This window comes from Gorilla gorilla, chromosome 17, assembly GCF_029281585.2.
Source record: "Gorilla gorilla gorilla isolate KB3781 chromosome 17, NHGRI_mGorGor1-v2.1_pri, whole genome shotgun sequence".
In the NCBI taxonomy this organism is placed as follows: Eukaryota; Metazoa; Chordata; class Mammalia; order Primates; family Hominidae; genus Gorilla; species Gorilla gorilla.
Window position 1 is genome coordinate 100,364,999 of NC_073241.2, and position 144,179 is coordinate 100,509,177.

The following is a 144,179-nucleotide window of genomic DNA, read 5'->3' on the forward strand; positions in this document are numbered from 1 at the left end:
CAGCACAATTTGTTCAAAAACTTCTTTTCTCTATTACACTACATGGCTAATTATTTTAAAAGTCAGTGAATCCTAATGCGTTGATGTACCTTTGCAATCTGTTCTCTTCTGTTGACTGATTCAACAATCCACATTTTAGTACCACACGATTTTAGTGCAGCGCTTTAGAGTCCTAAAATCGGATCTGCAAATTCTCCAACTTCTTTTTCAAGGCTATCTTTGTCATTACCATGTTGTCGCATTTTCAAACAAATTTTAGAAATAGCTTTTCAATTTCTACAAAGAAGAAAATACTGGGGATTTAACTGGGGTAGCATATAACCTATAAAACATTTTTAAGAAGAGTTGGCATTTCAGTATTTAGTATTCAATTTCGTGGTATATTTTTATTTATTGCTTTAGTGTATTTAATTTCTTACAACAATGTTCCCTAGTCTCCACTGAGGGAGGTTTTTACATCTTTTATTAAAATTATTACTAAAAGTATATGATATATTTTGGTGCTCTTCTAAAGGGCATTATTTACATTTTATCATCTAATTTTTATTGCTTCCACATAGACATAAAACTGATTTTTTTCATATTTACTTTGTATCTTGAGACTTTGCTAAATTTCTCTATGAGTTCTAGTAAAATAATTTTGTAATTTTCTTTGGAGTACATACCATATTATCCTATAAGAATAATTAGAGTTGTATTTCCTTATTTCCCATCTTGATGCTTTTATTTATTTATTTTTTTTGGTTTTCTCTATGGATAGGTTCTGAGTACAGTGTTTAACATGAGTGGTAAGATGGATCCCTTTGCCTTCCAAGTGATTAATATGATAAGACTGATGTATGACTCTAATCAAATATATTTAAAAATTAATACAGGCATATGTGTTTTATTGTGCTTCACTTTATTGTGTCTTTTATAAATTGAAATTCGTAGCAACCCTCCATCAAGAAAGTTTATTGACACCATTTTTCCAATGGCATGTGTTCACTTAGTGTCTCCGTGTCACATTTTGGTAATTTCCACATTATTTCAAATCATATATATATATATATATATATGTTATGGTCATCTGTGATCTTTCATGTTACTATTGGAATTGCTATGGGGCACCATGAACTACCCACATCTAAGATGCGGAATAATAAATAAATGTTGTATGTGTTCTGACTGTTACACTGTCTGACTGTTCACTGTCTCCCTCTCCTTGGACATTCCTATTCCTTGAGACACAGCAATATTGAAATTAGGCCAATGAATAACTCTGCAATGGCCTCCACGTGTTTACATGAAGGGAAGGGTCATGTGTCTCATATTTTAAATCAAAAGCTAGTAGTGATTAAGCTTAGTGAGGAAGGCATATCAAAAGCCAAAATAGACTGAAAAGCTAGACCTCTTACACTGAACGGCCAAGTCGTGAATACAAATAAGTTCTTGAGGAAAATTATAAGAGCTACTCCAGTGAACATATGAATTATAAGAATGCAAAACAGCTTTGTGTCTGATACAGAGAAAGTTTTAGCAGTCTGGAAAGAAGATCAACCAGCCACAACATTCCCTTAAGCTAAAGACAAATCCAGAGCAAGACTCGGTCTCTCTTCAATTCTGTGAAGGCTGAGAAAGGAGAGGAAGCTGCAGAAGAAAAGTTTGAAGCTAGCAGAGGTTGGTTCATGAGGTTTAAAGAAAGAAGCCATCTTCATAACACAAAAGAACAGGGTGAAGCAGCAAATGCTGATTGACCTTCTGTAGCAAGTTATCCCAAACATCTAGCTAAGATAATTAATGAAGGTGGCTACATTAAACAACAGATTTTCATTGTATACAATCCATCCTTATGTTGGAAGAAGATGCCATCTAGGACTTTCATAGCTGGAGTGAAGGGGACAGTGCCTAGCTTGAAAGCTTCAAAGGGCAGGCTAACGCTCTTGCTAGAGGCTAATGTAGCTGGTGACTTTAAGTTGAAGCTAATGCTTAGTTACTATTCTGAAAATCCTAGGGCCCTTAGGAATTACACTAAATCTATTTTGCTTGTGCTTTGTAATTGAAAAAACAAAGCCTGAATGTCAGCATATTTGTTTATAGCACAGTTTACTAAATATTTTAAGCCCACCATTGAGAACTATTACTCATAAAAAAATTCCTTTCAAAATATTACTACTCATTGACAATACACCTGATCACCCAAGATATATGATGGAGAAATACAAGGAGATTAATGTTATTTTTATACCTGTTAACAGAACATCCATTCTGCAGCCTGTGGATCAGGGAGTAATTTTGACATTCTAATCTTATTATTTAATAAATATATTTCATAAGGGTATTGCTGCCAAAGATAGTGATTCCTCTGATGGATCTTGGTGAAATAAATTGAAAACCTTTTAGAAAAGACTCAACATTATAGTTGCCATTAAGAACATTTTTGACTCATGAAAGGAGGTCAAAATACCAACATTAACAGAAATTGGAAGAAGTTGAGTCCAGCACTCATGGATGACTTTAAGGGGTTCAAGACTTCAGTGGAGGTAGTTAACTGCAGATGTGGTAAAAAATAGCAAGAGAACCAGAATTAGAAGTAGAGCCTGTGATGTTATTGAATTGCTTCAACCTCATTATTTAATTTAATGGATGAGGAGCTGCTTCCTATGGATGGGCAAGAAAGTGGTTCTTGAGGTGGATTCTACTCCTAGTGAAGATGCTGTGAATATTGTTGAAATGACAACAAAGGATTTAGAATGTTACCTAAATTTAGTTGATAAAACAGCCACAGGGTTTGAGAAGATTAACTCCAATTTTGAAAGAACTTCTGCTATAGGTAAAATACTATCAAACAGCATCACATGTTACAGAGAAATCTTTCATGAAAGGAGGAGTCAATCAATGCAGCAAACTTCATTGGTGTCTTGATTTAAGAAATTGCCACAGCCACCTCACCTTCAGCAACCACTACCCTAATCAGTCAGCAGTCATCAACTTTGAGGGAAGTCCTTCAATCAGCAAAAAGATTACAATTCACTGAAGGCTTAAATGATTGTTAGCATTTTATAGCAATAAAGTATTTTAAAAATTATGTACTTTTCGAAGACATAATGCTTTTTTTTTTTTAACTTAACAGACTGAAGTATAGGGTAACATAACTTTTATATGCACGGAGAATCTTAAAAATTTGTGTAGGTCCCTTTTTTTGTGATACTTGCTTTATTGCAGTGGTCTGGAATTGAGCTTGCAATATTGCCAGGGTATGCCTTTATCAAACATAGCTACTAGTTCCATATAATTGTGACTAAATGGCACTAGCTAAATTTTGATTATGAAGAAAATGATAGATTAATTAAGAAGCAGAAGTCAGTGATAATAAAAGTATTGCATGTTAAAAGTAGAATATAATCAAGGTAATGCTATCTTTAGAAGAAACTTTATAGTTTTGAATACATAAATGGTGAAATTATAATTTAAAAAATAAGTAATCTAAGTATTAAACTTAATAAGTCAGATAAACCAAAAGGGAGCAATTCCAAATTTCAAAATGCACGTTTACTCACATCTTAACATTTCTGAAATCAGGATGCATCTTGCTATACATAAGCATGAATTGTTCCAAATTTTCATAGATAATGGTGATATTTATAATAAATATTATTTTTGATTCAATGAAATATAATTATGAAGGGAAAATTAGTGAAATACCTAATAGAATTTAGACCATTTTAACAAAACCCAAGATTACAAAAAAGAAACTAAAATAAGCCAAATACAGAACTGAAAATAGGTAAATAGCTATAGAAATTGTAAAAAATAGCAGTGTGCTAATAAATTTGAACACCTAATTGAAATAGGTTTCAGAAACATGAAAGAGTGCAAGAAAATATAGAGAGTTTAGATATATCAATAAGTACTGCAGAGAAAAAGATTTTAGTGTAAGAGTATCCCTCAAAGACTCTTAAAAAAAAACAACAGTTAATTCTTGTATTTTATGAGTTTTTCTAGAAAATAGAAAAAGTTAATTTCACCTCATTTTTTTGAAGCTAGTGCAATCTTAATGGCAAAATTTATTAAAGACATTTAAATGTAAGAAAAAATTTAAGTTCATTCCCTTAACAAACTACATTAGAAATGACTACTGCAGGCTATTATCAACTGGAGGATTGTTGCTTTGAAGAACTACTAGACCTGTAGCAGAATGTGCAAAGTGAAAAGTGAATCTTACCATTTGTATTGTGGTTTGGTTTATTACTAGATTACAATCATGCATAAACTGACTACTACACATATTTAGATAAAAGACATATTAAATACATTATTATCTAAATGTATTTAACAGTTAAAAAAATTATGTCGGGATCTAGAGAAACTTTGCTTGAGGAATGAAAACGTGGTTCCATATTAGAAAAAGTATCAGTGCAGCTTATTACGGGGACAGACTAAAGGAGAAATACCACATGATTATCTTAAATGATGCAAAAGAAAACCTAATTAGATCAAGGACGAGGTGAGGATGCATTTTATCACTGCTACAGGTTCACATTGTGCTAACGTTCTTGCCAATACTATGAGGACATAAAGTGAAATAGGAGGGGGAAAATGTGGGGAGAAAAGACAGTCATCTCCTTATTTTTAGATGACATTATCATCTATCTAGAAAAAGTGAGAGAATAAAAAGACCAACTAGGAAGCAATAAGATAATTTACAAGATTGCCAGTTACAAAATCAACTTAACTTTAGTTCTCTACAATAACAAAAAACAGCTATTAAGTTATAATAAAAATATATCCATTGATAATACCCATAAAGTATCTGAAATTAATCATAGTTATTTGAAGAATAATTCTTTGGAGAAAATCTTAAAACTCTAATTTAGGATGTGATGGTTAATTTTATGTGTCAGCTTGGCTAGGCCATGGTTCTGAGACATTTGGTCAAACATTATTCTAAATGTTGCTGTGAAGCTATTTTTTAGATGAGATTAACATTTGAATCTGTAGACTTTGAGTAAAGCAGGTTTACCTCTATAGCGTGTGGGGGCCTCATTCAATCACTTGGAAGCATTAATAGGAAAAAGACTGATCTCTCTCAAAGAAGTTGAGATTCTGCCAGCAGATAGATGGCCTTTGGGCTTGAATGGTAACAACTCTTCCCTTGGTCTCCAACCTGCAGGCCTACTCTGCAGATTTCAGATTTGCCTCCACAACTGTGTGAGCCAGTTCCTTAAATTCAATCTCTCTCTCTACATTATATATTTACATGTATTTATATATCTATAACATATATAGATATAAGTAGGAATATATCTATAAGTAGGAATATATCTATAATATTTATAGATATTTATAGATGCATAATAAATATATAAAATATATATAATATATAAATAATACAAATATCAGTAAAATTGATATTCTTAAAATTATCTTCAAATTAATCTACATAGCAAAATCCAATTAACAATTCCAAATTGATTATTAAATAGCTTGATACATTAAAATTTTATGTTGAGTAACAAATATTGAAGTAAAATGATAAAACGTCAAAAAAATAATAATAATAATGAAGAATAAGAAAGACAAAGTAGTTGCTTTGTGGTTAATAAACTGTTCCACCAAGCATGTGGTAGAGTAGTGGACGCTGTCTGAAGAATAGATAAATAGTCCAACAGATAAAATAGAAACAAAAATATTTGATTAAAGAAAACAGCACCACAAATCAATGGATCAAGCAGATTGGTAAGTATGTGGTGGTGTAAAAAATAGCTCATGACATAGAAAAAAAAATAAAACTAGCAACACCTCTAACAAAGTCAGACTCTAGATAAAGATATAATTAAGATATATCATGATATAAAATTAATAGAAGGAAATGTGGAGACATAACTATGAGCTAACATAGGGTGTCAGATTGTCAAACCAGGTTCACACAAATTAGTTCAAACTTTAATAATCCCAAGGATGTAGGCAATAAAGAGGCACAGTTGAGATGGAAAGAGCTCTGGGACTTCCCATGTGGCCTGCCAGTTCCTTCTTTTCATATCAGACAAGTAGTGGCCCAGAATAATAGGAGAGTTCTCCAAGTGGGGTATCATGGGTTATTACCTCACAAAGAGAGTAATACTGAAGTTATTTCCATTTTATAACCCAGAAACTTACAGACCTAATAATGACATTTTCCTGGGAGCTATTTTTCAAAACTGTGTGCATTCTGGGTTTGTGATAAGCAATCTGTAGTTAGGGATATCCTACTAAGAACATTTAAAATTATAAAGTATATTTTTTGAGCAAATATTGTTAATCAATTTACACAGCTGCCCCCCTTACAAGTAGATTGGACATAGTCACCTGCTTTCTTTTCTTTCTCCTAGGGAGCTTTCCTCCTACAATGGAAGTGAATGAATCACAGGACAACTATTTTCTGTTTTCCAACCTAGGCATAGAGAAAGACACTACATAAAACTTCAAAACTACAAACCATAGAGTTAAAAAAAGGAACAAAAATAGATTACCTAACAGTAATGATTTTCTCCAACAAAGAACACATGGACTAAGCTAGCAGAAATGTGGTAAGAAAGAGAATAGAATTGGCTCATGTATCCATAGGTTCCACATCAGTGTATTCAACTGAATGGGGATCAAAAATATATATTTTTTAAATTATGTCATCACTACGACCGAGGGAAAAAAGCCTGGGTCCAAATGTGCACTGTTACTTAAATTTCCTACCTGCAAGCGAGACATATTATTTCTGCTCATATTTCATTAGTCAAAGTAAACAACACAGTTACAAATAAATGTAGTAGAGAGGAGAAGTGAAATCTTACCCTATGCTTTGATGTTAAAGTAAATATTTATGAACAACCCTAATGACTATGCCTACATAACAAACAAACTAAAAATTATGAAACATAGAAAAATATACAAATTAGTGAGTAAAGAAATACAAATAAAACAAAAAATGAGATATTGCTATACACCTATTGATTAGAAAGTATTAGAAAATTAGACAATGCCAAGTTCTGACAATCATGTGAAAATATAAACATTTTCATGTACTAGCAATGGCTGTATTCACTGATGTAACCATCCCATCCTGGGAAACGCTATGGCAATACTTGGCATAATTTGTATACCTGAACCTCACATGCTCCACCAGTCCCGTTCCTGGGAAATGTTCTCACAGATGCACGGTTATGCTTTGAGAACACTCAGTCTGATATTATTTGTGATGGTGAAACTTTCAGGCAAATGGTGCCTATTACTAGGCAAGTGGGAGGATGAGTAAAATGCATGAATTATGTTATTGAATATGATGCAACTGTTAGAATCGGAGATTATGTGATGATTTTAGAAACTTATTGCTTACTGAAAAAAGGGACATACAATATAACTACTGTAAGTTAGAAAATATGTATACTAAAATGACAATACACATTTTGATAGACTAATTCAAATGAAAATATATACATTGAATATATTTGAGAGGAAAAAATAAGTAATCAAACCAATCTAACACCACCACCACCACAAGAGAGGGTTTGCATATGCCAGTGAGTACAATGTGCTATCAACCATTTGAATCTGAAGAAATGCTACTACTGCCACTAAGCCTGTTTCGCTGCAGTTTGAAATGCCCTAATGTTTTTTTAAAAAAAATTTACTCTAGAAACTCTTAAAAGAGTAAAGAAAATAGCACAATATCCTCAACTGACACCTCACCAGCTTCAACACATATGAATATTTTGCCAATCATGTTTCTCTAGAACGCTTTTTTATTCCTAAAATATTCTAAAGGAAATCCCAAATACGTAATTTCAGTGCATAGACTGTTTTACCTGTTTATACATTTTCTGACCCACTGTGGATGCTCAGTATTGCGGCTATTGTTATTATTGCCCTTCAAGTTTTAGCTTGCATGATGCCTTTGTGAAACTTTTTGATACATTCCATCTGTAGTGATTCAGTCTCACACACCATTATCTCTCCAGTTCCTGGTAGTGTTATAAAAACTCTGTCAATATACGATGAACTTTTTAGTTTATTAATCTATTCACTCTGTATAAAACTACTAAGCAAATTCAGGATTGATCAGTTCTTAGCATTCAGATAAAGCAGACGTAGCTTCAGTTACAATCTTCACGGGGTTTCCTTTTCCACATACCGTAAAATATAAAATCCAAGAACATTGCATAAATTTCTCTGTTTAATTATTGTCATTAGTGTCACATTATTGTGGTTATATTACACTTTTTCTAGGAAAATGGAGTCACCACTTTTAATACACATCTAAATACATTTAGTCATGTCATTTTTGTTGCTACCTCCACTCCCACTGGTCTAAGCTACATCAAATTTTGAAGATCATAGATAAGTTTGCATTTTTTTTTTCAGTTGGAGGCTAAGCTATCTCCCCCACCATCACACCCCCATACTTACATTGTCAATCTACGATATTGTTCTACAAGTGAGTTTCTTGTAGTTAGGTCATAGTTTTATTATCAATCCTGTCAATCTCTGCTTTTAAATTGGTATATTTAGACCAGTTAAAGTCATTATTGCTGTGTTGGGGCTAAATCCTTCCATTTTGTTTGTTTTCTGTTTGTTTTGTGCTCAATTCCTCCCTTTCTCTCTTTTTTTTTCCTTGTGGGTTACTCAAACATTTCTTACAATTCCATTTTATTATCTATGTTCTTTGGTAACTTTGTATATTTTCTAATTCTGGTTACTCTAGGTATTACAATATAATATACATACACAACCTATCACAGACTACTGGAACTGACACTCTAACACTTTGAGTGAAGGTTAGAAATCTGTCTTCCATTTAGGCCCCTTTACACTCTCCATTTTGAAAATATAAATGTTTTGAAATACTTTTTTCTATATACATTGAACATCACATCAGCTAATATTACCATTTTTGCTAGTTGATATTAAAAACTCATGAGGGGAAGGACAGTTCATTTTTTTCGGATCTAACTTTACCCATTCCGTTGTTCTTTCTTCCTTCCTCAATCTCAGCCTCTTTCCATTGGCATTTCCTTTTAGTTCAGATAACTTGTTAGACGTTCTTGAAGGTATGTTTGCTAGCAACAAATTTTCTTAGTTTTGTTTCATGGGAGAATGTCTTTCTTTTCCCCATTTCTGAAGGTTGTTTTTCCAGGAATCTTCGGATACAGAACTCAGAATTGACAGTTGTTTTTTTTTCAGCATTTGAGAATGGCTTTCATGGTTTCAGATGGATTGTTATCAAATATTGTTTTCATACAGATAATTTGTTATTTCTCTCTGGCCTCTTTCAAGATTTTTTCTTTAGTTTTCAGAAGGTTGGTTGTGATGCGTCTTGAAGTAGATTTCTTTGGATTTATTCTGTTTGGAGTTCATTCAGCTTCTTGAAATTGTAACTCCATTGAGATTGTAATTCCTAATTCCGCTGCTAAATTTGCCAAATTAGCTATTATGCCCTTGAATACTATTTTCAGCACAATTTTCTCTTCTTTTGGGACTTCAGTGAAACAAATGTTAGATTTGTTTTTTGTCCCCCATGTCTGTCCTTGAGGCTCTGTTCATTTATTTTTATTTTCTCACTCTTGTTCAGATTGAAATAATACCTGTTGATCTGTCTTCGAGTTCATTGCTTCCTCCATCAACTTCAATTTACTACTGAACACAACCAGTGAGGTTTTAATTTTGGTTATTTTGTTTTTAAATTACTTAATTTCCTTTTGCTTTTTTATATATTTGATTTATTTGCTGAGATTTTCTATTTTTAAATTGTGTTTCTAGATTGTTTATAATTGTACAGTATTGTGAAGACTACTGCTTAAAGATGTCAAGTGATTTCACTATATTAGTTACATTAGTGTTGGTGCCTGTTGATTGTATTTTCTGATTTAATTTGTGGTTGTCCTGGTTCCTAGTGTAAGCAGTGACATTTTATTGTACTGTGGATATTTTGGGTATTATGTATCTGAATGTAATCTCCATTTTTAGCAAGCAGTCTCTGTGTTTAGCTGTAATATACCAGTATGAGAGCGGGGGGTGAATGTTCAGCTTCCTTCTAGGCCTCATTGACACCACCCTGGGAAAAGCGGACTGCTGTCTCTCACCACCTCACTGCAGTTCGGTGAAGTATAAGCTTAGCTCCCCTCTGGGGTCCACAGGCAGGAAAATAGGAGAAGCAGAGGCCAACTCACATTGCCTTGCCCCACTTCTCATCTGAAATATGTAGGAAAAAAAAAATGGAAAATCCTGGGAACCCATCACTGTGTCATTCTTCAAGTCCCAATGTCCTTAGGCGGTCCACTTTCTTAGTATATCTGTTAGAATTTTTCTATGGTTGTGTCTTGTGTTATAGTCAGGGATTTTTTTTTTTTTTTTTTTTTTAGTTATAAGAAGGAGGACCTGGGAGGAATAGGGCTATTCTATCTGGCTAGAACTGTAAGTCCATTTAAGATTGCCTCCCCACCTCCCAACGCAAAGGTTTTTGTCAGTTTCTTACAACCTCCTTATTCTACCTGTCTCTCCTCATCCTACCTGTCATTATCTCACTATTATTTTTCAATTTCTTCCCTAATGTTTTCTATAGTTACATTAATTCAGTTATTTGCTAATTATGCCATAATTGTTATAAAGTACTAAGATAATTTTATATTAAGATTATCAGTCTTATTTAGATGCAGAGAAACTCAAATTTGAGGGTCATGTGGAAAAATAAGTTATAATCTCTGGGTGGGGGGTAGGGAATTGATTAAAATAATTGAAATGGCTACAGGTAAGAGATGGTATGAAAGATAGTCAGTGAAGGATGGTCCGGGTTTTAAGGGAAGCATGTTCTATGTGGTGATTTCAGTATGATAAAAAGTGTGTAGAGAATGTGAATACCTCTTCAGACAATATCAAGAATTCCACTCTGGCTGAGAAGAAATATTCATGTAGCTGAACAAGAGATGATTAAAAGTTTGATTATATGGTAGACAATCTTTAATGTTTGCAGAAGACATTAGACTTAATTCAGTAGGCAGTGGGGAGTCATCAAACATTTTCATCATTGGGGAAGGTGATTAGAATCTGACACTGGTGTGCTAATGCAATCTACTATCTATATAAATAATAATCCCTCAGGTCTTTCATAGAGATTGCTTTCATTAAATTCCATATAGATTTGAGGATAGAGATGATTTTACTATTAAAAACTTGCTTTAAGATAAGAATGTAACCTTCCTCCTCGAATTCAACTCTTTAATTATTGTACTGTAGCAGTTAGCACACATTTTTTTTCATATACTGGAATATGTGTTTTTTTAAAAAAATAAGTACTATATGACTTAGGGAACAGAAATGACATCTAACTTACAGAATATCTCTCAGTAAAACATGATTATCAATCAGAGAAGTAAAATTCTAGCTGATGATTTTTGTTTTCAGTCTTCATTATCTTGCTTAGTTCAGTATTCCTTAGAGTTGCCACCTATCCCATTTCTGGGGAGATACTCAAGGCCATTGCACAGTGGATTAAAACGATTCAAGTTTTCCTTTCCAGTGAAGATGATTTCTTACCGTCACCAAGAAAAGACCAAGTTGTGTTGAAATATCTCTGTTTTATTACTCTAAATAGTTAAAAACTCTCTTTTACCCGATACACATGATATAGGGAATATAAAAGGAATGGAGTTTTTTTTTTTTTGGTAACCTGAATAGGACACAGAATTACCTAGATAATGGATGAATATTTCCTTTCTATATGTGCATAACTGAGCACAGGCATGATGAACCATTTGTGTAAGTCCTCTCATTGGTAGGATCTAAACTTGATAACAATGGGGTCTGTAAAATGCAATTTGCAGTCTTCCTGTTCTTGCCATTTATGGGCACAGTAGAGAACAGAGATGCTATTGAGTACAAATGGACAATCTCTTGTAGACGAAAAGAATTAAGGTAATTGGCTGGGCGTGGTGGCTCATGCCTGTAATCCCAGTACTTTGGGAGGCCAAGGTGGGTGGATCATCTGAGGTGAAGAATTCTAGACTAGCCTGGCCAACGTGGTGAAAACCCGTCTCTACTAAAAATACAAAAATTAGCCAGGCGTGGTGGCAGGTGCCTGTAATCCCAGCTACTCGCGAGGCTGAGGCAGGAGAATGGCGTGAACCTGGCAGGTGAAGCTTGCAGTGAGCCAAGATCACACCACTGCACTCCAGCCTGGGCGACAGAGTGAGACTCTGTCTTAAAAAAATAAAAAATAAATAAAAAAAGAATTAAGATAATTAAAATTTCACTATCAAAAATTTATTTTTTTCATTTAAAAAATTCAGATTTTCCACAAAGCAACAAATTAACATAGGACATACTGTTCTGTGTGTTTTACATTTAATGGTTAAAATGAAATTAAAAGGTCATGTAATTAGTTAGAAAGGATGTTCAATGCACGTAGCACGGTGCGGCACGCAAGTGCTGGCTTTGAAGACAGGCAACGTTTCTAATACTAGCCCTGGTAATTCTTAGCTGTGACTTTTCTCCTATCATTTACTTTCTCCTGTGATGAATATTAGCTAGAAATAAAGGTAGACTAATTCATTCTTTACACTATCTTAAGAACAGTAGGAGATATTTGGAACAAACTAGTTGGACAGTCAAAAGCCTAAGGATCTTTGGTATATTAAAGTTTCAAAAATCCTAATTATTTTCCTTAAAGTAGAAAAGAAAGCCAAAGTTTAGTTAAGTAATGATTGATTTAGTTAAATAATTATTAGATTTAGTGATAAATATACTGGTATACCTGCATGTCTACATCTCTATTAAATCTACTCTAAAACCCATGTATGCCTACCACATTTATTATAGATTGTGGTTAAATAATTCATACTGAGTTGAGAAACATTATATTTTACAGAAAATGCATAATCTATTCTCCTCATGGGAGCAGTTAAAATGTAAGTTAGAGTAAGTTATGTCTTCATGCAATACCCTCTTAAAGCTTCATACCTCACTTTAAGTAAAAACCAAAGTCCTGACAATAACTTATACATAAGAAAGCCATTCAGATCTATTTTCCTAGGACAGTCCAAGTTAGTGCCTGCTACCTCTGTGTAATTATTAATAGCACCCCCTTACATCCTTTCATGAGTCCTGTTCAAACGGTAAGTAATGGCCACCTTATTTATGAGGCACTCCATAATCTGACCCCTATAACCTCTCAGATCTCAGCTCCCACTACTCCACGCCTGCTTCTTCTCCAGAAACACAAGCTATGTTCCTCACACAGATGAGGCCCAGGCCCACCTCCAGGCCTCTGCCCCTGCAGTTCCCCCTGTCCGGAATGCCTTTCCTTCCAAATCCGCACAGCTTACTTCCTCACTTCTTTCAGGTTTACTCAGTCGGATCTCCTTGTCCATCATATCAGTCACAGTCTACTCAAAACAGAAAGCTCGTGCCAGGTTTTTAAAGAGATAATTTAATAGAAAAAGTGTTATATGGGTATAAAGACTTGTTAACTAAGTTACTGCAAAAGGCTCCATGAAAACACGAAAGTATCACGGAGGTAACAGCTGCCATCCCTGGTGCTGGGGAATGAAAGGGAAAAGGCTGGGATTAAAATTTGTGAGCTTGGAGGCTGAGCCTCACAAAGCTTGGTCCCAGATGGCTGAAGAGAGGGTGCTGCTTATCTGGTGTTGGTGTCTCTGAGCTTAGAGAAAGGAACCCATTTGCCTATGGCTAGGGAACCTCTTCTGAGGAAGAGCTACTAGCAACTGGTAAAAGCATTTTACTGGGGATACGAGGATCTGATAAGGCTGTTTCTGCAAGTGTTGAGAAACAAAACAAAACAAAACATCTGGGTACAACTGCTTCAACTGCAATGCCCCACTTCTGCTGGGGTAAAGTGATGCTAGGGAGACAGTGGCAGAAGCAGGAAACATACAGGAAGCAAACAGGAAGTAGAAAGTCCCTTCGTCCTCCTCCTATTTCATAGTTTCCTTCTAGCGCTCTGTATTGGAAGGGCCTTACAAGAAGACTTCTAGCAAAGCCGAAATGTGGTTTGCAAAGTTCCAGTCTCAGCATCATCATGAGCCATACAGAAGGATGAGTGAAACTGAGCCACTGTTTAATACTTGTCGTACCCATCCTCGCTAAAATTTCAATCCCTTCCTACATTTTCTATTTCCTGTTCGGCTTTATTTTGCTCCTTAGTGCTTCTCGCTTAAGTACTAGATACTTTCCTTATTTTCAGTGTTTATCATCCATCTGCCTAATTAAAATATAAGCCTAATGATAACAGGAATTTTTGTATGTTTTCTTTACTGCTTTGTTGAACCTAAAAAAAAGTTCCTGGCACAAAAGAGGTCCTTAATAAATGTTTCTGAATATTAATATTCATAATAAACATTTATGTAGTAGGTATTATGTTCAAGGTTCTAGTCTATGTACTTAACATATATTTAGCTCCCAAATATAATTATGTGCTAACCTATTATTATTCTTATCTCATAGATAAGCAAAGTGATGCATAAAAACGTTAAGCAGCTTACCTTAGGTCACATAACTAGTAAGTTGTAAAGCCAGGGTTTGAATAAAGGCAGCCTGCATCTGACTCATCATGCTAAATTGAAAATACAGATGAAAATACTAAATACACTCCTTCAATTACCCATAATTCATGACGTGGAACTATAATGTCCAAAAGCATTACCTTATGTCAGCTATGTGAACAAGCTTAATGATTAAGAAACAATATTGTTATTGGACTATGTTTAAAATTCTAATCTTAAAATGAAGGGTAAATACAATTGGCAACGGTGTACCCTTTGAAAGAGATTTCTGACTTCAATGAAAGCAAATGTCTCTGGGCTTAAATAACATTTCTAGAGTCAAAATTTCTTTGGAACTAAGCCTTTGCTTAGTTCAGTAAAACAAGCATTCAACCAACAATAGTAGTGCCTTCATTACTGTGATGTCAAATTGTTTGCATTATTAGCTCAGACTGCTCAGTATGGTGCACAAAAAACTTCTTATGAACCCAAACATCTATTTTTCTTGTGATTAATATTTTATTAAGCATTAATAAATACAAAAAAGAGTGCCTAAAAAGAATATAATAACATTCATCTTCACAGTCACAGAGGGAGATAATCTTTCTTGATACACAGCATACATACACTACTGTAATATTTATATTGGAGTTTTTCCCTCAAATTTTAAAACTGAGTGAGAACAAAAGATTATGTAAAAATGTAGTGCATTTCATTAAGAAAATGGAGAAAATAATTCCGTTTCAAATGACCTGAAATCCTTTAACACCATTCTGATATGTTTCTTTTTCCTTAAAATGAGGACTTGGGTTGTCTTTATGGCTGTGTCTATAATCACACGAACCGAGCAGAGCTGTATTGGAGTCCTAGTTGTGCATGTGGGTAGGAAGGGCCCAGACCTAGAGGGTCCCCCTCCACCTCCGGCCACAACCCAGGACTCTGGTGCTCTCCTTGGAACACACAAATTCTCCAATATCTTTATTTACATTTGTACATCATCGTGGAATTTTTCCAAGCTATGGAAGTTTGTATAATTTGTATCAAGTTTAGGATTTTCAAAATCACAGATACTAATGGCCCTTTTAGTAAGAATAGCCCCCATTTATTGTGAAAAACGTACTTCAATTAGTGCACATGTTTCACATTTCAACTTCACAACGTATCTTTGAAGTAAGCGTTCTGATCTTTGTTTTAGAAAACAATGTATGAGTTTATAAGAATTAAATAAGGAACCAAGATCATCAAGATAGTTGTTAGTAGAGCGTGTGTAAGCAGGTGTTCCCTGGCTTACCCTCTATGGTTAAGTCAAGAACCCAAAGAGAGAAGAGAGAAGCAGAGAGAAATTAAATGGAGGTGTTTAATTTACAATTCTATGTTCTTTAATGGCCTCATTATTGGTTTTCTACTAAAATGCTTAATATTATTAATACCAATACTTCTTTTGTAGATTGAGATTATTCTGTATCATAGGTAAAGGATAAGCAAACTACAGGGCAGAGGAAGTGGATGGAGTTATTTTTACGGCTTCTGCTGGGATGCTTCTGAGGGGCCGTCAGCATAGGTAAACATGCGCTCATTTCTCCTGTGTCCTCTGCCAGTGCTCCAGAAATGCGGATGAGTCTTACCATCCACCTTCAGAAAGTGAATGGTACTTCCACTTTCCTAGTACATTCTCACACCGTGGCTTTAATAATTGGGCTCCTCATGACGAATGTGCTGTGCAGTATTACACCCATGTGGGTACAACATCCAGGTGGAGATGAACATTCCTTGTGGGAGTCCCTTATCTACTTTGCATATTCGGAGCAACACGATCTAGTCTGAAGTAACTGGCGTATGGTAACGAATATACCAGGAGAGAAGGGTTGGGGAGGAAGAGAGAGGAGAAAGAAAGGCATTTTAAAACTCACATTGTAAGGACAAAATAATTTGTAGAGTTGAACTCACTGGAATACTCTTGAAAATGTAGTTCCTGGTGAGCATAAGCTTAAGCATTCTCAGTCATCAGCTTCCCACGTCCACTTTGAGTTCCTCCTCACCAAGAACCTGGGGCTAACACTTCATCAGTTAAGTGAGTCTCTGTTTTCGTTTAAGTTAGGAGCTTTCTACTTTGAGAATCTTCTCAGGTCTGCTGACATTCTTTTCTTTGTCCTGTGACTGTCTATGCTGGGACTGAATGATTTTTCACTTGAGTCCAGTTATTATTGAGTTCTCTGTGTTGGGTGTGAACCTGTTCAAAACTCATTTTAAGTGCACTGGACTTCGGTTCTCTCCAAAATGTTGAATAACAGGCTGGTAGCTTGTTTTATTACTTAAACGTAGAGAGAACAGTCCTGTTGCTTTACCTTCAGCTCTGTCACTATCCGAAGTTTGCTGGTGTGTGTGTGTGTGTGTGTGTGTGTGTGTGTGTGTGTGTGTGTGTGTGTTCTCTACCAATTTGTGAGCTCTCTTGGCTAGACTTAACATGATAGCTTATTTTGCTCTTTCCCTCTTGTAAAGATGATTCATAAGTAATGAACCTGAACTGAAGAGATGCCCCACTGTACAAAGTCATGACTTATTTCATAAAATTTCATTACAGTCCTTTGGAATCAATGTCCTGAGGAGCAGCTCTATGCTCACTCAAGACAATTAAACAATGTAATTTATTTTTCTTAAAATTGTGTATTTTAGGAAGAACTTCAAGTAGAATTTTAAAAATTCCTAAACAGGGCGTTTTAAATAAAGTCTTTTCTTAAGTAAAGTAAATTTAAATGAACTTAATTCTGACTGGGATATTACAAAAAAAAAAACCCAAAAACATTTAATAAAAATTTCAGTTATTTTATCTCATTCAATTTCCATAATATCTAGAGTAACTCTTGGTATATGTATTCTAGAAATTATTGTAAATGCTTTCCTCCTTTTTTCAGAAGTAGATGAATGGAAGTTTTGTGTTTAGGAATTATAGTTTCTGTTAATGACTATCTGTGGGCCCTTGTCTCTCAGCATCAGGTTTCTCCTCTGTACAATGAGGTAGTAAGACAGAGTTTATGATTCATTTCATGTCAATATACTTTTTCTTTAAGTAAGGAATTTGTAGAGAGTCTTAGAAGTTATAATGGTTGGCCAGGCATGGTGGCTCACGCCTGTAATCCTAGCACTTTGGGTGGATGAGGTAGGCAGATCACTTGAGATCGGGAGTTCGAAACTAGCCTGGCCAACATGGTGAAACCCTGTCTCTACTAAAAATACAAAAAATTAGCTGGGCATGGTGGTGGACACTTATAACCCCAGCTACTCAGGAGGCTGAGGCAGGAGAATCACTTGAATCCAGGAGGCAGAGGTTGCAGTGAACCGAGATTGTGCCAATGCACTCCAGCCTGTGTGACAGAGCGAGACTCCATCTAAAAAAAAAAAAAAAGAAAAAGTAATAACGGTTTAATTAATTTTAATCTTAATGAATTTCTTTTGAAGTACAGATGTTCCTTGACTGACAATAGGGTTATGTCCCAGTGAACCCATTGTAAGTTGGAACTATCTTAAGTTGAAAATTTATTTAATAGCCTGATGAGCCCATTGTTGACATCCAAATATGGTAAGTCAAAGTATCCTAAATGTAGATGTTCCTTAACTTACGTTGGGGTTACATTGGAAAAACTCGTTGCAAAGTTGAAAAATTGTAAGTTGAATTATTTTAAGTAGGGGACCATCTGTATTTCTTTCAAATCTTGCTGTGTTGGGTTTGAAGGAGTACGTTAATAATCATGTTTCCTTGTTTTGACGTGTGGCTATTTTCTTAGCTGCCTTCCACTGGCTGTCTCACATCGAAAGTGAATTATGGAACTAGTATTTGGAAACTGTTGTCTTGAAACTGGGGGAGTTTAACTTCCCCCTAAATATTGGATACATTTTCATCATCAGGATGCATGTTTACATAATGATAATCTGAAATATTCTTAATAATGTATATGCTTTACTTTTCATAGAATGGAGACTCTTGGCTTTCAAGGAAGATGGACTCATGAAACTGTTAACAAACCTGAGTAGCACTGTCTGGTAGCAATATAATAAACTTTTCAAACCTAACATTAAAGAGCATGAATATCTGATAATGTTTATCGAATTTCCTACATAAAAGATTAAGTGGGAGCCTTAAATACAATCTGCTGTAAAAACAAATGTGGCAATCTGCCTAGTATATATTTTCCTTTCATAGGAGGATTCATTTTTAAACTTTTTATATACATAAAGAATAAAGGGGGCTCGGTGCGGTAGCTCATGCCTGTAATCCCAGCACCTTGAGAGGCCAAGGCGGGCAGATCACCTGAGGTCAGGAGTTCGAGACCAGCCTGACCAACATGGCAAAACCCCGTCTCTACTAAAAATATAAAAAATTAGTTGGGTGTGGTGGCAGGTGCCTGTAATCCCAGCTACTCAGGAGGCTGAGGCAGGAGAATCTCTTGATCCTGGGAGGTGGAAGTTGCAGTGAGCCAAGATTGTGCCACTGCACTCCAGCTTGGGTGCAACACAGCGAGACTGTCTCAAAAAAAAAAAAAAAAAGAACAAAAGTCAGTCTCATTTTAAAAAGGTAAAGCTGAATAGTTTATCTATAATTTGTGTTCTTTTTAACAGAACATTTTGTTAACATTTTAGAAATATGATGAACTTGAACTTCAAGTTACTACTGAGTGAATTTTATTTCTTTTTTTTGTGATATTGATATCATAGTTAACTTTTTTCAGTTTGGATTATATATATTGTTCATTTTTTTCCTATAAAAGTATAAATAATACATTTTTACCAAAGTGTACACTGCATTTTTGTGAACACTTCTGATTATATCCTAAGGATAAATTCCTAAAAAATGTAATTGTGCAGTGAACACATATGCCTGAATTCAAAGCTTTGGATGTAGCATTAACACATTTTCACCCAGAAAGCCTATGCCAATTTGTGTTTCTTTTAAACAAGTCGTATGTGGGAATGCATTTTCATTTTCAGGTATGTAGGACATTATTCCATTTTCAGTCTGTGTGATTTGGATGTTGCAATGTGCTTAGCTAAATAAAAAGGACCTTGTATTTATGTGCATTTTTTTAATTACAAGTAAACCTAAATTTCTATTCTGTGTCCCGGCTACATTGGACAGCCTGTTTCTTCACTTTGCCTATGATTCTGTTAGGACATTTATCTTTCCCTTCTTGATTGGTGAGAGCATTTTAAAATTAATACATAATATTTGTGCATTTTTATGGGGTACCTGTGACATTTTGATACAAACATACAATGTGTAACGATCAAATTAGGCATTTAGGATATCATGTCACACATTTACTATTTCTTTGTGTTGGGAACATTTTAAATCTCTTCTAGCATTTTGAAATGTACAATAAATTGTTGTTCACTATAGTTACCCTGTTGTGCTGTTGAACACTAGAGCTTATTCCTTCCGTCTCACTGTATGTTTGTATCTATTGACCAATCTCTCTTTATCCCCATATCCTTCCCAGCCTCTGGGAACTATCATTCTGTTTTCTACCTCCATGAGATCAACTTTTTAAATTTTGTTTTTTACGTTTTACATTAACTGAGACCAACATTGCATCTCTACTATGTGCAAGACCAGAGCTTCTGAAAATTTGGAGGAAAGAAACACTTCCAATTAAATGTACAATATTTCCTCATGATTTTGGCATGTTGCTTGGTAGATAAAATAGTATTCTTTTAAACAGCATGATATACCTTATTTTATTTCCATAATAATTGAGATAATTTATACATGCAAATACACATTTGGACAATTCAACTAGGGGAAATAAATAAATATCTGTCAAAAATGTTAATATTGTGTGACCTTTGTAAACATTTCTGCAAGGCATTCAATTTTTGGGGGGATAATTGTGCAATTGTGCCTGCGTAAATTTATGATAAAGGGCAACTGTAAAAATATCTGTCATGATGAAATACCGCCTATTCTTCAATAGATTATTGGCTGTTTTATGTTGCCATGGCTGATTCTTTACCTTCTTTCCAATGCCATTTGGATGGACGGGTTCTTCAATGAACTAGGAAGCATAAATTGGAAATATACTGGGCAAGTTGTTCAAGGTGTCTTGTTCCAAAGAAAGAATAATTCCTCTGTTAATATTTTATAGCTTCATGCTAATGAGGAGATTCTTCAGCTAGCAAGAGAGCAATTTAGGCCATAAAGTAGACGTAACTTTATAACTAGGAGAAGAAATGAACACTGAAATCTTTGCTGGAATGTTTTGCACTTTTTCAATGTCTTTGGCTTCTCCTAATAAGGCATCCTGCTTAGTTATCAATCTACTTGGCCCTTGGTAGCTCAAATCTTGATTTTAAAACCTGAAAATCTTCCTTAGTTAAAGGGTGAGATGGGATGAGGTAGAGAAACATTAAAGGAAGCAGTACAAATGAGCTCTGTTAGCAATGATCAAAAGCAAAATGTTAAAAAATGTTAGCAGAAAGAGGAGGGCTATCTTTTCTAACTCAGGCTAATGATTTTTTTTTCCTTTAGATTCAGCTAAGGATCTTACCTCAAAGCCCCTGAGTGGGAGGTTTTTATTCTTGTTTTGGTTTTAAATTTTATCTTTAAAATGAAGTTTCTAAAACACATTAACAATGTGGAAAAAAAAACAACAGTGAATTAGAAATCAAAGGGTTGATCTTCTTTTTCTGTCTGTGACCCTAGCTAGTTGTATGACCTAGGAAAGTGACCTACCATCACAGCATAAATATCTTTCTCCTTAGGATGAGGAGCTTAGAAAACATGAGCACTAAGTTTCCTTGACCTGTAACATGATTTTATAGTTTTTTTGAGTCATATCGCCCTATTAACTGTGTTAAAACATTGTCATTTCTGTCTTGCATGGCTTATTTACTTCTGCTTGCCTGAGTCAGCAACATGATGGGATCACTGTGCATTCCAATTCGCTAGATATTTCTTTTTTCATCAAATGGGTAGTAACTCTTCAGCAATCCTTGCTAATCTTATGAACCATGTAACAGACGCACCTGTCGTTGGTCACACCTCATATGAAATGCAAATGTTGCTATTTCCCATTGACATTGATGTTCTAATCATGACCTTGAAGAGAGCTAATTTAATATCATTTTGCATGCCAGATTTTGGCCTTGCAAGAAAACATTCACAAAGGATTTATGTTACATGTCTGCAGTCTGCTTTGAATATTTTCACTCAAATTATTTGGGGGAGATCTGTTAGTAATCATGTTGCAAAATAATTCATAAAAAGGTAACTAAACTTTTCAGTAAATGTGTGAATAATAACTCATGGGATGTAATGAAACAGGAACAGGATAGTGTCATATGTGAAATAATATTGGTCATATGTCATTGCAATCAATTTTTATACTTGGAAATCCTTCGTATATTAGATGTTGTTATTTTAGCATACTTACAAATTTTTATAAAAAATAATTTCTCAAACTCCTCTCATGTAGCTCTGAGGGTAGACTAAAATTTTCCCAATGGTAATGAAGATGGCCAGTTTTAAAGAAATGCATTTTCAGATCCACTTGTTACTTGATGTTAAGTGTACACATACATACATCAAGATAATTTTATATGAATACCAAACCTTTTATTTTTTCTTTCTGGACTCAAGGACGAAGGGTAATAACAGTTGTTTATATTTTTGTTTCTCTAAGATGCCATTTAGAACAGTGCATATAAAAATAGAAGGCAAAAGTACAAGATATCCAGAAAGTATGTTCATTTATTGTTATTAATTTATTATTTAATGCACTGAACACAGACTGTGGAGTATATTTTGTAAAATATCTGGCTATTTCTTGGAAACTGGGGTCATTTTAAGGGCACTGTATGACATTAGATAAGAAAAGCCATCTTCAAGATACTTGTTCAGTTTATTTTATTTTATTTTTTACTTGTTCAGTTTATTATCTGAATAGGATCAACTTTGACCAAATGATTGTAAAAGCAAGGATCTCCAGCTTTCCTTTCTCCCTATGGCTGTTATACTGAATAAAAAAATACCCTAGGCAGAAGAGAAGTGATGATATTGTCCTGGTTAGCTGCTTCAGTGCAGAAATATGGAGTGATCGTTATCTACTCCTTCTTTCCTGGTGAGGGAGGTCTAGCATATATGTCCCATGGATCAGGGCAGCTGAAAGAACAACCATGTTGGTGCCTGGAGCCAGAGGCATATATTAAGTTATGCTCAAAAAACAGTGGGCTTCAGAGGAGTGTGGGTGCCTGGTGATAGAAACAAGGAAGATGATCTTGCTCTTGGGAGCTGAGACCTAAAACTATTAAAGTCTGAGATATTGACAAAAAATAGAAATATCCCATGTCTCCTGCCCAGAGCCTGGCTAGCTCAGGGGCGGAGTGACTTGTATCATTGGTGACCCCCATCCTTTTAATGGATCCTGGATGAAATGGGTAGCTGTCCCTAGGAAGTTTTCTTCCAACAATCCTAAAGCCAGAGATTTGTTTAGCTGTTTCTTTTTTCTCTTTTTATTTATTCTAAAAAAACAAAACAAAACAAACAAACAAAAAAACAGGATACATGTGCAGAATGTGCAGGTTTGTTACATAGGTATACGTGTGCCATGGTGGATTGCTGCAACTATTGCTCTGTCTTCTAAGTTCCCTCCCCTCACACCCCACCCCCAACAGGCCCCAGTGTGTGTTGTTCCCCTCTCTAAACAGACTTGTTTTAATCTCAGTTCTAACAGTCAGAAGTCATCTGGCTGCCCCCCAAATATTTGAAGTTTCTGAGGCTTACAATAATATGATAATTGGACATATTTAAATGGGATGTTGTGGTCAAACAAGAAGATAATTATGTAAAGTGTTCTGTACAATTCTTAAAACACAAAGTACATAATAAATGATAAACCTCATAAACAATTTGTATACATAAGAGATATTAGTGGAAGTTGTGTACCTATGTTGTTTTCACATTCTGAAAAGCATTTCATATATAAGCATGAACTCCAGTGGAAATGTTATATGTTACCTCATTATTAAGTCTAGTTTACAATACTTTCTTTTTCTTGTCTATTATAAGAAAATAATATAGCATAGTGTTGTTGCACTTATTTTAGGACAATAGACTTACGACAGTGAAGGAATCTGATTATAAAAAAACAAGATTTTCTTACTTGCTCAAGTTTCATTTAGAGCCTGGTGATAAAGTCATTACAATCAAGGCTTTTTGGTTTGTTTTTAAATATTGAACTACTAAGCTTTCCGCTTTTCATCATGCTATCATTTTCTTCTGTCGTTTTGGCTATAACGTTTAGGAGTAGTACCTTCATTAAACAGCATTTTATATCTTTGAGTAATGATTTGTTTTTCATATATTCTTCAGAAACTCTTTGAAAGTTTTTCTTATTTGCATAGAATTGTATTACCTTACACCCACATCCACATTAAATCAAGATTCCTTTCTTCATGTATTCACTTAATTGCCAAGAATGTCAGTAATATTTTTGCAAATGTTTTCAGTATCTGTAACAAAGTTAATTTTCATTTTAAAAGCTGCCGCATGAATATTTCGATTACTGCCACTCACAACTAAACTGGTTTTAAAATACTAGTACCTGTTATGTGTTTCTTTAAAAACAGTTTATAAAATAAAATTAGTATATGAAGTTAAAAAATAATTGAATGGGGTTTCATGTCTATTCCTTTTATTTTTATATATTCAGTATTTTAGCAGAATATATTGATAGGAGCTCTTTTCAAAATGTTTTATCCTTTGTGGTGCCACAAACTAGATTATGTTCATATGTTTTATAGCAAGTTAGTACAAGTTTATGTTGTTCCAAAAATTTTTGAAATCCATGCATAGTCCTTTTATAACATGCATTTTCCAATACTTTTTTGAAGATCTTTCATATGTATAGGTGCACATATATAGTATGCACAGTAAATGACCTTTTAAAGAGAATGATACATTTCATCTTTTACATTCTTACAGTGAAAATAATAGAAAATAGATTTGTACTAGTGTTACAGACATTATATGACTGCATGTATCAGCATGGGTAAATTTCCAAAGGTAAAATAGAAACAAGAAAGGCAAATTGCGGAACGATCCATTCACTAAGATACTATTTGTAAAGAATTCCAAAATCTGAACTCATACACTCTTGTTTTGGGATTATACATGTGAAGTAGCAGTACAAATATATCCAGAGAGTATGCAAAGGGCAAGTTCAGCAGTTACTAACTTAGAGTACTCTGTGTGTGTGTGTGTGTGTGTGTGTGTGTGTGTCGTGAATTAACCAAAGCAATAGGCCAAATTGGCTCTTCTTGGCAAGGACGTTCAGAGACTTCGGGTATTTCTGTCTCATTTATGCACCATTCATAGAGCCTTGTCCTGGTCTGTTGGAAAATGATGAATTTCAGAGTGACAGCGTTGCTTGTGTTGCAGGTAAAGAGAGAAAAGCAAAGACACATGGGTGTCAAATGGAGGCCTGGAAATTGCCCACGTCATTCTACCATCATGGTAGAATGGCCCTCCTATCATGTGGCCATGTGAGAACCTTATGACAAACTTGTGAAGCTGGGAAATGTAGCTTTGTCTTGAGGTCGGGAAGTAGGAAAGGAGGATTTACGCAGACAAGTTAAGTCCTCTATCTCACTAAGTCAATTAAGTTTTCTTCCTGGATGGTGATTCTTGACCAATGATGTGGACAAAAAAAAGCAGTTTAGTACTATGAATTAACTAAACTTTAGTTCTTCTTCACAAATTATTGTAGTTATTTGGGTCCTGTTCTAATTGTGAGATTCTGCTTTCTCAGCAATTATTTTAACCTCTACACATAAATACAATATATTCTTTCTATTATTCAGATTTGCCAGATTTGGTGTGTGTGGTTTACAACTAAAGAATCCTAAAAATTAGAAAATAGGATATATGTTTAAGGAACTCACTTTCTCTAATGTACAATGTAGGGGGGCCCCATGCCTCATCTGTAGGAGAGACATTTGAATTTATATACTCATAGAGCTTCCAACATCGAAAATGTATAGTTAACCAAATGTTGCATTATATTTGGAAAAATATTGTTTCTTAACCCTGATTATAAGTATAGTCTTATTACTTCTTACTCTTTTTTTCCTCATTTGCACTTAATTTACTCTTATAACTTAAATGTGTGTATGTATATATGAACTGAAATATATATGTAAGCATACTTTTATGATGCAACTTTATTTTAAATTCCATTGCCTTTCAACTAGATTTTACCTTACTGAATTGCAGCTACCTATGTTTTAGGTTGATTGAAAAAGAAACTTTAAAAGAAACGGTCGGCCGGGTGCGGTGGCTAACGCTTGGAATCCCAGCACTTTGGGAGGCTGAGGCGGGTGGATCACGAGGTCAGGAGATCGAGACCACGGTGAAACCCCGTCTCTACTAAAAAATACAAAAAAATTAGGCGGGCGTGGTGGCGGGCGCCTGTAGTCCCAGCTACTCAGAGAGGCTGAGGCAGGAGAATGGCGTGAACCCAGGAGGCGGAGGTTGCCGTGAGCCTAGATCGCGCCACTGCACTCCAGCCTGAGCCACAGAGCGAGACTCCGTCTCAAAAAAACAAAAAAAAACAAAAAAAAAAAACCAAAAAAAATAAACGCTCATTTATGCATTCTTAGAAGTGGGCATTGATATTGCTCACTTAACAAAAAGATGTCTACTTAATTACCCAAAGCAAAAGAAACTTATAAATAAAACCCTACAAGTCAAAAATACAGGTCTCTTGGAACTTTTATGCCGCACGTTTTTGAAACATATACGCTTGTGTGTGTGTGTGCACAGAGAGAGACAGTGTATATATACACACACACTCTCTATCTCTCTGTGTGTGTGTGTGTATATATATATATGTATGTATATGTATAACTTGTCTCTAAAAATAGATGCCTAAGCTTGTTAAGGGGTTACGGACTTTTGATATATCTACAACTGTTATTTTAATTGTCACATGTCAAGTGATTCAAGTGATGCTGCTTTACTGGTATTGATCTAAATTGATACAGATTTGGATATTATTAAGTGATATTTTAATTATTTACAAATGGCTTATACCAAAAAGAATTGTGATTAAGATTTACTAAGTCCTATAATTAATAATTTTTGTGTTTGTGTGGGAAATTTGCCATGGTGTTGATGAATTAAATTCCAAAGATTAAATAAATACTATAACAATGAAAATTTAGATGTCTAGTAAGTCAGGAACATACTTCTGTTTCCCTAGTTCCTTTCAATTGTGGAAGATAAGTCTTAATAAACAAAGAAAACTAGTTAGGTTTATTTCTCTGTCCAAGTCTACTCTACCTTAGAAAATATAATTTCTGAATTCTGAGCTAAAGGGATTGTAAATAAAGGCGCCAATGGAAATAGCTTTAAAATTAATTAGTAATAAGTTTTCTTCTCTCCTCAAATTGCCATGGTGAACTAAATTATGGAAATATCATAGATCTCTACAAAGGAAGTTTTTAATTAAAACCTAGACGTCATTTAAGCAACCACATACAACATATTACAAATATAAATTCTTTTGTTATTTTTAGTATAAATTATTATTTGATTGGATAGCCTTATCATGTTAGTATATGAAACCACTTTAAATGCAAATTCAAATAATGACTCTATGCAATTATTTATATATATTCATTGCTATTCAGTCCATAAATATATGGAACTTTGGAAATAATATTAAGAAATCCTGCTTTTCCTAATATTGTCTCACTTTCTAATATTTAAAACATACAATCCATCAATTCAACTGTTTTGACCCATGGTTTGGAAAAAAAATGAAATGAAAAAACAACATGTGGCCATATTGATCAATGCTTAAGTTTAGAATATCACTGAAAAATGTCAAATCCAATATTTATGTGAACATACTTTGAATATAAATGATAACTATTCAAAGGCTGGGCAACATTGACAAAGCAATGAAATTGTTAGATGTACCACCAATAATGGCTTTGACATTCACTTGAATGGAAAGTCCTTCCAGGAGTTTACTGAGAAAAGTAAAAAGTATTTTAGATGGATGAGTTCATCCATAATTTTCATTTTTGTTTTCATTTAGAGTTTCATAAGAGCTTTAATATTAAAAGTTTTTAGGTGATGAATGATAAGCATCTTAAGGAAACTTTATGTTTTATCAGATTTGTATCATATTTAACATGAATCTCTAATACATCTAGTTTCTGACTCAATATACTAAAAATCATATAATGTTCACATTTAGTATTTTCTCTAAAGTCATCTACTTCATTGACACCATACTTTTATGTCCTTTCTTCTGGGAAGCTTAAATGAAAGAATGTCAAGATTATGAGAAGCTTGTAAAAGTTTAATGGTGTCTTAAACTCACTGTACCAAAGCTTATCATTGATAGAGAATAAGATATTACTGCAGTTAATGAATCTGGCATAAAATTCAACTTCTGTTAGTAAGGAAAAAATGTCTTTATTGGATTAAATGCTATTTAGTAGAATGGGATTTATATGCTTGGTGAATAAAGAATACTTCAATGAGTGTAGTATATATCATAAGAGATGATAACAGTCTTTGCATATTTCTCAGTAATTCTCTATTAGAATTCTGAGACAATACAAATCACACATTTTAAATTTCTGCTCAGAAACGTCTCATTGAAAGCAGGCTTCCTAAATAAGAACAGTGGACTAGTGTAATCCAGGAAGGGCACTTGGTCACTGATAGCTTAAGGAAATCCCAGTGTTGTTTCCAGGAATCAAAGTCACCTCATGGTTTTCAATCACTCCTCACTGAAGGCTATATAGCAGGAACTTCGCTCACCAAATATGCTTTCAGTGTTAACTTTATATCAAGCACTAAGCGTATCAATCAATCTTCCATCTATCCAAAACATGCTTCTGTAAGGTCTTAAGAGGTATCTTTAGCTATTAACTTTGAAGATCACCAACTGTTCTTTACTTCTGTGTATCTTTTTCTCAATACAGGTGGTACCAAAAGAGGTGAGGTAGGATGGCATGCAGTGTTCTGAATCAACATCTGCTGTGGTCTTGAAGTTCTAGGTAGAAAATAAAAGAATCAGAAATAGATTGTTCTTTCTTATCACCATCTAGAGGAAGGTTAACTATTTGGAAAAGGAAAGAAAACAAAAAGGAAGCAAAGACCTGTTTTTCTAAGCAGTATTATATAATAGAATTTGGTTTTCTGGAACAAGCTTGTTTTATTTCAAGCAGTGAAAGAGTAAAGTTTCCAAGGATATTGTATCAAATACTCTGAAGTTCAAGTGCTGAGGTTTGAACAGAAGAGCTCACAAGACTGGCAGTTCTCAGAAGACTGTAATTGGAAACAGAAGGACTCTTATTATGCTGCGATATCTGCATGCTAATACTCACAAAATGCATACAAGTGACCTAACAATTTTATCAGGAGAGTACACATAAATATTGCTAACCTTACGTTAAATGCAGGGTAAAACTTATTCGAAGGAAGAGATAAAGTAAAAGTGTAGTTCAACAAACTTCTGCAAATACATGTACCTTCAGTTGAGCATAGGTATTACTGTCCTGCCTTAGTCAAGCTAATGTGAGCCAAGAGTAAACTGTGATCGTGACTGCTCAGTAGAAATAATCGAGGGATGATGCTGCCTACATGCCAAATAACCACTTTACTAGCGTTTTAGCGCATTATAAATACCCAGGTGTGGCATTTGGGCAGTTCATTGGAAACAAGGAATCAGGGTTCAGGAGTGACTCGGAAATAGATAATTTGGAGACAGAGGTGAAGTGGTGTGGTTGAAATAAAGAGAAAAATCATAAAATAAAAAAAGAATGCCTATAATAGGAACTCAGCAGAAAAAAGCATGCAGAAAGGGAAATGTCAGAGAAGTGGAAAGAGAAAAATTAGGAGAAAGCAAAGTCATAGAAGGCCAAAGAGAGCTTCGAAAAGGATGAGAGAAAATACAGACCTGAAGGTCAAAGTACTATTTTTGAGAAATATTGTTAACAACTGATAGAACATGAAGATGAAAGTAAAACTTTCATGCACTAAAAACAGAAGCATATATACAGACCATAATGGAGTTACATGGGGAGTTTTCTTAGAAACCACTATTTTTAAAAAGCATGTCAAAAATGAAAGATAAATAAGAATACCATTTTTAAAAGTAACTTAAATATGTCATCGCAAAGTTTATAAAATCCTGATTATTAGAAAATAAATTTAAAACTTATAAAAGATAACAATATTTTAAAGTTATTTTTAGCACACATAAAATACTCTATAAAATGCATAAAACCTATATTTATTTTAAACATTCTGTTAATAGATTAGAGAGAGAAAGCGAAAGTCCCTCATTTCTATTTAATTTTAATTAATTTAGTGTGGTATTATTAAGTTCCTATTATTATATGTATGATGTATATAATATAACTTACTATCAAGTGTGAGTTGCATTTCTCATGCTAGAAATATAAGATAAAGACCATATAGCTGCTGAATAATTTTATGCCCTCAAGGACTACATTTTAAAAATGCTGAAAAATCATCAGTAATGTGCTCACCGCCCTGTATTAAGTGGATGTCTGCCCTTTGTCTTTTATATTGTTTCATCTGATTGTTTTAAGTGGATCAGGTCAAATATTCTAACTTAAACAAAAATATCATTAAAATCTGTGAAGAACACTGTAAATAGGTAATTGTTCCAGTTTACACAGAGGGAAGAAAACTGGCCTTCAAGCACTGGTAATCTTCATGTTGTTGGTTAGCACAATTCCAGAACAATTATGCATTTGTTAATGAGTATTTTAATAATACATTATAGGTCAGTTTGTTTTCACAAATAACAACAATTGTCCGATGGATCTCATAAGTTGGTGAGGACTTGCACTAGATTTTCTCTGCATTGATGTTTAGCATGATATTTGACAAAGCAGTATGTTTCTTTGTTAAATGGGGAAGTTCAATGAGTGTACAGCTAGTTCTGTTCTCAGGAGTATGAACAGTCTTACCCAAGAATAACAGTGCATGGATAAATATTAACTTGGGTTATATACCTACTGGAATCTTATAAAATTTCTTCAGTGCTTCTTCCCATATTTTTAAGTGTCAACTCTGTGTCAGACACTAAGAAATTTACCTTATACTATTCTGTATTCTTGTTATAAATAAAGGTTACTTATCTCATTATGTAAGGCAGTGAACACTCAGATTCCATACAATTTTTCATCTGATAGAGTGGTAGGCAGAATAATGGCCCCAAGGAAGATGTTCATTTCTAATCCTTAGAACCCGCAAATATGTTAGGTCCATGGCAAAGGAGAATTAAAGCTGGAGATGGAATCAGGGCTGTTAATAATCTGACCTTGAATAAAGAGATTCTCCTGGTTGACCCAGGTGGACCTAATAGGGTCACAAGTGTCCTTGTAAGTGAATGAGGGGGCAGAACAGAGAGCAACAGAGAGATAGCAGGATGAGCGTGCTTGGTGGCTTTGCCAAGGGAGGAAAGGGACACGGGAAGCTGGTGGAAGCTGGAAAAGGCAGGGCAATGGTTTGTCCGGTAGAGTCTCCAGGAGGAATGTCATCCTGATTTTAGACCGCTGAGAGCATTTTGGACTTCTGACTACCAGAAATGTAAGATAATAAATTTATGTTAGAAGCCACAAGGTTTGTGATAATTTGCCATAGCAGCAATAGAACTAAGGCTGATAGATTTCCTGATGGAGCTGGATTCAATCCCAGCTTTCCAGACTCAGAAATCAGTGCTCTTTCTGCTACACCGAACACTCCCTCTTCTCATGAACTACTTAAAAGATACATGGATCAAATTTGCATATAACATAATGCAATGAGGAGAATCTGATAAATTAGAACAGAGGATAAAGCTCTATCTGTCTATTTATCTATATATAGATCTGTCTGCCTACCTACCTACCTACCTTAATAGGTTGAAGTAAGGTAAAAAATAATTTTCAGTATTATATGTGAATATTTTATTTATAAATGTCAGTTATACTGCATCACAGAAGCCCATTGTGTCACTTCTACAAACAGCAATGTGTTTTTTTCTGTATGTGTGTGATTTTATTTATTTTTATAACCTGCAGAAAGAAAAACGCGACCCTGAAAAAGTTGGGGCTTTAGCATTTTAGCAAAATCCCCCATATGTCTGTTCTTGTTATTGTTGGCCTGATGGATGTGTTATACATAGTTCAGTGAGAAAAGCCCTTATTTGCCACAAATTTATTCTGCAATTTAAGTGGACTGTAATGTTTCTGTGAGGTCTTTAATTAAAGGTTGAATTATACAGACTTTGTAGTTAACATTCAATAAATATAAAACAAAAACTTTATATTGAATAGCTTATTAAGAGCCTAGGAAAATATCAGGCAGCTTCTCGCTTATTTATAGAGAGCATAATAAAATATGACCCCCTGAGGAATTTTAATTTTAATAATTTAAATTCTTCTACCTGTAATGTGTCTTGGTTCTTGTGTTCCCAATGTCAACAGAATGTAAACATTCTCCGGGTGTCCTCCCTTCTCTAATTGATGAGGTATTGGCTTCCCAATACTTCATATTATGGCATTAATTTGTCTCAAGACTTATACATGTGGCCCATATGTTTTTTAAATCTTATTTACTGTTGAAGAAAAAATTCAGGTTTGTATTGTATTTCCACAAGCACACTGTTAAATACTTTGTGCATTTTAGTTAGCTGCTCACCATTTAGGATGTATCGTTATAGTGGTAATGAGAAGAAAGTTCTTTAAAATTCCCCCTTTTCTGGCTTTATCTGACTCATGGCACTGTACTTTGATATCTAAATGTATTGTGACAACCCTTATCATTTGGACTAGGTTCCACAAAAAATAATGACCTTTAGTTCTTACTTTGGTTCAGCAGAAAGGGCTGGATTATCCATAAAGATGCAGAAAATCATTTCTACCAGGAAAAAGACCCAGAGTTGTGTGTGATTTAAATATTATGAATTAACTTCCATGTTCGTGTTTAGAATATTTAATACATTGTGATTTTTTCCCTGTCTTTAATGAACAACATCACACTGAAATGGAGAGAATTTACTGTTATTATAAGACTGTCAGTTGATTTCTCTGAGCCTTAGTGACTTCATCCATAAAATAAAGATAATTATACCTACTTGGCACAGAATGCGTCTGTGATGTGATGCATACAATGTATGCCATGTGATAGGCTGAGCAATATAAGGTGATTACGTCTTTTTTTTTTTTTTTTTTTTTGACAGAGTCTCACTCTGTTGCCCAGGTTGGAGTGCAGTAGAGCAATCTGGGCTCACTGCAACCTCTGCCTCTCAGGTTCAAGTGATTCTCATGCCTCAACCTCTCGAGTAACTGGGACTACAGGCATGAAACACTACATCTGGCTAATTTTTGTATTTTTGTAGAGATGGGGTTTCACCATATTGGCCAGGCTGGTCTTGAACTCCTGACCTCAAGTGATCCACCTGCCTTGGCCTCCCAAAGTGCTAGGATTACAGGCATGAGTCACTGCATCCAGCCAAGTTGATGAAGTTTTAATCTGTCAAATGGAAACAGCATGTGTATGGTTATCTATATACAAGGAATGTTTGCTCAATTGGAACTTCCTAGTTAACAGAGCTCAGAAGTAGACTTGCCTACAATGGTGGTCTTCAAATCTTTCAGATTCTCAGCTTCTATTTTCCTTCTTTCCCGAGATGGGTTAGCCTGAGAACAGGTGCGAGGTCAGCTTCCTCCCAAACTCCCATTCTACTCTTCCATATCTCCTTTCATAGAATCTCTCTACTGCTCTATTCAAAAGACAGACCTCACAGGCATCCTGGATTTTCCTTCAAAACAACCCCCAATGTGCATGGCGTTAAACCTCAGAAATGCCAAGCACAGACACAAATCAAAGTATTATATGTTTAAAAAGTGAATAGCTCCAATGACCTGATAGCAAAACTGCTCCTAAGATAGGCTATTTCCAGTTTGATTTTAAGGAAGACTAATCAAGCGTCCAGCTGATCATTATGATGGCAAATGGTTATAAGAGTATTGTTAGAAAAAATAGGAATGGGTTTTAGAGACTTCAGCGTCATAAAGACAAACAATGCTCTTTTTCTTGACATCAACCTATTTAAGGTGAAAAAGATCTCTCAGCTTTTGCTTCTATAAAAACAAAAACAGAGTGTAGGAATGGAATTGGTGCAGAATCCTAAGTGTATCAAAAATGATACTTACCTGTGGTTACATGAATGCATTAAGAACAGCTCCATGCCCATCATTAGCAAGAATGTTTCCAATACAACTATACTTTTATGCTAATAATTATGGATCAAAACACATGATATATTTATATTACGATAGATTGTAAACCAAAGATTATAATGAAAACTCACTCAAAAAGTATGTTTTAACACATATGGTACAAACAAAAATTTTAAATATCATATACATTCTTGCTGCAGATCTGAAGTGTTAGTGAGTTCTAGGCACCAGCAACAGTATGAGAGCAAGTGGCTTAGGGTCCAGCTCCCCTGGAGGTCTTCAAGAGTTGTCTCTTCCTTCTCCTCATCGCTTTCACAGTGATTTCTTTTCCTTCCCTCTATCCCTGAGATCTTCTTTCTCCCAGGAGCAACAGAATCATAGCCTATGGTCTTGATGTTTAATATCCAAGCAGAGATGAAGAAACTTCCAGTCTCAAAGTATTAAGAACACTTTAAAAGGCTATTAAAGTTAAAGAAAAGTCAAAACTGGTTTAAGAGCCAACAAAGTTTAAATAACTGTTATCAATCCTGTGTTTTATCTCAGAGCAATGACTTTGTATATTTCTAGTTTTTTTTTTTGTAGTAATTGTTCTTGAATGGAGGAAATGGGGACTAACTACAATATTTTTTCAAAGTGCACAGGACCACCACTCCTTACCAACATGGTCATAACTCCCCTTCCATTACCCTTTAATTGAAATAATTATAAGTCATATCAGACTCCATTTTTCAGTATTGAGAAAAAGATGCCAAAGTTGAAAATATAAATTCTTTTTTGAATGTTTCTTAATTAATACATAAAACATGATGGTTGTATTTAAATTTGAAAAAATATCCCAGAAATTATGCTTCATTACTGTCATTAGTATATATCCTATATTTGTAGTTATACAAATTTTTTTTCTATTCTATATGTATCAGGATTTTAAATATAGCTGAAGGTGTCATTTAGAAAGCAAGATGCTTATATTTTATTATTTGGGAATTAATTGGGAATAAAAATGCAGCACCATTTAAGGCATTTTATCTTTCATTGCAAATGTGCTTTTTCTCACTTTGCGCTGCTAATAAGTTTTCAGCTTTAAAAATTACTGAAATGTAGCCACAATTTAAGATGACATATTTTGCCCAATTACTCCTGGTATTTCAGATTATAGTTTCAAGATAAACAGATACACATGCACATACAAAGAATAAATTCTTCCTTGAAATAACTTCTATAAGCTTTTCTTTTCTGGTACAAACAGCTAATTATTACCTCCATACAGGCTGATTCTCTTGAGCTAATAAAGGTGACCTTATGGCCTTATACATATAATTCCTCACATAAATTTGAATTATTTAATGTCAAAGATAGTATTTACCTCCTTTGTAAATAATATAATGATTATCATATTTGCATATTTACAACTTTGAGGATGTCAAAAGTAAGCAAGCGAAAGCAACCTCAGTAACGCCTTGTTGTGGGCAGAGGTGGGGGGTCTGAGGGGGGGAATATTGTAGCTGAGCTACTGTAGATTCTGCACAGACATAAAAAGCAATAGTGATAAAATAGTAAAAGAGTATCTGCATATGAACTAGTTTAAAGGCCCTTTTATTATTTCTAATAGGGAAGTACACTAAAGCCTTTTAATAAAAACAGTTTAGGTCATTCACTCCTGCTTGCCCCTTGCAAAATAGCTTCTTTCTCCCTAGTTAACAATGCCTGATATCAGTGGTATTGGACATGCCCTAGGGTGAATCCCTATAATCCTCAGCCTAGTGTTCATACCTTTATAATCCCATCTTCTTGAACGTTAGTGAGACCTGTACCTTGCTTCCAGCCCATATAATGTAAAAAAGTGATGGAATGTTACACTGTGGCAAAGGGTGGGGATTTTACAGAGGTGATTAATTAAGATCCCAACGTAGTAGATTTTGAGTTGATCCTGGATGGGGCTAACGTAATCAGTTGAAAGCCTTAAGGGATAGATTGGGTCTTCCCTGAGTTGAGACACTTCAAGTAGCAGATAATTTTCTTATTGGCTTGATGGAAGTGTTCGTATGTCAAGGAGCTGTAGGTGGCCTGTAATTGCTGAAGACAACCCCTAGCAGACAGTCCAAAAGAATCCATGACCCTTAGTCCCATAGCAGCAAGGAAATGAATTCTGCCAAACCTTGAGTAACCGTGGAAGTGGACATTCCTTTCCAGAGGAACCTCCAGATGAGGATGCAGCCCAGTCAACACCTTGAGACCCTTATGAGACCCTCAGGAGAGGGTGCAGCTAATTCTTTTGCCTGGATTCTCAATCCCCAGCACCTGTGAAATATTAATAATAACTGACTTGTTTTAAACTGCTAAATTTGTGGGAACTTGTTGGGAAGCACAAAAATAATACACTTATGTTTCCAAAAAGTATATCATGTTTTATAATGCACTTACGTTCAGAAACATAATATGCTATGTTTTAAGCATATTGCTATTATCCAGAGGTAATTCAAGTCAATGGGGAAATGGTTGATAATAATTTTTAACCTTGCCTCTCCTTTAAGTTGACCTATTTTCATAATTTTCCTTTTGTACAGTCCTTCCTGAAATTAGTCTTAATATGTAAAATTGATTTCAAATATACTTACTTGATGTTTGCTTAAAGTTGGTGTGGTTTTATGCTTGTTGGTAAAATATTTGTTACATTTTAATGCATTGCTCACCTGTAATAGCATTGGGTTAACCTGTATGATGTTTAAGTTAGGTGTCAATGCTCAAGCCTGTCTATATGGCCCCTATGTCTATATGCTGCCTTGGAGAAACACGTCCATGCTGTGGGAAAGTGCCAGAGAAAAACATTTAAATTCTAGTTGATATCTTTAGCCAATATATGCCTGTTTGATATTAGGGATTATTTAACATGCTAGACCTCAAATTTCCTACCTGTCTCAGTTTCCTCTTCTCAAGGCATTGTTCTTAGTAATTTTTATAAAAGTACTTGAAAAACACAACATTCTAAATAAATATAAAGGATGACAAACCTGCAGTATTATGTAATAATTTATTTGATACTACCTAGGTGCTGCAAATACACATCTTTAGAGATGAAGCATAATGGTATCAATCTCAAGACCTGTGTGGCAGGGCCACTGATCCTTTGCAGACTGTAAAGGAGGTAATTTAGAGTCCCAGTTCAGTGCATCAAAATCCATCTGCTGCCGCCCTCTTCTTGTCAGATGGAACTTGTTCTGTGCTCTTTCACTGACACATTGTTTTGCACGTTTATGTCTAAGACCATCTGGATTGTCTGGTCTACCCAATATCCTCACATGCTTCAGTTTAATATCCCTCCTCCTATCTGCCCCATTACTCGCTGTGTGATTCTGCTTCTCTGGCACCATTTTTCAGAGGGAGACGACTAGGGCGCAAGCTAACTCCTTGCAGCCACCGTTTTATTGTACAACCTCAGCTAGAGTATTGACTGTGACCACTGGGCTTCCCCAGAGCAGCTATGATTTGCTCTTTTTAAAATAGATCTTTCTGCTCTATGTATGAACTGTTATGTGTTATCTATTTAAAAAACATCAAAATGTTAAATCCTTCATGTCTTAATAAATTGGTTGGATGTTCATTTGCTCGTTCTTTGAGGAGTTAATTCATTTTTCAGCATAGGAAACACACATATCCAAACATGCATATCACAAACTAGGAAATGGACTAAGCTTTGAAAATGGAAAAAACAAAAGTATATGTCCCTGCCATCAAGGATTTCACAGTCTTCTGGAAATGGGGTGGGGTGTCCCATGTTTCTCACCTCCTCTATTCCCATTACACACTGCCTTGGAACCCACTCGATTCTGTTTGCTGGGCAGCATTTCTCGGGGGAAGACTACTACAGAACTTTATCCTCTTTGCTTGGCATGGGGTACCTCCCACTTTTGTAGAAACTGACTCCATTCAGCCACAATTTGCGGTACGTTTGGTCAACATATAAGTGATAGAAAGGAGATGTGCATGGGTTCAATGGGACTCTAGAAGGGGGTATCTGTCTCAGACAGTGCTGTTCCTGATGACCTTTGTGAGGAACATAGGGACTAAGATTTGTAGCACTGTGTGAAGTCCAAGACAAAGGAGGATTAGGCTTGCCCAGAAGCAGAAACTCTCACTTTGAAATGGAAGTCAAAAAGAACAGATGCAGCCATTACTTAACAAATGAGCAAACAAGCAAAAAGGACCTGGAATTATGCTCACTTTGAGATGGTGGTGGAAGATCTCCTGCAAGACTGCGCTGATTGCTTGTTCTTCTTCAGTTCATATATTGAAAGTTTTTTCAGATGTCTTGGCTCCTGATTATATAATCCAGGCATTGATTCTGACCCCTTTACCAACTGAAGCACAGCTCTGTGTCATCAGTCAGCTCTCTGTTCCTACGTGACTAAGAGTTCCCCTCATCTACTCCTTCCTATTTCTGTGAAATACTAGACACTCACTCTATCATGGTACCTTCTTCCTCTGGCTCACAGATGCTTTTTCAACAGCCCTTTCAACTTCTTAAAAATAACTCACTGATACGAAGACAAATGTAAACTTTATTTAATATTTCAAAGAGAAGTTAGTCAAGGGTGACTAGAGGAGGGAGAGAAAATTATATCAGGTCAGTTAAAAGTTCTATTATTTTTCGCCTGTAATCCCAGCACTTTGGGAGGCTGAGGCGGGCAGATCACGAGGACAGGAGATCGAGACCTTCCTGGCTAACATAGTGAAACCCCATCTCTACTAAAAATACAGAAAAATTAGCTGGGCGTGGTGGCAGGCGCCTGTAGTCCCAGCTACTCGGGAGGCTGAGGCAGGAGAATGGCGTGAACCTGGGAGGCAGAAGTTGCAGTGAGCCGAGATCACGCCAGTGCACTCCAGCCTGGGTGACAGAGCGAGAATCTGTCTCAAAAAAAAAAAAAAAAAAGAAAGAAAGAAAAAAAAAGGTTCTATTATTTTTCTTCTCAATTCCTTTTTCAGCTGCCCCATCACTAGAAACCTCTTCCTATGGCCCTTTCCCTGCAAAGAATCTGGGCTCAATGATTTCTCACCTCTTCCTCTAGGACTTCAGTTTACAACGTTACATGATTTTTTGGTATGTGTTTGCAGAGAAACGTCCTTTCTCCTCTGAAGTTTGTGTGCTAGATTAAAACCTGGGCTTCCAAAAGCATCTTTCATTCCAAACTTAAAATAAGAAGTTATGTCAAAGACAATGAACTTTTAAAAATGAATTCTAGTAAATAAGCCAAATTCAGAGGCATTTTTCAGCTTTAAATATTTACTTAGGTTCAGTTTTTCTACAAAGCATGACATAGGAGCATGCTTGTCTTTAAAATATTATGGGACTTATTTTGTTGAGCAAATAAGTAATGTGCTCTTATTCATATATAAAGATGATGTCACTGTTTCAACACCCATTGAACAGTGTGGCTTTGGGCTGTTTTTAGTGACCGAAATACATTATAGTAGAGAAACAGTAAGCATTACTAAGGATTAAATTTTTGTTGCTTAATGTTATCATATTTACTTTAATTGTATTAATATTGAAGTCCAATTTTAGTGATCAAATAATTTGTAGTCATGTTTAGTACATGGCAATTCATATATACTCTTCATAAGAGCGTTTTGACTCAAATTCTGGGTTCAGAATTAACTGGCTATGTGCTCTTAGCAAAAAAACAAAACAAAACAAACAAAAATAAACCTCCATGCTCCACAGTTTCCTCATATTTAAAAATTGGAATTCACTGAGTATTTTATAGTACATCCTAGGTAGATTAATAACCCTATTTATATCAAATTGTTCATCCATCAAGAGAGAAATAATACCAACTTTACTGGGTTATTGGTTCGATTAAATAAAATGGTGCGTGCATGGTGCACAGCTTATGCATATCATGGTGTGATAGATGCTTCAAAACTTTTGCAGATACATCCGTCCCCTCAAATTCCTTTTCCTCCCCTACTCTGGACCAATCGTTGTGTAAGTGTCTCATTTATGAAAGAAGCTAAAAGTAGATGAGAAATAGATGCATTGTTTTGAGCTTGTTTATAGGCAGCACGTAAGCACTTCAACTGCAAATACTGTTGCTTCATGATGGGCTTGTTGGTAACTTCTATGGCACAGAATTCCTTATTGGTTTCATTAGATTGTTTTCATTTTCTTCCCCCCCCATCATCTTTAATAAGTCATATCACGATGCACAGAAAAGGTTGTGTGGACTTCCCTGTTGATCCTGAGGGTGTCAGAGGATTAAATATAAAACAAAATTGCTATTTTTCCCTTTTCACACAAGAGCCATCCATCCAGCCGAGAGAGAGGCAGATACCCTCCCAGGGCACCTTGGCGTGCAGTGAAATATTGGTATTCGAATTAGAGTCTAATCAGGACAAGCAGACAAAGTGATGTGTTTCAGCCTTGTCTTTTTTGTAGCCAGTTACCCCAGACTCCTAGCGTTCATGTCTTCCATGTACTTTCTTTAATTAGCACTTTAATAGCTCGGCTTCAGAGAGTTAGTTCGGGAGAGAACTTTCCTAAAGCTGCCAAATGGTCACAAGCAGGAGGTGATTAAATTTCGTCTCAAGCACCAGGCATCTGCACGCGTTCTCTGTGTCACAGTGTGCTTTTCAAGATGTGTGCCCAATAACTCCTGGCCAGAGGGAGGTGATGCTGTCAGGAAATGCATTTGAAAAAGCTGCCGAGCATCATTAACCACTGTCTGTATACTATTGATTTAGATCAGTTTTCATAATAAGGCTCTCGATTCTCCATTAAGCACTGGTTTATCTTGGATGGGGAAGAAAAAACATTTGTGCAGAGCTTATTGTTTTATTAGCTTTGAGCCAGAAAAAGGGAAAACAAAAAAGTTTTGTGTTTCAAATTTTTATTAGCCCCTCGTGTTAATTATGCATGCGATTTATAGAAATATACTTTGCTTAGAGCTTTAACCCTTTTCGTCATATACACTGACTCAATATTATGAAAATTGTGTTGATAGTCAGTAATCAAACAAGAATAAAACTCCATTTTAACACATCTCACAGGATGTGATGCAGTAACTTCCGTAACACAATGTTAAGATATGTGGCCTCTATGGGAATACGGTGAGATATTCTTCTAAAACTTGGTGGGTTTTATTTTCTTTCATATTTAACATTTCTGAAGTTAGGATGCATATTACAATAAATATGACAAGAAATCATTTTTACTTTAATTCCCTTTGTAGGACATAAAATAATGGTGTGCTGTGTCACTAATGACATCTTATAAAAGTATAGTCATTTTTTGCTTATTTAATAGTTGTCTTTTCATAAAGCATAACTTGCATTAAAAATTGCATTACTTTCTTGCTTTAACAAGTTGTTATACCTAATTTCTTTGTTTGAGTAGAAATTGTTTCCCACCTAGCACCTACAAACACAATGCACATTTAGCTTTTAAAAAATCCTTAGGTACAGGCATTATTAGTATACTACAATTTTATCATGCAAAGTTCAAAAAATTTAGTGTAAATTTTCAAAGATTAATTTAAAATGCAATGTCCGCATAAAACACGTTGGTTATTTAGTCAGAATGAGAGATGCTTTCGAGGTGAGTGATTGAAGGATACTCTCGTCAAGTGCAGAGTCGTCACTCATAACCCTTGTAGTGAAGTGTTGGGCTCTCTTGTTTCTGTGAACAATAAAAATTGATAATAAGATTGAGAGGAAGGGGAGGGGTTAAGTATTCATGGCGGCATATTTTTTAATGAAAACGACACTCCTTTTTTATAATTATGAAAATACTACATGCATATTCAAAAAAACAAATACTGTACTAATATTTAGACTGTACCTTATTTGATTAATTGTGTAGATGCACACACACACAGGATCACACATAATGCTTTTTGAAACTGACTTTTTCACTTTAACATTATATTTAAAAATGATATAAAATTAATATAGATTGCAAATAGGTTGACACCATGGAATATAATAGCTGCAGCATGTTGTACTATGGGAGTATTATTTAATAATAAAACAATAGTTAGATTTCATTTTGCATCTAACTCACGTCAGGCAATGTGCTGAATATTTTATTCACTAATTCTCACAATAACCCTATGAAATGCATATTTTATCTTCTTTCACAGTAATTCTATGATGGAAGACTTGGGGCTTAAACAGGAGTTAGCCAGGTAGTTAGTAACAAAGACGAGATTTGAATTTAGGCTGTCCAAGTTAGGTACTCAGACTCTCAACTAGTATTCTATACAGAGTTTTATGGCATTTACGTATTCTATTTCTAGATCAGTCTTATACTGTGGACAATTAAGTTGCTCTCGAGGGTTCCACTATACAAATAATATAGTATTTACTATTTGTTCATACTTTTTTTCAGTTAACAGATTGTTTTCCTAGGATAAGTTCATAAGTTTAATATATATTGTAATATTTTCCTACAGATAGGTTGTTTATTTTATATGCCCATACCAGTATGTAGAGCATGCCTGTTTCTCCACATCGTCATATGTACTGGCTATCAACATGTAGTACTTCTAAGCAGCGGTTGTAGGACCACAGCCTGTCCAGAAACAACATAGGATGTCTGGATCTTGCTTTGTACATCACCACACTTCTTTTTAGGATATTCCTGAAAGATATGCATGCATTTATTTTGGAATGGAAATAAATGATCAGTCATTTTTACAGCTGTGCAAATACTGTTAAATTCACAATATAGAAATTTATGGCAACAATCAAGTGGGCACACGTAACTACTTATCAGATATTTTGGAAATAAAAGCTAAGCAAAATTTTGCAAATAATAATTGCAGGTCCTTCCATATTATAATGTTCATTTGAAATCTCTAAAAGGCTCCATATAATAATTGGCATTATTTTCTTTTAAATTTTTACTTGGACATATTATTTGAGACTCAGATAAGATTTGCAAGAAATGTACAAAGTAGTCCTGCATCTCCCTCAATTGGATTCTCTAAATGGTAATATTCATCTTTTATTTCTTTCTCTCTTTCTCTCACGAACACACAGGTCTTTATATTAATATATTGTTTTCTCATTTGGGGAGGCTATTATAGTGTTTGTTACAGGATGTTGCCCTTACATACTTTATAGTTTCTAAAAATAAATATATTATTTTACATAACCATTGTATACTTATAAAATCAGGAAAACATGGAAACATAGATAATCTGCAGAACTTAAACAAATTTCACCAACCATTTCTGATAGTGTCCTTCAAAATAGCCAGATTTCTGATTATTTCTTGCGTTCAATTTTCATGTCCCTTTTGTACCCTTTAATAAAAAAACTTCTTCAGTCATTTTAAATAGTACAAATATTGACCAGCTATTTGTAGAAACTCTTTCCATTTTGTTGCATTTTTTGGTGACAATATGCAGAAGTGTTCTTTTGAGTTCATCACCTCCTGAGGTTTGAGGTCAATTTGTCCTGTTCTGGTGATGTCAACCTTGGATAAGTTGTTGTATGTCAGCTTTGTCCATTAAAAATTTAATATTTTTACTTTGTAAGCAGTAAGTAAATTGAGAGGTGATAATTCGAACAGGTGAAAATATCCGGTTACTTATCAAAATCCATTTGCAGTTTTCACCATTGATTCTTGCCTTAATTATTATTAGGATGATTACCAAATAGTTATTTTGTAATTACATTATTCTTTCCGTGTTGATTTCTACTGTAAGGAACACACTTCTATTCCCTCTACCCCAAGTGACAGCCCTTCATCAATTAATTCGTTAATTGATGTATGGAATCACGGATCCTTTTTCTTTAATTATTGGGTTATAATGTCTTATTCTCATTTTTCTAATGCTCAGAAGCTGTGTCAGATTTGGCCAGTGGCAACTGCTACATTCTGACTCCTTTATCCTTTGGACATGTGATCATTAATCTTTGAGTACCTGTTTTTTTTTGTTTGACACAATATGTTCTTGAATTACCTTGTATTTTTATTGTCCAAGCCTGAAATAGGTCATTTTTCTGGTTCCTTTAGTGGATAATGGAGTGTAAAAACCAAGATCTGGGCTCTGGAGTGATCATTTCTACTTGGGTGTAATTGTTTCAACGCTCTTTAAGCTGGCAGACATAGCAAATACATGTATACCTACTTACACCCATAAACAACCATTTAACTATGTATAAGCAAATACATGTATACCTACTCACACCCATAAACATCCATTTAGCTATGTATAAGCAAATACATATATTCCTATTCATACACATAAACATATATTTAACTATGTAGACATACATAGTTTACATAGTTATAAGTATATAAGCAAATACATATATTAGTATACATAGTTATAAATATATAAGCAAAAACATATATACCTATTCACACATATGTAAACATAGATAAATGTATGTTTATATGTGTGAATAGACATATATTTGCTTATATACTTATATAAGCACACTATATTTATTACCAGATAGATAGACGTTGAAAACCATGAATTTATACTTATATCTCTAATTTCATTTGAACACATAAAGTTTATTCCAAAATTCTCTATACCCATATTGTAACTCCCTCTTCTGACATTGAAGAACATTGTTCTCAATACCAAAAATATATTTTCTTGGTTTCTTAATCCAAGAATGCACAGGAAATTACTGTTAGAATTACTAGTTCATGCCTCTCTCTCTCTCTGTCTCTCTCTCTCTCTCTCTCTCTATATATATATATATATATATATATGACAAATGTGTGTGTGTACATATATATTCTTGTCTTTTCAAATTGCAATAAAATTACTATTCCGTGTAACACAGAATGTGTAATTGTTATAGTTTGGATAGTTGTCCCAACTCAAATCTCACGTTGAAATGTAATTCTCAGTGTTGGAGGTGGGGCCTGGTGGGAGGTGTTTGGGTCATGGAAGTGGATCTCCCATGAATAGCTTGGGCCATCTCCTTGGTGATAAGTAAGCTCTCGCTCTGAGTTCACATGAGGTCTGCTTGTTTAAAAGTGTGTTGCACCTACCTCCCCACTCTCTCTCTCTCTCTGTCTCTCTCTCTGTCTCTGTCTCTGACTCACTTGTTCCTCCTTTTGACGTGTGACCTGCCTGTTCCCCCATTGCCTTCTGCCATGATCAAAAGCTCCCCAAGGCTTCACCAGTAGCCGAGCAGATGCCAGCACCATGCTTCATGTAAAGCTTGCAGAACTGTGGGCCAATTAAAACTGTTTTATTTATAAATTACCCAGTCTCAGGTATTTCTTTATAGCAATGCATGAATGGCCTAATAGAGTAATGGAGAAGAATACTCTAAGTTCCTTGAGGGAAAGATTCGTTTCTCATATAATTTTTACCTCCTATATTTAGAGTCAGAATATTATATAATCAATCATATCTGTATAATAAACAAAAATCCTATTTTTCCAATAGGCTAGTCTTTATCTTCAATATAAAAACCTTAAAGATCTAGAGAACCAAATTTGAGAGTTGTAGGTGACAGGTGATGAAATCGTACATTTTGGAGGGGGCCTCTGCCTGGCTCCAAAAGGCACAGTTTCACCACCGGCCACTTTCAACTTGCCTCGTATAGACGACAATGTGGTATTTACCATCTGCTTCAGTCTTGCTTGTTATCTGCTATGAGTGACTTTTACTTCTGTAGGACCAATTAAGTGTATCTTACATAAAAGATTCAAAGGATGTTAGAGTGACTTCAAGGTTTTTTTTTCCTGCAAACCATCTTGACAAAAGTACCAAAGTATATTTATATCTATATAGCTATTCATATGTTTGTGCTTGGAGATGTTATCAAAAAAACTATTGCATGCTCAAACTTTTTCTATGTATTTGAATATAATCTTTGTTTGTTTCTGCAGCTATAACACCTATCCCATTAATAGACATCTTTACACTAGTACTTCAACATAAATGCTAGAAAAACTCTTTGCTGTGTGCCTAGACAGATCAATTCTTGCTTCATTGATTATTTCAATGAGAGTCTAAAAGCATATCCCTGTGTTACTGATAATTTCATCTGTGGTGGTCTTTATTTGGTTCAATTTCTAATATTTGCACCAAGATACAGGCATATGTGGGACATGTTGAATAGTCTAAATAGAAACTTCAGAGTTCTAGGATAATTTTTACTAGTTGAGTTTAGTTAGATGCAGTGGCACACAGCCCATCCTGAAGACTACTGTTTTCACCTTACTTCTGGCTCTAAAAACGGCTTAAACTATGGTTGTTACCCATATATATGTGTAATTTGGAAATACTTGATTATCTCATTGTTTATTAACACTGTATACTTGCTAAAATTCATTAACAGATTAATATGGCCTATAATCATGGTTGCATAGCCAATTACTTTTTATTTGTCAATATGTGTTGGCATCCAATTTAAACTGGAAATAATGCCCTGTATGACATTGGTGCACAGTACTTTGAAAGTGGTTGATCAATACTCATTATTCAAGTTTAATGAGGTTTGTCATTTTAACAATCAAGGACAAAAGTAACATATGTCCATATTTTCATGGCTTACATAAAGTTGCTTTTACACTTTATTAATCATTCTCAACTTGTTTTCCGTTATTAATATAAAATTACGCATAAAACTTGTATTGAATTCCTAATTGAAAAGATAGCCATAAATCAGGTGATCAGAGTGGTTCCTTAGAAACCACAGGAAGTTACACCGTATCTAAAAAGATTGTTAATGTGATGTAGAGAATGGTAAGTTAATGAGATGGCTCATTGCTTAGTTTAAAGGTACTGGAAAATTAGGAAGGTGTATGGAGAATTAGAAACTTCATCCTTCAGCGTGGTTTGATAATAGCATACCTGAAACCTTATGGTTTGGAAGACTGTGATACTGTTATAGATTGTTATATCATGTCTCCTTATTGTTTTTATTACATGTAGACATCCCAGCAACCTCGTATCTCTACTTACATATAAAAGTATTTAATGTGGCAATTTCATCTCTTACATTCAATCTAATTATGTAATGACATGGATACATAAATATATATTATAGGGATGCTTATTGAAGCATTTAATATAGCAAAATTCTGGAAAAAACCCAATAAATAAATGCTGCATTTGTACATAGTGGAGATACATGTAAGAGGTAAAATAGCTTTTTAAAGAGAGGCTAGCTTTACAAGGTATAAGGTAAATCTCTTCGATGAGCTGAAAGATGATCCCATGGTATATGGAGTGAGGATAGGATATTATAATTCAGTATACATAAAATCACACACATACACATACTCCACATACATACACACACACGCAACCATTCTACTAACATGAAATTTTCCTCAGCCGTTTTCCCTAGGAGAACGTGTTCATAGGGGTCTGTCTCATTCTCTGTGTACTTCTTTGGTAAAATCAAATAAATTCACAACAATGCTGAAGAATTTTTGCTCTTTGTGCTTTTTGAAAATCCATTTTCCCAGGTGCACTCTCTCTCCCATTTTTCTTCAGACCTCCCCCTCCTCATATGCAGCTGATGACATTATTTCTCTGAGAAACATAGAGTGATTAAGATGTAATTCTACATTCCCGATACCACGCCTATTCCCTGATCTGTACCTCTGCCTGTAGTCTCAATATTCTTCTCTGTTAGTCTGGGAGAAGTGTCCTTGCTTCCTTATAGGACTGACTGCTAGACCTGTGCACTAGATTCAATGCCCTTGAATCTACTTGAGAACATTAGCAATTCTCCCCGATTAATTATATACGTGAGTGTGTGTGTGTGTACTAATTTCTACTAACTCACAACAGACAAATATGCTGTATTTTTTCCAACATAAAAAGAAAAAATATTCTCGCCCCACACATCTTTAGATATCCCCACTTCCACAAATGTTTTTCATTGCTTTGCTTAGTAGCAAAATTCCTCTGCAGTATTGTCTATACAGTATTTTCTGTCTCCAGTCCCTGTCCACTTTCTTTCTTGAATTATCTTCAAGTTGGCCTTTTCTTCTGTCATTTCTCTACCAAAACTCTTCTTGTCAAAAACATCACTGATAAATTCAAGTTTTTAATTCTCAGTGCTCAGCTCACGTGACTTGCTAGCAACATTTGTCACTTGATCAGTCCATCCTCCTCTGAAATGCTTTTTGCATTTGGTTTTGGGAAGCCAAGCTCTCTGATCTTCTTACCACTGCATTGACCATCCCTACTAAATACCTTTTTGTGTCTCTGCACCTCCTTTGTGTGTCTACATTTACTATTTTGGAAAGTCACTCAGGTTTTTGTCTTTAAATGTTATCTATATGTTAATGATCTCCAAATTGGTACCTCTAGAGCAAGCTTCTCTCCTGAACTACAGCCCCAACTGCATACTTAGCATCTCTCCCGGGATGGTAGAAGGTGGCTTATATTGAGCAAGTCCAAAAATGGAATTGTGATATCCCCTGATGCAAATTCACTTTCCCAGAGCTTCTCTATTTCAGGGACAATGCAATTGGTTATTTTTTATTTTTTGGATTTTTGTATGTTTTAGATTTTCTAGCCCCCAAACCTTGGTTTCCTCTTTGATTCTCCATTTTATTTCATATCCCATATCTCATCAGTAGTCAATTCCATTGGATTCAAGATAAGTCCAGAATCTGACGACTCCTCACTTGTGCCATCATTCTGCTGTGAGCCTTCATCACCTCTTATCTGAATTACAGCAATGACCTCCTATGTGATTTCTCTTCTTTCACCCTTGCTGCCTTTTAGTTCATCCTCAACACAGCAGCCGGAATTATCCTTTGAAATGTAAGCCAGATTGTGTCTCTCCTCTGCTTAAATTTTGCACTTCTCTAAGAGCAAAATCTAAGTTAAAAGCCATAAGACATTACACGATTTGACCTTCCTATTTCCTCCCTAACTTAATTTCTTTCTATTTTCCCTTTTGCTCACATCCTCTCCATCTTTATTGATCTGTTTGCCGTTCCTGAAATAAGATTGGTTTCCACTGCAAAGTCTTGTACTTGATCTTTCACCTGCCAGAAATACATTCCATCTAGATCTACATAGCAGCTAACTCTAATCTTCACACAATGTCATCTTCTTGACAGGATCTTCATTGACTGTATTATTTAAACTCACGAGGATCTCTCAAAAAGCATACAGATTTTGGATAATAATCCTATCCTGAAAGACACAGTCCTGAATGCCAAAGTCCCAAATATTGAAATCCCTAAAGAACAAAATCCCTCTAGTCTAAATCCCTAAAATCTGACATCTCTAACGTCTAAAATCTGAAAAAAATTACAGTCACAGGATAGTTGCATTATGTTAGGCAGAAACATTATCTTGTTATTTTCTGTATGCAGAATAAAATGGATTTTAATATAATCCTCAAACCATAATGACATATTTGAAATCAGGTGCAATCAAGGCTTCTAAAAGTGACTTTCAAGGTGTTACCAATAAAGTTTGTTTTTTCCATTCAGGCCAATGCATTTGGGAGAAGATCTGGGTTTATAGATTGGCCATGCAATACGGCAATAAAGTAAATTCAATTTAAAAGTGAGTCACTTGGCTGCATTGGTATTCCTTCTGCTGTTGAGATTTCAGAAGCTTTTAATAAATTAAACCTGCGTTTGCCTAAAGAAGCCACTGAAGTTGCTGACTAGTTTGAGAATAATTATGTGAATGGCAGGATAGGAAGATACTTCTGAAATGGTGTTGCTATTCAGTTACCTTTTTTTTTTTACCGAAAAAATAGTTTATTGAATGTAATTAGTATCTTTTTTTAATACTTTAAGTTTTTTAATACTTTTAAAAAATACTTTAAGTGCAGAAAGTGTAGATTTGTTACACAGGTATACACATGTGCCATGGTGGTTTGCTGCACCCATCAACCCGTCATCTACATTAGATATTTTTTCCTAATGCTATCCCTCCCGTTGCCCCCACCCCCCAACAGGCCCTGGTGTGTGATGGTCCCTTCCCTGTACCCATATGTTCTCATTGTTCAACTCCCACTTATGAGTGAGAAAATATGGTGTTTGGTTTTCTGTTCTTGTGTTAGTTTGCTGATAATGATGGTTTCCAGCTTCATCCATGTCCCTGCAAAAGACATGAACTCATTCTTTTTTATGGCTGCATAGTATTCCATGGTGTATATGTGCCAAATTTTCTTTATCCAGTCTAACATTGATGGACATTTGGGTTAGTTCCAAGTCTTGCTATTGTGAATAGTGCTGCAACAAACTTATGTGTGCATGTGTTTTTATAGTAGAATGATTTATAATCCTTTGGGTATAAACCCAGTAATGGGATTGGTGGGTCAAATTGTATTTCTAGTTCTAGATCCTTGAGGAATCACCACACTGTCTTTCACAACGGTTGAACTAATTTACACTCCCGGTTCCTATTTCTCCACATCCTCTCCAGCATCTGTTGTTTCCTGACTTTTTAACGATTGCCATTCTAACTGACGTGAAATGGTATCTCACTGTGGTTTTGATTTGCATTTCTCTAATGACCAGTGATGATGAACTTTTTTTCATATGTTTCTTGGTCATGTAAATGTCTTCTTTTGAGAAGTGTCTGTTCATATGCTTTGCCCACTTTTTGATGGAATTGTTTTTTCTTTTCTTGTAAATTTGTTTAAGTTCCTTGTAGATTGTGGATATTAGACCTTTGTCAGATGGATAGATTGCAAAAATTATCTCCCATTCTGTAGGTTTTCTGTTCACTCTGATGATAGTTGCTTTTGCTGTACAGAAGCTCTTTAATTTAATTAGATCCCATTTGTCAGTTTTGGATTTTGTTGCCATTACTTTTGGTGTTTTATTCATGAAGTCATTGCCCATGCCTACGTTCTGAATGGTATTGCCTAGGTTTTCTTCTGGGGCTTTTATGGTTTTAGGTCTTATGTTTAAGGCTTTAATCCACCTTGAGTTAATTTTTGTATGAGGTGTAAGGAAGGGGTCCAGTTTCAGTTTTTTCCATATGGCTAGCCAGTTTTCACAATACCATTTATTAAATAGGGAATCCTTTCTGCATTGCTTGTTTTTGTCAGGTTTGTCAAAGATCAGATGGTTGTAGATGTGTGATGTTATTCTGAGGCCTCTGTTCTGTTCCATTAGTCTATATATCTGTTTTGGTGCCAGTACCATACTGTTTTGGTTACTGTAGCCTTGTGGTATAGTTTGAAGTCAGATAGTATGAGGCCTCTGGCTTTGTTCTTTTTGCTTAGGATTGTCTTGGCTATATGAGCTCTTTTTTGGTTCCATATGAAATTTAAAGTAGCTTTCTTCTAATTCTATGAAGAAAATCAATGGTAACTTGATGGGTATAGCATTGAATCTATAAACTACTTTGGGCAGTATGGCCATTTTCACAATATTGATTCTTCCTATCCGTGAGCTTGGAATGTTTTTCCATTTGTTTGTGTGCCCTCTAATTTCCTTGAGCAGTAGTTTGTAGTTCTCCTTGAAGAAGTCCTTCACATCCCTAGTAAGTTTTATTCCTAGGTATTTTATTCTCTTTGTAACAATTGTGAATGGGAGTTTGATCATGATTTGGCTCTCTGTTTGTTTATTATTGGTATATACGAATGCTTGTGATTTTTGCATATTGATTTTTTTATCCTGAGACTTTGCTGAAGTTGCTTATCAGCTTAAGGCATTTTTGGGCTGAGATGATGGGGTTTTCTAAGTATACAATCATGTCATCTGCAAACAGGTGTCATTTCCCTTCGTGTCTTCTTTTTTAAATACCCTTTATTTCCTTCTCTTGCCTGATTGCCCTGGCCAGAACTTCCAATACTATGTTGAATACAACTGGTGAGAGAGGATATTCTTGTCTTGTGCTGGTTTTCAAAGTGAATGCTTCCAGCTTTTGCCCATTCAGTATGATATTGGCTGTGGATTTGTCATGAATAGCTCTTGTTATTTTTAGATATGTTCTATCAATACCTAGTTTGTTGAGTGTTTTTAACATGAAGCGGTGTTGAATTTTATTGAAGGCCTTTTCTGCATCTATTGAGATAATCATGTGGTTTTTATCACTGGTTCTGTGTATGTGATGGATTGCGTTTACTGATTTGCATATGTTGAACCAGCCTTGCATCCCAGGGATGAAGCCCACTTGATCCTGGTGGATAAGCTTTTTAATGTGCTGCTGGATTCGGTTTGCCAGTATTTTATTGAGGATTTTGCATCAATGTTCATCAGGGATATTGGTGTGAAATTTCCTTTTATCTGTTGTGTCTCTGCCAGGTTTTGGTATCAGGATGATGCTGGACTCATAAAAAGAGTTAGGAAAGAGTCGGTCTTTTTCTATTGTTTGGACTAGTTTCAGGAGGCATGGTACCAGTTCCTCTTTGTACCTCTGGTAGAATTCAGCTGTGAAGCCATCTGGTCGTGGCCTTTTTCTGGTTGGTAGGCCATTAATTACTACCTAAATTTCAGAGCTTGTTATTGGTCTATTCAGGGATTCGACTTCTTCCTGGTTTAGTCTTGGGAGGGTGTATGTGTCCAGGAATTTATTCATTTCTTCTAGATTATCTAGTTTATTTGTGTAGAGGTGTTTATAGTATTCTCTGATTGTAGTTTTTATTTCTGTGAGATCAGTGGTGGTATCCCCTTTATCATTTTTTATTGTGTCTATTTGATTCTTCTCTCTTTTCTTCTTCATTAGTCTGGCTAGTGGTCTATCTATTTTGTTAATCTTTTCAAAAAACCAGCTCCTGGATTCATTGATTTTTTTGAAGTTTTGTGTGTGCATGTGTGTGTGTGTGTGTGTGTGTGTGTGTGTGTGTGTGTGTGTCTCTCTCTCTCCTTCAGTTCTGCTCTGATCTTAGTTATTTCTTGTCTTCTGCTAGCATTTGAATTTGTTTGCTCTTGCTTCTCTAGTTCTTTTAATTGTGATGTGAGGGTGTTGAATTTAGATATTTCCTGCTTTCTCCTGTGGACATTTAGTGCTATAAATTTCCTATATACAGTATAGTTTCCTATAAACACTACTTTAGCTGTGACCCAGAGATTCTGGTACCTTGTGTCTTTGTTCTCATTGGTTTCAAAGAACTTATTTATTTCTGCCTTAATTTTGTTATTTACCCAGTCGTCATTCAGGAGCAGGTTGTTCAGTTTCCAGTATTTGTGCAGTTTTCAGTGAGTTTCTTAATCCTGAGTTCTAATTTGATTGCACTGTGGTCTGAGAGACTTTGTTATGATTTCTGTTCTTTTGCATTTGCTGAGGAGTGTTTTACTTCCAATTGTGTGGTTGATTTTAGAATAAGTGCTATGTGGTGCTGAGAAGAATACATATTCTATTGATGTGGGGTGGAGAGTTCTGTAGATGTCTATTATGTCCACTTGGTCCAGAGATGAGTTCAAGTCCTGAATATCCTTGTTAATTTTCTGTCTCGTTGATCTGTCTAATATTGACAGTGGGGTGTTAAAGTCTCCCACTATTATTGTGTGGGAGTCTAAGTCTCTTTGTAGGTCTCTAAGAACTTGCCTTATGAATCTGGGTGCTCCTGTATTGGGTGCATATATATTTAGGATAGTTAGGTCTTCTTGTTGCACTGATCCCTTCACCATTATGTAATGCCCTTCTTTGTCTTTTTTGATCTTTGTTGGTTTAAAGTCTGTTTAATCAGAGACCAGGATTGCAACTCCTGCTTTATTTATTTATTTATTTATTTTGCTTTCCCTTTGCTTGGTAAGTATTCCTCCATTCTTTTTTTTTTATTATTATTATACTTTAAGTTTTACAGTACATGTGCACAATGTGCAGGTTAGTTACATATGTATACATGTGCCTTACTGGTGTGCTGCACCCATTAACTCGTCATTTAGCATTAGGTATATCTCCTAATGCTATCCCTCCCCTCTCCCCCGACCCCGCAACAGTCCCCAGAGTGTGATGTTCCCCTTCCTGTGTCCATGTGTTCTCATTGTTGAATTCCCACCTATGAGTGAGAATATGTGGTGTTTGGTTTTTTGTTCTTGCAATAGTTTACTGAGAATGATGATTTCCACTTCCATCCATGTCCCTACAAAGGACATGAACTCATCATTTTTTATGGCTGCATAGTATTCCATGGTGTATATGTGCCACATTTTCTTAACCCAGTCTATCATTGTTGGATATTTGGGTTGGTTCCAAGTCTTTGCTATTGTGAATAGTGCTGCAATAAACATACGTGTGCATGTGTCTTTATAGCAGCATGATTTATAGTCCTTTGGGTATATACCCAGTAATGGGATGGCTGGGTCAAATGGTATTTCTAGTTCTAGATCCCTGAGGAATCGCCACACTGACTTCCACAATGGTTGAACTAGTTTACAGTCCCACCAACAGTGTAAAAGTGTTCCTGTTTCTCCACATCCTCTCCAGCACCTGTTGTTTCCTGACTTTTTAATGATGGCCATTCTAACTGGTGTGAGATGGTATCTCATTGTGGTTTTGATTTGCATTTCTCTGATGGCCAGTGATGGTGAGCATTTTTTCATGTGTTTTTTGGCTGCATAAATGTCTTCTTTTGAGAAGTGTCTGTTCATGTCCTTCGCCCACTTTTTGATGGTGTTGTTTGTTTTTTTCTTGTAAATTTGTTTGAGTTCGTCGTAGATTCTGGATATTAGCCCTTTGTCAGATGAGTAGGTTGCGAAAATTTTCTCCCATTTTGTAGGTTGCCTGTTCACTCTGATGGTAGTTTCTTTTGCTGTGCAGAAGCCCTTTAGTTTAATTAGATCCCATTTGTCAATTTTGGCTTTTGTTGCCATTGCTTTTGGTGTTTTAGACATGAAGTCCTTGCCCATGCCTATGTCCTGAATGGTAATGCCTAGGTTTTCTTCTTGGGTTTTTATGGTTTTAGGTCTAACTTTTAAGACTTTAATCCATCTTGAATTGATTTTTGTATAAGGTGTAAGGAAGGGATCCAGTTTCAGCTTTCTCCATATGGCTAGCCAGTTTTCCCAGCACCATTTATTAAATAGGGAATCCTTTCCCCATTGCTTGTTTTTCTCAGGTTTGTCAAAGATCCGATAGTTGTAGATATGTGGTGTTATTTCTGAGGGCTCTGTTCTGTTCCATTGATCTGTATCTCTGTTTTGGTACCAGTACCGTGCTGTTTTGGTTACTGTACCTTGTAGTATAGTTTGAAGTCAGGTAGCATGATGCCTCCAGCTTTGTTCTTTTGGCTTAGGATTGACTTGGCAATGCGGGCTCTTTTTTGGTTCCATATGAACTTTAAAGTAGTTTTTTCCAGTTCTGTGAAGAAAGTCATTGGTAGCTTGATGGGGATGGTATTGAATCGATAAATTACCTTGGGCACTATGGCCATTTTCACGATATTGATTCGTCCTATCCATGATCATGGAATATTCTTCCATTTGTTTGTATCCTCTTTTATTTCATTGAGTAGTGGTTTGTAGTTCTCCTTGAAGAGGTCCTTCACATCCCTTGTAAGTTGGATTCCTAGGTATTTTATTCTCTTTGAAGCAATTGTGAATGGGAGTTCACTCATGATTTGGCTCTCTGTTTGTCTGTTATTGGTGTATAAGAATGCTCGTGATTTTTGCACATTGATTTTGTATCCTGAGACTTTGCTGAAATTGCTTAGCAGCTTAAGGAGATTTTGGGCCGAGACAATGGGGTTTTCTAGATATACAATCATGTCATCTGCAAACAGGGACAATTTGACTTCCTCTTTTCCTAATTGAATACCCTTTATTTCCTTCTCCTGCCTGATTGCCCTGGCCAGAACTTCCAACACTATGTTGAATAGGAGTGGTGAGAGAGGGCATCCCTGTCTTGTGCCAGTTTTCAAAGGGAATGCTTCCAGTTTTTGCGCATTCAGTATGATATTGGCTGTGGGTTTGTCATAGATAGCTCTTATTATTTTGAGATATGTCACATCAATACCTAATTTATTGAGAGTTTTTAGCATGAAGCATTGTTGAATTTTGTCGAAGGCCTTTTCTGCATCTATTGAGATAGTCATGTGGTTTTTGTCTTTGGTTCTGTTTATATGCTGGATTACATTTATTGATTTGTGTATATTGAACCAGCCTTGCATCCCAGGGATGAAGCCCACTTGATCATGGTGGATAAGCTTTTTGATGTGCTGCTGGATTTGGTTTGCCAGTATTTTATTGAGGATTTTTGCGTCGATGTTCATCAAGGATATTGGTCTAAAATTCTCTTTTTTGGTTGTGTCTCTGCCCGGCTTTGGTATCAGGATGATGCTGGCCTCATAAAATGAGTTAGGGAGGATCCCCTCTTTTTCTATTGATTGGAATAGTTTCAGAAGGAATGGTACCAGTTCCTCCTTGTACCTCTGGTAGAATTCGGCTGTGAATCCATCTGGTCCTGGACTCTTTTTGGTTGGTAAGCTATTGATTATTGCCACAATTTCAGAGCCTGTTATTGGTCTATCAAGAGATTCAACTTCTTCCTGGTTTAGTCTTGGGAGGGTGTATGTGTCGAGGAATTTATCCATTTCTTCTAGATTTTCTAGTTTATTTACGTAGAGGTGTTTGTAGTATTCTCTGATTGTAGTTTGTATTTCTGTGGGATCGGTGGTGATATCCCCTTTATCATTTTTTATTGCGTCTATTTGATTCTTCTCTCTTTTCTTCTTTATTAGTCTTGCTAGCAGTCTATCAATTTTGTTGATTCTTTCAAAAAACCAGCTCCTGGATTCATTAATTTTTTGAAGGGTTTTTTGTGTCTCTATCTCCTTCAGTTCTGCTCTGATTTTAGTTATTTCTTGCCTTCTGCTAGGTTTTGAATGTGTTTGCTCTTGCTTTTCTAGTTCTTTTAATTGTGATGTTAGGGTGTCAATTTTGAATCTTTCCTGCTTTCTCTTGTGGGCATTTAGTGCTATAAATTTCCCTCTGCACATTATTTTGAGCCTATGTGTGTCTTTGCACGTGAGATGGGTCTCCTGAATACAGCAAACCAATGGGTCTTGATGTCTTGACTCTTTATCCAATTTGCCTGTCTGTGCCTTTTAATTGGGGCATTTAGCCTATTTACATTTAAGGCTAATATTGTTATGTGTGAATTTGATCCTGTCATTATGATGCTAGCTGGTTGTTTTGCCTGTTAGTTGATGCAGTTTCTTCATAGCGTCGATGGTCTTTACATTTTGGTTTGTTTTTGCAGTGGCTGGTACCAGTTTTTCCTTTCCATATTTAGTGCTTCCTTCAGGAGCTCTCATAAGGCAGGCCTGGTGGTGACAAAATCCCTCAGCTTTTTTTTTTCATCTTTAAAGGATTTTATTTCTCCTTCACCTGTGAAGCTTAGTTTGCCTAGACATGAAATTCTGTGTTGAAAATTGTATTCTATAAGAATGTTGAATATTGGCCACCACTCTCTTCTGGCTTATAGGGTTTCTGCAGAGAGATACACTGTTAGTCTGATGGGCTTCCCTTTTTGGGAACCTGACCTTTCTCTCTGGCTGCCCTTAACGATTTTTCTTTATTTCAACCTTGTTGAATCTGATGATTATGTGCCTTGCAGTTGCTCTTCTTGAGGAGTATCTTTGTGGTGTTCTTTGTATTTCCTGAATTTGAATGTTGGCCTGTCTTGCTAGTTTGGGGAAGTTCTCCTGGATAATATCCTGAAGTGTGTTTACCAGCTTGGTTCCATTTTCCCCACCACTTTCACGTACAGCAATCAAACCTAGGTTTGGTCTTTTCGCTAGTCCCATATTTCTTGGAGGCTTTGTTCATTCCTTTTCATTATTTTTTCTCTAATCTTGTCTTCATGCATTATTTCATTAATTTGATCTTCAATCTCTGATATCCTTTCTTCCACTTGATTGATTCAGCTATTGATACTTGCGTATGCGTCACGAAGTTTTCGTGCTGTGTTTTTCAGTTCATCCGGTCATTTATGTTCTTCTCTAAACTGGTTATTCTAGTTAGCAATTCCTTTAACCTTTTATCAAGGTTCTTAGCTTCCTTGCACTGGGCTATAAGATGCTCTTTTAGCTTGGTGGAGTTTGTTATTAACCACCTCTGAAGCCTACTTCTGTCAATTCATCAAACTTATTCTCCTTCCAGTTTTGTTCCCTTGCTGGTGAGGAGTTGTGATCCTTTAGAGGAGAAGAGGCATTCTGGTTTTTGGAATTTTCAGCCTTTTTGCGCTGGTTTTTCCTCATCTTCATGGATTTAACTATCTTTGGTTTTTGCTATTAGTGACCTTCGTATAGTGTTTTTGCGTGGTCATCCTTTTTGTTCTTGTTGATGCTATTGCTTTCTGTTTGTTAGTTTTCCTTTTAACAGTCAGGCCCCTCTTCTGTAGGTTTGCTAGAGTTTGCTGGGGGTCCACTCCAGACCCTGTTTGCCTGTATCTCTAGCAGAGGCTGCATAACAGCAAATATTGCAGCCCATTCTTTCTTCTGGAAGCTTTATCTCAGAGGGGCACCTGCCAGATGGCAGCCAGAGCTCTCCTGTATGAGGTGTCTTTTGACCCCTGCTGGAAGGTGTCTTCCCGTCAGTAGGCATGGGGGTCAGGGACCCACTTGAGGAGGCAGTCTGTCCCTTAGCAGAGCTTGAGCTCTTTGCTAGGAGATCTGCTGCTCTCTCCGGAGCTGGCAGGCAGGAACATTTAAGTTTGCTGAAGCTGCACCCACAGCTGCCCCTTCCCCCAGGTTCTCTGTCCCAGGGAGATGGGAGTTTTATCTATAAGCCCCTGACTGGGCTGCTGCCTTTTTTTCAGAGATGCCCTGCACAGAGAGGAGAAATCTAGAGAGGCAGTCTGGCTACAGCAGCTTTGTGGGGCTGTGGTGGGCTCCGCCCAGTCTGAACTTCCTATTGGCTTTGTTTACACTGTGAGGAGAAACCCTCCTACTCAAGCCTCAGTAATAGCAGATGCCCCACCCCACACCATGCTCAGGTGTCCCAGGTCAACTTCAGGCTGTGGTGCTGGTAGTGAGAATTTCAAGCCAAGGCTTGCTGCTCTCCATGGGGGTGGGATCCACTGAGTAAGACCACTCAGCTCTCTGGCTTCAGCCCCCTTTCCAGGGGAGGGAACAGTTCTGTCTCATTGGCATTCCAGGCACCACTGCGGTACAAAGAAAAAAAAAACCCTGGCAGCTAGTTCAGTGTCTGCCCAAACAGCTGCCAGTTTTGTGCTTGAAACCCAGAGCCCTTGTGGTGTAGGCACCTGAGGGAATCTCCTGGGCTGTGGGTTGCAGAGACTCTGGGAAAAGCATGGTATCTATGCCAGATAGCACTGTCTCTCATGAGACAGTCCCTCACGGCTTCCCTTGGCTAGCAGAGGGAGTTCCTTGACCCCTTGCACTTTCCAGGTGAGGCGACACCACCCTGCTTCAGCTTGCCCTCTGTGGGCTGCACCCACTGTCTAACCAGTCCTAATGAGATGAACTGGGTACCTCAGTTGGAAATGCAGAAATCACCCACCTTCTGCATTGGTCTCACTGGGAGCTGCAGACGGGAGCTGTTCCTGTTTGGCCATCTTGGAAACCAATCAGTTATCAATATTGTTTCCAGCAAATTTGTGGTCTGTATGTAAATGCATGCTAAATGAATTTCTTTGTACCCAAAACAGTATAGAAGCATGCCACAGAAGATGGGAAGATTTATTAGGGGATACTTAGGTTGTTTTATACTGAATCACAGAAGAGTTTCAGAAAGAGCAGAAAGGAATGTGAACATATTCTCCAATGAGAACCATGTCCTAAAAAATAGATAAATAAATAAATGCAACTATTCAACATCATGCAAGATGTCATTATATAGTTAATGTTTGTGAATGTCCACCAGCTCTTACAGACACTGTGCAATTGCCCGTAATCTATTCCTGTAATACACTTTTTCATGTCAGTTTTTAAATATAATTTTTTCTTAGTATTTTTTAATATTTTAAATTATCATATTTTTCTTTACAATTCACTATGCTATGTATTTCATCTTCACATGATTTCCAATGCTGGAGGTGTAAATTGTTTAAAGACTTTTAGAATTCTAATTTGTTTCATGCATTTTTTTTGCAAATGACTACATAAAAGTACATTATCACAGCACTGATTTTGTGTGTAAACATTGTGCATGTACATAAAAATGTTGATATTTCCTCAGTAAATGAAGCAATATCCTTTTTGAACATCTGCATTTGTGAAAGATACAATTTCTCAAGATCTTGGTTCTTTGGGTAACTGATGTGGTGGTGGCTCATCATAGTTTTGATGAACTCAAAGGACTTAGAATGTCCATCACAGTATTTTAGATGACTGAAATTATAAAGCTGCATGCTCACAAGTACCGATCATGATGACATGTATTTATACATTTTCCTTTTTGACCTATTTCTTTATGAATACTGTTCATCTGCTTGTAACTTATTCTCGTGTGACTATCATTAGTATACATAAGTGTTTATGCTTACAAAATTAAGAATGCTATTACTGCCTATTTTATTGGGTAAAGGGGCCCTTAAAGTGTTCTGTCATGTTTTTATATGTTTCTCAAATAAATCCTATTTTTAAATGTAAATAAACATCTTTCAAATAATTTTAACTTATTTTTTCCAGAATTAGATTTTTGGGATTTCAACATTTGGAATTATGGTGTTCTGGATTGCGTTTTTTGGGATTATGATCATCTGCAATTGCCCACAATCTATCCTTGTAATATACTATCCTATGTGTTAATTTTTATAGATATTTTTCTTTTTCCTAATTTTTTTCACTATTTTAAATCATCACATTTTCAAATTAGATCACAAGTTAGATCACATTTACAGTTACAGGGGATTAGAGCATTCCTTTATCTAGTGGGGAGACACAATTCAACCCATACAAATAATTATGATTTTTAGCATGCTCATGTTTATTCCTATGATTATGTTGATAAAATATAATTAAAAAATAGTTTCCCAGTCCAGAAAGCTCTTGACAGAGGTAAAAGAGAAATACAACAATTTTATTTTTGGATAAGCATTAAACCAAAATGTGAACATCACAGGCAATCTTGTAAGAGATTGTAAAGACAGAAATTTCACTATTTTATACAGCCAAACAGATACGACCCATTCCATTTATGTTCTCAAGATGAACAATAGTGGATCCTTAAGTAAAAGTATATGGCATCACTATTTGTCCCACAGCTCTTCTTAACTCTACCTGGCAATTTAGATGAGCGTCTGCCTTAGCTAAATGACTTCATCCACAGGAAAAATAAACTGATATCGTTGTGATAAGAAGTAGGTTAGTAGTGCAGAGAGAGTTGCCAGAGGAGCTGGGTTCTTACCTTCCCACAGAACCTGGGAGAACCGGACTCCCTTGATGATTATGTTCCAAAGAGATGGTTTCTAGATTCTTAAGATAGACATTCCCGGGACTTTAGTAAAACAACTCAGAAACAAAGTTAAATACCACATGTTCTCACTTGGAAGTGGAGGTAAATAATGAGTAAACATGGACATAGAGTGTGGGATAATAGACATTGGAAAGTTGGATGTGTAGGAAGGCGGAATTGGGGAGAGGAATGAAAATTACTTAATGGGCACAATGTACATTATTTGGATGATGGTTACACTAAAAGCCCAGACTTCATAGGTATGCAACGTATTCATGTAACATAACTGCACTTGTACCCCTTAAATTTGTACAAAGAAAAATTTTATTGATTTATAGAGACCAATAAAAAACATCCAATTAACAAGTTCTGTAAGGTAAATGCTCTAAGGAAAAGAGAGAAGTCTCCTTTCTTATTTTCAATAGGGAGAATTAAACCTTTTATTTTAAATTTGTATTTGCCTTTACAATTTACATATTAGTGAGTTAAATACATAAATAAATGCACATACTAAAAGTGAAGAAAAATTGTCAAATTATGATATGTATTAATTTATATAATATTTGAAAGTGTGTAAAAAGATTTTAAAACAAATTATTTTCTGTCTTTTCATTAATCTTTCCTCTTCCAAATTAATGGATTTTACATGTTGTATAAATCTACATGGATTTTGACAATTTTTTTGGTTTAGTTTATCATTATTCATATCAGACCGTATTTATAATAATAGCTTTTAAGAAAGTTAGTTTAACTTTAGCTTTTTGTGGAGACCATAAACCATATGAAATAATGATACCTTATTTCATATATTTCATATATGATACCTTAAAATTACTTCTAAGGGATTTTGAATTTTCTGGATGGAGGACAAGAAAAATAAATACAGTATAGAACCCAGTTGGAGAGCTAGGAGAAGGCCAGGGCATTGCAGCAGTGGACTATTTCAAGAGTGTGCAGTTGTAGAAATTTGGAAATTTGGGTTATGAGAGATTTCTATGCAGCACTATTTAACTTATCAACTTCCTCTAGCTTCTATTGCTGTGCCATCTAGAATCAGGGGAACCCAAAGTGTGAAACCATTTCATTAATTGGAACATTCAAATAAAAAGAGACAATTCTCTAAGTATGAAAATATTTTAAAAATTAAACTACTGAAATAGTTTTTATATGCTAATTAGATTATTCATAGAGATAATTAACGAATACACCCAAACTATACATAAAAGAATGAAAATAAATGAAGCTTTCAGCTTATATATCTATAAAAAGGTAGTAATTATGAAATACTAATGAAGGAATTTATAAATATATGAATGTAAAATTTAAAAAACAACAGACTTTAAAACCTCATAGATTTTTGTTTTTAAAGACCAACAAAAGTATGTAGGAAAAATGAGGAAAAAACTCTAGAATAATATAATTTTGGTAAAAAAATTGAGAATTTTAAATACATAAAAGAAAAATTTACAAGAATATACTGTGAAGAAAACAAATTTTAAATTATTCATAAATCATATATTTTATAAACAACTAAAATAAATCAGTGATATATAAAATTGTGACAGGACAATCTAATTTTTACAAACTCCTAAAAGTAAAATAGAATAAATATTGAAAAGCATGTTTTTCTTATACCTTGTTTCACATTCACCCAGTTCTAGAGGTAATCAACATTACCACTTCCTATGTACTGTTTCCTAGATGCTATATACAATCAAATATGTATGTAGATGCTTTTGTAATTAAGTATAATATACTCACTCTTGTGTATTCTGCCTTTTAACCTATTGGTTTATATAGAAATGCTCCATTTATATTGATGGCTGAAGATGATTCATTTTAATTATGTGCTAAAATTTATATAAGTAATTCTTTATTGATGGGCTTCTGGCCTTTTGCACATCTTTTGCTGTAACAGAAAAAGTTAAAAAAGAAGAGGAACATTTCTCTTCTTGAATACGTGTTATTATAGCTTTAAGATAAATTGCTAGATATATAATTGCTGCGGAAAAGGAAATATACTTTTTAAATTTAATGGCTTTTTAGTTATATTTTTCCATTATAATTGATATGTTAGCAGCTTACACAATTACCATTAATGTGGGTCTATTTTCCTAAGTCCCTACCAACACTGTATGCTAAAAGAACTGATATTTTAAATCTTATAATTTAAGGAGTGTGTAATCATATTTACAAAATATGTTCTTATATAGTAATTGTAACTTTTCATAAGTTTTAAAGGCATTAGTATACATTGTTTTATCAACCATTTCTTCATACACTTAGCCAAATTTTCAGTTCTGTTGATAGTTCTTTTATTAATTTGTGAATTTTTTCCCAATTTTCTATTGTGAGGCAATACACCTAACATAAAATTTACCATCTTAACAATTTTCCAGGATATTGTTCATTGGTGTTAAATACATTCATAATATGCAGCATCACTACCATCCATCTCTGTAACTCCTTTCATCTTATAAAACTGAAACTCTATACTCATTCAACAGTAATGCCCCATCCCTCCTGCCCCCACCCTCTGGCAACCACCATTCTACTTTCTGTCTCTATAATTTTGACTATTCAAGGTACCTCATATAAGTGGGATCAGTAGTTGATTTGTACGTGTGTGCTACTGTGTGCTACTGGCTTATTTCTCTTAGCATGATGTGCTCAAGCTTTATCTATGGGGTAGCATATGTCAGAGTGTCCTTTTTAAAGGCAGAATAATATTCCATTGTGTGTATATGCCATATTTTGCTATCTATTCATATGTTGATGGCACTTGGGTTGCTTTTACATTTTACTCATTGTGAATAATGTTGCTATGAAAAAATATCTAGTTGAGCTTCTATTTTCAATTAAGTTAGGTACATAACTAGACATAAAATTTCTGGATTACGTGGTAATTGTATTTTTAATTTTTTGAGGAATTGCCATTCTGTTTTCCAAGGTGGCTGTACCACTTTACATTCTCACATATGGTGTGCAAGGGATCTGATTTGTTCATATCCTCACCAACACTTGTTATTCTGTGTGTGTGTGTGTGTGTTTTAATAGTAACCATCCTAATGGGTATAAAATGCTATTTTATTGTAGTTACGATTTGTATTTTCCTAGTGATTAGTGATGTTGGGCATCTTTTCATGGGCTTATTGATCATCTGTATATCTTCTTTGGAGAATGTCTATTGAAGTCTTTTGCCCATTTTTGAATCAGGTTGCTTTTTTGTCATTGAGTTTTAGGAGTTCTATATATATTCTGATAAATATGTCTTATCAAATATATGATTTACAACTATTTTCTCCCATTCTGTGGATTGTCTTTTTTCTCTGTTGATCTTGTTTTTTGACAGACAACATTTTAAAAATTGTCATGAAGTCTTATTTGTTTATTTTTTGTTGTTGTTGCCTGTGCCTTTTGTGTCATACCCAAGAAATTCAGTATTTTAAGGTTTTTTAAGTGTTTTTTCTCATGTTTTCTTCTAAGAATTTTATAGTTTTAGTTCTTAAATTTATGTTTTGATGCATTTTGAGTTAATTTCATATATGGTATCAAGTAATGGTTCGACTTCATTGTTTTGCATGTGGATATCCAGTTTTTTCAGCACAATTTGTTGAAAAGACTATCCTTCCTCTATTGAGTGGTCTCATATATCAGTAAAAAAGTCTTCTTACTGTATATGCAAATGTTTATTTCCAAGCTCTCCATATTATTCCACTGGTTTGTGTGTCTGTCTCTGTGTCAGTAGCACACAAATACTGTAGTTTTGAAGTAAGTTTTAAAATCAGAAAATGTGAGTCCTCTAGCTTTGTTCTTCTTTTTCAAGATTATTTTGGTTATTTGGGTGTCCCTTGAGATTTCTTAAGAATATTACAATGGGTTTTTCTATTTCTGTAAAAAATAAACCATCATTGTGATTTTGATAGAGAGTGCATTAAATCTGTATCACTCTGGGTGGTACTGACATATTGACAATATTAAGTCTTCCATGGGATGCATTTCCCTTTATTTATGCCTTCTTTAATTTCTTTCAGCAATGTTTTGTAGACTTTATTGTACGTGTTTTTCAATTCTTTGGTTAGCTTAGTTCCCTAAGTGTTTTATTCTTCTTGATGCTATTATAAATGCAATTGGTTTTGGAAATTTGTTTTTAGATTGTTCATTGTTATTACATACAAATGCAACTGATTTTGAGTGTTGACTTTCTATCCTGCTACTTTGTTGAATTAATTCACTTATTAATTCTAACAGTTTACATGTGTATGTGAGTATGAAATCTCTGTGAAAAGAAATCATTTTATTTTGTCCTTTCCAATTTGGAGTATTTCATTTCTTTTTCTGGCTTAATTTCTCTGGGTAGACATTCAGTACTATGTTGATAATAACTGTTGAAAGTGGGCATCCTTGCCTTGTTCCTAATCTTAGAAGTAAAGCTTTCAGTATTTCACCATTTAGTGTAATGTTTACTGTGGGGTTTTTATATATACCTTGTATTATGTTGAGGTAGTTTCTTTATGGTATTGAATTTTCCTCTCTAAGAACAGGCAATAATTGCTCCAATTGTTTCTTCATTTGAAAAGTTCTCCAGTAAAATTTTATGATTTTTTTATCTGTAGGTCTTGCCTAACTTTTGTTAGATTTGTTCCTAGATGTTTTGTAGTTTGTTGTTTTAGTAATTGAAACTGGTGACTTTCAATGGTGACTTAAGAACACATAAGTCGTTTACTTGCTTCTGAGCAGAATAAAATAGTCTGCCAGGACAGGGTTTCTACTCAAAAAAGTTGGAGAAGGGAGAATGAATTTAAAAATCTCTGTATGTAAAGCCTTCAGAGAGCTGTGACTTATGGTGAGGTCACTTGCTGATTCTGGCATTGGCTAGAACCTCAGAAACTGGGCTTGATCAAACTAGAGAGCTGCTATTTTAGGATAAAATCAAGAGCAAGCTCTCAAACACAAGACTTGTTACATGTGCAATACACTTACTAAATTCATAAGTCTTCTGACTGGAAGGCTAAAGAATTAAACCAAACTTCTACAAAATCCCATGAAAATTTTCTGCTGTCTCATGGCTGTTAGTAGTCAAACCCTTCCTCGGAAGGGCCTGAGAACCATGAGAAGAGTCAGAATCCTTTTTGGTAAGTTTATAGAAACAAGGCTTTACAGCTTTTTCTCTGAGGGTGTGTCCTTCTCCTGCCCCAAGGAGAGGCTGAGAATCCAGGCTTGCTCCCCAGCAGGGAACAAAGGAAGCAGCAGAGCTTTTGGGGATTAATGAAAAGCTGGAGGCTCGAGCAACATCAAACCCACACACTGTCGCTACCTGGGAACTTTGCCAAATGTGAAGGAATCTCAAAATGGAAGGCTAAAGATCAAAACCAAAGAGATCTGTGAATCAGAACAAATTTCCTGCAAGCCCCAGTGGTGAAGAGACTCTTGCCTGCGGGGGTCTCAACAGAGAATTTTAAAGTCATATTCTTAGAACAGAGGTGAGTCCAAGGTACACTGTGATTAAAACTACACACCAATCTTAGCTCACTTGAGTCTGTGAAAAGATTAAGGTGTCCAGCCATTTACTCTATCTGCTTAGGAAGGAAGGTGTCATCTTAAAAAAAAAAAAAAAAGAAAGAAAAAAAAATCCTAAAATCCTAGGAATGTGAAGTGAGAGAATCATATGACCAAAATCTAAGAGAAAATAACAGACCATAGATGAGAAGCTGGAGGAGATCAGCATATGAGAATGAGAGACAGGACTTTAAAAATAACTATGATTACTGTTAAAGAAAATAAGACTCCTGGTAGCTGACAAGGGCAGTGCCGAGTATACGCCCTTCAATAAATATTTCCTCCAAAGTCAATTCACAAAAAAAAAATAAAAGGAAGATACAAAATCCCTGACCTCAGTGTTAACTTGAAGTCAAAAGATGTCCAAACTTCAACATAGCTCTATTTTGTGCCAAAAAACACCCCTGCAAACCTCACCAAATTCCAGCAAGCAATGCCTCACGTGCCACCCACTCCATCCTGAGAAAACTTACAAGAGATAAAGGAGCTGGCAATGGACCTAAGGCTGACCTCAAATCACTATCAGATAGAGCAAGTGATCCCTAAGTTTGAAAATACTGAAATAAGTGCTCTGGTAGGTGAGAGTGTGTTCTGCAGGCAGGGGAATTAGGACTTGCCATTTGAAGTGACAGTCATTTGAAATGTGTAATTTCTGGGAGAGAAAAATGAAAACAGCAAAAAGGGAAAAGAGAGCATCCTTTGATAATTGAATGGTGTTAAATCAAGTTTAGCCTAACGCTGCCTTCTTACATATTTTAAGTTCAGCCTAAAGGTTTCTCTGTACATTGTGAACTATAACCTAAATGGAGGTGTAAACAGACTGTAGTCTACATCTTGTGCCAATCTCACCAAGTTTTGGCCAATCTAAAGTGACCAGCTGTTCAAACTGTGTTCAGATAAAGCACACACAGAGCTGTACCCAACCTGGCTGTCTCTGCATCTCACTTCTGTTCTCTGTATGTCACTTTCCTTTTTTCTGTCCAAAAGCCTTCTTCTACCATGTGGCTGTGCTGGCATCTCTGAGCCTACTCTGGCTGGAGAGGCTGACAGATTTGAGAATTGTTCTTTGCTCAGTTAAACTCTTTTAAATTTAATTCGGTGAAAGTTTTTCTTTTAACAGTGGTAAAAGGGAAAAAGAAGCCAAAGGAAAGGAATTTAAGGCTGTAGAACAAAAGGAAAGCAAACTGCAAGAGGACACACAATTCCTCCCTCCACTACCAAGCCAAACAATCAAAAAACAACCCACTAAACAATTTGAACTTTGCTTTCAGAACAGTGGGGGAAAAAGTCTAAAACATAAAAATTGGGAGAATCCTCTATCACCAGCACATTTAGAAGAGTATGTTTCAGACTGAGCTTCATGAAAACCAAGCAATGACTGGAAAATTTTCTTCAAGAAGAAAGGCAATGGATATTTTAATAAGTAAACATCGAAACTGAAATAGAAGCAGGGTCAAAGGTGGAAGACTGATGTGCAAAGGCGCTATGTGTGGCAAAGTAGAAATAAATCAACTGAGAAATGTAAGACAGAGGAAAATAGGAACCTGGAGCAGCTCATTGATTGTTATAGTTAATATAGGGGAGAAAGAATACCACTAACAATTGACATACCCAATAGTAAAAGGTTTAATAAGAGAACAGAGACTAAGGATACTTAAAATGGCATAAGTACAGATGTAACACTAGTACAAAAATAGAAATCTTTTAAAATATCCCACATTAAAAAATTAAATAATCACCAGGATAATTATTCTATCTAGTTCTATTGTTCTATTCTTAGTGGGGGATATATTTTCTCTTATCTCGCTGCTATATTTTTAACTCCTCCATCTCCATCATGTGAATCATTCCCTGTAGTATACAGCCATGCTTAAAATTTCCCCATATTTAAAAAACAGGAGATCTTTATATATGCAAATGCCATATTGTTCCTGGGTAGTTCCAAGATCATATTTGCTGGGAAGTACCTGAATGTACAAGATGAGTTAAAAGGGTTCCCTTTGCATGGCCACAGCATGGTAGCATTTCAAGAGACAGCACAGAAGTGCACAGGACCTTAAGCTCCAGAACTAGTTGTGCCAATTTCAGTCCTGGCACCAGTACTGTAGGATGATACTAGGCTTTTAAAACCTCTCCTTGTGCTTCTCTTTTCTCATCTTAAAAAATGAGACCTACATTATCATTATTACAAAAAAAACTATGTGATCAATATTGTTATTTTTGTCATGATGTTTATACTGCTGTATTGTTAGAACAGTTTACTTTTCCATTTTTTCTATTTTACTTTAAGTTCTGGGATACATGTGCAGAACGTACAGGTTTGTTACATAGGTATACATGTGCCGTGGTGGTTTGCTGCACCTATCAACCCGTCATCTAGGTTTTAAGTCTCACATGCATTAGATATTTGTCCTAATGCTCTCCCTCCGTTTTCCCCCAACCTCCCGACAGGCCTGGTGTGTGATGTTCCCCTCCCTGTGTCCATGTGTTCTCATTGTTCAGCTCCCACTTATGAGTGAGAACATAAGGTGTTTGGTGGTGTTTGGTTTTCTGTTCCAGTGCGAGAAGCGTTTACTTTGTATACGTATCTTTAGACTGAGCCCCTTGAAGGCAACATCTGCATCATGTTCATGTTAGTATTTTCATAAACAAAATATGCTGGTAAATAGAATTTCAATATATATTTTTGAATGAATTATTTTATGATTTGCATTTACGATTTATGGGTGAAATCGTGAACTCAAATGCATGTACTATGTGAGATAACATGCGTGTTGGTTTTTATAGCTTCTCCAAATGTCACAAAACTGTGTATACATATTAACAAGATTTATGTGTACAAGTGGATGGACTTCATGATGATAACCGTTGTTTTGAAGCAGCTTGATTTAACATTAACGAATATTCTAGAATGTCATAATTAAAGTCTACAACTTAATTTTTATACCTTTTAATTTGTGTCCTATAAAATATCACTGAGTTATTCTTGTGGTAAATGTGTTATTGCTCAAAGTCTTTGTTTTTCAGATTTTATGTTAAGAGTTTCTTCCTTAATATATTAACAAAATGATACCCAAACTGAATATGTCAACCCTTTGTTTTTATATTTAATAGGCCATTAATATGTTAAAACTACATCATAACTAGATGCACTTTATTTTAGTCAGGTTTTCACAGAACACTTTGTTCCTACACTGATTAGTGTTTTTTTATCCATCCCTCTCTGCACAAAATAATTGCCTCATCAGTTTGTGCTTATTTGAACTTCAGAAACACAGTTAACACCCCATACATTTTTTCTTTACATTCAGTTGCTTTTAATTCAGCAATGTACAATAAATTCAACAAATAGACTTTTTAAGAATCAGATTACATATAAAAATGTGACATCTTAGACTTTACTACAAGAAATAATGTTATTACAAAGATTAAGCTGGAAATATTTAACCTAAGAATCAATATACACTCTTTAATTTATATTCCTGAGTAAAAGAACAAGAAAAAAACTTCATATACTTCAGAACTTAAACAACCTATGAATATTGAATGAAATCCGATATCAAATAAGTAGAAAAAAGAATTACAGTAAACAGAGATGGTTCAAGTCAAAGAGGTTAAGAAAGAAAGAACTAAATGATTTGATCTTTGTAATCTGGATACATTTTTTTTACTTTTAGTATCAAAAACACTGTTTTAAAAATAGAAGTGCTACAGGATAAGATGAAGAAAATAGAACTGAATTATTTATCCCATATGGGTAAGAAATAGCAGATAATGTTTCATTCTTGCTGTTTATAATTAGAGTAATTTATATTCAATACCTTGTTTAAAGCTTTGAAATCGGCCATCAAGGAGATTTGAATGTATATATTTTACATCAATAGAGAAAAATAAGAACAAAAATAAAATCATGAAGCAAAAGAGAAAACAAGTCAAAAAGTATGGAAAGAAAATACAGAAAGGCCTCTCACTTCTCTGCCTTGCAGTTTAAGATTGCCTGACCCTGGCATCACTGTAACAATTTCAGAAGTCAGAGAACGAGAGACAAACTAAGCCAGTCCCCTTTTAGCTGTGGATACATTCATTCTACAGTTTATTTAAAAAGGTTAGCCCTATAATATCACAATGCTAACACCGCTGGGAGAAACACTGAGTTCTGAGCCAAATTCCCCAAATTCATTTTTACTTTTTTGTTAAAATATATTTTAACTGAAATATTCATACCTGGAAATGCACAAGTAGTAAACATAACCGGCACCGCCCTCGGGCATCGTAACATCAGCAGGACTGCTGAGAGTGTCCCCTCCCCACCGTCAGTCCTGACACTGTTCCCTCACCTTTACCAACGTCAAGTCTGTTTTTCTAACTCTGATTTCTTTTTTAAATGGAATCGCACAGTATGTACCCTTTTGAGTCTGGATTTCTCCCCCTCAATGTTTTGTTTGTGAGCTCGATTCATGCTGTTGTATGTACCAATCATTCTTTTACTCTCATTAATTTATAGCACTGCATTGCATGACTGTATTGTCAACACCTGGTAGTGTTTTCAGCATGGGACAATAATTAATAGTACTACTCTCTCACTCTCTACTTCTGTCTCTACACATATACGTACGTGCACCCACAGAGAGTGTACACGCATACACATACATACGCACTTGCACGCACAGAGTGCTTTCTGTTGAATTCATACATAGGAGTGGAATTGCTGGCTGACAATGCATGTAAATGTTAAGCATGGGTTCCAGGCACCCTTTCAAAATGATTGCATTCAGTGAAAACATATCAAATTAGTGATATGTGGCTATTTTTGATCTATAAGGTGTCATTTTATGAAAGTCCCAATTGTTCCGTATCTTTGCCACCTGTTATTTTCATTCTTTTTAAGGTTAGCCATCCTGATGCTGTGTAATTATATTTCACTCTGGGTTTAATATAAATCTCTCAGATAATTAATAAGGTTGAGAAATGTTTTAGTTATTCATCAGTCATGTGGAGTTTCTCTTTCCCATTTGTATTCCCTTTTTCAGAAGTTTTTGGCAAGAGCATTGGTCAGCTACAAGCTAGTCCTTCAGTGTTGGAAGTGGACGCCTACGGTGTTTGCTTGTGAAGCATCGTTGTAACAGTCCCTTATCGGTTTCTTCCTGCTGCAACGTTTCTTGTTAATGTTGTGTTTTATGATTTTCTAAAACTTCCCAATTTAAAAACTTTTTTAGATAATGGCCATCCATAGGGTCAATAATAGATAATAAATTAGACAAAATATGACCACTTGATGTATTATTTTTTCTATTGTTGCTTCTCTGTTTCTAAAAACAAACAAAAAACAAAAACAGGTATGTTTATTTTTAATGATTTCTAAAAAGCTGTAATAACAATAAAGGATGGAATAGGGAAATCCAGATATTTAGATAAATTATAAAATTGAATTCCTTAACAATTTACCACTAGAAACCATGCTGCAAAGAACAACTAGAACTTTGAAAAGGAACGTGGTTAAATTAATCTATTTGTGACATTCACTTTTTATTATTATCATTTTTTGAGACAATTTCACTCTTGTTGCTCAGGCTGGAGTACAGTGGTGGCATCTTGGCTCACTGGAACCTCTGCCTCCTGGGTTCAAGCAATTCTCCTGCCTCAGCCTCCCAAGTAGCTGAGATTACAGGTGCACACCACCATGCCTGGCTAATTTTTTTATTTTTATTTTTATTAGAGATGGGGTTTCACCATGTTGGCCAGGCTGGTCTCGAGCTCTTCACCTTAGGTGATCCACCCGCCTCGGTCTCCCAAAGTGCTGAGATTACAGGTGTGAGCCACCATGCCCGGCCAATCAAATATTTTTATAAAATAAAACCAAATGCTTTAGATTAGGTCTTTTAGCATATTGTACATATTTTTAAGTATCAGCACTTGAAATTTCTGGGAAGTACTATGGAATATTTGATAGGCAGCTTATATTTAGGTGAACATTTTTTTACGTCATTACTTATTTGAGAGAAGATGCATTCAATTTGGAGCCTATCTGAGGAACATTCCTTGTAATAATATCAAAAGAAACAGTATATTGTGTGTTCATCTATGTGGAAGTTTATAATTTGGGATCCCAATATAATGTCATTAATACTGTTATGACATTTAAAATATGTATTTGTCAAAATAACACATTTAGGTTTTGATTTTGACAGACATGTTTATATGTGCATGATAAATTGTACATGATAAAATATAAATAATAAAGTGATAAAACCCAGTTTCAACATTTTTCTAGATAGGTGGAATTTCCTACTCACAGAAACAAGTCAATTTAATATGATTTTTACTTTTTATCACTAGCATATTATCTATTAGAAATATATTTCCTCATAAAACAAATACTTTTTAATTATTTTGCTGAACTGAATGCCAGTTTGGAATTAAAGTCATTACTTTTAAAATGTAAACATGCCACTGACCTGACATCTAGCTATGATCTATTGAGATAAATTATGACTCTATGATATCCAGGGAGAGAAACCAGTCAATTATGTTGAAACTGATGTCATGATATATTTCTCAATGCATATGAGTATTATATAAATTTGGGGCCTACAGTGACTCTGGAGAAGACAAGGAAGAGGAAATGAGGGTAAAGGAGCCAAAGCTTCCCACATCCTACATCATTCACCTGAATTATCTTTTCAATCCTTTCTGCCTACGTTATATAGAAAATGTTGTTATGATGCCCATATTATCCATATTACAAATTACAAAATTCAGAATGGTTAATTTACATAACTATCAACTACTAGAACCAGAAAAGAAACTTAAATCTCTTTTTCTGTTTTCTTTATCTTGAATTGCATCACAGTAAAATCTTAGACTAAAAGAAAAAATGAAGGAAATTAAATTTTTCTTGAAACCCAGGAGACTCTTTACAGTCTCTGTCTCAGTGTTGGCAAACAGTAACACAAAACATTTTAAAGCCAAAAATACCTACCATCATTAACTTTGAAGTTTGGTTCAGTGATGTTCTTGACAACCCCTGAAGTAAATGGAAAGCTAATGTTATATAAAAGAACACTTGCTCTCTCAGCTGGATTAAAGGCCTGTGATTTTAGAATTCTTAACTATTTTGAGAAATCAAATATTTGGTTTGGTTGAGAACTTACAATGTATTGATTCTCAAGTCTAAGTTCATCCAACAGGGTCCACCTCTTATTGCATACATGCTTGGAATAATCACCATCCTATATTAGCTATTAAGTGGTAGCTTTGAAGGAAAAGCAATCAAACAAACAATAACAAAATAAAACAAATTTAGAGTGTTACTGTAGAATTTGACCGTTCAAAAAAAATTGTTTGTAACCACGTGCTAGCAGAACGGCTTTGGAAAAGTTACTCTTTTTTTGCCTCAGTTTCCTCATTAAAGAATATGTATGTTACCCACCCATAGACTGTTTTGAAAATCAAACAAGTTAATAAATGTAAGTTAATTAGAACTACTAGACACATAGCAAGTGTCCAATATATATGATCTTTTATAATGTTATTGATAAATTTATTTCAATATGCAGTATTTTCCATTGAAGAATTCTCCTTCTATCTCCTTTCACACAGCACGTCTTCTTCTTTTTATTTTAAGATGAGCAACTGCAATTCACATTATCATACATATACCATAAAGCTTTAAGTATCTTCTTTTTTACTTTATTTGTTTTTTATTATTTTTTATTTTTTTATTCGGATCTCTCTGTGTCATGCAGACTGGAATGCAGTAGCTCAGTCACGGATCACTGCCACTCCCCTTTCCCGGGCTCAAGCAATCTTCCTGCCCCATCCTTCTGAGTAGCTGTAGCTGGTTCCACAGGTGTGTGCCACCACGCCTCACTAATTTTTTTCTTCTTTTTTTATTTTTAATTTTTTTGATTTTTAGTAGCTATGAGGTCTCACTATGTTGCCCAGGCTGGTCTTTTGGGCTCAAGCAATCCTCCCACCTTGGCCTCCTAAAGTGCTGGGATGACAGGCGCTAGCACCGCACCCGGCCAAGTATTTACTTTTAATGTTTTAGCTTTTTATGTTCAAAAAAGGCAGAGCAGTTATGGAGAGGGTAGAGAATGAGAGCCTGAATATAAACTCACAAACCTCCACTCTTCTGAAGAAGCTTTACTAAATTTTGAGGCTATTTGAAGTACGGTTTTAAAATAATTATTTTAAAGAGCAATAAACTTAAAATCTTGCAACCTTGTGGAAATTTCCTTAAAGTTAAGTATAAGGTTCTTACAAAGTAAAGCCTATTGTGAATAGACTGTCAAATATTTTGAAATTTGGAAGTTAAATTTAATACTTAATATTATTCAAAATATTCATTGAAAATGAACAACCCTTTTTTTAATAGTAATGTCTATAGAGAGTGCTAAAATTTAACAACTTTATCTTTTTATAATTGCTTAACTAGAAAATATGTCTAATTTCTTCACTTGTTGCCATAAAACACATGGCTACAAATAGTACGTAATTGACAACACAGAATAAAGCTGAATCCAGTGGTTAGGTATTTGAAGTAAGCACCATAGTATATAACTTATAATAGTTCAGGTCATGAAGGACTGTTAGAATTCAAGAACACAAAGAAACAATGGATAAAATATAAGAAAAAAGTATTTAAATATATTGATGAACTAAAAAACAAGAGCAGGAAATCACCAGGGCTAGAGGAGCTAATGCCCAGCACTCTTCTGGGAAGATTAGGAGGATGCACAATTTCCTAATGAAGCTCATTTTCTAATGTCCATATAAGGACACAGGAAGGAAAAAGAGTCAGGTCTGAGGCCTACATGAGGAACGACATACCCTCCTGTATGTTCTCAGGAAACCATACATCGGCTCACCTCAAAGTGCTGGCCCACACGCAAACCTGGGATTATAAAATCATTCCCCTTTGGCCTGGAGAAATAAGAAGAAATTTCCTCGCATGTCATGCCACTCAGATGAAATTGAAAACTAAAACCCATCCCACATGTTAACATAGATCTGAAGAGCTCCAGCTCCGTGCAGCAGGACTCCAACCAACACTGAGTAATGAAAACGAAAACGGTTTCCTAGATGGTGAATCCCCTAGTTTCCCTGCAGAGGCAAATGTAAAATTAACATAGAGAGAACTTTCTGTAATCTGGACACATAAGTTCCAGGAAAAAAGAAAAGACCCGTCAAAGAAAAGTTCCCAGTACAGAAAACTGCTTGTTACACGAGGAAATTAAGAAGTAAAACAAAATTGGCATATGTGAGAACAAAAGGCAATGATCACTCCAAGAACGGGAGACAGTAGAGTTGTGATATTTGCTGAAGAGAAAATACTGTCAGAAACTAAAAGATCGAGTCTGAACATTTTTACTATCAAGAAGGAAATGCCAGTACCTCTCCAAGATGAGATATGAGGGGAAAGGAAGGGGGTGGATTTTAGAGCCACAATCTCATGAATCACCTCTGCTCGCATTTAGTACGGCAAAGCCTCCGAGTGTTACTGCGTGGCTGTGTAGGTATCATCGCGTTTGCTGGGGGTGGCCAGCTACAAGACATGGGTGAATGTTTTGGAAAAAGCTGTCCAGCTGCCTCTGCTTTATACGGGGTGACCCCATGTTGGGATTGTGTGGCCTGATCAGGCCAGCCCGCTGAGGGGCCCAGATCAGGATTTATCATAGAATGACTTGATATTCATAAAACATGTTGGACGGTGTCCAGCGCATTGTACTTGAGACATAACAATTGGAAAATAAAAACGGCAATACAAGACAATAAAATATGTATGCTTAAGATGGAAAACAACGGCAAGAAGAAATAGTAACACAAGATTCAAATGCACAAACTGGGTGTTAAGATTTACTTCAATTTATAAATATAGAAAAAATAGACACTGGAATCATTGAGTAATCAGTGGTTGCATTTAAGTAGTTTAGAAAATGGAATTGCAAGGTCCTAGGTTGGAAGACAGAATGGAAGAAAGAATCTCCCTTAAAAGCATAACCCTGAGGAAACTATTTATACCCCATAGGTTTATATATTTCAGCAAATGACAACAGCATATCTACTTTTTTAACAAAGCCAGCATATTCTAACAATTTTCTTAGAAAAAAATTTGCTTTCAGAAATGAATGCTTCTTAAAAAAATGCAGGAAAATAAGTTGGAAATGCTCTGACCGGGGCCTGTGAAATCAATTAATTATCCTCCCTTGTAAACTAACTGCTGTTCTGGTAGGAAAGGAGCAGACTTACCTAATTTTTTAAAAATGCCAGAGTTTCGTTGTAAATGGTCCCAAATCATACAAATCAATATGAAGATCTAATAGGGTAGAAATAATTAGAAATATGTAAGATGTGAAGGAGGAGAGTGTGTTGAATAATTGGAGAGAAAAAAAGGATAGAGAAAATAAATAGCAAAATGTGAATGTTAAAAAAAAGAGAAAGATAATGACCAACAGATTTCTCATCGGTCAAATCCGATCATTTTGAAAGTGATAATTAAAAACAAAAAGTATAAAATGCAAGGCCTTATGTATTCAGGGAATTATTAAAATTAATGAAATTATTTTTCACCCCACTTAGCATTGCCGTTCTCTTTCATAAAAACCTGACTTAATGTTTTCTTACTAAATGTAAGTATTTCACTTTCAAAAAAAAGAACAAATGTTCTCTAGCTAAAATAAATAGAAAACAGGAAATGAGAGGCTAATTTTTCAGGGAAATGGCACTGTGCCAGACGGCTCGTGTGTTAACAAGAATATGCAGATGATCCTCACTGACCCTGGTGGCTTCCTTTCACCCAGATCCCTCAAATGTGACTATTACTTGGAGAACTGTAGGGAGCAGATGCATGGGAAGAACACATGTTATGACTGTGGCATTAATATCTACCTAATTATATACGTGTTTATAGGAGCATTCTAATGAATTTTGACAATTTACAAAACTATATCCTAGTTTACAAAATCAACATCCCCACCCTTCATCCATGCCATGTGCCATGGATCAGCAGAATATCAATCCAAATGCCAAAATTCAATTTTATTCTCGCAGCTTATTTTGCTTGACTCTCTGAGACATAGGTAACTTCTCTTTATCTCACATTCCTTTGCCACTAATGAGGATATTACTGTATTGGGTTGCTTAGTGAAACAGTTAATATAAAATGATGCAATAATACTTGTCAAATATAAGGAGCTTTACTGATTAATGAAATAAATAGTGAAAACTACCTGCTTTGTTTCAATGTGATTAAGAGAGTGCTAGAGATTTGTGAGAGAATATAAAGTATGTGACATGATATAGAAGTTAATGTGGGCACTAGTGGTGAAGAAAGCACATTGGATTCAACTTAATTAGGTGTTTTTTTTCAGTAACCGTGATTTTCTCGTAAAGCTAAAGCACCTTCTTATTCATCCTACAAGACTGCTACTGCCTTGGGGAGAATGTTTTCCAAAATGTCATAGTGTCATGGACCACTTTTAATGGTTTAAATGAGAAAGCATAATAAATAGAAATTGATGTATTTATTCCTCAAGTATGTATTGCCTGCCAAATAGTTTCCAGACTCATTACTAGCTGCTGGAGAGAGAAAAATACGATGTACTGTGCTCAAGGGCTCCGTGTGGACATGAAAACCAAAATGTTCTTTTCTCCTTTTGTAATCCCTAAACAGATAAGTCCTTCAAGTTGGGCAGCAGGCACATTCCACAGCATATCAGCAAACCTTGCTTTCAACAGTGTTTACTGTCAAAGTGAGAATCTATAGAGATTCCTTCCTTAGGCTGAATTTAATTTCAGAAGGTATCAAAGGGTGTGTTCTAGAATATGATGGTCATGATTTCACAGTGCAGTTGCTACAATGATACAAGGTTGTTGTTCTCTTTCAAAATGATCTCTTGAAAACACTGGAAAACATCATTAATAAAATGTACCTTAACCCTATCACTTAAAAAAGTATGTAGAATGAGTTGAACATCAACTAGTGCCTCACCTTCTCCTCCCAAAAACATCACTGAGAGATACACATGACTAACATTTCAAAGCCAAATGTCACTGTGTAAGTTTCAAGCCTTGATGGAACTTGGCTATTTTTAAATAAAATATTTTATCGAGGTACACAGTAATAAGACAAGTGATCAATTCATACAGTTCAACAGATTGTTACTGCTAAACACGCCAAGGTAACCACCACAGGGGCAGATACAGAACAATACCAGCATCCCAGAAGAAGTGCCAGCCACTTTTGTACCAAGAAGAGCTCGGCAAATATTTTTCCTATGAAAGAATCAATAAAACCAGATGAAATGGCAGAAACAATCATTTAAGGTCTCTGAAAATTGACCAAGGTGCATAGAAAAAACTGAGAAGCATTTATTCAAGAAAAGATACTGATTTTCAGAACATACAGGGGGCATCAGTGCCATTTAACCAGGCTGTGCTCCCACCCTGCTCCCTCCTCCCCACCCCACTGACTTCCATCTCCATGTTGCAGAAGGACTTCTCAGGACAAATGGGGCCAGCCATGACAACTGTCAACTCCCAGCCTCAGTTACCTGGAGCTCTGGCTCTCTGATGCAGCCCTTTATTCTAGCCTCCCACTTTGCTTACTGTAATTTCACTCTCTGTGAGAAATTTGGCACCCACTTTCACAACACATTTACTTATTGGTTCAACTCCAGGATCCATGTAAAGCAATTTCAGAAGTTTTAACCACATTTTCATGAGAAAAACATTTACTATGTAGAGTACAATATTTATATACATTTCCCTTTATCATTGTCATTAGAGTTTCTGGTCAAAACACCCTTTCTCCAAAGTTACTTAGATCAGTGTCTTCTCCCCATGTTCTTCAGTGCAGTGATTTCCATTATAATTAGACGCATTTGTCACAGTTGACATTCTATCTTGAGATCCCAGAATGTCCTGGCTTATTTCTTTTAATAATGTGCATACATTAATGTTTACACTTTGTGCTATACAATTCTATGCTTTTGTCCAATGCATAGTCTCTCATCCACCACTAGGGAACCATTCAGATTTGTTCCAACACTGTCACAAGTCCTCTTGACTTCCCCTTCTCAAACACTCTACTCTCCCCAAACCTTTGGCAGCCACTCATTCATTTTTCATGTCTACAGTTTTGCCTTTTCCAGAATGTCAGATGAATGGAATCATTCTGAGTGTGTGTGCAGACTTTGTGGTGTAGCTTTTTCCAGTAATCTAACTGCATGTAAGTTTTATTTATGCAGCTGGGTAAATCAGTAACTCATTTCTATTTATCTCAGAATAATATTCTTTGCATGGATATGCCACACTTTGCCTATCCATCCCACTGTTTCCACTTTTTTACTATTCTAAGAAAAGCTGCCACTGAAATTCATGCAAAAGTCTGTGTGGTCATGTACTTTTACTTCTCTTGGGTAAATACCTGGGAGTGTAATATTAAGATTATATGGTATATGGTGTATGTTTAAGTTTATAAGAAACTATAAAATTTTTTCAAATGTGGTTGCAATATTTTGTATTCTCCCCAGACATAAGTGAGTATTTCGGTTGCTTTGTATTGCCACCAACACTTGGTATAATCAGTCTTTTAAATTGTAGTCATTTCAATCAACGTATAGTGATACTTCATTGTGATTTTATCTTGCATTTCCCTAATAACAAAAGATGTTAAACATCTCTTCATTTATTTGCTTTTCAGCCATATATCTTTTTCGTGAAGTGTCTGTTCAAACGTTTTGCCCATTTTTAAATTGGACTGGTAGTTTCCTTATTAGTGATTTCCAAGAGTGTCTTATACATTCCAAATAAAAGTCTTCTATCAGGTATATGTGTTGCAGACAGTCTCTTTAAGAGAATGAATATCTCTCTATTCTCCTAATGGTATTTTGAGTAAATTTCAAAATTTGGCATTATTCATTACCTGATGTCCAGCATCATGAAAACTGTTTCTCCCTATAATTTGTCTATTTTTAGACAATATTTGTCTATGTTTATTTATCTGAGATAAATAGAAATGAGTTACTGATTTACCCAACTGCATAAATAACACTTACATGCAGTTAGATTTTTAGACAAACTATAGGAATTTTTTTTCTATGTGAATATTTTTTTCCCATTTCATAGTTCTTGTTTGCTACACATTGGTGGTTATGTTGATAACACAGAGAGTAAATCCAGTCCCTGTTTTTTCATTTTGTTTAGAAGTTCTTGTTTGCTACACATTGGTGGTTATGTTGATATTGAGTCCCTCTTTATCTCTGGCATACTTACTGAATCTTGAAATGTTAGTTTATATAGGGTTTTCTTCAAGTTATCTAGGTATGATAGGTTCTTGATTAAAGGCTTATTACACTGTAAAAATGGTTACTCTTTGCCAATTTATTAAACCCTCCCAAGCTTAGTTAACTTTAAATTGACTTATTCCTATCTTTACATATTTGCTCAGTCATTACAAATTCTGCAAGCAATTGGAACACCTATCAGATGTGGATGCCACCTGTATGGGTTAATCTTGCTCATCTATCATTCAAAGTAGTTTAAGATGTCCCTAGGCAGTCTTGTATTTAATCCTAAATTACTAGCACAGAATTACGATATCAACTAATTATACATTTTAACTATATTAAAAAGTATCATGCTTGGTTTCTCTTCTAGTCTCTGCACTAGTCTTATTGGTAACTTTTTCAACTTTTATTTTAGATTCAGGGGGTACATGTACGGGTTTGTTACCTGGGTATATTGCTTGATGTTGAGGTTTGGGGTATGAATGATTCCGTCACCCAGTAGTGAGCATAGTACCCAATGGATAGTTATTCAACACTTATCTCCCTCCCTTCTTTCCCCTACTAGTAGTCCCCAGTTTCTATTGTTGACATGTTCATGTGCATTAATACACAATGTTTAGCACTCACTTATAAGTGAGAACATACAGTATTTGGTTTTCTGTTTTTTGTTTTAATTTGCTTGGGATAATGGCCTCCAGCTACATCCATGTTGTAAGAAGCATGATTTCATTCTTTTTATGGCTGTATAGTATTTCATGGTGTATATTCACCACATTTTCTTTACGAACTACTGGATATAAACAAAACGTGGTACATATACCATGAAATACCACTTCTTTGTCCACTGTTGATTGGCACCTATGTTGATTCCATGTCTTTGTTATTGTGAATACTATTGCAATGAATGTGAGGGGGCATATGTCTTTTTGGCAGAATGATTTGTTTTCTTTTGGATATATTCCCAGTAATGGGATTGCTGGGTTGAATGGTAGTTCTGTTTTAAGTTATTTGAGATGTCTCAAAACTGTTTTCCACAGTGGCTGAACTAATTTACATTCCCACCAACCATGTATTAGCATTCCCTTTGCTTTGCAGCCTTGCCAGCATCTATTGTTTTTAGGCTTTTAATAATGGCCATACTGACTGGTGTGAGATGGTATCACATTGTGGTTTTAATTTGCATTTCTCTGATAATTAGTGAATTGGAGCATTTTCCATATGTTTGTTGGCTGCTTCTTAGTTTTTTTTTTTTTTTTGAGAAATGTCTGTTCATGTATTTTGCCCAATTTTAGATCGTGTTGTTTTTTTCCCTGTTGAGTTGTTTAAGTTCCTTATAGATTCTGAATATTAGACCTTTGTTAGATGTATAGCTTGTGAATATTTTTTTCCCATTTCATAGGTTGTCTATTTACTCTGTTGGTTGTTTCTTTTGGTGTACAGAGCTGTTTAGTTTAATTAGGTCCCACTTATCAATGTTTGTTTTTGTTAGAGTTGCTTTTGAGGACTTAGCCATAATTTCTGTCCATTGATCAATGTCCAGAATGGTGTCTCCTAGGTTTTATTCTAAGATTCTTATAGTTTGAGGTCTTACATTTAAATATTTAATCCATCTTGAATTAGATTTTGTATATGGTGAAATTTAGGGGTCAATTTTCAATCTTCTGCATATGGCTGGCCAGCTATCCCAGCACTATTTATTGAATAGAGAGTCCTTTCCCCATTGTTTATTTTTGTCTATTTTGTTGAATAACAGATTGATGTAGGGGAGTGGCTTTATTTCTGGGCTCTCTATTCTGTTCCATTTGTGTAGGTGTCTGTTTTTACATCAGTACCACACTGTTTCGGTTACTGTAGCCTTACAGTATAGTTTGAAGTCAGATAATGTGGTGCTTTGTTGTTTTTGCTTAGTATTGCTTTGGCTATTCAGGCTCTTTTTTGGTTTCATATTCATTGTAGATTAGTTTTTTCTATAATATTTCTGTGAAAAATGGCATTGTTAGTTTGATAGGAATCACATTGAATATGTAGATTGCTTTAGGCAGTATGGCCATTTTAAGGATATTGATTCTTCCAGTTCATGAGCATGGGATGTTTTTCCATTTGTTTATGTCATCTGTAATTTCTTTTAGCAGTGTTTTGTAGTTCTTCTTGTAGAAATCTTTCACCTCCTTGGCTAGATGTATTCCTAGGTATTTTATTTTTTGTGTATGAGCTAGTTTTACTATTGAGTTAGTTCCCAATATGACCATCTTGATTGTATATGATGAAAGCCCATATATATAATATATGTATAGTATATATGTATACTAACCCACATTTATATTCAAACATCTATAATTGCTTCTGTGTTTATCCATCTACATACACATTGAGCTAAACTTCAGTTTATGGTGATATCTCTGACTCTAAGGCAGCTTGCATGGCTCATTCTCATTTTTTTCTTCTTGTCTACCTGTAACTTCTCTCTCAGACTATGAGAACCTTGGCCCTTAGAATCTACCCTCCATTTACTTATTAGTTAAACCCACATATATAGGCAAAGTATTTCAGTATTGTAGATCTGTAAATTCTCTCCATGAGAAAGACACTTACCATCTAGAATGCAGTGATTGTGTGCAGTTCTTTTTGTCTCCTTCCAAACGCCACTGTCCTAAATTATTCATATCAGCTTCATCCATACCTCCAACACTCCCTGCTTTCTTCAGCACACTTATGCCTAATATCTATAATCCCATTAGATTCAATTATACAATAGGCATTCTCTTCCATCCTGGGGTCCCTGATACCTGTGTGTACTTTAAGTTATCATACATTAAAGCTTATTCTTTCTGATATACAGACATGAGTTTGAGGAAATGCAAGCTTCATACATTTGTTTCCCAACTCTAAATAATTCCCTGTGCTTGCCCTAGTCAAACACTCGAACTTTCTCAAATCCTTGACAATAACAGATCTATATTTTGAACCTATAGTTTTTTTTAATTATACTTTAAGTTTTAGGGTACATGTGCAGAATGTGCAGATTAGTTACATATGTATACATGTGCCATGCTGGTGTGCTGCACCCAGTAACTCATCATTTAGCATTAGGTATATCTCCTAATGCCATCCCTCCCCCTCCCCCCACCCAACAACAGTCCCCAGAGTGTGACGTTCCCCTTCCTGTGTCCATGTGTTCCCATTGTTCAATTCCCACCTATGAGTGAGAACATGTGGTGTTTGGTTTTTTTGTCCTTGTGATAGTTTACTGAGTATGATGATTTCCAATTTCATCCATGTCCCTACAAAGGACATGGACTCATCATTTTTTATGGCTGCATAGTATTCCATGGTGTATATGTGCCACATTTTCTTAATCCAGTCTATCATTGTTGGACATTTGGATTGGTTCCAAGTCTTTGCTATTGTGACTAGTGCCACAATAAACATACGTGTGCATGTGTCTTTATAGCAGCATGATTTATAGTCCTTTGGGTATATACCCAGTAATGGGATGGCTGGGTCAAATGGTATTTCTAGTTCTAGATCCCTGAGGAATCGCCACACTGACTTCCGCAATGGTTGAACTAGTTTACAGTCCCACCAACAGTGTAAAAGTGTTCCTATTTCTCCACATCCTCTCCAGCACCTGTTGTTTCCTGACTTTTTAATGATCGCCATTCTAACTGGTGTGAGATGGTATCTCATTGTGGTTTTGATTTGCATTTCTCTGATGGCCAGTGATGGTGAGCATTTTTTCATGTGTTTTTTGGCTGCATAAATGTCTTCTTTTGAGAAGTGTCTGTTCATGTCCTTCGCCCACTTTTTGATGGGGTTGTTTGTTTTTTCCTTGTAAATTTGTTTGAGTTCATTGTAGATTCTGGATATTAGCCCTTTGTCAGATGAGTAGGTTGCAAAAATTTTCTCCCATTTTGTAGGTTGCCTGTTCACTCTGATGGTAGTTTCTTTTGCTGTGCAGAAGCTCTTTAATTAGATCCCATTTGTCAATTTTGGCTTTTGTTGCCATTGCTTTTGGTGTTTTAGACATGAAGTCCTTGCCCATGCCTATGTCCTGAATGGTAATGCCTAGGTTTTCTTCTTGGGTTTTTATGGTTTTAGGTCTAACTTTTAAGTCTTTAATCCATCTTGAATTAATTTTTGTATAAGGTGTAAGGAAGGGATCCAGTTTCAGCTTTCTCCATATGGCTAGCCAGTTTTCCCAACACCATTTATTAAATAGGGAATCCTTTCCCCATTGCTTGTTTTTCTCAGGTTTGTCAAAGATCAGACAGTTGAACCTATAGTTTAACTTTTTTCCAAATTTCATATGAATGAAATTATACTATATATAGACTATGGGTTTGGCTTTTTAAACTTGGTTAAAAAAGAAAAATCAATAACATTAATTCATGTTGTTGAGTGAATCAATAACTCACTCCTCTTTATCACTGAATAGTATTCCATTACATGGATGTACTCTCATTTTCATTTCATTTCCCTATTAAGGAACATCTTATTTTCATTTTTAGAAATTATGAGTAAAGTGCTATGAATATTTACATATGTTTTTGTGTGAACACATATTTTAAATTCTCTTGGGTAAATATTTAGGAATGTGGTTGCTGTCTCTTACAGTAAGTCTGTGTTTAACTTTATGAATATAAGTGTCTATCCCAAATAGACTGTGCCATTTTGCATTCCCCATAAGCAATAAATAAGAGTACCTCTTACTCCAAATCCTGGCCAGAGATTTATTTGGTGTTTTGCATTTTTGCCATTCTAATAGTGCATAGTGGTATTTCATTATACTTTTATATGAACTTCCCTAATGAGAAATGACGTTGAGCCTATTTCCAATTGTTTATTTGCCATCCATATATTTTCTGTGGTGTAGTATCTTTTCAAATTTATGACAACTTTTAGAAAGTGGTTATTTGCTTTCTTATTGGTGAGTTTTAATATTCTTTATGGTTATTGGCTGAAAGTCCTTTCATCCAGATATGGATTTTGCAAATATTTTTATTTAGAGTGTGGCTTATCTTTTCATTATCTAAACAATAATTTGCAGAGCAAAAGTTGAAATTTTTATAAAGTCCAATAATACTTTTCACTTTTATTCATTGTACTTCTGGTGTATTAGCTATAAATTCATTCCCAAACATGAACATCATACACTGGGGCCTATTAGGGGGTGGGGGGCTGGGGGAGGAATAGCGTTAGAAGAAATACCTAATGTAAATGACAAGTTGATGAGTGCAGCAAACCAATATGGCATATGCATACTTATGTAACAAACCTGCACATTGTGCACATGTACCCTAGAACTTAAAGTATAATAATAATAAAACAAAATATTTCACATACAAATCTCACCTTCCAGAATAGGTATTATTTGTTGAATGCTTATGATGTGTCAGGCATTCTTCTAGGGACTGGAGACACAGGAATGAACAGGACAAAATTCCAGCTCTCACGGACCTTGCATGCTTATGAAGGGAGACAGACAAGAACAAGTAAACAATGAACAAGATAACTCCAGCTAGTGATAAGTTATTATGGAGAAAAATGTCAACTTAGGTAAGGTTGTCTCGGAAGGCATCACTGGAGTGACATTTGACTTAAGATGTGGAGAGAGAGAATTACTGTGCAGAGCAAAGAATTAATAAGGAGGTTATACTTCATTGTCTGAAGCTTCATTACCCCAGATTTAAAGAAAAATTAAAGAAGGCATAAAAGTGCATTACAGTATGTCAGAAAAATGGCCTTGACTGGGCATGATGGCTCACGCCTGTAATCCCAGCACTTTGGGAGGCCAAGGTGGGAGGATCACCTGAAGTCAGGAGTTTGAGACCAGCCTGGCCAACATGGTGAAACCTCATCTGTGCAAAAAAAAAAAAAAAAAAAAATTACAAAAATTAGCTGGACATGGAGTGTGCGCTTGTAGTCTCAGCTATTCAGGAGACTGAGGCAGGAGAATCACTTGAATCTGGGAGGCAGAGGTTGCAGTGAGCTGAGATCAGTCCACTCTACTCCAGCATGGGCGACAGAGTGAGACTGTGTCTCAAAAAAAAAAAAAATTCCCTCAAGGTAGAAATGAACTTGGCCTATATATTCAAGAAACATCAAGGCAAATGAAGAGTAATAGATGAAGCAAGAGGCACAGAAAGGAGCAACTCAGTCATGCAGGAACTCTTTGCTGTGGAAGTGTGGAATGTGAGTTTTATCCTAAGTACAATGGGAAGCTATAGGAAGTTTTAAGGAAGAGATTAATATGATTTGTGCTTTTATCAAATAACGTTAGTTTCTTCCTTTGCTAACTCCTACTTATTCTTTAGGTGTCTTAGGTTCTTAGGTTAAATTACTTAATGAATATATCACTCAATAACTTTTTACTGAATGAATACATGCATGAATGAATAAAAAATAATAATAATAATAAATCCCCCCCCAAACACAAGGTTCTATAGATCTCCTAAATATTCATCTAGAGGTTCTATACTTATTTTTATATCTTACATTTAATTTATAATCAATTCCTAGTTAATTTTTAAATGAGTATTAATTTAGTTGAAGTTTTTTATATGAATATATGATTGTTTCATCATCCTTCATTGAAAAGACTATCATTTTTCTATTGATTTTTTTTTTTTTTTTTAGGCAGAGTCTCAGTCTGTTGCCTAGACTGGGGTGCAGTGGTGAAATCCCGGCTTGCTGCAACCTCCGCCTCCTGGGCTTAAGTGATTCTCCTGCCTCAGCCTCCCGAGTAGCTGGGACTATAGGCGCCCACCATGACACCCGGTTCATTTTTGTGTTTTTAGTAGAGATGGGGTTTCATCATGTTGGTCAGACTGGTCTTGAACTCCTCTCCTCAGGTGATGCACCCGCCTCGGCCTCCCAGAGTGCTGGGATTACAGGCGTAAGCCACCATGCCGAGCCTGTATTGAATTTCTTTTGTTTCCTTGTCAAATTAGTTGACTATATTTGCATGTATCTCTTTATGAGCTCTCTATTCTGTTCAATTGATGTATAACAGCAGGTCAGTACCACACTGTCTTAATTAATGTAGATTTATAGTAAGACTTGAGATTGGGTAATATGAGTCCTTCAATTTTGTTCTTTCAGAATTGCTTAGGCTATTCTATTTCTGTGGCTGTTCACATACATTTTGGATTCTTGTTCATTTCCACAAAAAGAATTTATTGTTGTTTTGTTTGAGATGTTATTCAAGTAAGCTGAATTGGAGAGAAGTGGTAGCTTAACAATATTCTGCCTTTGAATATATAAACATAGTATATATCTCCAATTATTTAGGTCTTTGTTGACTTCTTTCACCAGTATTTTTCAGTTTTCAGCATAAAAATCCTGCACATATATTGTTAGTTTATACCAAAGTATTTCATTTATTTTGTGTTCAATTTTTTAAACTTCATATTTAAATCTTTTATCTCTGGAATGTAAGAATGTAATTAACCTTTGTATATTAAACCTGTATACTACTACTTTGCTAACCTCATTATCAGTTCCAAGAAATTTTGTAGATTCTTTGGGATTTTCTACGTAGATGGTCATGTCATTAGCAAATAATGTGTTTTTTTCTTTTTTCTACATTTTGTTTTATCTTAACCTTCTTAATTATTATGGGGCTCTTCGAATGATCACTTTCATAATGAGTGAATCATTGTAGTTGGTGTTTATACAGGAGGTGGTCCATTTTCACCTAAGTAGTCCCATTTATGTGTGTAGAAATATCCATAGCATTTCCTTTTCATCCTCTTGATGTCTGCGGTGTTTATAGTGATATCTCTTGTTTCATTCTTGGTACTGGTAACTTGTTACTTCTCTTTTTCTTTGCCAGTCTTGCTAGAGAGTTGTTCATTTTATTAATCTTTTTAAAAAAACAGCTTTTGGTTTCATTGATTTTCTCTGTTATTTTCCTATTTATAATTTTGTTGACTTCTGCTCTAATTTTTGCTTATTTTAGGTTGAATCATTTGCTCATCTTTCTCTAATTTCCTAAGATGCAAGCTTCAGTTATTAATTTTAGGTCTTTCTTCTTTCTAAATATTTGTATTTAGCACTATAAATTTCCCTGTAAGCACTGAGTTAGCTGCATCCCACAAATTTTGATATGTCATAGTTTCATTTTTATTTACTTCTTTTTTACATAATTTCTCTTGAGACTCCCCCCTTTGAGCCATAGATTATTTAGAAGTATATTGTTTACTTCCTGAATACTGGAAGATTGCTTATATATTTTTCTGTTATTAATCTCTAGCTTAATGCAGATATGGTCTAAGAATGCACATTGTATGTCTTCTGTTTTCTCAATTTCAAAAATGTGTGTTATAGACCAGAAAGTGGTATTTTTGGTTAATGTTTTATGCTTACTTGAGAAGAATGCTTATGCTGTTTTTGCTAAACGAAGTGTTCTATAAATGTCATTTAGGTCAAGATTTTGATACTGCTCATCAGGTTATTTATTAGCCTTGCTAAATTTTCTTCCTCCTTGTTTTATCAGTCATCGAGAGAGCAGTTTTTAAATCTCCAAAGAAAATTGTGGGTGTCTCTATTTCTCCAGTTAAATCCGTCATTCTTTTTGCCATATGTATTTTGAAACTCTGTCTTAAGGTTCATATTCATGAAAGATTGTATGTCTTTTTGGAGAATTTACTGTGACATCCGTCTTTATCCTTGAAATTTTCCTTGTTCTGAAATTTACCTTAAGTTAATATAGCTATTCTGGCTTTCTTTTGCTTAGTTTTGAATTAATTATTTTTCCCTATTTTCCCTTTAAACTGTCTAAATATCATCTTAATGATGTTTTCTTGTGCACAACATATAGATGGGTTTTCCTTTTGTACACAGTTTGACAATTTTTATCTTTTAAGTGGTTTAGAACATCTCCATTTATAATGATTATTGATAAAGTTGGCTTAAAAGTTACCATTTTGCTCACTGTTTTCTATTCATTAAATCATTGTTTTTCTCCTACACTTTCTGATTTTAAGTGAACTTTTTAATAATTCCATTTAAATGTTTCTACTAATTTTTAATTTATTAATATTATTTATACATATTTGGGAAGTTTTAAAATAATTGTTATAGGGCTTGCAATATACATTTCAAAATAATCTGAACCCCCCTTTATATACTGATACACCACTTCATATGTAGTGAAATGACTTCATAATGGTTCATTGCCAATTTGCCTTCTCCTACTGTGCCATTGTTATCATATAGTTCAGTTCTATACATGCTCAGGCTGTAATCTTGCTGACAGTGATTGTCTGTCTCCATATCAAGGGATAACTGCTTTCCTGCAAACTTAGTTCTATTTTGGGTTCCAGGAAATTGGTTAATTTTATTTTCCTAGCTTTTCTTTTCTTTTCTTTTCTTTTTTTTTTTTTTGAGCGGAGTCTCACTCTGTCGCCCAGCCCAGCCTGGAGTGCAGTGGCGCGATCTGGGCTTACTGCAAGCTCCGTCTCCTGGGTTCACGCCATTCTCCTGCCTCAGCCTCCCGAGTAGCTGGGACTACAGGCGCCCGCCGCCACGCCCGGCTAATTTTTTGTATTTTTAGTAGGGAGGGGGTTTCACCATGTTAGCCAGGGTGGTCTCGATCTCCTGACCTCATGATCCACCCGTCTCGGCCTCCCAAAGTGCTGGGATTACAGGCGTGAGCCACCGCGCCCGGTCTTTTTTTTTTTTTTTTTTTTTTCCTGAGTGCAAGGGACATATTTTCAGTGCTCTATTATCTTCAGGTTGAAACTGAAACTTAGCTCTTATATGTCAGTAGCGAGGTATCATGCGATTCTACACATGGCTTTGATGACTACATATCCTTGTGTCTCTCCAATCTTTGTCTTATTTGTCTTTTCCTCTAGAATTTGAATTGTCTGCTTTCCGTTTCCTTTTGGGTATCCTAAAGACACCGCAGGTCTGCTCTGCTTCAAAACAGAAGCCATCATGTCCTCCATATCTCTTTTTCTTGTAATCTTTTGTGTCTCTGTTAATGGTCTCTGCTGAGAGCCAACCTGAGGTATTTCTAGACTATTTTCTGCATCTGCTATTCGATATGTAATCATTTCTCAAGTGTCCCTAAATAATTGTCTTTGCTCCCACAATTCGTATTCCTATTGCTCTGGTTAAGGGCTTTTCTCTCTCTCACTTGGGCACATTTTAAAGTCTTCCATTATCTAGTCTTAATAATATCAAGGATTTTTTTTCCTGTCCTGAAACACAATTTTTTTCCTTTGTGAGGCTTTGCCTCAGACGTCTGAGGTTTGACAAGCTCTTCCTTGCCTAACACAGCCTACGCCTTTGTGAAACGAGAACTTTCCTTTCTAATAAGCCCTTAGCTGACTCCAAATCGTCCTACAACTTACTTATGATGCATGTTCCTCTAGGAAAACTTTACAGAGCTCCATGACCAAGGTAAGTGCTAGAGCTGGCAGGGAACCAGACTGATACCCCTCTCACCATGACCTACAATGCTTCATCTGTAGATAGCTCATTTTTCCGACAATAAATTCCTGAAAGTCAAATAGTCTCTTATGTTTGTCTATGTGTCTCCGGCATTTTAACTGACATTCCCCCCCCCCCACCCCCACACACACTTTTAACACCAGGCTGAAGTAAATAAAGATAGAGACAATTGTAACTACTGAGTTCCAACATCATTCTTCTTAAGAATATGACAAGATTTCTCATGACAGTTTCTTTAAGTATGGTCGCTGGATTTAGTGTATTTATTTTGAGGCTTTTTTAGTTTGACTTTTTTTTTTTTTTTTTTTTTTTTTGAGACAAGAGTCTCGCTCTGTCGCCCAGGCTGGAGTGCAGTGGCGCGATCTCGGCTCACTGCAAGCTCTGCCTTCCGGGTTCACGCCATTCTCCCGCCTCAGCCTCCCAAGCAGCTGGGACTACAGGTGCCCGCCACCACGCCCGGCTAATTATTTTGTAATTTTAGTAGAGGCGGCGTTTCACCGTGTTAGCCAGGTTGGTCTCGATCTCCTGACCTCTTGATCCGCCCTCCTTGGCCTCCCCAAGTGCTGGGATTACAGGCGTGAGCCACTGCGCCCAGCATTTTTTTTTTTTTTTTTTTTTTTTTTTGAGTCGGAGTTTCGCTCTTGTTGCCCAGGCTGGAGTGCAGTGGCGCGATCTCGGCTCACGGCAACCTGTGCCTCCTGGGTTCAAGCGATTCTCCTTCCAGCCTCCCTAGTAGCTAGGATTACAAGCATGCGTCACCATGCCTGGCTAATTTTGTATTTTTAGTAGAGACGGAATTTCTCCATGTTGTTCAGGTAGTTTGAACTTTTTTAATGGTTACATATTCCAACATTGAAAGAATGGCATAGCTGGGCAGAAAAAGTTAATTTTCTTCTTGCCGCCACATTTCTAGAATGCAATGGAATGCTGCAGCTCTAACTGCTTAGCTCTGAGACAAATCAAAGTCAGAGTCTGCGTCCCCACGTGCTTGTTCTGATCCGGGAAGCCCTGCTTCTGCGCTACTCCAGCCTCATTATGTGGAATTGGGTGGTCCTGACATCTCTGTCCTGGAAACTGTGAGATCAGAATTCCCTCCCTGGCAGTTACACAAAACGACATTTGCCAGGATTTCCAGGGCAGAATGGCTGTTATATTATCTGTTTTTCAAAGATTTCACATGTATTTAATTTCCCCCTGAGCTTTATACTTTGTCATTAAAAAAAATGTAAATGACATATTTAGGCTTCCACATCAGAAATGATTTTGAATTGTTAAATAATTTCCTGACATGCCATGATGCTTTTCAAATAATGTCTATGAGTCGATTTAAAAAGTAGAGGAAATATCACATCGAAGTCAGGACTGGCGTAGGCGCGGCCGTGAAAGCTGATCTGTCAGTGTGCGTCAGTAGTCACCCACCGTTTCCCCATCCTGTGCAGCTTTCCTGAGCATAAATCGCCAATCCCCTGACTTGCCTAGAGAGTATATCATATCACACAGCAGGCATGACTGCAGTCAATTATTTTTCGCTGTTAGTAGGATGCACATCCTTGTCAGTCTCTGAACATAAGAAAACGCACTGCCCACTCTCCTCTCTATTGTTTGTCTCTTAATTAATGCTCATAGCTTAATCTAAGAAAAATACCAAATGGCACCATTACTCCAAAGTGGGTGGGTGCACTTTGCATGTATACAGATGATGAATTATTGATGTTTGTATGGTGACAAGAAAAATAAAATTAAAAAGATGTGTTTAAAGGTTACCTAGAAGGTATTATAAACATTCTATTTTAAAATCAGTTCTACACATTGCAGTTCTCCACAGTTTGGGAAAATAATCATATGTGAGTTAAGGGTTCATTTGCTAGATGATACTCTCTTACCTAATATTTGAAGGAAAAAGGAATATGAAACTCATTTCTGATTCAGGCAACTGAGTCACTATTTTAAAATCTCTGGTGCAGTTCATTTCATACTTGGAGTGAGATATTGTTATAGATTCGTTAGGTTCTAGGTTACCATGGTGACAAGTCATTATTTCTAAAAGTAATTTGACACATCTCAAGATTTTGGCCCTTCTGTATTCCTATATGGTGCTACAAAGAAAAAGTGTTAGTTAACTTTAGAAATATTTCCAGTAGATATAGCAAGGAAAAACTACAATGTTTGCCTTCAAAGCTGCTAGCCCTAGAGAAAACTTAATTGAGATTTTTTAGGAAAAGTAGTCTATAGGGGCATAAGCCACACTGATGCTACATTTATTTATTTTTTAATCTGTAAGCCACATTGATGCTGCATATATTTATTTTTTAATCTGTCAAGCTTTGTGGAAAAATAACCACCTATGATTAGTTGCGTTTTCCAGTTAAAACTAAAAGCAATAAAATGTAAACCATAAGCCCATTTAAAGCTTCATTTCTCGTATCCTATGTATAATGACAAATCATATAACTGGCCTCTTTCTATGCTCAAGTCATTGGTGGAGATAACCAACATTGTGTTGTCAAATAATCTATCTATTGCCTTAAAGGCTTAGAGGTAGACATGAGAAACATATTCTATAAGGAACTGGATTTATGGCACATCTGGTAATTATCTTCTTGTTACCAAGGTGGCAATGGTATGGATACACCATTTCTTAAGCTTCAGGAAATGAATTATCCCTAAAGTACATTCTGGTATTTCAGTACATTAACACACTTGTCAATCATGTGTAAGGCATTCTACTAGATACTTTTTGTATAACATTAAATGAGTGTTATCAGACACTCTGTGATGTTGGTGTTGTCAATTATATTGTATATATCCATATATTTAGACTTAATACATTTAAATACATTTTTAACAGCTAGTACATGACAGAGGTAGAATCTTCTCTACAATGGAGGTCAAATTGTTTTCATGCTAGATTTTAAGCTTCATGCAGTGTTAAGACAGTGCTATGTTTATATTTTTTGTGCATTTGGCACTTAACAGAACCTCAGTGGCAGTAAATTGAACAGGCTGCAAGTTTCTTTGATTCTCTTGTAGATGATATGATGTATTTCAATGGCAAAGGAGGAGGAACACACCATAATATTTCTGCATACTTGAATTGATTATATCACACATAATCTATATGACTGGCCTTTCTCTCCCATTATATTGTAAGCTGCTGTAAGGAAGGGGTGATGTGTATTCTTTGTTGTATCATATTAGGCTGGCAAATGCCTTATAACGTGAAAATTCCAAATAAACATTTGTTAAATAATCGTTTGCTTTTATTTCATATGGCTTAAGAGATAAGGGAAATATTTTAATGAGAAACTATTGACTATAACATACCACAGTTTTCTATTTAGTTAGCCTAACAAGAATTTCATAGGATGAAAAATGAAGCAGAACAACACATAACCACAACATCATCAACTAAGGATCGACTAGTTAAGTTGAGGAATATAATAGTTTATTGTTACATATTCAAGATTTTCTTATCAGCCCTTAGGGAACACGCAAAATATATACTTCATTCAATAAAAATGGAATAGAAAAAGACATAGGAAGTCCTCCGGATTAATTTTAGGTGTCAACTTGACTAAGAAATATCCAGATAGCTGATGCAGCATTATTTCTGGGTATGTCTGTGAGGGCATTCCTGGAGGAGACTGGCATTTGAACCAGTGGACTGGATAAGTAAGATCTGCCTTCACCAAATGTGAACTGGAACCATTCAATTGGCTAAGGGGTGGGACAGAAAATAAAGGTAAAGGAAGATGGAATTTTCTTTCTCTCTTCCAGAGCTAAGAAACCCTTCTTCTCCTGCCCTTGAATATCAAGACTCTGGGGTTTTCGGCCTTTGGATTCTGGGACTTTCATCACCAGCTTCCCAGATTCTCAGGTCTTCAGCCTTTAACTGAGAGTTTAACCTTCAGATTTCGTGGTTTTCAGGCCTTCGGTGTTGGACTGAGCCAGGCCACCAGCTTTCCTGGTTCTCCTGCTTGTAGATGGTCTATCATGGGACTTCTCATCCTCCATAATTGCATGAGCCAATTTCCCTAATAAATCCCCCTAATTCATATCTATTTATGCCTATATCTATATTTCTCTCTTTTTCTCTGTATCCCTTCTATTGATTCTGTGACTCTGGAGAACGCTGACTAATACAAAAGTCTAGTAAATGAGCAACCAATCCCTGAATGACTACATGCTAGATCTTTTTATTTGCCATTCTCTTTCAAATCTATAACATGTTTGAAATTAATTACCGATTGTGACTTTTTCTTCTTTAAGCTATATTCTATTTGTCAATCATCTATTATAATAAGAACACAGATATTCCTGATTTTAGGCCATGGCTTATGACAAGACATATAATTTAATACTATCCAAACTATAATAGGTAGAACATATGTGATATTTCGTTTTGTTAACTTTATGTATTTTTAGGAAAAAATTCATATGTTTACCTCTTGCTATAATTGAAACTCTTGTATAATAACTTTTACTTGCTACTTTAATTTTTATTTCAAATAACAGTTTTGTAACATTTTTAATGTATATTTGCTTTTGGTATTGTGGTGACTAGTAATGCATAGAAATAATAGTAATGGGCAAATAACTAGCAATTCAATAAAGTACTCTTAAACATTGGTGGTATTGCAATACATAAGCATTTTCATCAAAACCAGAGATTGAGTTTTTTCTTTCACTTTAGATATAGATCTTTATTACAAAAGAAAATATTACACAGGAAAACATATACCCATTAAATTGTCTTTATCAAAGTAGCAAAATAGCAATTTAATGAAAAATGAGTATAAATTTAACCTGTGAATATAAATGAACGGAGGCAATCAACATAAGCATTAGTATGCATACTAATGCTTATGTTGAATTTAGAATTACATCAGCAGGTAGAATTTAGAATTACATCAGTAGGTAGAAAAGAATTTAGAATTTAGAATTACATCAGTAGGTAGAAAAGAGTAAAAGAATGATTATGAAGAACAAAAATGTTAATCTGGAATAATACCACTCTCCTGTCTACAGTGGTATCTTTATGAATAAACAGCAATAATCTATTGTATTTAGTCTTCCCTCTACATAAAACTGAAATACATTTCCTGTTTGTAGGTGCATGTTTCCCTCTGAATATGATTATTTATAAGGAGAGAATGCAGTGGAGATGGTTAGGGGAATTTTGTACTATAAGAATTGAATTGAATAGCTTCATTGCTAATTTTACAAGTAAACTATAATTTCCTGAAGTTAATAATTTTTCTATTCTTTAAAAAATCTAGAGTAACTGAATGGAACATTTCGAAAAGTTGACCAAATCTTTTTTTCATATGAATCTTTTCATAGTTTTTGAAAAGTGCTATACTATATTAAATACTTTTCATTAAAATGGCGCAACTTTGTAAAGGGCTGTTTTTCCATCTGTGCATGTTGAAGCTCTCTTTTGACTACAGAATAACAGATGTGATATGCAGTCTTAGTAGATAAAATCAATCCTTTATTGCTATTGCTGTGAAGATATATCTCTATGTCTAAGAGCTCTACAATTAAGATCATCCATATGTGAGACCAACTGAACAAATACTTTTATGCCATAATCTGTGGTCTGTTAAAGTATCAATAAAATTTATATTCTAACAATTACAGTAATATTCAGTAATAGTACTTGTAATGTGATGTTGGTATAGAGCAGCATCATGAAGTTAAAGTCTTGTATATATGCCATGAACTGATCAGTAATACGAAGCAGTAATAATTTGATATATACAGGTGGCTATTCCCAATAACTGAGGCATTATTTCAAAAAGTATTTTACTCCAATTATGCTTGGAGTAAAATCGAATAACAGCTTCCCAAGGCCTCTCAAAGAAACTTGTTGAACAGAATTTTAAAATTAATACTCACTCAGGTGTATCATTAGAAGCATTAGTCTTTGCACTACAGAGAAGCTCTTTGACCTAGAGCTGAGCAGACTGTTTGTCCTTCTTGGACGGGGACCCAGAATGTTGTGTTCTGGAACTCTGGGTTTTCTGTTTTCTCTCTCTACTTCAGTTTGCACTTTTTTTTTTCTTCCTGCTGATCCCAGTGTGTGGATGCTTCCAGTGTGAGGCTTGCTTTGGACACGATTGTCTGAGAGAAACCCTGAGGGCAATTTTTCTCCACCTGTAGAGAAAAGTGCATGTACTTAATGAAAGAATTTTTTTTATTTTTGGCCCAGAGAAACTTGTTTCATAATTGTGAGCAGGCAGGGCAAGTGCTGAGATGACAAGAAATGTGATTTCCACATATAAAAGGAGGAATGCAGTTGTAGAAAGCAGGGAAACCACTGGTTTCTTATTTACTCCATGTAGGTGATAATAATGATAAAACAAGCTAACATTTATTGAAGTTTACCCTTCATTCATTCAACAATTATTTATTTATTGGGCACCAAATACTTGCCAAACTCTGTTTCACACACTGTAAATTCAGGGCCAAACAAGACAGATGAAATCTCTATCCTCAAGGAGTTTATTTTACATTGTGAGGGGACAGGAAATGAATGAACCCTGGATAATTGGGAAGAAAAACAAAGTTGTTATTAGAGTCAATAAACTCTGGATTTAAATTTTGATTCTATTTATGTTTACATCTTGAACAAGATGGTTAAAGACTCTTCATTGATAAATAAGATTTTATGGTGTCTACTAGGAGTCTTTATTGACTTACCCAAAATTATGTAAGCTTGTTATAAAGACATACATAGGAAAATGGGGGACATAAATCTTAGACATACTGTATACCTCCTCCTTTTATATGTGGAAATCACTATGCTTTCAGAACTGGAACATATCACTTTGCATCAAATTAAATAATTTTCTCTTCTGCCCAGACATACATTGATCCTCCACTGTGGCAGCAGCAGTTTATTTAATCAGTTTCAACTCTTTTTAATTTGCCAGATTCTATTACAGATAATTGAACACACAAAAAATAATACCTTCTTTGTAATAACAAACGGACAAGTGACACAGTTCACTGGAAAATTCTCTGCTTTCATAACACAAGCGTTCTTTCCTTTTATTTCCTTCTTTTTGGTTGGTGCTGTAGTGGGAGAATTACAAAGACCTGGACTGTGACTTAGACCCTGATATTGTTCAGCAACTGAACCAGTGCCATGCACAATCTACCTCTGGGCTTCTTATTACATGAAAAAGATAAACCTTTGTTTGTTTTACCCATTTTAAGTGAGGGTTTCTATTATTGCTGCTGTTTCTGCTGCTCCTTAAGCTGCTGACCAACTCTGACATCTGTTCTCTGAATGGCCTTTCTTAATCTTGAAGAGTGGCAGGTAGGGAAACAAATATGTTGAGATTTTTGTGATATTTTTATATAATGATTTTGACTTGACACTGTTATCAGGTTTAGAATATTGGATAGAGTCTTCAGGAATCCTTTATGGGCTGTAAGAAGCCAGGAAATATTATGTCTTTTTTGGTTGGGTTACCTGTCTCATATTGTTATTGAGAAAAAAGTGGAATCATGTATGTGAAAGTATTTTTAAATTCTACCTCGTCATCTGTCAAACAAAAACCTGAAGACCACAGGGAATGTAACTTCCTTTCATAGCACATTTGCTAACAGGGCAAGGGTTCTAACACTGATCTGACACCAGATCGTCTGCCTTCTCTTCATGCCGTGACTCCATTGCAAGATTTTTCTATTACAGTGGTTTACTAGTTCTGTGACTTCAGTGATTTTTATCTGGAGTGAATTTCCCATTTCTTAAGTATTTCTAATGTGTGACTTGACATTTTCTTCCTGTCTTTACAGGGTCATTTATATACCACCTGGGTTCAATTCTGAGGCTTCAAATGTCGTTTAAACCTATTCCTAGGTATCTAGAGAACTTTTCCCTAAAAAGCATTTTTTCTTAAATATAATGTGTTTAAGCAAATGACAGTGCAAGTTTATAAAAATTCCAAATAAAAATGGCCAGACACTGACAGCTTGAAATCTAGCAAGGCTTAGCACTGTCCCTGCTAATTGCTGCCATTGCAAATTAACGGAAGCCTTTTAAATCTCTTGACAGTGGTTACGCAAGTTTCTACAGGTAGGAAACTCCAGGCAGAACATAACAGATGCAATCGTTAATATGCATCTGCATATGCTTCAAAGCTCTGAATTTTGTGAGTCTTTCTCTACCTCATTATATGTCTCATCGCCAAAACAGATCAATAAGTTTTCCATCTAAGAAATGGCAGAGTGGTCGTGTTTGAATGGTTCTCATCCCTTTCTATTGAAACTTAAAGATGTAAAAATTAAACTGTTTTCTCCTAAAAAAATTTCTTGTTTTCACAAAGTGTATGCTTAAATTATTATACATTCTAGGACTAATTTTAATTTACTTTTTTGTTCTTGTACCTACTGAAGGAATACTTAAAATTCTCTCAGTTTATAGGGAAGGGTCAATTTATTTATTATTTCATTTAAGTCATCAGTGTGTTCAAAAAGCAACCAAGTACAACATGCAGAATTTGTTATAAACAACAACAAAAATTCACGAAATGGAATTTTTAAAGTATCTTTCATTTGTCCAGCCATTTAAAAAGTGTGTATACACATGTATATATGTATATATATACACATGTGTGTGTACACACACATGTACACATATACATATATAGATATATACAAAATAACAAAGATACTTAGAACTAAGCTAACGAGTTATAGTGAATTGGTATTTTCCAAATTTAGTTGAGATCCAGATTCCAATTATTTCTAAATCTAAGTTGAAATGTTGTACCGCTTATGGAAGACTTCCGGAAAGAGCCGCCCTGGTCTGTTTCCATTCATGGCAAAGAGTTTTTTCAGACCAACTCCCACCACAGAGAAGAACTTTAAAAAAAAAAAAAATCCATGAAGCCATTGAAAGACTATCAAGGCAGCAACAACTTAAGGGACCAATAATGCTGGAGATAAAGAAAGCCCCCAAAGGACTTATTCCTGATTTTTCTTCCATACCGCATCTTCCTATCTGTCTGGACATCCTTTTGAGTCTTCATTCAAAACACAAGCACCCCACGACTTCCGGGTAGGCTTCTCTGTTATCACTCTGGTCAGAACCATCAGCCGTCACCTTGATTACTGAAATAGCTTCTTAACTCATTTCTGCTTTCAATCTTGTAACCCCACATTCCACCCCAAGCTATTTTCAGCTAGCAGCCAGAGTAATCCTTTAAAAAAAAAATAAGACAATCATGCCAGTTACCTGCTTGAAATCTTGTGGTGGTTTGAAATCTTTTGTTTCTCTTGATGAAAGTTGAAGCCCATGTAATGATCCTACATTATACGACTTAATGGTATCTCTTACTACTGTAATTGTCATATCTTACCATTCAATTTCTATTTCAGCCCCACTGGCTTCATTCATGTTCTTAATCTTTCTTAATTTCTTCACAAAAACCCTCTGAGGCACACTCCCCATGGCTTTGCATCACCTGTATCCTTTTTCCTGGAATGCTTTTCCTCCAGGTTGTCATAATACACACTCACACTCCTCCTTCAAGTCTTTGGGAAAATGTTACCCTCAATGAGGTCTACCCTGCTTACCCTGTCCCTTCCCTTAACCTTCTCAATGCTCCTTACACCGCTCTATTTTTATAATAAACATATCACTTCTAACATTTTATTATCTAATATTATCTAATATTTATTATTCTTACTGTTTGTTGTGTTTCTACCTCACTAGAGTGCAAGTCCCATGAAGGCAGAAAACATCTGTTTCATTCACTCATATATGTCATTCTAAAAGAGTCAGGATGACAGGAATTATTGAGAGCGACAATAGCACTTTAGTGACTGACAGAGGAAATGATGACAGCAAAGAACACAAAAAAGAGTGACCAGAAAACATGAAGAACACAAGGACCATGCTGTAGGCCAATTAACCAAAGGCTGAGAAGTTTACGCATTTATCAACAAGGAGATATTGGGGAATATTAATGAGAAAAATGTCAGTGGAGTTTTGGACTAAAATTAACTGAAAATGTATTATTGGTGGGTTGTTTTAAAATTTTAATTTAAGGGAGGCTTTAGCATTTTTAAATGTTGATGGAAAGTATGCGAAGAGAAGGCGAAAAATAGAGAAGGGGAGAGAGAGAGAGGAAGGCAAGGGGGATTAAAAAAAGAGATAATTAAGAATGAAAGATGAGATCTCTGAGATCATCGTTGATGCAAATCAGGGTGGAAAGCAAGGTGAAAGAGACATCTTTCATAGTAACAAAAATGAGAAAGCATATGGAGAGACATACTAGAAATTATGGAACAATTTGAGAATATTTGTATAAGATTGCTTCTATTTTTTCTATATTGGGTGAGGCAAGCTAGTGTTTTTAGTGTGATAGGCAAATTAGTAGGACTAGATATTTCAGAAGAACTGAAAAAGTTTAGGTAATGTGAGAAAAATAGTTACAATGTGTGGAATATATACTGTGCCTTCTTGGACTAAGAATGTACATAGATTATGTGAATAACTCCTGTAACACCATGATGAATATGTATTATTATTCCATTTCCATATGAAACTTAGGAGAAGTAATTGACTCAATGTTACCCAGGTAATAGGCAGTGTTACCAGTCTTGACTCATTGGTAGTCCCATTATGGGGTCCAAGTTCTTAACCACTAAGCTAGGAGCCCCTGTAACAGAGTAGAAATAACTGACTAGGCAAAAAAATAAAAATTGTAGGGATCTGTTTGAAAACACAGTTGAAATTAGAGTTTCTAAATTCTTAGTTGCTGTATTCAACAAAGTTCTGCAATTTTCTTTAACAGTGCTCAGATATTTAAATTTGTCAAGTGTTGCAGTCTTTTTCCTTTTTATTCAATTTGGGATTGAATAAAAAGGGGAAAAATATTTAAGTTCTCCAGGAAGATGAGGCTGGAGGAATAAATCTTGCAGTATAAGTTGTATAAGGAAGAAAAAAAAAATCTGGATGCAGTTATGGGGAGGGAAGAAAGAGTCAAAGGACCAAAAGTGTATATGAGATTGAAAAAGAGGTAAAAGAGGTAAAATAGTTGTAATAAAGAGAGAACTGGGAATTTGGATGTTGTGGCAAAAAGAAATTACTTTACTATTTTAATGTTGGATTGTGACAAAGTCCAGGATTGTCCATGGGAGTAGGAGACTTAATGCAATTCATGGTATGTATTACTGTATTTGATATTAAAATACTGAATATAGAATGGAAGATAACCAGGAAGATGGCAAGATGACAGAAAGGTAATAAACTCTATGCTAAAACTTCCAGAGACAAGAAGGAAATCACCGTGGTGTTGTGAATAAACATGATTTCTAGTGGCCAAGGATGTTTTTGTTGTTGGTATAACCTTCAAAGTATCAAAGTTTTTAATAAAATAGAATAGTAATCAGGCAGGGCATGGTGGCTCACGCTTGTAATCCCAGCACTTTGGGAGGCAGAGACAGGTGGATCACCTGTGGTTGAGGAGATCGAGATCAGCCTGGCCAACATAGCAAAAACCCGTCTCTACTAAAAAATACAAAAATTAGCTGGGCATGGTGGCGGGTAGCTGTAATCCAAGCTACTTGGGAGGCTGAGGCAGGAGAATTGCCTGAACCCAGAAGGAAGAGTTTGCAGTGAACTGAGATCGCGCCATTGCACTCCAGCCTGGGCAACAGAGTGAGACTCTGTCTCATAAATAAATAAATAAACATAAAATAGTAATCTGAAAGTAGCATTTGGAAACAAAGAGGATGCTGATGTCGCCTACCATGAAGAGTGTGATGGAATGGACAATTTTCACTACCATGGGCTGCATTGAAGGCGGTGTCCTCAGTCAATGCTAAGACTGTAGAGAAAATTTAGTTAAAAGATGGAAAAGGTAGTACCCTCAGATCCTGTGAAATAATCAAGAGAAGAGAATAATGGGAGTTTGGATCAGCAGAGAAACTCCAGAGCTATATAAGGAAGTAAACGTAGATAACTAGAGGAAATCTATATTTAGGGAATCATGTGAGGAATGAAGTATTTCAACTAATGGTGAATAAAATGCACATAAAAATTAGTTGTCTGTGTCCTGATCCCTATGGCACTATGAGTCAGTGCTTCAGGCCGACATCCCCTTCATCAGCAACCCAGGTTCAAAAAGGTTCAACATGTCTACAGCTGAAGATAGATTGAACACAGAGTTCCTGACAGCTTAGGAGTAACAGATACATCATTTTCCTTTTACTTATCTTCAATATGTACTACCAGATTTTAGATAGGATTGAGTGGGCTTTAGAGCAATAAATGATGCATGTTATCTTTATCTCGATGTATCTATCAATTATCTATCAGAGAGAAGATAAATATGTAAAGTTTATTTTTTTTTTAAATCAACAAGATTCTGAGATGAACTGAGTCCTGCAGCTGAGCTTTGATATTAGTTTCAGTGTTCTGGTAGTTAAAGCAGGAAAAGAAATAATCATTATTATGCTTTTCCTTGGCTGATAAGCAGATGAATATATGTTAGTTTCCATTGAGATGACAAGACAGACCAGAGAGGTACAGGATGGCACATGTGGTCAGACAACCACTATTTGATTTAATTCCCTTGGAATTGCTCACATGGGTGCTTATACAATGGGCATTAGCAACCTATAGGGAAATTTGATCAATTACAGCTTTTAAAATGATGTAAAATATTATTCAGGGCTCTTTCTCTTTACACACACACATACACACACAGTCTCTCATACTTCTTTTTATTTTTTATTTTTTTTTTGAGATGGAGTTTCACACTGTCACCCAGGCTGGAGTGCAGTGGCGCGATCTTGGTTCACTGCAACTTCTGCCTCCCAGGTTCACGCCATTCTCCTGCCTCAGCCTCCCGAGTAGCTGGGACTACAGGCACCCACCACCACGCCCGGCTAATTTTTTGTATTTTTAGTAGAGACAGGGTTTCACTATGTTAGCCAGGATGGTCTCGATCTCCTGACCTTGTGATCTGCCTGCCTCAGCCTCCCAAAGTGCTGGGATTACAGGTGTGAGTCACTGCGCCTGGCCTTTTCTCACTTTCTTAATATCTAATTTTAAAATGTGAGAATACAGACATCAAGAGGAATGGACTCATTGCACACACACTGTCATGTCTTTGCAGCCTGCCTTTCTACACTATCCATTGTTTCAAATAAGCCTTTGGCTTTTGCAAATAGATTGCAATAAACTCCTGGTCACATTGGCTAATGAGTTTCTGAAGAGCAAAAGATTAATATATTTCATACATGTTCATTATGAGATGATATTGTGAAATGACTTCTGAAATAGATTACATAATTTAAAGATAGCTATTTCATTTTTTTCTTAGTTTACCAGCATATTTTGACCAAACCGAATACTCTTTTTATATATATATATATATATACAATTAAAAAGGCAAAATCAGCCTATTTAGTTGGATGCCATGACCAAAAGTTCCACGAATTGCTCATGTTCCTTCCTCATTCTCTTACTTCTACATTTGATCCCAGAAAGGAATACTTGGCACAGTGCAGGTACTCATGTTCTCAAATTGGATATGCAGTATGGGACAGAGAGAAGAAAAAATATGCATTGTGACCCAGCTGTACAAGCCTAGACCAAATCTCCTATTGTACATAAGATGTACTATTACAGTTAATTTCAGAGAATTATCCAAACAACCAGAGGTGAGACCAAGGAACAGACCTTTTAAAATATTCTTCTAAAACTTTTGTCTACGTAGTAACTCAACAGGCTGGATCGCCTGTTCTCTGGTTCCTCATGTCCCAGTCGTTCACCTCAGAAGCTGAATGACATTCTCAACAGTTTGCTTCTTTCTGTCAATGGTGGATAATGACTGTGGGATTTTGGGGAGATATCATCCTGCTCCTCAGACCATAGAGATCTCTTTATGTGGCTCATCTTTTTGTTCCTTCCAGTGCTGAAAACTCTGGTCAGGTTCTCCGAGTCTGTTAAGCCCATGTTTTGGAGCGGCCAGCATCATACAGCATGAAAGGCATGCTCATGTCAGGTGCTTCCTTGTGAACCTCGTGCTTTGTCCTCCTATGTTCAAAGCTGTCCACCCGAGTTAGAGTCTCCCATATCTGGCCATCTTCTCTTTGGCCTTCTCACATTAACACTCAGATTTTTGAGAGTTCTTATTGCTTCAGGTTAATGATCAGTTGAGTTAGATTTTGAAGTTGTGCATGAGAGGCCTCCAAGCCAACTTGTTTTGACTCAGCAAAGCAGGGAGTTGGGCACCAGTTTGGCTTTTTCATCTCTTTATGCTAAACTGAGAGGTGGTATATTGAAGCAATTAAAAGGACCCAAGTGCCAGATTCCTGGATGTGAATCCACCTTTGCCACTGGTAACCTATGAGATAGCAAGAATAGCACCTATCCTCCCTCTGCCTTGGAGTCCTCACGTGTAATGAAGAGATGTAACTTTTAAGGAATCTCTGAACATTAAATGTGTACACATGTGTAAGGTGCTTGAAATCACTCCTGACATACAGTGATGCCAGATAAAGTAGGAATTACAGTGATTTCCCCTTCCTTAGTTCTTGTGTTGTAGAATTCTTTTGGAGACTTTGTGGTAGATTGAAAATTTTGGGTTCATATATTCTTGAATCCTGTGACTGTATACTATCAAAATAATCAAAACTCTAGCATGATTTTCTAATAATTATTAGTGGCACAATTGCTTTATCCTAGTTAGGTAGATTTTTATTTTTATTTTTATTTTTATTTTTTTTTGAGACAGAGTCTCGCTTTGTCACCTGGCTAGAATGCAGTGGTGCAATATCAGCTCACTGCAACCTCTGACTCCCTGGTTCAAATGATTCTCCTGCCTTAGCCTCCGAGTAGCTGGGATTACAGGCGTGCACCACCATGCCCTGCTAATTTCTGTATTTTTAGTGGAGATGAGGTTTCACCATGTTGGCCAGGCTTGTCTCAAACTCCTGACCTCAAGTGATCCGCCCGCCTCGGCCTCCCAAAGTCCTGGGATTACAGGCGTGAGCCACCTCGCCCAGCCTGATTTTTTTTTTTTTTTTTTTTTGAGACGGAGTCTCACTCTGTCGCCCGGCTGGAGTGCAGTGGCAAGATTGCTGCTCACTGCAAGCTCCACCTCCCAGGTTCACGCCATTCTCCTGCCTCCGCCTCCTGAGTAGCTGGGACTACAGGCACCCACCACCACGCCCGGCTAATTTTTTTCTATTTTTTAGTAGAGACGGGGTTTCACTGTGTTAGCCAGGATGGTCTCGATCTCCTGACCTCGTGATCCGCCCGCCTCGGCCTCCCAAAGTCCTGGGATTACAGGCGTGAGCCACCGCGCCCGGCCCTGGCCTGATGATTTTTTAAAAGTCAAAATTTTACCAAGGGAAATAACATTAAACATATTTTCCACTTATGTTCCCTAAATAGAGTTAGTATATATTTTCAAATATTATAAGGGGAATAATATAATAATATGAACTTAACAGGTCTCACATACAACTGCTTCGTAACAAAAGCCAAAAGTCTATTCTAAATTTTTGGAATCCTGAATTGTATTATTACTGAGATGGTGGGGACATCTCACTGGGGCACAAAAAAAAGAGGTAGGCATAGAAAAATATCACTTGGACATAGGAAAATATTGACTGTTCATTTACTCTTTATGGAAATGCAGACTCTAATCACGGAATGCTAGAGGTTCTATTTAGTGTCTCTGATGGGCAAAATAAAAATGAGCTTTGAATTTATCTAAGCTCTTCAAGGAGCGCTTATGTGAGGACTCAGAAGGCTGCCTCAAATAACAAACAATATTATTTTGGCCTGAATAGATATTGAGGTTTGATGTAGCCACAGGTAATCTTCACTCTAAGGGAAACACTTAGCATGGCCCTGTAAGCTCACCAGTGTGGGTCTGCTTCATAATGGATAAACTCCCAAGTAACTGAGAAATTGAGGAGTTGGATAGTTTTATCATTATTGGAAAACCAACTGTTAAAAAAATTAAACTGATTTTAGAATAGCTGTGCATATTTTTCTGAACTAAATATTAGAACTCATTTTTGGCAAGTCCACATGTGCTTTTGATTACAAAAGGCTAGAATCTTTGAAACTGGAACTGTTCCAAATGTTCTGGCGGCTATGGTGATGCTAGGAATAGCTGGAGCTAAATCTTTATTCCTGACAAGAGCTAGTTTTATGGTAGGGATAAATTGTAGCCCTAAAAAGTATGTATCTAATGTATTAGTGGGTAGAACTAATTACACAGTTATTAAAAAGTATCAACTATTCATTGACTCCTTATGGGAATACAACCACTGCTCGCATGGAACGCGGTGGATGAAACCATGATGAGGTTGTTCCTTCCTTTTGTCAAAGACCACTTTTGTGCTTTGACCCCATCCTAGTGTCTGCCAGAATAACTGGCCATGCGAAGTTCAAACTCTACAAGGAAACCTGCACCCTGCCCAGATACCTGTGAACCCAAAGAGAGATTACCTCAGAATATATGTTCTTCTTTCAATCTTATAGAGCAATACATGTGAGACTCAGCAGTACAACCTAAATACAAATTACAAAATAAAGATGACAAACAAAATCATAAGCAACTAAAATAACAACATCAGAAGAACCCAGAAATTGGAAAATTATATGTATTATATTTGTAATGCATATGATAAAGCTTTAATAATAATCTGAAAATTACTCTCACAAATTGATAAGAAAAACACAAATGACAGCAAGAATTGGGTAAATCATGTGAACAGGAAATTCACTAAAGCTTAATTCCAAATATAATGAAAAATATGTGAAAAATTGTAAACCCTACTAGAATCTTTAATTATAAATTAATATAAAATTACCTATAAAATAATGAGATATAACATTAGTGATTGAGATATTGACAAAAGTAGTTTTTGCAGTGGTAGGTTAAGAATTAGTCATTACATCTTCATTTAAATCTAATATGGTAATATTTATTGGGAACAATAATAATAAAAAAACCCTTCTAATTAGCAATTCCAGTTCTGTGAATCTATTCCATAAACAGTGCAATACAATTACATAAAGTATAAGTAATTAAATATAAGTAATAAGTAATTTATCAAAGTCCAATGAAAAATGTAAATTAAAACAAGGACTCTCAGAAACAAGTGGTTCCATACATCGTGGAATATATACAATGGAATATCATGAAGAATTAAAGTGAATTAATTAGAACTATAACGGTTGTCTTAGGGGGATTTCTACTGTGTACTGACAACTGAAAAAAGCAGGATTTACAACTGCGAGCATACATAATTCTATTTTTTATAAAGCATGACAGAGAGAGAGAGTGTGTGTGTGTGTGAATAAACACACAGCTATATAAACTGGAAGAAAGTTGTAGAGGATGCACTCCAGGTTGTTCACATTGTTCACCTGTGGAAGTGAAAGTGGTACAGTGGAAGAATGAGGTAACAAGGCAGAAGAAAACAAAGGTGCTTGTGATTATTCAAAACAGCGCATATAGTATGATCTCATTTAAGTAAAATGATACGCCAAAATACTCTTCTGCAGGTTCATTTCTTCCAGGTGTAACCTCCTTCCTGTGTTGTGCTGTCTTGAGGTGAAGACCTCCTCTGCTTATCTTTCCTGTTACCTCCTGGATTTCTGTCCCTCATCTCCGCAACTAATCACACCTCCCCAAAAATGTAAAGCACAAACAAGTAAAATATATTTGCAATTCATGGCGGGAAAGACAACTTTTCTAAGGCAAAGTATAATTTGTGGACATCCACTACTGCCTTTGGCATAAATACACTCCTTTCTCTTTCCCATACTAGTTACACTTTTGTACTCACAGCACAGAACACGTCACCTTTTACTAGCAAGCCTTTTAGATGGAGTTGAGAAGGTAAAATTCCACAATGGAATAGAATCCAATTTTCTCTGACAAGTTGCTTGTTTGCTTGTTTTTTTATTTTTTAATAAGTGTTTTGTTGTTAGTGTTTTCAATTTCTAATATAAAGATATTACCAAAAAGAACCTCTTTGCTGTTTTGACAAGGACACTTCATTACATTTTTATTAAAGAAACACTAGGCCTAGGTCCTTCACAAGATGACTTGGATTTACTCCAAAACAGGTTGAATTTTTCCAGAGATATGATGGTCGGTATCAATCTTTGAACCTCAGTTTTTCCACCTACGTAACTGGAACAATCATTGTATTAATAACATATTCTAAATCCAAGAATATCATTGAGGCATAGGTGTGTGTCTTATATGAAGTTTTAGTGATTGTCACTCAAGTGATCAAATGGGATATAATTTACATAATAAATTTGTAAATTCATAATATAAATTTGGTATTGGTAAATTTATCATATTACAGAGTATAGCGCATGTAGAGTAGATTTTAATTTGGAAACAGCATCTTATTCACCATGCCAAACATACACATATATAAAGCCAAAATAGCAATGTGTTTACTTAGAATGAAAAATAAAACTGTCTTGAAAACTAGAATACTTGAATTCACATTTGTGCTAATTATTTTTTTATCTCCCATATCCACAGAGGAAGTTACAATAAACTATTAATTTAATTAAAAAATTATAGAACTGTAATATTTGAAGTTTATATGATAAATTATCTCCTTGCATGCAGATATATTTGCGAATATTAGTATTTCTACAGAAATAAAAATATCATAGAAGCCAGATACTTTTTTGATAGATTCTTAATAGGAATTTAGATAAATTGGATGTATATTGGGTTTAGCATTCCAAGGCTAAACCACACCAGTTGTTTTATTCTCCTCAATGTCATGCTTTGAGTGATACCAACTCTAGTTAAATCCTCTGTAGTGGGTAGAATTGTGTCCCACAAAGATATGTTCAAGTCTCCAACCCTCATACCTATGAATGTGACTGTATTTGGAAACAGGGTCTTTAAAGATGTAATCAAGTAAAAATGAGGCATACTGCATTAGGGTAGACCTTAATCCAATGACTGATGTCTTTATAAGAAGATTGTGTGAAGCCACAGAGATACGTACAGAAAGGGCCTTGTGACAATGGAGGAAGAGATTGGAACAATTAGTCTACAAGTCAAAGAACCTCAAGGATGCCAGCAATCACCAGAAGCTGGAAGATTCTCCCCTTGAGCCCCTGGAGGGAGTGTAGGGCTGCCAACCTTTTGATTTAGTCTTCTCCTCTCCGGAACTATTAGATAATCATTTTCTGTTGTTTTAAACCATCTAGCTTGTGGTAATTTGCTTTGGCAGCTCTGGAAAACTAATATATTTTCCTTGGCTTTCATGACAACTGAACTCTAATGTTTTTCTGTTGTTCATTTACAATAGTAAATTAATAAATTCATTCTTTATCATTGTCTTATGTAATTCAGATCCGATATCATTTCTTGTAACAACTGTACAAATCTATATGCTTTCAAGATAAATATTGGATACATGACATTTCTAAATATGATACAGTAGAACCAAATTTCTCAACCCATGCTATGAGATATTTGGAAACCTTTTGTTTAGAATTCCACATTCAAATATTGAATTTTCCACTACATAACAAAAACAACATTTGTCTAAATATCCTTTTTTGTTTTTTAAGTTGGCTTATTTGAAACGCTAATGAATACAGCATTTAATAATAAATACTATAATGAAGTATTTTCTATATGCATAGGATAAATGGTCAATCAAAACAAATTAACCAAACACAGATAAATGGAGTTTCCACTTTAACAGAGAGAAACAGGCAGTAAATAAGAAAATTCAGATGACAACTACTGCAAATAAACAAATCGAAAAGAGTAATTGGATGGATGGAACGGGACTGGAGTTGGATGGCTCATTTAGGTTTGTCTGTAAGGGAGGTCCTCATGTGGAGGTGATCCTGGAGCTGAGACTTTCCTGAGCCAACAGTAAGCAGAAGAAATAAATGATGAATCTTAAAATCCTGAGATAGAACCCAACTTTACAAGCTAATATAATAAGAGAAAGAATGCCAGTGCATGTTTATCAAGGTATATAGTGCAAGAAGAATGGGCTTGAGACAAACTATAGAGAGTATTGTATAGGCCATGTGAAAAGTTCAGATTTTCTTAAAAGTTAATGGGATGATATTGAAAAGTTCTGAGAGATGTGGGGCTTAATCACACGTTTTTAAGACACTGCTTTGGAAAAATGCTTGGTATCTGCACACAAATAGCAAGAGACGGATGAATTAGAAGGTGATGTTTGCTCTGCAAATGGCTTGGAATAAGGTGGTGCTTGCACATGCAAACATTAGAAGATTTCTATTATATTTTTTATAGGTTGCATCTTGAAGTTTTGGTAGTGAAATTGGATTGGGATGGGAAGCTTAAGGGAACAGATGGAACTGAGCAAGACTTGCAGTTTTTCAGTTTAAGCAACAAGATGTATGACAATGTCATCTCCCAAAACGTGTAAGGATTTCTAGAAACTGCAGTTTTAAAAGTTGTGCGATAATGAAACTTCCTCAGTGTATAGTCATTTATGCCAGTAAAAACCCCTGATGTTAAATGAGAGATCAATTTGGGAAAGATAAATTGGTATTTTCAGAGCTAACCATACAGAAATATATTATTAATGCTCATTTGTTTGTATTTTGAGTCATTAGTGAAGCACCCTTTCATGTATATTAAATACAATTAAAAAGAAGTAATATGGATGCAACACCATAAAGCTATAAAATAGGAACATCAATGAAATCAAAATGTCTCACTAGAGGCCAAATAAGAGTTACTGGCTCAACTAAGAGACTAAAAGCTGCTAGCAGGTGCCCTAGGGCAATTCAGGAGATGAAAGAAAACTTCACTGAGAAAAATCTTTCTAAGAGGAGGGTGATAGGCTGAACACCTGATCAGAGCTTAAAGGTCATTTATTGGACAAACTCAGTAAATATTTATGGAGGTCACTGAGGCACAGACACAGAACCTGTAGGCTCCAGCCTCAGGACAGGGGCTTGCATATTTTATATCTGCGAGGAGAAAGGCAGGCTTCAATTAGTGCATGCAGGCTTTGCTCTTCAGAGCCCCCTGCACGGCTCCAGGAATTGTCAAGCTCTTGTTCCTATTTCTGTCTGCAGCTGGGAGCTTGTCGTTCTATGCCATATAGAAAAGCCTGATGCCCATGTTTGAAAGAGAATCTTTGGTTGGCTGGTACAGCATCATGAACCATACTCTTGCAATTATGATTTGACAACAATAAAGGCTTACCTTTTTATCATCAACCCCGAGATGCTTTGGTCCTGTTTATGTTCTCTAACTTGTCTTATGTTATATTTTCAAATGGAAGTAGGTCTTCTAAAGTGTAAATGATAAACTGACAACAGTATCAACAATAAAGAGAGGCTTTGCTGGATGAATGTCTTTCTTATTGGTATCATTTCTGGAAGGTCTAAAACAGACTCACAATTATAGGAAACACATTTATTGTTTCCATAAACATTCAAGCAACGTGCAAGAGATGTTCCGATAAGGTTATTGATTAGTGAGAGACAGCAAAATAAATAAATAAACAAGTGGGAGACAGATGGGTCTTAAAGTCCTTTATGGTGTGAATAGTGCTATGGATACATAGAGAAGGAATGCACAAGCAGGTTAACTGAGGACAGGATGATCACTAAGAGTTAACTTGAACAGAGGAGGGGCATCATATACTGGATAGAAGAAAAAAAAAGATAAAAGCATTGAAGTGCAAGAGGACATGAATTTGTCAGTGGAAAACAAACAGAAATCCTAACTTAAAAAAAAATGGCTAGGTGCGGTGGCTCATGCTTGTAATCCCAGCACTTTGGGAGGCCGAGGCAGGCAGATAATGAGGTCAGGAGTTCAAGACCAGTCTGGCCAACATGGTGAAACCCCGTCTCTATTAAAAATACAAAAATTAGCCAGGCACGGTGGCATGCGCCTGTAATACCACCTATTCAGGAGGCTGAGGCAGGCAAATCGCTTGAATCCGGGAGGTGGAGGTTGCAGTGAGCCAAGATCGCAGCACTGCACTCCAGTCTGGGTGACAGAGCAAGACTCTGTCTCAAAAAAAAAAAAAAAAAAATTAAGCACTAGTACATCTCAATAGCTAAGGGACACACACTTGATTTTTTTTTTAAATCTTTAGAATATATGTGTTTTTTTCTCTGTTTATATTAAATTGTTCAATATCAAACTCTAATCTATATTTTAAAGTTTTAGATTTACATGCGAAAGTATATGTTTCGTGTTTCTGATACTTTAGTAGGAGAAATACAATTAAAGTATAATTTTGAAGATGACATGATAAAAATTGAAAACAAATACTGAATACAGTGTTGAATTCATTAAAACTGGTTAATCAATTTAAAAAAAATCAATCTTTACCAAACTCCAAATAAAGTGAATTCCATATATATTAACAATTTAGAAAATTAAATGCGGAAATTACACATTAGGGGAAAATACGATGAATAAACTATATAATCTGGGAGTAAGTTATTACTTTTGTCAATTTCCTACAGCTAAAGACCACTAGGAACACACTTGTAGTCAAACAAATTTATTAGATTTTGTAACATGGGAGTATGCTTCTCCGAGCTCATGGGGTATCAGTAAAAGGCTGTTGGAAAGGACTTACAAGATTCAGGTTTGTTAGGAGATTTGGGGGGAGGATTTAAGAAAATTCGATTTGCTCTAGATTGGATGCTATCATAAAGCAGTAGTTATCCTGTAATTGTGTATCTTAATAAATCTTACCTAGAAGAAAGAAAACTTAAACCATGTGTAAAAGAGTATTTGATAAAGAAGCAGCAATCAATCATATTAACCAGGATTGGGAGATGTTTGGTCATTTCTGTGTCTTGGACAAAGTTTATCGTTTTTTCTGTTTTGAAATATAGGGTGGTTTTCTCTTTGTTTTGACCCATCTTGGACACAAATGGGATTGTACAATACTAATGTTCTGTAAAATTGCTTATGTTCAACAAAGAATACCAGAGCCAGCTTCTAAATATCAGGGGAAGCTTTGGTCTTTCTCACTTTCAAGTTGTGATTCTAACAGCAGGTACTAAATTGGAGAGGATAGATAAATATTATTACATAAAGCTTTCTAATCTCTGCACAGAAAAATGTATAGACAAAGTTAAATGTTAACGTAAGAACACTTTCGTAATATATGACAGGCAGAAGGTTAATATCCACAATAAATAAAATACTTTTACAAATCAAAATACTAGATGAATTTTTCAAGAATAAAAAAAGATTTAACAGGCAATGGATTTAGAAATTAAAGACACTAAAAAATCCAATAAGTATACATTTTTGAGAAGTCAATCTTAATGGCACGTAAAGACATAGAAATTAAAATAATAGTGGTATACTGTATTTTCCTATAAGTCAGGTAAAATTGATACTATAACCTTTGTTGGCAGGAATATAGGCACTTCCACATGTAACTGGTTAACAGCAATATGAAACCTAAAGACTTGAAGACACACTTTCCTTTTGACTTAGCAGTCTCATTTATAGGAATTTATTCAGAATAAATAACCCACAGATACTTAAAACCATGAGGACAAAAATGGTTGTCATAATATTTTCAACCTTTGATTGTGCAAATTTTCAAACATGTGAAATTAGAGAGAATAGTAAGATGAACACTTATATACTCATCACACAGCTGTGTCGAATATCATTGTTTTGCTTCATTTTATCTATACATTTCCATCTTTTTTATGCTGTTGTATTTCGAAACAAATCCCGTACAACACATCACTGAACCAGCAGACATTTCAGTGTGCATCTCTAAGAGGCAAGATCTTTAAAAAAAAGAAAAGAAATGCCATTTTCACACCTAAGAAAAATTTCAATTTACTCATAATGGCTTTACACACTTAGTCACCAGTTAATATCCAAATTTCCCCCAATTTTCAGTGCCCTTCTCTTCATCAGAATCCAAAGTCCCACGCTGTATTTGTTACATCTTTTAAATCTCTTGCTTACTATAACGACATTCTTTCTGGATTTTTACTTTTCTGTGTGCCTGTTTTTAAGCCAATGATGGTTTGAAAAACCTGGTTATTTATCCTTTAGAATGTCTGTCATTCTAGATTTGCCAAGAATTCTTCTGTGACATCACTTAAATTGTTCCTTTGTCTCTTGTATTTCATGTCAATTCAAAATAAAAAATCTAAAGATGTGATAAGATTAGTGATTAAATGTTTAGAATGCTTCATAAATGGTACTGTGAAATTCCTATTGCTTTTTCACTTATGAAACAAAAATATCTGGTTGTATCGTTTTTAATGATGCTAACATTGATTAGTGTTTAAGGGTGGTCTTGGCTATCAATTCCTCAACAGTATGTCACATAGTCACGTGACAGACTTTGGTGATTATTTTCTAGGTCCATATGTCACTCAGTTGTAATATTTACTTAATAGTTTAAATTGAAAACAACTTAAATTTATTAAAATAATGTTGATTCTGTTGATGAAATAAATTAATTGTCATCCCACAATGGAGTACTATAAAATTGTTAAAAATATAGAAATATATATACAGAAAAATTCAACATTTGTTGACAAATTTTATAAGAAGTCATACAAAATTTTAGTATAATTCCATTTTTGGAAAATACGGCTTTATATATTTAAATCTCCAGTATATTTTTTTAATATTTATTTTTAAGTGACAAACAACAATTATACATATTTATGCTGGACTATGATGTTTTGTTACATGTACGCATTGTGGAATGATAAAAATCAGGCTAATTAACATATCCTTCACCTCAAATACTTACAATTTAACTGTGGTAAGAATATTTACAATCAATCTTGTAACTATTTTGAGCTATACAATATATTATCATTAACTATAGTCACCATGCTGTGCAATAGATCACCAAAATCTATTCCTCTTGTGTAACTTAAAGTTTGCATCCTCTGGCCAACATCTCCCATTTCCCCACCCACCCCTGATAACTGTCACTCCACTGTCTACTTGTATGAGTGACTATTTCAGTTTCTATGTAGGAGATCACGTGGTATTTGTGTCTCTATGCCTAGCTGATTTCACTTAGCATAATGTCCTCTTGGATCACCCATGTTATTGCAAATAACAGAATTTTCTGCCTTTTTAAGGCTCACTAGTATCCCATTTGTATCCATACCACATTTTAAAAATCAGTTCATCTGTTGATGCCACCTGCCACAATATCTTGGCCGTTGTAAAGAATACTGCAATGAACAAAGGAGATAAGATATTTTGTTGACAGACTAAATTCAATTCCTTTGGATACATACCCAGAGGTAAAATTCCTGGATCACATAACAATTCTATTTTTATTTTTTGAGGAATCCACATATTATTTTCCAAAATCGTTATACTGGTTTACCTAAGTGCAAACAGTGTTTTTATTTTGGAGTTTATTCTGCAAAATAATAGCAATTGTTATTAAAGCAAGGATATATTTCTTATTTATTATATGATCAAGTATTACTAACAGTAAAGGGTAATTAAAAGCAAAATACTATTTTATTTGAGTGATTACAGTCTGGTGAGTCTTTTGTAATATGTTGAATTTTATACCATCATAAGAGTATAGTATTCATTCCAGTGCTTTCTAAAATGAGGGTAAATTGCCTGAAATTATTATATAAATTAAATAATACAATGATAAAGTTAATTTATATAGAATTATATTTTCTTAATACCTATCCATTAAAAACTGTTGAGAATTTCTCATATGTTAAATTTCCTTCTCCACAATCACATCTTCCACTGTGATTATGAACCCCCTTCTTTTATTTCTACAAGTTTTTATATGAAGGGTGTACCAGTCAAAGGCACCTTCCTTAATTCAGACTATGGTATCTTCCCTAAATATTCATGTAATCTTTGAGTTTGACTTTCTGATTTAGAAAATTAAGATTTCACTGTTGTGCCTACTGCATTCTCTCTAGTTTTTAAAATTTGTATAAATTTACGGAGTCCAAATGCAGTTCTGTTACATGGAAATATTACATAGCAGTGAAGCCTGGGCTTTCAGTGTAATCATCACCCAAGCGGTGTACATTATACCCATTAAGGAATTTCTCATGCCTCTCCCCACTCCCACCCTCAGACTCTTCCCAGTCTCTAATGACTATTATTTCACACTTTATGTCCATTACTACATTCCCTCCTGACCCTTAGGGAAAGGTCAGGCCTGTCCCTTAGCTTCCAGAGCAAGAGTGTCAAGGCACACCTAGCTATATATATATATATTGACTGTCACAGTTCTACTTAAGTTACATATAGGTTTTCTTTTTTAAATTATACTTTAAGTTCTAGGGTACATGTGCACAAGGTGCAGGTTTGTTACATATGTATACATGTGCCATGTTGGTGTGCTGCACCCATTAACTCGTCATTTACATTAGGTATATCTCCTAATGCTATCCCTCCCCGCTCCCCCGACCCCACCACAGGCCCCGGTGTGTGATGTTCCCCTTCCTGTGTCCAAGTGTTCTTATTGTTCATTTCCCACCTATGAGTGAGAACCTGCGGTGTTTGGTTTTTTGTTTTTAATATTCCATCTCCAGTTCTGATGGAGAACTCAAGAATGAAGACTGGTGAATGTATAAGATGATCTGGGAGCATAAGGGGAAACCTGATCCTACCACAATGCTCTATGAAGAGTTACTCTTTTTTTTTTTTTCTTTTGAGATGGAGTCTCACTCTGTCACCCAGGCTGGACTGCAGTGGCATGCATGATCTTGCTCACTGCAACCTCTGCCTCCAGGGTTCAAGGGTTCAAGCAATTCTCCTGCCTCAGCCTCCTGAGTAGCTGGGATTACAGGCACCTGCCACCACACCTACCTAATTTTTGTATTTTCAATAGATATTGGATTTTGCCATATTGGCCAGGCTGGTCTGGAACTCCTGATCTCAGGTGACCTGCCTCCCTCGCCCTCCCAAAATGCTGGAATTACAGGTGTGAGCCACATTACCCAGACTTATGAAGAGTTACTCTTAAAAAATCAATGCCATTACTAATGCCTGATGTCCCCACTTTGACTTCTGCACTGTTCCTGGTCCTCCAGATAATTTATTTATATTTAATTACTTGCACTTGGAGGAAAAGCTCTTAATATTCAATGCTGGTCAAATGTCAAATGCCATGGTAGCTAGATACCTATTCACCAAATGATGTTGGAAAGGAAATGTCATTTACACAGTGAAATTAAATGAGTGCCAAATGAATAGTGTCATGTATTGTTAGGATACCTGAGTCATGCAAAGTATTTATTTTGCATTTAGCTATTGCCTACAAAAAGTTATTTGAACTTAAGGTTTACAGAATGCATAATAATATTACATGAATTCCTCTAGTAGTTGGTAGAAATAACAAGCATCTGAATAATATGGTAACTGCACTTTATAAGGAACTGCTGACTATTACATGAAACTTAGTTGTGGGTATATAAGTATGATGCCATTTGATGAGGGTATATGTCTTATTTAGATTTCTGAATGACTTAGGAAATTAAAATTGGATGTGATTTATGAGAAATAGATCTTTAAAATATGATTGTGTAGCAAATAATTTAATCATAAAATTAGGTATAAAAGTCCTGTCTAGAAATATTGAATGAAGGAAACCTTTGGCATGTTTAGTGTGAAAACCTGCAATTGTAACCATAGAATAAGGAAAGCTCAAATCATTGTGACCTGTTGACTTTATGTTTTAACTCAGTATTACAGTATAGCTGCTATTTATTTTTATTTTTATTGTTTATTTATTTATTTTTGAGGAGTCTTGTTCTGTCGCCAGGCTGGAGTGCAGTGGCGCAATCTCAGCTCACTGTAGCCTCCGCCTCCCAGGTTCAAGCCATTCCCCTGTCTAAGCCTCCCAAGTAGCTGGGATTACAGGCACACACCACCACGCCCAGCTAATTTGTTGTATTTTAGTAGAAACGGGATTTCACCATGTTGGCCAGGATGGTCTTGATCTCCTGACCTTGTGATCTGCCCACCTCAGCCTCCCAAAGTGCTGGGATCACAGGTGTGAGCTACCGCGCCTGGCCTATAGCTGCTATTTTTAAGAACATAGGACAGAGCAACTGATAGCGTGAAATGAGCAACAGATATATTGCATTTTTGATTAAAATTGAAGCAAATATTGTAACTTCTTGTGAGAAAAAATGGCAATTTGAGGGCTACTGAAGTTTCTTCCTCGTTTAAAAGTATAATAATGTACCCCAGGAACTTGGAGATAAAGGAAGAGTCAAGCTATATCTTCTCACTTTTGGATAGGTTAATTCAATCTGAAGAGAATCTTCTTGGGACTGAAAGCAAAGAAAACTGTTTTTGTTTGTTTGTTTGTTTTTAATAGAGTCAAGTTAGTATCCTGACTGTGACTATAAGGCTATCGAAGGTTTGCCTTATTGATAACCAATGAGTTTTCAAATAACTCAGTATGCCCTTATTTTATGCTACAAAAAAAGATTATAATTTTTTTATATATTTTTATTATATATAATAAAAATATTATTATATATATATTTTTTTATATAATTATAAAAAGATTATAATTTTATTTCCTTTGAAAATTTTCTCACAAGCAAATACACTGGTTAGAGGGCATGCCTGTATAATCCATTTAATAATTCTCTATCTGTAAAGTAATAAAGTGATTGGTGGGCTGAATTTTTCATTATAGTCTTGGTGAGTTTAGTCACTGCATCTATGTCTGTAAGACCACTCCTACCCTGGATGGATTGACCATCAGATATCTGAGTCTGCAGAGCAAACATCCAGCCTCTGGAGGTGGTAATCTGGCTCTAGTAGGGCCCCTTAGGAAGGCCTGTTCCTTCCATCAGAACTTCCCAACTGATGGGTATGGCATGGGTTGCAACTTGCTCTGAGATGTTGATCCTTCAGCAGTTTAGCAACAGGGCAGTTTGATCTTTGTTTGGTGAGTTGCATATTCTGTTTCCTCCAGAGTGGGATGCATATAACATATTATCTTTTCCTACTTAAGGAAAGATGTGAAAAAGTTGTTTAGCAAGACCTTTTCAAAGTCATTTACTTATATACCTTCAAAATATAATAATTAATATGTTATCTATTCTTTTTAATGTAATATTTGTTATTTCAAAAGTGCAAAATGTATTCACAATGGTAGTAACCAACACCAGTGTAACTTCACCCAGTTTAAGAAACGAAAGATAGATACAATTGGTGCCTTTTTTTTTTTTTTGAGACAGAGTTTCACTCTTTGTTGCCCACGCTGGGTGCAAGGGCCGATCTTAGCTCACTGCAAGCTTCACCTCCCAAGTTCAAGCAATTCTCCTGTCTCAGCCTCCCGAATAGCTGGGACTACTGGCGCCCACCACCATGCTCGGCTAATTTTTGTATTTTTAGTAGAGATGGGGTTTCACCATGTTGGCCAGACGGGTCTCGAACTCCTTACCTCAGGTAATCTGCCCACCTCGGCCTCCCAAAGTGCTGGGATTGCAGGCGTGAGCCACTACCCCCGGCTAAAGCCCTTTTGTCTACCCTTTTGGATCTCAATCCCCTCCTAAATATATCCTTATATTGAAATGCTATCCTGTATCTGTTATTTTTCATTCTTGTGTGTATTTTGAAACTGTCATAATCCATAATATTGTCTTGTATATTTTAAAACTTTATGTAATTGTCATTAAATCATTCAGAAGCTAGGTTTTATTTTCCTCAACACTATGCTTTGATATTTATTAATGTTGACAATTATAGCTCTGGTTCCTTTACTTCATTTCATAACATTGAATGAAACACATATAAAATGTATTCATTGTCCAGCATATGGACATTTTACTAATTTTCAATGTTTTGTTATTTTACATTATATTGCAACAAATACTTTTGGACATATTTTTGTGTATTTGTATTTCGTATATCTCTGCATATATACATGGAAAATTTACCTATCTCCAAAATTACTAGATGTAAGGAGATGTCTTTTGAGAGTGAATGTAGAGTGAGTGTAGCAATCAATTTGTTTCAATGTTCCCATTTCTTTATATCCTGCAAGTACTATAATAGTTATAGTGAAACCTTTAAATGTTTGCTAATCAAGTAGGTGGAAAATGTGATCTTATTTTAATTTGTTTTCATTGACTACTAGCGAGGTAGAACACATATTCATATTGCTAATGTACCTTAAGGTTTCCTCTTCTGAAATTGCCTACTAATTTTTTCCCTTTTTAATTTTTTGAGGGAGGTCTTCTTTTATAAATTTGTAGGCATTATAAAAAAATGTCCTGGACGTTAATTCTGTTTTGGTTAAATGTGCTATAAATATCTTCTTGTGACCTGATACTTGTCTTTTCTCTATGTTTATAGTCCTTTTCATTTTGCTACACAGAAGACACATTTTTATACCTTTTTGTTCCTGTATTTTGCTAAAGAAAACCTTCCTTACCCTAATATTTCTCTAAAAGATTGAACATTTTGCTTTTCCCATTTTGGACTGTGAGTCACTGAAATTAGTTTGACTCTCTTCTCTTCCATTGTCCTATTTTTCTATTCTAACCCCTAACTCATCTCCTCAATTACACAGCAGCAGTCAACCTCTTTCTTCATGGCTATCCCAGCTCCTGTAATCCCTTCTCCATATCCCCTTGTTCTTCTCCTTCTGAAACCAATCTTCCCAAGTTTTAGTAAAAATATAACCCTTCATTTTCCCATCTCCCCCATGGCTAGAACATACATGTGTCCTGCAGGTAACACCATCACATACACTCACGGGAGACTTCAACTGAGTCACTTGAGGAAGTGGAATTGGTTTGATGTGCCCACCCCATGGTGTGGATCCCTTGGAGGCAGGGGCTGCAGCTTCCTGACTGGGACTGCTTGATGGCTTGCTTCCGTGGTCAGAGGTGGAAAACTCTGTCATCCTGACAGCCAAAGCTTCTTTCTCAGACCAGTTCTGTGGTTAGGAAGTGGGTCCTGGAAACCTGACCCTGAGGCTTTCTCAAGATACCAGTGATTCTGGTAATTAACATATCCATAAAGAAAGCTCTTTCTACTTATACCAATATAAACTGTGTTTTGAGTAACTAAGAACACTGTACAATAAGCAGCTTACTAGTAAGACTTCATGTCTGTTTGGAAGATGCCACAGACCTTATTCTTTGTAATAGTCTTAACTCTTCCTGGCGCCCTGCTCTCTCATACATATTTTAGAATCTGCTTGCCAAGTTCTAACAAAAACTCTATTTTAATATTTATTTGATTCTTTTGAACTAATGACATGAGAGAAAAATGGACTTTTTAATATTGTGTCTTCATTTTCAAGAAATCAGTGAAACTTTGTTTAGACCTTTGTTACTGTCTTTCAATATATTTTATATTTTTTCTTCATAGATTTTATGAATGGTTTGTTAAATTTAATTTTAGGTGTCTTGATCACATGGGGGAGGTGTAATTATTTAAAATTCCTGCTTTTCTAAGGGATTTTCTTTGTGTACAATTGAATACAAGTGAGTATTCAATTGCAGTCCATACATGTTAGAGATCTACTAGCGTATCATGTGGTTTTTTTTTATAATCCCTTATTTTGATGAATTTTATTTATAGATTTTCTGTTATTATATGAACATTACTTTCCTAGCATTAATCAGATAAGTTTATGATATAATATCATTTTTATAAATTGTTGAATTTGATTGCTAATTATTTCTTTAGAATTTTCTGTATATAAGTTAATCAGCGAAATTGATTTCTAATTTATTAACTTATTCCTGTTAATGCATTGGTCTGAGTTTAGCCTTAGGGTAGTATTTGTCTCATATAAGAGTAGGAAGAATTCCATTTTTCTATTCCTTGGAACAGTTTTTTAAGATTGAGTTTATTCCTGTAAAACCATCTAGGTTTCTCTATTTTTCTCTCTCTCTCACTTCTGCTCTCGCTCTCTGCCTGTATATTTCAACCAGTAATTCAATTTTCATTATAGAACTTCAAGTTACCTGTTTGTAGTTTATTGAGTGTTGGGATATATTTGATATAGTTTGGTATATTTTTCTAGAAAATTAGTCTAATCATCTAACTTTTCAAAAATATTGGACAAAAGAAATTTTACTATTCCCCAAATATTTTTATATCTGCTCTATGTGTACGGATCCTTCACATTTCTTTGTTTCCTATCTTATAATTCATTGAAAAATCTTCTCTGAGGTTTGTGTATTTTATCCTAAATAACCAGAAAAATTCAGCATTTTAATGCTGCCTATTTTATCTTATTTTCTAATTTTTGTTCAAGTCCATTTTTACCAATTTTTTCTCCATTTTCTACTCTTAATTTTTTTCTTCCTAAAAGTCATATTTTGAATACTTAACAATTAATTTTCAGCATTTTTCTAACAAATCCTTTCTATAAGTAAAGGCTCAAAGATTTCCCTAAGAAGTCCTAGTTTAACTACATTTTATGTTTTGATAATCTTTTTATGATCTTTGCATTTGAAATATTATATAATCCCTTTAAGATTTCTTCTTTCATGGAAGAGACACATAGTTATTTAGAAACTTTATGTGTCAAATGTTTGTGTGTCTCAACTAACAAGTATATCTTCAGAATGTTGTTGATGTTTTGGTTAATTAGTCCTATTTCAGTAAACATTTTATTGAAATATAATATAGAGAAAATTGCCCAAATCATAAGGACATGGTTTTATTACTTTTCTTAAAGGAATTTTATTCTCTCATAGCTCCAATATTGTCTCTCCTGCTCCAAGACACAGAAAAGAACTGCTAGTTTTTTATATCCTAGTCCTGGACCTTTCCCTAAGCAAGGCTGAGATTCTTGGAATCTTGTGCTTTGCCCACACTTGACAAACATTCTACGGTGAAGGTGAGAGGAGAACATCAGCTCACCTCTCCATGGTTTTCTGTTCTTTAGAATCTTGGATCTGTTAGTGTTCATCTGCTATTTGAAGCTTTCAGTAGGTTTTCAGTTGTTCTTTGGTGAAGAATTAATCACAGATAAGCTACTCCATCTTCCCTTAATCAGAAAATGTGTTTCTTATTGTATTAAATTTTTTATATTTTTATAAAACTTTCTTTAGGGCCACTGAGATGATTACAGTTTGTAACTCTTTATTTGAATTTAAAATGAGTGCATATTATCTACCTCTTAGGTACAAGATTCTAAAATATTAACTATATGAGTTTTAATATTTTTTTCCAGAAAGGTGAGATTTTTGTCCTATGATTGAAAATCTTCATTATTATCCCTTTTCAAGTTTTTCTTCAGACCATGCTATATTCATTGATAGTTATTATATCTTCTTTGTGAGATTTTTAAAAAATATCTTAGTGACCTTTTATTTCTTAAAAATGATTTTTCCCATAAAGCTTGCATTATCTGATTTTAGTAAAGCTAAATCAACTACTTTTTCTGTATACCATTTTTTGTCATATTTTCACTCTTAGAATACCTTATGACTTAGGTATATCTCTTATTAACAGTATGTAATGAGACTGTGTTTTTGGTATTTTTCTTTATGGGTGAGCAAACACATTGGAAGATAGTCTGAGAGACAGCGAAAAGATTTGTATTTGGCTTTTAGTATAAGCATTTCCGTGGAGGCAGCATTTAGGTTGGACACGAAGAGTAATCATTAGCAAGGCTCAGTGCTGTGGCCACAGACCTGGTTCTGATGGTCTGGCCCTTGCTGCATCTTACCTGGGTGACCTTGGCCAAGTCCCTTTCCTTCTCTGGGCCTCAGTTTCTGTTCTGTAAATGGGAGCAGCAATGTCCACCTCACATTAGTGAAAAACTGTTCAAGATGTAATATGGTCTCTAGTTAATAATGATAGGGACGGGAGGCAGGGAAATTCTAGGCAGAAGAGGGCAGGTCCTTGGCGAGGGCCCCAACCCCAAGCTCAAAAGCCTGATATCATGGCCCAAAGTAAGAATATACACCCCTGTTTTTCCGCTGGAATGTTGCCTTTTCCAAAACCAACCATGGCCCACCCTGCCCCCAGTCCTGTGCCCACAAGATTACCTTCCCACTCCCTCCCCTTTTCAGCTCCCCTTCCCACTGAGAGCCACTTTCACCAGCAATAAAATCCCCCTCATTTGCTATCTTCAATTCATTCATGCAACCTCATTTCTCCTGGACACCATATGAGAACTCGGGTGACATGTGTATGGGTGCAAAAGGCTGTCATACTGACCCTCCACTGAGCTGTTAGCACTCCATGGACAGCAAAGCTAAAGGGGCACTGTAACATTTCCTTTGGGCCTTCAGAAGTCATGGGCTCCCTCCCCTAGATGCTGCCATAGGGCTGGTATAGAGTTCGCTCTTGCTGGTGCCCAAAAGTGCTTACCCCAGCTCCTGCACCCACTCACCTGTGCTCCTTCTCCTGCGATGGTTGGAGCAGCGAATGAGTGGCATTCGCCCCTTCCTGCCTGCAAACAGTTCAGGGAAATATCCTGCTTCAATAATATTTATGTTGATTTCCAGATTTTGATCATTACAATATGGTTAAATAAAAATTCTTCAAACAATTTTTACAACTTTTCTGTAAGCCAAGAAATAGTTCAAAGTCTAAAAATTAAAGAGTATAAGAACTTTGTCCAAATGCAAATGTCCCAGAGAAAGGGAAGAGTGCCCAGTTCTTGATGTACTTTGTTATTCCTATTTTACAAATAAGATTTAAAGCTAAAAATGTATTCCTGACTTTCTAATTTCTTGAGTTTTTTAAAAAATAAATGAGTGTTGAATTTTGTCAAGGATTTTCTCAGGAGTATTAAGATAATTGATAATAATATGTATTTACTTAGATTTATTAACATGGTATGTGGTATTAATAGCTTGATTTCTGAGCAGTGAACCAACCTCCAATTCCTAGAATAAGTCTCAGTTCATCATGGCATATTACTTTCCTAATGGAAATCATTTTCCTAGTGGATTCTGCTTGCTAGTATTTTTTATTTTTGAATTTTTGCATCAATATTCATCAGCACATTGGTCTATAATTTCCTTTGTACAGTTGATATTTGCTTGTACTATCTTTGTTTTTATCAGTGTTATATTTCATGAAAGAAATTAGAAAGTTTCCCATCCTTTTCAATATAGAGAAATAGTTTACAGAGTATTACAAATATGTGTTCTTTCAAAGTTTAATAGAATTCCCTTATAAAGTCAACTGGGTTTGGTGATTATTGTGGGAATAGCTCCTTGATAAATTTTTCTGTTTCTTCTGTGAAATTGATTGATTCATGTTTCAAACTTTGTTGATTTTTTTTCCCTCATGTTCCTTTAACCTTTACTGTTTATGCTTATTTTAATCTTGAGGTTATCTGCGAGAATTCTTTGACAGCTAAGTTGTGGCTGTATCCCAAACGTAGTATTGCTTTTGGGTCTGCCATGAACTAAAGGGTTATTACCCAGGTTATCACTTTAGTGTAATTTTTTTGTGGATTTTATATTAATTTTAGTGTGTTTTATTATAATACATGTAAAGACTAGTTTTAAAAGTTATGCCTTATTCAGTTCCAATAACTTGCCTGGTTGTAACAAAAGGTCCCATCTCCCTTTCTTGTGGTCATTAAAACCCAAGATCTATGATAACTGAGTCTAGCTAGTACCCCCACCGCCACCTGATATTCACCCACCTGGGGAGCACCAGCATCCGTTCAGACTTATTCCCATTACTTTGGTTTTTGTTCTCGTTCTTTTGTTTTTCTTTAATTTTCATATGAGTTCCTTATTATACTTGATCAATCTATTTTACTGTAGAAGGATGTCTGCCATATTATTAGAAAGTCTCATTCTTTATTCTTCCAAAGCAAGGTACATCAATTATCACCTTGCAATAAAAATTTTAGGTTTCATAAGCTGTATTTGACTGCAACTATGGAAATAACATAATTTTGCTTTTTTAATGTTACCCTGAACCAGAATCAGTATAAACTTGTTTTATAAAATGTATTTTATGGAGAGCATTTATTTCAAAAGTGAGTGACTATATCATGTTTAGAAACATATTTTTAATATATAATGAACTTAAGTGCATATATTCAAATTATTAAAGTGCTTTTTATTATTATTAATCATTCTTGTTAAATAGAATATAATAATGTTGACGCAGATATTTGTTTTTATAAAAATTGTAACACGTTACAATTTTATATAATACATTAGCTAATTTTATATAATTTTTAATAATTCAGGATGTATTTTTGTTTACTGATTATTTTATATCTAGATATAAAAAGAGAATTATTTCATAATATCATGACAATTATTAATTTAGGGGAGTAGGCAAATATTGATTTAACAAAATATTTTACAATCAAAATGCAAAATATTTTTAGAGTATAGAGCTTTTCCTAAGGAACCCAGTATTCCTGGGGGTGTTAAAACAATATCAAAATCACAAGTTAATTGAGTATTCATAATGTTTTGCAAATATTTTTATAGATATCTTGGGATGAGTGGGTTTCTATAGAGCAAAAAACTTTATTGAGAAAATTTTTGTGTATCTTTTTCAAAGACAATTACGTATTTTACATTAAATAACTCCCATCTGTTCATTTCTAGCTAATTATATCAGTGATTCTTTCAAAAACTGGAAGTACCATTCCTACAACTCTCACCAGCAAACAATTAGAAGTTAAATGCATCATGTTAAACATATATTTTCTTTCTGATGCTATAGTCAGTTGGTCATTATCTCAGTAACTTTTTTTCTTTTTATAGACAAATTATATATTTGTCACAAACGTTTCCATTTTTTCCCCAAATTGTAGGTGATATATGGATATTTGTCAGTCTTTTTGCCTATAAATTATGTATGGATGTAATGAACATAGATATATTGGTTGACTGGTAGATATTTTAGGTAAAGCTACATACTCTTCTTGACTTTAAGCTAAGTAACATATTACTTGGAAAATGTCTGCAAGAATTGAGCAAATGGCAAAAATTAATCTGTTTAGCCTTAAATGATAGCTGTAATGCTCATTTTTAGTTTATTGAAGTATTCATTTTAGTTGATAAGCCAATTTAAATCCACTTGGTTAACTGTTAACAGAAAGGCAATCTTCAAATACACCAAGCATGGTCTTTAAATAAGGTAAGACGCAAAGAACTATAAGTAGATTGGAAAGTAATATTAATGCTGAGTATAGCACTATGGATAAAAAATGTTAAGTGTCATTTCAACCTTTACAAATGCTTTGCTATAGTGCCTCTGATATATACCTATAATAATGGTTATACGGCAGAGTTTCCAATTTAATTATGTTGGTTTTATTAGAAAATGAATTGATTCTGAATTCATTAATTTATAAACATTGAAATATAATAAGAATGAGTTCTCCATTTAATTGCACAGCCAATAACAATAACTGATAGGCACTTTGCATTTAAACAATCTAAATGATGCTTTTTAAATAGGGAGAGAAGTGGACTCAGTGGAGTAATTCTTTAGATACTAACCTTTTTTTATAACAAAGTGGTGTGAGAAAATAGGCAATAATTCAGTGTTCATATACATTTTAAAAGTTTTTTAACTGCAGTCACTTTTAAAATTGCAGCTATCTTGCAGCATAATATTAAATTTTACATAGTTGCTAAAGATAAATGATTTTTCCTGATCAAATTATATGAGGATGAATAATTTTATACTATATAATTGGTGAGCTGGATAATTCAATAAGTCCATTTGCTATGGTTGACTTCTTTTCACAAGTAGAATTTCCACAATGAGGAAGACAGTTTTGTCAAAACAGCTGTCAAATAGCAAGAGCATTAAAAACATCAGTGAATTAATTAAACATTTTCTGAATGTAAAACATGCTACATACAGGAAAACGAAAGTAGTTTGACAACATTTGTAATGTTTTCATAAAGGATAATAGGAAACAAAATAAATATGGTCATTTCATGCAAATAGAAGCTACCTTGCAATGAAAACATCTTGTTAGAAGTTCTCTTCATATTTTCAGCAAATAAAAGTTTCTCATTCATTCTTACCAAAAGTATCCAAATGCTATTTTCAAAAACAGTTACATGCAAATTAAGCTATTAAGAGTATTTTATCCAAGCTACCTATTCTTCATTTCCTATTTTCCTATTTCCTTTTTACAAACATACAAAAATAAGTTTTCCCAAAAGTATACCCAAGAAATGCATTTATTATAGACTATTTTTACCTGTTTGCAAAATTAATTATAGATGTACATATGTATATAGAATATTTATGCTTATTAGATAATTACATGTACTGATATGTTGATTTATACTTGCCAATCATCCACACTTACTTTGTGGATGATTGCTTATTTGTCCTCTTTCTTAAGTAAAATCAAGCTGTAATGGACACCCTACATTTTATTGTGTTAATTTTTATTTATTTTATTTTTTTTGAGACGTAATCTTGCTCTGTCGCCCAGGCTGGAGTGCAGTGGCACGATCTTGGCTCACTGCAACCTCCACCTCCCTGGTTCAAGCAATTCTTCTGCCTCAGCCTCCCGAGTAGCTGGGACTACAGGCGCGCACCACAATGCCCAGCTAATTTTTGTTATTTTCAGTAGAGACGGGGTTTCACCATATTGGCTAAGCTGGTCTCGAACTCCTGACTTAGTGATCTGCCCACCTTGGTCTCCCAAAGTGCTGGAATTACAGGCTTGAGCCACTGTCCCTGGCCTATTTTCTTAATTTTTAATGGATACTCCTCAGGGTTATGTCCCATAGCGACGTAATCTGCATGTTTTGCAAATATCTTAGGCTATTCTTATTAATTTTTAGGATTTTTTTTTTGCTTGTAAATATATTGAATCATTTTATATTCTAAGTTTGGAGATAGGCAATGGCGATCTCTAAGTCTTTGGGCTAAATACATATTATTCATCGGATTTGGGGTTTTTTTTTTGTTGTTGGGGTTCACGGTGGGATGGTCACTCCATGCCATGTATGTGTGTAAAAATTCTAGCCTAAGAAGATAACTGAAAATACTCTAATTCGAATTTCCCCATTTGGTAGACTAAACTATCATTCAGCAGATTTTCTTCCCCCAGGACTCCCCAAATACGGTAATGAGACAGGCATAAGGTCACAGTTATGGAGATCTGTGTGAGGGAGAATGGAAGGTAAAGGGTCACTGGTCCATAACAATTTGCAAATCCAACAGGACAAATGCTGGGTTTTTCTTGAATAGGTTTCAATGGCTGGAAATAATCTTCTGTGATTTTGGCTCTACCCTCTGGTTTCTTGGTTTCTCCCTCTGAGTCAACCTCTTTTCATGAGAGGCAGCACATGTTTGCAGGTGAGCAGTTTGTCAGCCTGCTTACTACCCATAGAGCCTCAGGGTTCCAACACCCTCCTTTACTTTGTACTCTCTGTCTCCCTTTCAGTTCAAGATGGCCATGCCTTTGCCACAACTATTTTCTCCAGAACTTTGTGGATTTCTCTCCATTATACATAATCTACACTTAGAAATCTCTTTGAGGTGATCTCTATTTCTGGCTCCCGCTGAGATTGCTGAGGAACAATGTCCTTATGCATCTTAGAGGATCTCTGGTTTGGTTGAAAAGGTTTTAATGACCTTTGAACATCACCTGAGGGTCTCATATTAATAGTTTTTTGCACATGATTTCTTCTAGGTATATTTCTGGAAAACAAATTAAGATGTATAGCATTGGAAAGTATGTGTGGTTATGTGCTTTTAATGTTTTTAAATTTTTAGATAATAGTTCAGTTTTTACTTTATAAAAATTGTATATCCAGTAGAAACACTATTTTTTGTTAAAACGAATAATGAAAGTTACATATTAATTGTGCCTTATTCATTTGTGAATTCTAAGAAATAAGCACCATACATAATATAAGGCAGAAACCCAGAAGGTATTAACATCTTCAAGATATAGTGAAATGAGTCAGATGGAAAATGGACCAACCTACTGTTAGATCAGGAATGAGATACAACATTCTCTGGAAAGCCTTACCTTGTGCTAGATGCTCAAGTTGAAAGACAGCTCCACAACTTGCTAGCTGGATGACTGTTAACTATGATGCGCCTCTATTTTTTTTTTAATTTTAAAAATGAGGATGGTAATAGTTTATATCTCATTTCTGGGGCAGATCAAATGAATTAATATATGAGAACTGTTTAGAGTAATTCCAAATACAGATGAAGCACTGTGTAAATGTGAACAATGGCTGTGGGCACTGCCAGTTCCAAGTAAAGAGGGAACATTACCCATCTAACATTAAGTTGCTACGAACAAAACCGAAAGATTTTCTCATAGCAGTAAATTCCTTCTTGTTGACGTTGTTCTCTCAAACTCTATTCTGCTAATTAGAGGCAAGTAAAGCTCTAACTCATTTTTTAAAATTACAGTCAATTTATTTTTTTTTCTTTTTACTTCTAATCTTAGACTGAAGTATCTGTAGGAACCACACAATCTCCTAGAGCAACAGTCTTCAAACTGGCAACACAGGAAGTCTTTAAGGAAATTAATTTCCAGGTCGTTGACTTCCTTATGTTCTATTCCCTAAACACTATCTGCCAAGAATATGCCTGAGGTCCCCTAATTCTTCCTTTTGCCCTCTCTCTTAATTAACTGGATTTGTCCCACTTTATAAAAGAAAAGTGCAGCTCTTTCCCCTTCTGAATTCTACATTGTCGTGGGAGATAGAAATCCTGCAGGCACCAACAAAAGATAGTATGAGAAAACTTTCCTCTGGAGTTCAAGTCTTGAAAACAAAGCAAGTCTTGAGGGCATTTTTTGGCAGCAAGACAAGAATCTTTACAGAGGGTAGCACACATCTCTCCAGACCACACATTTTGAGAGAGTCAACTCTCCCTATCTCTGTGTATGTGTGTATGTGTCTATTTCTCTCTCTCTCTCTGTCTCTCTCTCTCATCTTTCTTCTCTCTTCTGTGTAAATATCCAAGAGGTAGTTAATAATAAAGTGGGTGGTAGGCTGAATAATGGCTCCCCAAGATGCTCAGGTTTTAATCCCCAAGCTTGTGAATATGCTAAGTTATATGACAAGGGAGAATTAAGTTGTAGATAGAGGTAAGATTGTTAATCAGGTGACCTTAAAATAAAGAGAGTATTCTGGCTTATCTTTGCCCAATCTAATCACAAAGATTCCTTAAAGGAAGAGGCAAAGGAGGTTTGAGTCAGAGAGAATTTTGAAGGTGCTTAGGCTGATGGCTTTGAAGACAGAGGAAGGGCTGCCAGTAGAAGAATATGGAAGCCTCTAGAAACTGGAAAATAGAAGGAAATGGATGTTTCCCTATAGTTACCAGCAGGAATGCAGCCCTTGCTGACATTTTGATTTTAGCCCAGTGAGATTTATTTTGGACTTCCGATTTCCAGGACCGTGAAATAATAAGTTGGTGCAATTTAAGCCATTGAATCTGTGGTAATTTGTCGTAGCAACAATAAGAAACTAATACAATATACTTATAGGAAATGAAAAAGCTAGAGATCCTTCTAAATTATTTTTGCCTTAATTACCAATCCAACAAATAAAATGTTTGGTGATAAGAAAATATTTGTTCACGTACTTGTAAAAACCAAACCAAATCAAAAGCATAAAGCTCCATTTCTATGTACAAAAGATGTCCATTGCTGTCTCCTATCAGGTAAATGGGCATCAGAGCGCTTTTATGCCATCTATTCTGGGCGGGTAAATTGTTGCATTTCAGGACAGCCATTTGTTCATGTCCATCCTCTTCAATTTAGCAATTTTACTTGCCTGGATTTACCCTTTCACAACAAAGGATGTTTATGTAACATTATCTAAACTAAAAATAAAAAAATAATAGAAATATCCAAGTGTAGAATACATATGTTATTATTTTTATGTCCAGAAGCACGGAGCACAAACCGTATCCATACACAAATCCTATTTATGTGTAAGGTGAAAAGAAGTTTCATAAATTATATACCTGATGTTCCAGTTTTGTAAGAAAAGTAACCCAAAACACTGTCTTGTTTTCTGTGTGTGGATGGAGGTGTACATGTCTATTGGTATACTGCTAATTTTTCCTTTTCTTTCCCTTTTCTTTTCTTCTTTTGTGTGTCTTCCTTTTGTTTCTTTCTGTGGACTCTGCATGTCTGAATATGTATATGTATAGGAGGAGAAGGAAAGGGAGAAATACATTTTCTTTTTCTATAATTATATAATTTTCTATAATGCTTTTGATTATCTTTGTAGTGCAAAACATGCATAATGGTAAGTTATCTGTCACTGGAGACTTGGGCACCACAGAGTTGGCCAGCAAGGGGCTGAAAGTGTGGAAGGGACACAGCATGGTGTTCTCAGCACCATCATCTTTTTTTTCTTTTCTTTTTTTTTTTTTCTTTGAGACGGAGTTTCACTCTTGTTGCCCAGGCTGGAGTGCAATGGCGCGATTTCGGCTCACTGCAACCTCCACCTCCCAGGTTCAAGCAATTCTCCTGCCTCAGCCTCCTGAGTAGCTGGGATAACAGGTGCCCACCACCATGCCCAGCTAATTTTTTGTATTTTTAGTAGAACTGGGTTTCACCATGTTGGTCAGGCTGGTCTTGAACTCCTGACCTCAGGTGATCCACTCATCTCAGACTCTCAAAGTGCTGGGATTACAGGCACGAGCCACCACGCCCAGCCAGCAGCATCATCTTTCTAAAGGGTGGCAGAGTAGAAGGTGTCTCCAAGGAAACCTGCAACAGAGGTATTGGTGTCATAACAAAGTAACAGAAGTTTGCAATTTTCTGGGGTTTTGTTTTTTCCTGTTTCCCCCCCTCCACCCCTTTTTTTTAAATGGAGTGTACTGGATGTCTCTATAATTTTGTTCAGATCACTGCAGAACCTGGAAAAGCTGTTGCTGCTATTGATGCATAACATACTGCTATTGGTCTTTATATATATATATATATATACACACACACACACATACATACATATATAAATATAAATACATATACATATATATACACACACACATATATATATATAAATTTAATTTTTGGAAACTTTAGCTGTGCTGTCAGCTTTGGAAAAAGTATCCCAGTTTACTCTGTTGAGTTGGCATTGTACAGTAATTAACAGCCATATTGGCCTAGAAAGGTTAAACTTATTTGTTTTCCATTTGTACAGGGGTAAGGCACTGTATTAAATATGTAAGGTCTTATTTACATGGGTTTGATTACAAAACCTAATAAAGTATTCTCTAAATAATGGGGGGAAAAAAAAAGAAAGGACCCTGGACACAGGATTGCCTGGAGAACTAGGGAACTAGGACTTTCAGGAAAAACAAATTAAGGAGCAGTGCCAAAATATTTAGGGAATGACAATACAAGAATATCTGAAGTACAATTATACTTGCTTATACTTGTTTAATGAGAAAGAGTGGTGGCAAGGATTTTTAAAAAGTCCATGCAGTGGCCATTTCCATGTGAATAGCACCTAAAGGGAGAAACAGTAGATGAACAGCATCTTCCGAGCCTCCCCAAACCCATCTTTACCTCTGTCCCTCCCAATACTACCCCTTCAGTAAAAGTAAGCACTCCTCAACTTGTAACCTCATCCAGTGTTTTGCCTGTTTTTGAATTTTACATAAATGCAATCATATGTTCAATTTTCTTTTTGTTTTTCTTCTTTTACTCAATATTGTTTTTGAGTTTTATCCATGATTTCACATAAATCTCTTCATAAGTATAAAACTGTAATTGTGAAATGCATATAAAAGATTAATCTTTTTATATGAATATATTAATACTAATAATATTTTTATATCAGAATTAATTGCAAATATCAAGGAGGCAGAGGGAAGTGCAAAGAATACTGAAACTCAAAGAAGATACTTGGGTTACTTTTGACTCTGTACCGTCATAGGTACATAATTATGGACAGCTATATTATTGAGTCCCACTTGTCATTGTTTTCAATTTGTTTTTCTTTGTATCCTAATTAGCTAGCAAGATTAGCTTAAGTGTAAAAGCTCATTGAGCTGTAAATATTCTATGATTCTTTATTCTGTGGTTCTAGGGACTTCAAATCTCAATTAATCTTGCTCAGTTTGCATTTTCATCATTTATCCTATATGACTTATAAATTAGCAAGCAAAAGCAGATTTGGAGGCTTACCTTATGAAAAATTATAACAATGGTTAAACCAAAAGTTTCTGACTATCATTTCAAATGAAAGAACAAATATTCTAGTAAATGCAGACGCCCAGTGATGAGCTCCACAAGGGAAGAGATGCTCTTGGCACATAAGCAGCTTGCTTTGTTTTGTCTGAGTTTTGCTTTGACTTATTTCTGTCTTCTTTTTCTTTCTAACTGACGTTCTTTTATTCTTTAGTCAAGTAGCATTTAGTGCTCACTTCCCAGATGTCAAGACTACTACCAATGGGTGAGGATACTAATGAGATGAGACATCATGGAGATCATGGTGGAGCAAAGGAGAAAGATAAACAAGCAAAGAACTCTTAGGAATTGTGATTAGATTCTAAATTAGTGACTGAGCTATATGTGACTCTGCTTTTAGCCTGCTTGCTTTTCAAAGTTGAAGAAATTGTAAACCATTTAAATCTTTTGTTAAGAGAAGTTCAGCCCACTAAAATAGATTAAACACCTACTATGTGCCAGAGACTCCGTCCTAGGCATTGGTGATATTTAGATCATGATAGATGATTAGTTGTCAGCAAATATTCATTCCTATTCCCACCTCTCAACCTCCACAGAAGGGACATGTTTGTCTTCTGCATGGATATGTTTGGCTTGGCCATGTGACTTTCTTTGTTCAATAAAATGTAGGCAGAAATGACATTGTGTCATTTCCAAGACTTAGCAGGCATATATATGGGTTTCTACTCATGTCTTAGGAAGCTTCTAACCTCTGCCATGAGGAGCTTGTCCTCAAGGTAGCCATTGCCTTTCTAGGTCATAAGATGGGATGGATGGGGCAGAGCTGCTCAGCCTGCGGCAGTAGAGCCTGAGAACAAATGCCACTGAGAGTTTGCATTTGGTTGTTCCTAGTGAAACCTAACACAGAGATGGGCATTACCCCATCCTCAAGGAGCTAACATTCTGACAGATAATTTGCATATAAAGTGGTGAGTCTTGTTGGGAAGCACTTTGCCCTGGAGATAGAAGCTGGTGACCAAGCTGAGTCTAAAGGTTTAAAAGTAGCCAACCAGAGAAGAGCTCAGAGTGAATTGGATTGAGCAGGAACATTTTAAAATGTCCAAAGAGGGACCAGAGTATGCAAAGGAGCATAAAAATTACCTATTTTCAGGGCATCTGTGATAGTTATTTTTATATGTCAACTTGGCTGGGTTAAGGGATGTCCACATAGCTGGTAAAACATTGTTTCTGGGTGAGTCTGAGAGTGTGTTTTTGAAAGAGATTGGCATTTGAATGACTAGACCAAGAAGACTGCCCTCACCAATGTAGGTGGGTGTCAACACATCTCTTGGGGGCCTGGATAGAACGAAAGTGTATAGCAAGGGTGGATTCACTGTCTCTTGAGCTGGGACATTCATCTTCCTCTGCCCACGGAAATCAGAGCTCCAGGTTCTTGGGAGTTAGGACACTAGGAATTATGACAGCAGCTCTCTGGTTTCTCCAACCTTCAGGTTCAGACTGAATGATACCACCAGCTTTCATAGTTTTTCAGCTTGTAGACATCAAATTGTGGGATTTATCTGCATGACAGGATGGGGCACCCAAACTAGATGATCTGTGTGTCCCTCACGTAATGGGGTTAGCGGTTAGGGGATATAACTACCCCTTCTGAAAGCTCACACGTTTGTATGCCAGGCACTGTACTAGATGTGTCACAGCTCATTTAAACCTCACAGTGACCCTACAAAATAGGTACTATTGTTATCCTCATTTCACAAATAAGGGAACTAAAGCAGAGGCCCTGACCCTGGTGTTTCTATGGCTGGTTCTGGGGGTGGGAGAAAGAATGTAAGATGGAGGGTCGAGGGATGGACTTCTGGTCCTGGTGTCAGCTGCAAATTTGAGAAGACCTTCAATCTCTCAGAGGATCTTCATAAAATGAAAACAGTAATGCCTGCCTACCCACAGGCGAGGCATGAGAGCACTTGGAAAACTCATAAATGACAGCACAAATGAGTGGCACATCCCCTGACTCTCGATCTTAGGGACTTTCTACCACCGCCACAATCAGCCATAGGAACTAGGAGGAATCTATCTGTCTGTCTGTCTGTCTGTCTGTCTATCTATCTATCTATCTATCTATCTATCTATCTATCTATCTATATCTATCTATCTATCTATCTATTTATCTATCTATCTATCATCATCTATTATCTATCTATCCTCTCTATCTAATCTATCATCTATCTAATCTATTATTTATCTATATATCTCTAATCCTATCATCCATCTATCTATATCTATCTACTATCTACTATCTATCTATCTAATCTATCTAATATATGAAATATTGTATCATTTCACCCTTAATGCTAGGTTATGGCTTGAATCATAGAAATCATGAGGATGTCCAGTGACATTTATAGAAATGGAAATTTCAGAACTATGAATCCAATTGTGGCAAGGTTTACTTACACTTGAAAAACATTAAGATGTGTTTTATAAAAAGTGCATTGTTACATCATTCATTTGTCTTGAATAGCTTTTAATACAGTCAAATGAATGGTTAGTTTAATTAAATATAGGATTTGACTCCTGATTCCATTTACCTTGATTGATTTATAGTTTAATAAAAATGGTCACATAAAATGCTTCTATAAGCATAATTTAAGTCATAAAAATTTGATATTATCCCACTATCCTCTGCATAGGAGTGCTGCTATTTTTGTCACTAAAATTATATTGCTTACTCTAAAACCAATCACTTCAACTCCCCCAAATTCTACGTTCATGTGTGTGGGGGCGGTGTTCTGAAAAGAACTGTCCAAAGCTTTCATCAAATAAATCAAAAAAAGCATCTATTTTCCCAACTCTTACTTTTGTTGCTATGTAGCCTCTTAACCTGCACCTATTCATGTATGCTTGTGTGGATATATTTTGAGTTACAAAATACAACAGGAGTAACTTTTAAAATATCTGGCTACATTTAAATACATTTGGCTACATTAAAATATACTGGCTACATTTGTAGCCAGTATATGCCCTTCCTGTTAAGTTATTCTAGATTAAAAACTACACATTTAGATAATTTACATTATTTTAGAAGTGTGGCAATGGAAATGAATAAAATATGCATATGAGAAGGCTTCCTTTAGCAATGACTTTATTACTTATTGTGGTTATGAATAAATTGAAAAAGCTATTTCACTATTTATGGTTGTGAGATCTTTGTCCCACTATAATAGGTGGTATATAATTTTAATTATTAGACTGCTGAAATGATTCTGCAATTTTATGTAATTAGGCATAATATGAAGTTGTTAGGGGTGGTAGTTCCAATTCAGCAAATAGAGGCCTGAAGATCTTTTTTTTTCATAGGAACTTTCAAACCAGATCTAGAGGCGGCTATAGGACTATAAAAGGTAAATGTTTTACATATGCACACACACGTGTGTGTGTGTGTACACATACAGTTTTTAGAAATGTTTTATTTTGAAATAATTTTAAACTTACAGAAAAGTTGCAAAATTACATGGAAAGTTTCCTTACATCTCTAATCTAATTGCTCCTAATATTACAATTTTACATAATCATAGTCTAATTAAGAAAAGGGATTTAACATTGCTACAATTTCATTAACTAAAGTGTAGACCTCATTCTAATTTCATCAGTACTTTCTACTAATGCTCATTCTGTGTCCAAGGATTCTAGTCAAGATATCAAATTACATAAAATTGTTATTTCTGCCATATACCCCTCCTGTCTGTAACCATTCCACAGTTTTCCCTTGTCTTTCATGACATTGAAACTTTTTAAAAAGTATTATTTTATTTTTGTCTTAGTCTGTTTTGTGATACTGTTGCAGAAAACCTCAGTCTGAGTAATTTATGAAGAAAAGAGGTTTATTTAGATCACAGTTTAAATCATAGCAGGTCAGGGAGTTCAAGGGCATGGCCCTGGTTTCTGGTGAGGGCTTCCCTACTGCACCATAATATGGCAAAGGTCAAAGGGGAAGCAGATACGTGCAAAGAGAGAAAACGCGAGGGGTGACTAGGCTTTATAACAATTTACTCTTGTGGGAATGAATCCATTCCTGCGAGACCTAATCCAGTGACCCAAGAAGGAAAACTTACTCACTACTATGAGAATAGCACCAAGCCATTCATGAGGGATCCATCTCCATGACCCAAATGCCTTCCACTAGGCTGCACCTCTCAACACTACCACATTAGGAATCAAATTTCAACAGGAGTTTTAGTGGAGATAAACTCAAACTATAGCAATTTTTAACTGATAAATAATAATTGTATATATTTATGAGTTACAATGTGATGTTTTGACACATGTATATGTTGCATAATGATTAAATCAGGTTAATTAGCATATCCATCTAACCTCCACAATTTATCATTTCTCTGTGGTAAGAACATTCAAAATATTTTCTTCTAGATATTTTGAAATATACATTATTGCCAACTATAGTCACTCTACATGCAGTAGATTGCCAGAACTTATTTCTCCTGTTGGATCAATTGTCCCATAAAATAACTGACCGTTGGTTTTTATGGTTTCTTTTGAATAAGCTTAGAAATTGGCCCTCCTAATCTTGAAACTCAAGAGAGTTACATTTGTGTTACCTGAGTTCCTTTCTCAGGAAACCAACCACTGGGCCTCCGAGATAGTATCACGGGATTAAAATCACCAGGTCACTGTATCTGGACAATGGGACATCAGACTCATCACTCATCCTGATGGCCTAAGTGACCACCTGCTTTCCTGTTGACCAACTCCTCTTCCTTACCCATACCTAACTCCTTTCTTTCCATACATAGTTACATTTTTTTCCTTCTGTATGAACCCCAGATTTTAGTTGGTCAGGGAGACAGACTTGAGACTGACCTCCCATTCTCCTTGGCTGCAGCACCCAATTAAACACTCCCTGGTAACACTCATTGTCCCAGCGACTGGCTTTCTGTATGGTGAGCAGCATGACTTAGATCAAAACTCTGGCATTTTGATAATGCTATCTAACTCTAATTTTGTACCCATTGACCAATCTCTCCCCATTCCTCTTCCTTCTACCCTTCCCAGCCTCTGGTAACCACTATTCTACTCTCTACTATGACAAAAATAAACTTTTTTACATTTTTTACATTATCCTTCTATGGAAGGACAAACAAAGACACTTCAAGACCTTAACAGTCTTGAAGATTAGTCGTTTCATAGGCACTCTCAGTTTGGGTTTGTCTGATATCTTCTGGTAATAAGAATAGGTTGAGCAATTTTGACGACACCAAAGAGATTGTGTTGTATCCTCAGAGTATCATATTAAGAGATTAATGATGTGTATATGTCTTATTACTGGTGATTTAGCTAAGTGTGTGTCTACCAGGTTTCTCTAACATAAGGTTACTATCTGTTCCTTAGTAGTTGTTAATGATCTTGGGGGAGATACTTTGAAACTATGAAGATCTTGTTTCTCTGTAAGCTTTCACCCACTAATTTTAGTATCCACTGATGCACTTCATTGGAACATTTATTTCTATGATGTTTGCCTGATGGTGATTCTTTATACGTTACTTTCTATTAGTCAGAATTCTACAGTGACAAAGAGCTATCTGTTCTCCCTTGTTAATTTACTTATTCATATTCCTTTATTCATTTACTCAAAGATTTGTTTCCGTTAGTATGAAGTCAGTAATATTTATCCCGTTTTTCTAAGTTGAAATCTAATTGTATAGTATTTGTTGTATTTCTCAAATTTTTCTATCTTAGGCCATTAGGAACTCCTTCAGGTTGGTTTCCATGTTCTTTTAACAAGGCCTCCCTCCTTTTAATTTTTTGAGCTTCCTTATTTTCTTTTACCACCATATGATGCTCCAGGCTCATCTTGAGTTTCCTCTGCCCTAGTCCTGGAATTAACCCCCTTTACAAGAAGCCCTGGTTATTTTTATTGTGAATAGGGTTTAGAAACTGAGATCTGGGTGGTAGGTGTTAGTAGAGTGTTACTGCTTCTGGTCCTCTCAGTAGACAGAGCTAGGAAATATATGTATGTTTCATATACAGGAACTCACTCATGCATATGTCTATATGTGTATATCTCTATCTGTGTCTAGATACACTTAAAAAACAAAACTTTATACATAATTTTAAGTATATATATGTGTGTGTGTGTGTGTGTGTGTGTGGTGTGCCTGCATGTAAATATATTTATCCTTATAAATATATATATTTGTTTATTTAACCGTCAACTAATACAACATTTTTCTCATGAATAAAACCTATTTTCATTAAATATTTTCCTGAGTGTGGCATGTGATATTATCCTCATTCCTTTCTTCATGTCATGACTCATGCCTGGAATAAATTTTCTTTTTCAAATCTGCCTACTGAAATTCTACCTATTCTTCAAGATTCAACTGCAATATTTCACTCATGAAAATATGTGTTATTTCTCTCTCCTTTGAATCCATTGTGTTTTCCTCATAGTTCTCATGTGGTTTATTTTAATTACATTTTTACTACTTTATATGCCGTTTGTTTAAAAGATAAACTTGAGTTTTAACTTAACGTACATTTTGTTATTTGTATATGTTTAGGGGATATTGTAGAGGACATCTTTTGTTTTGTTCTGCTCAGTATTCTTTTAAATACAGACTATCCCCTAACACTAATACAAACATACTTCTTGGGGCCTAGCAATCATAGTAGCCATCATCCGCTTTTCTCTGCTATTGCAAAGGTGTACATGTGATGTGGTTCAGTTTGAACATGGTAATTCATTCCTCTTCCTAAGGCATATTTCAGAGTCAATCAGAACTCTCCATTGGAACTAACAGGAGGATACTGAGAATAAAAGTCTAGCTTGATTTTTAGCTGTGGAAATGTCAGGGTGGATATGGTCATTCTACCCTATCACTCTACCCTACAGAGATTTGTAAAGAGCTAAGAAAGTACCAATTATATTATCTGAGTACTTGCTGGAGAGGCAAGTTTCTCTGGACTTCCCAGATATGTAAGCCAGTAAATTTAAACTTTTTGCTTATGTTTATTTGAATTAGATGTCTATTACTTGAAAGACTGATACAGAAATTGGTACCAGCATATAGTATATTGCAAGTAATAAGCAGAAAAATATTGACTTCCCTGAGGTAAAGTAAAGGTTCTTCATTCCCAGCAAGGATGCTGTCAGTCCTTGCTATGGACACTAAAGGAGTGAATTAAGCTATTCCCTACTGTATTTTAGAACTCAGATTATGAGTGGACTGGAGGATAGAGCTTTAGCTCCAGAAGTAGAAAAATAGCAAGGTGTTGTAGTGTGTTAACTAAATCCTGAGTCATTCCTTACACTGCAAGGAAGCAAAACAGCTTCCATTCAAGCTTGACTCTTTGAGAGAGCTAAGTGCACAGCACACGATTTTCTTAAAAGAGGATACATCTTCCTATGACCAGCAATTCATGAGCTTTGAGATTCAGATTACGATGCATCTTGTGAAATCACAATAATTGAATTCTCTGTCCCACATTGAAGCTAAATTTAGTAATTTAAAGGAAGTGCAAAACAAAAGATGAGACATTGTTAAGAAAGAATCCCAAGAAATAAAAAACATGCAGCCTCAGACTTTTCCCAAACCCCTCCTATTTTGTATTCTCTACCTGATGTGGTAATGAACTATCGCATTTTAAAGCATCATGCACTGAGACAGAGCCAAGGTGCAGGAAGCAATTCAGTATGCTGTCCTACCCCAGCCAATTATTTCATGTTGCTCTCTGTGAGGTGGGGAATAAGGCAGAGCATTGTGGTTGCAGCACGGAGCCCCACACCAATTGCTATGAGACAACAATATCAACAACAGGAACTGGATGCATGGACCAAACATGTCTGGACAAGTTATCTAGTATCATTTTCTAGAGATAGCATCCATGATAGGTGCTGTGATTCACACTGTCCAATAATTACCTTGTTCGATTCTTCTTTTATTTATACTTTTATCTCTGTGCCATATACATCATTATTGCTTTATATCCTTTTGACTTGTAAATTCATCATCTCTCTTTTTCTGTTCATTAAAATTATCTTTTATTGCAAAAAAATTAGCCGGGCATAGTGGCAGGCGCTTGTAGTCCCAGCTACTTGGGAGACTGAGGCAGGAGAATGGCATGAACCCGGGAGGCGGAGCTTGCAGTGAGCCAAGATCGCACCACTGCACTCCAGCCTGGGCGACAGAGCGAGACTCCATCTCTCAAAAAAAAAAAAAAAAAATCTATATCTATATCTATATCTTTTATTGCAATATTTCATTTATACATATGCTCCACAGTGTTCTATTTATAAAATACAAGATATATTTTATTGTTTGTTCTAGGATTATTGTCTGTGTTATTACTTAAGGGCTGAAGCCATTTGTTTTGTTCCTATTCCTTTATTTTTGCTTTCTCCTTTTTATTATTAGAAACATACTTTCCTATGAATCATTGCTCTAAGTTCAACTCTATCTTCTACAATATGTATTAACGTACAATATTATACACATTTCTATTACGTGTATATGTATATATTTCCTTTTTTAAACTACCACATTGCAGGAAATTAGGCAACTGGAATTACTAGTTTGGGGTTCATGTCTATTCTGTAGATTGTCATATTCTACAGTATAATTTGCCAGAAATAGATGGTGTTTTTCAGAGCTGAACAAGTCAAAGAAATATCTAATA

At 35.4% G+C, this 144,179-nt stretch overlaps 1 long non-coding RNA gene across 1 annotated transcript; it reads right to left on the reverse strand.

Annotated features, from left to right (window-relative positions):
* Positions 1-40,647: 40,647 nt before the first annotated feature.
* Positions 40,648-97,352, reverse strand: LOC129528204 (uncharacterized). Its single transcript, XR_008673418.1, has 3 exons — positions 97,266-97,352; positions 42,249-42,408; positions 40,648-41,445 (listed from the first exon to the last, which is right to left on the reverse strand). It is a non-coding gene; the product is annotated as an uncharacterized lncRNA (long non-coding RNA).
* Between the last annotated feature and the right edge of the window lie 46,827 nt (positions 97,353-144,179).